The sequence below is a fragment of the Melospiza georgiana genome, chromosome 14 (genome assembly GCF_028018845.1).
Source record: "Melospiza georgiana isolate bMelGeo1 chromosome 14, bMelGeo1.pri, whole genome shotgun sequence".
Taxonomy (NCBI): Eukaryota; Metazoa; Chordata; class Aves; order Passeriformes; family Passerellidae; genus Melospiza; species Melospiza georgiana.
In genome coordinates, this window is record NC_080443.1 from 8,262,598 (window position 1) to 8,406,776 (window position 144,179).

Sequence of the window (144,179 nt, forward strand, 5' to 3'; positions counted from 1 at the left end):
TTCAATCCCAGGCTGGATGTTTTTACCTTCCCAGAACTAGATTGTATTGTAGACGTTTAGGAAGTTTTTATTTTATGTATAGAGAATAGGAATATAAGAAAAATAGTACAGGAATAGAAGTAAAATTTTTCGTAAATAGGAAGAAGTTCAGTAAAAGTAGCAAATGTAATGCTGTGTCAAGGTGCACAGGTTTATTCTAGGCCATAGAGTAGTATTCATTTTTAGACTAGATATTTTACCTTTCCAAATGCAGATTGTATCTAGATGTTTAAGAAGTTTTCCTTTTAAGAATAGAATATAAGAATATTGTAAAGAATATCTTAATGAAATAAGAATATTAGTAAAGTTGTTCAGCAATAGCATGTAGAACTTGGATCTATGAAAGTAGAAAATGTAATGCTATCTAAATGTGATATGATATCCACTAAAGGTTTTGTTCTTTGTAATCTCCATAGTATTTAGTCAATTAAAATGTTTTTACTCAATTAAACTTTGTTTTGTTTCAATGTTTGCAAGCTGTACTTTTTTAAGATGCTAGAATCTGTTAATAAATCAATAAAAAAAATTTCCCTTGTTTCAAAAGTAATATACTTGATGGACTTTCCGGTGTAAAACATTTTTGTAGGAAATAAATGAAGAAATAAAATATATTGCTTGCACTGTCAGCTAGTTTATTGGAGGCCGTCTTTAGCAGTAACACGGAGAGCACATTTTCCCCGAGCCGCACGTTATGCAGTGAGTGCCCATGCTCTCTCAGGCCCCAGGCTGCGCCCTGCCACCTTTGCCTGGTGGCGGCAGAGCTGTGGCCGCGCGGGCCACGCGCTTCCCTGGCTTCCCCCGGGCCGGGGCTCGCTCTGGGCGTGCTTTGGGCGGCCGAGCAGCGGCACTGCCGGCTGAATTTCACAAGGCCTGTGGGCAGGACGGGGCCCGAGGTGTCGGGGCCCTTTGGGTGCCTGCTGGAAGCCGTTCTTCCCCCGCAGCCCAAGGGCCCGGGAACAGCCGCAGCAGCAGCGATGGAGCCCGCGCGGGGCTGCAGAGGGCCGCGGGCGGCAGCACCGACCCCGCACAGACAGCGCCGTGGCTCCGGGCGAGCCTCTCGCCGAGGGGCCGCAGCTCCCAGGCTGTGCCACAGATTCCCGCCTGCTGCTCCACAAGTGCTGCAGCAGCTCCGGCAGCTGCCCGGTTTTGTGTTCGGGCCAAGGTTGAGCCCAGGGGGGGTTTGTCCGCCATTGCCCCTCTGCCTCCCCCCACGCGGGCGCCATTTTGGGAGGGCTTCGGCGCCGCTTTTGTTCCTCAGGGTGCTGGGCAGCCCGGCAGGGTTCAGCAACTTTGTAGCTCCTCATCATCAGTTATTTTTTTGCCTCTTGCGGTGGGGCCTAAACATTGTCTTGGCAACACGCTGACCCACTTAAAAACAAGCTAAGACACTTTCATAATATTGCCGCTAATGACATTTCATCTGTTTGTTTCTGCATTTAATTTTTCACTTCCTGATGCAACTTAGTTTGCTTTGGTGGGGCTAGGCGTCATCATTATTAAACTAGGTTCATATTTCTGAAGGGGAGAGCCCTCACTTGTCCATCTGCCTTACGTGGTGCTGAATTAGTCATTCTGTTAATATTCCATTTCCAGAGCTTCTTGTTAAGATTATTCTTTGAGGCAAATATGGAAAAAACGTTAGAAGTACCTCTAGAGGGATTTTTTCCTGCCATGACAAAATGTTATCTTTGGAGATAAATACAGAAAATGTTCCAACAGAATATATGCATGTGTGTGTATATTCATTGCACCTTGGCTTACATCAGGGCGTGAGAGGCCACAGTAAAGGGAATGTTTCTAGAGATTGGTGGTTTGGAGAATGACAAGGCCACAGTAAAGGGAATGTTTCTAGAGATTTCTGGTTTGGAGAATGACAAGGCCACAGTAAAGGGAATGTTTCTAGAGATTTCTGGTTTGGACAACAACAAGGCCACAGTAGAGGGAATGTTTCTAGAGATTTCTGGTTTGGAGAACGATGATTGTAGCACAGGAGCATGGAATTATTCAGCTCAAAGCTGCGCTTACTCTGCAGTTCAAAGGCTGCTGGGTCTGGATCATGGTCTTTGAGTAGTTTGGAACATAAAATATCCTGGAGATTTTATGCTACATCTTATGAGTTGTTAGGGACGGCAGCAATAGAGGCACTAGAAGGTGCCTGCAGGACTCTCAGGTCCGTGGATGGCAGGTGCTGGGTGCCCTGCCTGCAGCAGAGGCAGGGCCAACGGCCATGGCCAGGCTGTGCCCTTGGGCTCCATGGCCGGGCTGTGCCGTTGGCTTCCATGGCCTGTGACATCACGGAGGCCAAGCCATGGAACCGTCGCCGGGAGCTCCAGGACAGCGGCCGGCAGTGCTGACTCTCAGTGCGGCTCGAGGCAGCGGTGAGTGCGGCAGCGGGGGGAAGGCTCTGCTGGACAAGGCCTGGGCCGGCAGCAGCGGCTGCCATGGGGGGCTTTGGGGCTGGGCTGAGGGTGCAGGGGCCACCTTGGGCAGAGCGGGTGCCAGCTGCAGTGGGGTCACAGGGATGTGGCCCGAGCTTTCCCTTGAGCTCCCTCTGCCATCCATTGCCAGGGCCCTGCATGTCCGGCCCCACTAGCCCAGGAGCCGTGTCCCTGGCAGCCCTGCTGAGCCCCTTCTGTCCCTCTCCCTGCAGACCATGGCTGGGATCTTCACCCAAATCACGGCGCTGCTGAGCGTGTTCCAGTTGCTGGTGCAGACGAATAACCAGGGCGTGCAGGTGACCGTGGAGCTCCTGCAGCAGCACGAGGTGCAGCACAGACAGGAGATGTCCCTGGTGCTGGAGCTCCTGCGGCAGCAAGAGGAGCAGCAAAGCCGGGAGATGGCCCTGGTGCTGGAGAGGCTGCACCGCGAGGAGCAGCGCAGCCAGGAGATGGCCCTGCGGCTGGAGATGCTGCAGCGCAGCCAGGAGGAGCCCGAAAGCGCCCAGGAGAGCCTGTGGCTCTCAGCCTGCCAGCACTGGTGGTTCTGGGTCTCTGCAGAGATGCTGCTCGTGCTCTTTGCCGCCTACTGGCTGCCCAGGCACGGCGACCCTGGCTACGACGATGACGGCTCTGATGGCGGAGAAACTCCACCAGAGCCCGGAAGGAGGAGGAGGAGGAGGAGGAAGAGGATGCAGACTGCGGTGACAGGCTGGATGACGTCAGGCCTCCGGATCCGTGTCCCGTTCTGAAGGAGACGCAGAATTCAGAGGGCACGGGATTGAAGGGACGGTCAATGCATCTGCCAAGCCCTTCCCACAAGACACTTTGGGACAGAACTGCATCCAGGGAATACACTGGATGTATTCATTCCCAGGTTAGATGTTTTTACCTTCCCAGAACCAGATTGTATTTTAGACGTTTAGGAAGTTTTTATTTTATGTATAGAGAATAGGAATATAAGAAAAATAGTACAGGAATAGAAGTAAAATTTTTCGTAAATAGGAAGAAGTTCAGTAAAAGTAGCAAATGTAATGCTGTGTCAAGGTGCACAGGTTTATTCTAGGCCATAGAGTAGTATTCATTTTTAGACTAGATATTTTACCTTTCCAAATGCAGATTGTATCTAGATGTTTAAGAAGTTTTCCTTTTAAGAATAGAATATAAGAATATTGTAAAGAATATCTTAATGAAATAAGAATATTAGTAAAGTTGTTCAGCAATAGCATGTAGAACTTGGATCTATGAAAGTAGAAAATGTAATGCTATCTAAATGTGATATGATATCCACTAAAGGTTTTGTTCTTTGTAATCTCCATAGTATTTACTCAATTAAAATGTTTTTACTCAATTAAACCTTTGTTTTGTTTCAATGTTTGCAAGCTGTACTTTTTTAAGATGCTAGAATCTGTAAATAAATCAATAAAAAAAATTCCCTTGTTTCAAAAGTAATATACTTGATGGACTTTCCGGTGTAAAACATTTTTGTAGGAAAGAAATGAAGAAATAAAATGTATTTCTTGCACTGTCAGCTAGTTTATTGGAGGCCGTCTTTAGCAGTAACACGGAGAGCACATTTTCCCCGAGCCGCACGTTATGCAGTGAGTGCCCATGCTCTCTCAGGCCCCAGGCTGCGCCCTGCCACCTTTGCCTGGTGGCGGCAGAGCTGTGGCCGCGCGGGCCACGCGCTTCCCTGGCTTCCCCCGGGCCGGGGCTCGCTCTGGGCGTGCTTTGGGCGGCAGCAGCGGCGGCCGAGCAGCGGCACTGCCGGCTGAATTTCACAAGGCCTGTGGGCAGGACGGGGCCCGAGGTGTCGGGGCCCTTTGGGTGCCTGCTGAGAGCCCTTCTTCCCCCCGCAGCCCAAGGGCCCGGGAACGGCCGCAGCAGCAGCGATGGAGCCCGCGCGGGGCTGCAGAGGGCCGCGGGCGGCAGCACCGACCCCGCACAGACAGCGCCGTGGCTCCGGGCGAGCCTCTCGCCGAGGGGCCGCAGCTCCCAGGCTGTGCCACAGATTCCCGCCTGCTGCTCCACAAGTGCTGCAGCAGCTCCGGCAGCTGCCCGGTTTTGTGTTCGGGCCAAGGCTGAGCCCAGGGGGGGTTTGTCCGCCATTGCCCCTCTGCCTCCCCCCACGCGGGCGCCATTTTGGGAGGGCTTCGGCGCCGCTTTTGTTCCTCAGGGTGCTGGGCAGCCCGGCAGGGTTCAGCAACTTTGTAGCTCCTCATCATCAGTTATTTTTTTGCCTCTTGCGGTGGGGTCCAAAACATTGTCTTGGCAACACGCTGACCCACTTAAAAACAAGCTAAGACACTTTCATAATATTGCCGCTAATGACATTTCATCTGTTTGTTTCTGCATTTAATTTTTCACTTCCTGATGCAACTTAGTTTGCTTTGGTGGGGCTAGGCGTCATCATTATTAAACTAGGTTCATATTTCTGAAGGGGAGAGCCCTCACTTGTCCATCTGCCTTCCGTGGTGCTGAATTAGTCATTCTGTTAATATTCCATTTCCAGAGCTTCTTAAGATTATTCTTTAAGGCAAATATGGAAAAAACGTTAGAAGTACCTCTAGAGGGATTTTTTCCTGCCATGACAAAAAGTTATCTTTGGAGATAAATACAGAAAATGTTCCAACAGAATATATGCATGTGTGTGTATATTCATTGCACCTTTGCATACATCAGGGGGTGAGAGGCCACAGTAAAGGGAATGTTTCTAGAGATTTCTGGTTTGGACAACAACAAGGCCACAGTAGAGGGAATGTTTCTAGAGATTTCTGGTTTGGAGAACGATGATTGTAGCACGGGAGCATGGAATTATTCAGCTCAAAGCTGAGCTTACTCTGCAGTTCAAAGGCTGCTGGGTCTGGATCATGGTTTTGAATAGTTTGGAACATAAAATATCCTGGAGATTTTATGCTACATCTTATGAGTTGTTAGGGACGGCAGCAATAGAGGCACTAGAAAGTGCCTGCAGGACTCTCAGGTCCGTGGATGGCAGGTGCTGGGTGCCCTGCCTGCAGCAGAGGCAGGGCCAACGGCCATGGCCAGGCTGTGCCCTTGGGCTCCATGGCCGGGCTGTGCCGTTGGCTTCCATGGCCTGTGACATCACGGAGGCCAAGCCATGGAACCGTCGCCGGGAGCTCCAGGACAGCGGCCGGCAGTGCTGACTCTCAGTGCAGCTCGAGGCAGCGGTGAGTGCGGCAGCGGGGGGAAGGCTCTGCTGGACAAGGCCTGGGCCTGCAGCAGCGGCTGCCATGGGGGGCTTTGGGGCTGGGCTGAGGGTGCAGGGGCCACCTTGGGCAGAGTGGGTGCCAGCTGCAGCGGGGCCGCAGGGATGTGGCCCGAGCTTTCCCTTGAGCTCCCTCTGCCATCCATTGCCAGGGCCCTGCATGTCCTGCCCCACTAGCCCAGGAGCCGTGTCCCTGGCAGCCCTGCTGAGCCCCTTCTGTCCCTCTCCCTGCAGACCATGGCTGGGATCTTCACCCAAATCACGGCGCTGCTGAGCGTGTTGCACTTCCTGGTGCAGATGAATGACCCGAGCGTGCAGGTGACCGAGGAGCTCCTGCAGCAGCACGAGGTGCAGCACAGACAGGAGATGTCCCTGGTGCTGGAGCTCCTGCGGCAGCAAGAGGAGCAGCAAAGCCGGGAGATGGCCCTGGTGCTGGAGAGGCTGCACCGCGAGGAGCAGCGCAGCCAGGAGATGGCCCTGCGGCTGGAGATGCTGCAGCGCAGCCAGGAGGAGCCCGAAAGCGCCCAGGAGAGCCTGTGGCTCTCAGCCTGCCAGCACTGGTGGTTCTGGGTCTCTGCAGAGATGCTGCTCGTGCTCTTTGCTGCCTACTGGCTGCCCAGGCACGGCGACCCTGGCTACGACGACGGCTCAGACGGCGGAGAAACTCCACCAGAGCCCGGAAGGAAGAGAAGGAGGAGGAGGAAGAGGAAGAGGAGGAGGAGGAGAAGGAGAATGCACCCTACGGTGACAGGCTGGCTGACGTTAGGCCTCCGGATCCGTGTCTCGTTCTGAAGGAGACGCAGAATTCAGAGGGCACGGGATTGAAGGGACGGTCAATGCATCTGCCAAGCCCTTCCCACAAGACACTTTGGGACAGAAGTGCATCCAGGGAATACACTGGATGTATTCAATCCCAGGCTGGATGTTTTTACCTTCCCAGAACTAGATTGTATTGTAGACGTTTAGGAAGTTTTTATTTTATGTATAGAGAATAGGAATATAAGAAAAATAGTACAGGAATAGAAGTAAAATTTTTCGTAAATAGGAAGAAGTTCAGTAAAAGTAGCAAATGTAATGCTGTGTCAAGGTGCACAGGTTTATTCTAGGCCATAGAGTAGTATTCATTTTTAGACTAGATATTTTACCTTTCCAAATGCAGATTGTATCTAGATGTTTAAGAAGTTTTCCTTTTAAGAATAGAATATAAGAATATTGTAAAGAATATCTTAATGAAATAAGAATATTAGTAAAGTTGTTCAGCAATAGCATGTAGAACTTGGATCTATGAAAGTAGAAAATGTAATGCTATCTAAATGTGATATGATATCCACTAAAGGTTTTGTTCTTTGTAATCTCCATAGTATTTACTCAATTAAAATGTTTTTACTCAATTAAACCTTTGTTTTGTTTCAATGTTTGCAAGCTGTACTTTTTTAAGATGCTAGAATCTGTAAATAAATCAATAAAAAAAATTCCCTTGTTTCAAAAGTAATATACTTGATGGACTTTCCGGTGTAAAACATTTTTGTAGGAAAGAAATGAAGAAATAAAATGTATTTCTTGCACTGTCAGCTAGTTTATTGGAGGCCGTCTTTAGCAGTAACACGGAGAGCACATTTTCCCCGAGCCGCACGTTATGCAGTGAGTGCCCATGCTCTCTCAGGCCCCAGGCTGCGCCCTGCCACCTTTGCCTGGTGGCGGCAGAGCTGTGGCCGCGCGGGCCACGCGCTTCCCTGGCTTCCCCCGGGCCGGGGCTCGCTCTGGGCGTGCTTTGGGCGGCAGCAGCGGCGGCCGAGCAGCGGCACTGCCGGCTGAATTTCGCAAGGCCTGTGGGCAGGACGGGGCCCGAGGTGTCGGGGCCCTTTGGGTGCCTGCTGAGAGCCCTTCTTCCCCCCGCAGCCCAAGGGCCCGGGAACGGCCGCAGCGGCAGCGATGGAGCCCGCGCGGGGCTGCAGAGGGCCGCGGGCGGCAGCACCGACCCCGCACAGACAGCGCCGTGGCTCCGGGCGAGCCTCTCGCCGAGGGGCCGCAGCTCCCAGGCTGTGCCACAGATTCCCGCCTGCTGCTCCACAAGTGCTGCAGCAGCTCCGGCAGCTGCCCGGTTTTGTGTTCGGGCCAAGGCTGAGCCCAGGGGGGGTTTGTCCGCCATTGCCCCTCTGCCTCCCCCCACGCGGGCGCCATTTTGGGAGGGCTTCGGGCCGCTTTTGTTCCTCAGGGTGCTGGGCAGCCCGGCAGGGTTCAGCAACTTTGTAGCTCCTCATCATCAGTTATTTTTTTGCCTCTTGCGGTGGGGCCTAAACATTGTCTTGGCAACACGCTGACCCACTTAAAAACAAGCTAAGACACTTTCATAATATTGCCGCTAATGACATTTCATCTGTTTGTTTCTGCATTTAATTTTTCACTTCCTGATGCAACTTAGTTTGCTTTGGTGGGGCTAGGCGTCATCATTATTAAACTAGGTTCATATTTCTGAAGGGGAGAGCCCTCACTTGTCCATCTGCCTTACGTGGTGCTGAATTAGTCATTCTGTTAATATTCCATTTCCAGAGCTTCTTGTTAAGATTATTCTTTGAGGCAAATATGGAAAAAACGTTAGAAGTACCTCTAGAGGGATTTTTTCCTGCCATGACAAAATGTTATCTTTGGAGATAAATACAGAAAATGTTCCAACAGAATATATGCATGTGTGTGTATATTCATTGCACCTTGGCTTACATCAGGGCGTGAGAGGCCACAGTAAAGGGAATGTTTCTAGAGATTGGTGGTTTGGAGAATGACAAGGCCACAGTAAAGGGAATGTTTCTAGAGATTTCTGGTTTGGAGAATGACAAGGCCACAGTAAAGGGAATGTTTCTAGAGATTTCTGGTTTGGACAACAACAAGGCCACAGTAGAGGGAATGTTTCTAGAGATTTCTGGTTTGGAGAACGATGATTGTAGCACAGGAGCATGGAATTATTCAGCTCAAAGCTGAGCTTACTCTGCAGTTCAAAGGCTGCTGGGTCTGGATCATGGTCTTTGAGTAGTTTGGAACATAAAATATCCTGGAGATTTTATGCTACATCTTATGAGTTGTTAGGGACGGCAGCAATAGAGGCACTAGAAGGTGCCTGCAGGACTCTCAGGTCCGTGGATGGCAGGTGCTGGGTGCCCTGCCTGCAGCAGAGGCAGGGCCAACGGCCATGGCCAGGCTGTGCCCTTGGGCTCCATGGCCGGGCTGTGCCGTTGGCTTCCATGGCCTGTGACATCACGGAGGCCAAGCCATGGAACCGTCGCCGGGAGCTCCAGGACAGCGGCCGGCAGTGCTGACTCTCAGTGCAGCTCGAGGCAGCGGTGAGTGCGGCAGCGGGGGGAAGGCTCTGCTGGACAAGGCCTGGGCCTGCAGCAGCGGCTGCCATGGGGGGCTTTGGGGCTGGGCTGAGGGTGCAGGGGCCACCTTGGGCAGAGTGGGTGCCAGCTGCAGCGGGGCCGCAGGGATGTGGCCCGAGCTTTCCCTTGAGCTCCCTCTGCCATCCATTGCCAGGGCCCTGCATGTCCTGCCCCACTAGCCCAGGAGCCGTGTCCCTGGCAGCCCTGCTGAGCCCCTTCTGTCCCTCTCCCTGCAGACCATGGCTGGGATCTTCACCCAAATCACGGCGCTGCTGAGCGTGTTGCACTTCCTGGTGCAGATGAATGACCCGAGCGTGCAGGTGACCGAGGAGCTCCTGCAGCAGCACGAGGTGCAGCACAGACAGGAGATGTCCCTGGTGCTGGAGCTCCTGCGGCAGCAAGAGGAGCAGCAAAGCCGGGAGATGGCCCTGGTGCTGGAGAGGCTGCACCGCGAGGAGCAGCGCAGCCAGGAGATGGCCCTGCGGCTGGAGATGCTGCAGCGCAGCCAGGAGGAGCCCGAAAGCGCCCAGGAGAGCCTGTGGCTCTCAGCCTGCCAGCACTGGTGGTTCTGGGTCTCTGCAGAGATGCTGCTCGTGCTCTTTGCCGCCTACTGGCTGCCCAGGCACGGCGACCCTGGCTACGACGATGACGGCTCTGATGGCGGAGAAACTCCACCAGAGCCCGGAAGGAAGAGAAGGAGGAGGAGGAAGAGGAAGAGGAGGAGGAGGAGAAGGAGGAGGAGGATGCACCCTACGGTGACAGGCTGGCTGACGTTAGGCCTCCGGATCCGTGTCTCGTTCTGAAGGAGACGCAGAATTCAGAGGGCACGGGATTGAAGGGACGGTCAATGCATCTGCCAAGCCCTTCCCACAAGACACTTTGGGACAGAAGTGCATCCAGGGAATACACTGGATGTATTCAATCCCAGGCTTTATGTTTTTACCTTCCTAGAACTAGATTGTATTTTAGACGTTTAGGAAGTTTTTATTTTATGTATAGAGATTAGGAATATAAGAAAAATAGTACAGGAATAGAAGTAAAATTTTTCGTAAATAGGAAGAAGTTCAGTAAAAGTAGCAAATGTAATGCTGTGTCAAGGTGCACAGGTTTATTCTAGGCCATAGAGTAGTATTCATTGTTAGGCTAGATATTTTACCTTTCCAAATGCAGATTGTATCTAGATGTTTAAGAAGTTTTCTTTTTAAGAATAGAATATAAGAATATTGTAAAGAATATCTTCATGAAATTAGAATATTAGTAAAATTGTTTATCAATAGCATGTAGAACGTGGAGCTAGGAAAGTAGAAAATGTAATGGTATCTAAATGTGCTATGATATCCACCAAAAATGTTGTTTGTAATCTCCATAGTACTTTACTCAATTAAACCCTGTTTAAAATAGTGTTTCAATTTTTGCAAGCTGTTATTTTTTTAGGATACTAAAATCTGTAAATAAATCAATAAAAAATTTTTATCTTCTTTCAAAAGTAATATACTTGATGGACTTTTGTCCAATACCCAAACGGTGTAAGACATTTTTGTAGGAAAGAAATGAAGAAATAAAATGTATTGCTTGCACTGTCAGCTAGTTTATTGGAGGCCGTCTTTAGCAGTAACACGGAGAGCACATTTTCCCCGAGCCGCACGTTATGCAGTGAGTGCCCATGCTCTCTCAGGCCCCAGGCTGCGCCCTGCCACCTTTGCCTGGTGGCGGCAGAGCTGTGGCCGCGCGGGCCACGCGCTTCCCTGGCTTCCCCCGGGCCGGGGCTCGCTCTGGGCGTGCTTTGGGCGGCCGAGCAGCGGCACTGCCGGCTGAATTTCACAAGGCCTGTGGGCAGGACGGGGCCCGAGGTGTCGGAGCCCTTTGGGTGCCTGCTGAGAGCCCTTCTTCCCCCCGCAGCCCAAGGGCCCGGGAACGGCCGCAGCGGCAGCGATGGAGCCCGCGCGGGGCTGCAGAGGGCAGCGGGCGGCAGCACCGACCCCGCACAGACAGCGCCGTGGCTCCGGGCGAGCCTCACGCCGAGGGGCCGCAGCTCCCAGGCTGTGCCACAGATTCCCGCCTGCTGCTCCACAAGTGCTGCAGCAGCTCCGGCAGCTGCCCGGTTTTGTGTTCGGGCCAAGGCTGAGCCCAGGGGGGGTTTGTCCGCCATTGCCCCTCTGCCTCCCCATACGCGGGCGCCATTTTGGGAGGGCTTCGGCGCCGCTTTTGTTCCTCAGGGTGCTGGGCAGCCCGGCAGGGTTCAGCAGCTCTTGAAGCAGATGAGGTTGAAGACAATATTCCCTGTATTTGCAATAAAACAGTCAGGCTTTTCTTCTATTTCTATGAGCAAGCTACTTTAAAAAAATCTAATATAAATTCTCGACATTTTATACAAAAACTACAAACAATAAACAAGTGTTGGTAGGAAACTGAGATATTAATCTGTGTCTGAATTTTAAAAAATTAGCTATATGTCCATTATTCGACATTTTTATTTAGCAGCAATGTCTTGGTTCTCAGTGGCTGCTGCAAGGCAGGCAGTGCTGTCTGAGTTCTCAGTGCTGTGCCCCTGCATTGCTCTGGAATGTGCATGGCACCGCCATTCCTGCTGCTATGGACTGGGTGCATGCGAACAAAGCCATTGCTGCCATTCATAGTTGCATGCCAGAATTGAAGCTGCTTGGCTTTCTTCAGTGCAGTGGACAGAAATGTGCTCCTCCCTTCTCAAACAGCTTCTAAATGAACACAAAAAGCCCAGCTTTGCTCTTTCTTTTCTTCTTAATTTCCATAATTCAGGGGAAAATTCCTTAAGTGGAAAGGAACCTGCTTGACATATTTTCACTCTATCAATATTAGTGCTTTCCAGAGGTGACTAGATAAATCAACAGAGATTGTTTGTCTCTCTGGCAAAAGTGGCCATAAAAGCAAATTACTGTGAGGAGAACAAAGTGGAGTAAAATGTCAAGTTTTATGCAGAGGTGAGGGGAAATCAAGATTGTTTTTTCATCTCCTAATTTGTAGTCCATTTTGAAATGCATCTAGGATTGTGTTTTCTTCTTCCTATCATGAAGAAATAATCCCAAAATAAATGATTGAATTAGAGACAGAAGTCATGTTGGTAACATGTCTTGCTGTCTCGGATGGTACCAGAGAAACTGCTAATTAAATGGAAGGCTCTTCACTGAGGCCAGTTCTGAAGTGTGCTTCATGCTTCATCATGAAGCTGCAGTATCTGTCCAGTTTAAGAAAATTATACACATCACAGTGACTCAGTAAATCTCATATTTATAAATCACAAAACATTCTCAGCTATTTATTATAGACTTTATAATGTTGAAGATTCCTGTCTTTCTTTTATATCTATTTTTATTTACAGCAGTTTTTGGCAAGACTCCCGGGATTTTTGGATCTGGTAAGGATTTTTAGTTTTTATAATATGTACTGAAAATAAGTTTGTACACGTGAAAGTTTTACAAAGAGGCAATAGGTAAAAACAGATGTACCTTTATCTGCCATGTTTTGTATTTTCTCTATCACAATATTCTACAAGAGGGTCAACAGGGGAAAAATGTTGAACTGTGGATGCTCTTGTGCTTAGCTAATGCAATAATTTCTATGAAAAATGTGGAATGTGGTTGGTTTAACTTGATTTATGTACATTAGAGGAATCAGCACAGAGCAGCAATGTTGTTGCCATGTACACATTAAATGTTTGTGCTGTGGAGATTTCAGAATTTCAGACAATGAGGTCAGTGGCTACATGACCTGAATTTCCACAACTATATTAGAGAGGAAATTGGTTCTAGTACATAATTTCCTGGAACATCCTCAGGGAGTACACAGTTATGATTACTTAGTGGCTTTAAAGCAATGCAGTGGCTGGAACAATATTTATAACATTTGGCATCTTAACAATATTTGTGAAGATGAAATGATGGATAGCATTTTGACTAATGACTCCCCTCATTTGTATTGTGGTCAAACTGGCACTGAGGGGTTGGGTGACTGTGTAACACAGCCCTGCCAAAAGGCAGAGTGCAGGTACAACAGCAAAGAATGAGAAGGATTATTTTGCTAATTCAGACATAGGTAATTGCTTCTATCAACTTCAATTTGTAAGGGTTTCACCTCTGAACAATTGAATAACGTTGATAAAATTTGTTTGAATAACTGAAATCAGAGCAGGTCGTGGTTCATGTAGAGAATCATTATCCTGCAGATTTGAAAGGGATCTGGTAGGAAAACATCCTTGAATTGATTGACCTACAGTCTGCAGTTAATATCCTCTCAAACTGTTGGAAACTCAGAAGAGTAACTAAATTCAGACCAGGCAGCCTATTTCCCAAACTTTACTGTGCTTATGTCTATGGAATAATTCTGGGCTCCATCCCACAGTCTGTGTGGACTTTCTGTAAGGTCAAACCCTAAAATTACTTCAGAACATTTGCATGCATTTTTAGGTGTCAGTCAGCAAATTTCATTGGAACAATGGGAAAGAAAATGCTCCCTTGGGTAAGAAAGACATAAAAATGTGATTCTGCAGCTCCTTCAAACTGTTGCTTCACTAAAATATTGACTACAAATATGACTGAGTTTGACTTGGAAGAGTATTTATTTCAATAAGCTGTGGCAGTAACTCCACTATTTTCCATATTTCTCATCTTTGGTGGCAAAATTTTTTCCACTTTATGAGGTTAAAAATCCAGAGGGTTAGGCTTACAAAACCTTACCAAATATATCTGAGCCTCAAATGTAGCGTTTTCACCTCTTTCATTCAGTTGCATTATACTAAGGGAACATATTTTTATCTCTTACTAGCAGTTCTCTAAAAAGGCTGATTTGGCAGTATGCAGATTAAAGAGAAAAAATTAAATATATTCCAGGTAGTATGGTATTGTGTGCAGCAAAACTAAGTGTGAATGAAATTTCTTTTCAATTCCTTCAGCTGTATCCTCACCAGCACAGCTCTACTGATGGCATTGCTTTAATTTCCCATGGATATTTTCTGTCCTTTAGAAGTTCCTCTGATTCCTTATTTTTTTGTGGTATGGATATATCTGGTGTGAAAATCTGGTTAGGCAAGGCAGGTGAGAACTCTCTCTGCCCCATGCTATTCTAGCTCAAATTTCAATTTTTAACAGTAATTTGAATTCCTCTTCCTGTGTACCTCCCCCTGTCCCTTTCTTGGAGTTCACTCATACTTTTGAATAAAAGATTAAGCCTTTAAGTTCAGCTGCTCTGGTGAGGTCTGTTAGCACTTACTCCTAAAACACATTTTACAGTTGCCATAAAGAATCCTCCACAGAGCTCCAGCAATGCCTGAAAGGTCTATCACTCTGTTAGTCAGTAAAGTGCTGCCAGCAGCTCCTGGTGTGTGCTCCATGTGCTGTTCTTACATAACCAACTGGAGCTTTTTAATCAATCAGGATCTGAAAAAATCCAAATTCTTTTGTGCAAAGGAGGAATGATTGAGGGTACAAATAATAACAAAGACTACATTTAAAAACAGATTTTAAAACTTGGTCTTCGACTTACACAGAGGAGAAAAGTTGGACATTAAAATAAATGAACTTTAAAATGCAGTTCAGTTATATTATTACATCATTTCAATAGCCTTACATAAACCTCCTTCCTAATTATGTTATTTTAAAGATATTTGAAGTATTTGTGATGCAGGCCAAGATGGTAGGAAGCATCTGGGTTGGAGGAAATATTATTGAGGAAAATACTCTAAAGAACAGAGAAGTTATGAAGTCCACCTGTGCACAGACCATGCATCCATATAACCCTCACCTCAGAATTCACAAAATGCATGTTTTATTATAACAAGCATTTCAAAACCCTGACAGTAAATTCTTCATATTGCACCAAGCTTGTATAGTTCTTATTGGATATCTCATATTAACTGATGTATAGAAACAGACCCTGAGTCACTTCAAAGCATATTTTCACAGCATCTTTAAGAAATATTGTTTTGTTGGATTTAGAGCCAGATTATGTAATTGTTAAGAGAGGCTCTTAAGTTTTCACACAGCATAGAGAAAGAATTTGAAAAGAAAATGGGAAAACTTTTTCTTTTTGATTTATAGATATAGCAGTTGAGACTGGAGAGAAGTAGTTCCTAAAGAACATCACTGCATCAAACAATCTGTGAGAATGAAATAGAAGCAGTATGAGAAAGGGAAAGTCTGATGACAGACTGAGAATCTTGTTTTATAAAATAGCTGCAGAGGGCTTGAGAGCTTTAAAGAGTGCCAGTGAGGGGGCAGAAGAGAAGTGTGTGCACATCTTAGGAGAAAATTACTGAGCTTTAATCTCAAACATATTAACCTCAAGTCTTCCCTGTGAGGTAGCTTGGTCTTGGTTTTTGGAAATACTGAGCTCTCTTTTCTGTTTGTGTAAACAGAAGAAATAATGCAGAGCTGAGGGGAGAGGAAAATGTATATGAGTTTTACAGGCATAAATTATAGATATCTGGAATTGCAATCCTTTTTAAAGAACTAGGTCTTGAGAAGATCATTTTTGCAAAATCCTTAGTATGGTCTTCCAAGGAGCTCAGGAAGAGCATGGCTGTGCTGTCAGTCTCTGGAGCACATGAAATGAATACCACTAGTTACATGCTTAACTGGGACCTAAAGCAGAGCCCAGCTGTTCTACCAATGAAAATTCTGTGGGCTCCAGCTGTTGTGTCAGCCCAGCTTCAGAGAGAGGAAGCAGGGGACCCTGCAGGACACAGATTTATGAACTGGGGAGCACAGGTGCCCTGCAGCATCTGCTAGAGTGGTCCCTGTCACCCATCTCCTTCTGCCAGGCTTGTGCTGCACCCAGACCAAAGCAGGACCACCTGAGCTGTGTGAAATGGGGCTGCAGCCAAACAACCTTCACACAGGATTTCACAGGCAGGGAACATTGAATGCAAACACTAAGAGGGTATTATATGGCATTTATATAACATCTGCAAGATGATTGCTGCAGTTATAGGCTACCCACATTTTAAGGAGGATGAGACTTTATTTAAAAACTGAGAAAGAGAAGCTCAAAGTTAAGCCATGACTCAATCATGGAGCACTGGTTGTGGTCACTGAGGAATGATATTTATTATAGGAGGCAACTCTTCAGTCTGTTGGGTACAACAGAAGCCAGTCTCTGGAAGCCAGGAGTACAAGTAAAATTTGCAAGGTGCAAATTTTAACCAGGTAATCAACTACTGAACAGCACACCCATAGAGGTGACAGGTGCTCTCTTGCAGTCACTCATAACCAAGGCTGAATGCCTTTGAGACACTGTGGAAGTCAAAAACCATGGACTTGATGCAGAAGTTGCTGGTGAGAGTTAGAGGAGGTCAGACCCCGTGGCAATTGTCCCTTTTAATCTTATATTCCCCAAGTTGGAGGCTTAACTTAATACTTACTGCTACACTGCTTCAGGTGTCAAGAAATGTTCAGCTAGCCTAGAAAAACATTCTGAAAGGTTGTTGCTCAAATGTGATCTATTTGTATTTAAGCAAAATACAATTTGGGGGATCCAGTACTATCTCGACATCATAATCAGGATGTGACCCTGTAGTATTGCTTAGTACACACAGTAAAACACAGCCCTGGGTTTAAGAGTTGCTCAGGAGAAACGGAAAGGAATTTAAAATTAATTATAATAATTGAGATTTTTTGATATAGCTCCGGAATTAATTAAGAAACTATTGTTAATGACAACAGATACCAGTCATCTCTGAAGGAAGTAGAAAACGGTAGTCTGCAGAATAAACATTATACCATTTGTAGATTCTTTTTAATCAAAATACTCAAACTGAGAAAATTACTCAATAAACATGATGAGCAAATATTTAACCTTTAGGTTTAGTTTGTGTTTGTATTCCAAACAAATATAGTTAGAGATGCTTAAACATTTGTAAGTGTTGAATATATGTTTACAGAGTAATTATATTTAACATTGGGAAATTCACAAAACACTTTCCACATGTGTTATGTGCCCTTTTATATTAATGTTTTCTAAATGTCATGTTGAATAGTACATTAAATTCCAGCTTCTTTCTAAGGTACCTGAGGTGGTAGCTTTAGAAGATGTTTTTCTCAGCTGTAATAACTTCTTGCATTTAAATATATTGGTGGTATTTCCATATTACTGTGTATTTTCCAGTGAACCAACAGATGAAGGTTTTAATAAACCCCATGATTATAAGCAAGGTTTTAACTGCAGCTGTCCTTTTGCATTTCAAATTGTCAGTTTGCTGCTGCTGTGATTTCCCCTCTGTACAGGATTACCTTTGTTCAGCAGGAGTCATGCAAGGCAGTGATTAACAAGAGATTGGCTAACCTAGTTCACTGCGTTATGCAATTTTGATATTGCACCTCATTTACCAACGGGGGGGAAATCAAAAAGGAAAGTTTCTAAACCCTACATTTTTGTCTGAACTCTCCATAGGGCCTCAGTGCTTGGAGCCCTTTCACCTGCGCACTTCAAACCCACCGGGGGCGTTCCTGTGCCAGCTGCGCCAGGTGAGCCTGCCTTGGCAGGGGCTGCGACTGGGTGATCTCCGGAGCTCCTTCCAGCCCGATCCAGGATGCTGAGCCCTTCGACCCGGAGCGCGGATGCAGGAGAGCAGATGTGTGTAAAAACCGACAAAAAGGGGGATTTCACCTCGTAGCCGTCCCACTTAAAAACCGATTTGTCACACGCTCCCTCTCCAGTGTCGGAGCCCTTAGCACTCCTCAGAGCGCTCAGCCCACAGCCATTGCCAGTGCCAGCCTGACACCTGCCGGCGGCCCAGCGGCCTCGGCGGGACTGAAGGGGACCTGTTCGGTTCGCTGTTTGCAAGGAGACCGGACCCGAGAGGCCCCGAGAGCGGCAGTAGGAGCGGCGGGAGCGCCTCGGGAGCGGCCGGACCGATTCTGGAGCGATGGGGGCGATTCGAGACCAGGCCCGGGCCGGGGGCAGCACGGCCGCCGCCACCAGAGGGCGCAGCGGGCGGGGCGGGAGCGGCCGGTCCCTGCCGGCGCCCGTAGGGGGCGGGGCCGCGGCGCGTGAGGGGCCGGGCTGCCATGGCGGCGGGGCCGGCGTGAGGGGCACAGGCAGGGTGAGAGTGGCGAGCGGCCATGGCGGCGGGCAGCGCTATCCAGATCCCCAGCCGGCTGCCGCTGCTGCTCACGCACGAGAGCGTCCTGCTGCCCGGCTCCACCATGCGCACCAGCGTGGACTCGCCGCGCAACATGCAGCTGGTGCGCAGCCGGCTGCTGAAGGGCACCTCGCTGCGGAGCACCATCATCGGCGTCATCCCCAACACCAGCGACCCCACGTCCGACTGCGACGACCTGCCCAACCTGCACAGGTGCGCCTCGGCCCGGCTCTCCTGCCGCCCTCGCGGCCTGCGGGACCCCGGAGCCCGGCCCGGCCTCCCCGGCCGGGGCTCGCCGTGGGGTCCTCCCGCGGGGCCGCCCCGCTCCGCCGGCCCCGGGAGACGCCTCTGCCCTCCCCGAAACCCGGTCACACAACCGACCCAGCGGGCGAGGTGCCGGGGACGGGCTGGCCGGAGGGGAACTTTGAAAAGAGGCTGAGGTGGCCGGGCAAAATAAGACGAAAGAACGCAGCTCTAGGGCTGTCGCAGCTGTTAACCATAGGATTTTTCACCTAATAGGTAACACAGCTATTGGCTTAGTTCACATAAAATAAAAACAATTATATTTCTGTCTGGTGAAACTAACATGACGTAACCCTTACTCTTCGAACTTTTTCATATCATGGACTTAGGCAGATGTTGAAAGAAGATAACTTCTGTTGTAAATATGCTTCAGTAGGTCCGATGATCTAAAATATTGATTCAGTTCAAGGCTGGGAAGAGCTGTCATTTACAGACACTCCCTTTTCCCAGTGTATATTGCTTCAGCAGAAATGTCAGTGTGCCTGTCCACAGCCAGATCCATTATGAAAAACTTACATATGTTTCTAAATTGTGTAACTGATATTACAGTACTTTACTTCATTTTTAACTCATTTGGGTTCAGGTTTTAGGGTTTGGTTTTGTAGTCCGTGTTACAAAGGGAATTGGATAATTTGATTTTGTTTCACAATAGGAACTATGACCCATCAAGGTCTTGCAAACTACAGCTTGGTTGCTTCTGATAGGGAGCACTCAAAATGTTCTGTGGAAGGTGGCAAATAATACAAGATGTGATCTGTTTCTAGGATTGGCACTGCTGCCCTGGCAGTTCAGGTGGTTGGTAGCAACTGGCCCAAGCCCCATTACACGTTGCTGGTGACAGGCCTGTGCCGGTTCCAGGTCCTGCAGCTGCTGAAGGAGAAGCCCTATCCCGTTGCTGAGGTGCAGCAGTTGGATCGACTGGAGCAGTTCACTAATGGCCATAAATCTGAGGAGGAGCTTGGAGAGCTGTCAGAGCAATTCTACAAGTATGCAGTACAGGTAATTTGTTTTATTCTTGTGTGTCACATAACCTGTGGGTGTACTTGGGCTCTTTATTTGTTTCCTATCTGCCCTTCTGTTTCTCCAGTTCCTATATTTTTCAGCAACTAGTAGAGTTTCAGTATTTCTGCTACAAAATAAATGCTGCTGTTACAGCTTGAGGTTTCTGTGCCAAGTTCCAGGGTGTCTGCCCAGCTCATTGCAGCTGAATCTTGTGCAACTGCTTGTGTTGGTGCTATGATAAGTTGGTGTTTCATATATAGCAACACTACAGATACATTCTAGTAAAAGATTTGATCAATTTTTACAGAGAGATAAGAAAATATATATGATAGAAGTATAGTGAATTAGAATTTAAAGGATGTATTGAAAAAGAGTGACGGGGAAGTTTTTAATCTGGGTATGTGGGGGAAATAGGAGATCTATATATTGAAAAAAATGCTGCAAACAACAATGATACTTTTGAACTTCTGAAACAAGCAGAAAGCTCAAAGTCTTGGCGCTCTATGCTGAGTTAGTGCCTCACCTGTGAACCTTTGGTGAACTTCTTTCAGTCGCTTTTTGGCAAGCTACCTGGACATGCTTCACACTGAAAGACACAGTTGTGTTTAGGTCAGAGAGGCACTGAGATCGTTCCAGAAGGAGCCCAGCAGCCATCAGTGTTGTTCCTTGTGTGTTGTAGCTGGTGGAGATGCTGGACATGTCTGTGCCTGCAGTGGCAAAGCTCCGGCGCCTCCTGGACAATCTGCCCAGGGAAGCTCTGCCAGATATCCTGACCTCCATCATCCGAACTACCAACCAGGAGAAGCTGCAGGTATTGTCTTCTGCTTCAGCACTTCCACTGCTAGTTAGGTGTGCTGCCTTTTAGAGTCACTCACTTTTAGGTAATTTTGGAATTGCTTACACTTGTGACTGCACAGTGATAACATTATGCCAGCAGGGTTTTGTGTTACAACTGAGCATGAGTGCTTGCAAAATGGTTTGATGGTGTTGTTAAAGTGTTTATATGCATGTGGGAGAGCTCTCTTAAGGTAAATAGATCTAGTTGGGAAATCTTGGAAATGGTTCACTTGTTTAAACTTAATTAAGTAGAGCATGGAGTTCTCATAGTAAAGATGATAAATCTTTCTTCAGGTTGTGTTGAAACTTTTCTTATTTATCCCAGCTGACTGATCAGTATTACTAATAACTTCAGAATTAAAATACTTTTAGTATTAGATTTAAATATTTTAAAAAATATCTTGAAGTCTGGGTTTCTTTAAACACTGAGACAGTGGTTAAATTTCTATCATATATTAAAGTAAATCTGTGCAAAAATTATCTTTATGGCCTTGGTGCTTATTCATCTGATTTCTGTATTTGCTTGCTGTGTTTTGGAAGTTGTTCCTTTTCTTCTCTAACTGCTTGTCCTGCACCTGGAATTGAAAGTGTGTTAGGTTCTTTCAAAGCACCACAAGTAGAAATTAATGCAGTATAATGTGAAGGGAAGGTGTGTACTATAGCTGAATATCCTGCTGGAGGAAGGTGTGTTAGGTATTTGTGTGTGACTTTTTAATTTTTAGAATTTCTAAAGAAAAGAGCAGCTGGTGGAAGCTGTGGAAATACAGAGGAGCAGAATTCTACCCATTTCCACACATTAACTTAATTTCATATGAAAATGAAATTGTGTGCAAAGTATTAGAAAGACAAAATAAACAAAAAATCTGTGAATGAAAACCTTAAGGCACAAGGTGATTTTTTTCCCCTGGGTTACCCAAGGAGATCATGCTGTAACTTTTTTAGCAGGGCCATCTCTTTGCTGAGGCCCAGTAATTGAAAAATAGAACATTGATAGATGCTTGCTACAGAAAATGCAACTGAAATATTGAGGTGTTTTAAAACTAGGCAGGGTAAGAGAATTTTCTCTAGTTTGAAGTACTTTGTAGTTCAGGCATCCATGCCCTTGAGGGCTAGATTTTGTGTGCTGTATTCTCCTTGCTTTCCTTGCTACCTGTTTTCCTCCATCCATCTATTCTGTACCTCTGGCCAAAAGACAGTAGCAGTGCCTCCCTTTCCCCAGAGTGAGGATCCATCACTGTGAACTTGTTGGCTGCTTACAATTCCCTGCTCTCAGATTTTAGATGCTGTTAGGCTGGAAGAGCGCTTCAAGATGACCATACCATTGCTTGTTAGACAGATTGAAGGCCTGAAGCTGCTTCAGAAAACAAGAAAGTCCAAACAGGATGATGATAAAAGGGTATGGAGCTTTAAATGTGGAATACTTAAACATTCTAAATAAGTAAGATGCACTTTTTAAATAGGCTAATGAATGCATAATTTTAATCTGTGTATTTTTAATGTGTAGCCACAGCTGGCAACTTTGGCTCTGAAGATACACAAAATACAAAATATTTGTTTAAAACTGCCTGGGCTTTATTTTAATGTTTTTTAAATTTAATTTTTTTTTTTAATTTGAGTGCTTTGTGACATGAAATGAATGCTCAGATTCCTCAGTTCATGTGCACGGTATGCAGCCAGTGAGTTCTGGCCTGTGCAGTGAAAGGTGTATTGTTTACTGAGGGCATTGCAGATGAGTGGCAGCTTTTGAACTACAGATAAAGAATGGGTGTTGTAAAATGGAGCAAGAGAGATTTACCTATTTTTCTGCTTAATATGATGGGCTGCAGTGCTTGAAATATCACAAATAGCTCCTTTCAGTTTTGTTCTTGTTTTGTGCTGTTTGAGAGTTTAGGCTATACAATAAACTTACTTAGAAAATTTATAAAGAACTGTAACTTTTTAAAGAAGCACCAGTAACACTTTTTGAAGTTAATTTCTGGAGTTCACACTTTCTGGATTTCTGAATTCTTCTGTGTACCTTACCTGTTTTTGCCATGATTTTCATTCAGAGCCAAAGTCCACAGCTTATTTAAAACCCAAGACTGGTGCAATTCTGTGGCTCTGTTTCCATTGCACAGGTTGTAGCCATTCGTCCTAATAGAAGAATCAGTCATGGGAGCATTACAGAAGATGAAGAGGAAGAAGAAGATCATGATGATGTTGTCATGCTAGAAAAAAAGATTAGAACATCCAGTATGTCAGAACAAGCTCTTAAAGTTTGTCTTAAAGAAATAAAAAGGTAGGAGGCTTTTAAATGGTGGTTTCTTTAAAATTTAGAACAAATCTTGCAGACCTTTTCCTGTTTGATATATGTTTATGTTGGTTGTGTTCTTGAAGTGATTTTAAACCTCAGGCAGCAATTGCTGCCTTGCAGTGCAGTATAGGCTTCCTATGCATTTAATTTCTGGTTGGCCTTTTGAATTCTGTACTTACATTTCCAGATTAAAGAAGATGCCTCAGTCAATGCCAGAATATGCTTTGACAAGAAATTACTTGGAACTGATGGTAGAATTGCCATGGAACAAGAGTACAAAAGGTAAACCCTTCTCTTAGTGGTGATTCTTGTGCATAAATGTTTAGGACAAGTAAATATCACGTAAACACTGTGAATTAGTTCAGTCTTGTAAAAACATTGTTGGTAAGTTACTGTAAGCCAGGAAAACCATTAGACTTCAGTGAGAGCTGTACACTGAGTAGCCTGTGTAGTGCAGTTGTATGTCTAGGAATGAGGATTTTAAAAGTGTTAAGAATAGTTTAATTAAAAAATGAAGGTGTTACTAATTACAATTTGTGCCAGTATGTATCAAAGAAATGAGCATCTAATTATTTTTTATATGTCAGACAAAAAGCCCCTTTGGGAATTTCTGTAACATTGGTCTTTCTGAAGAAGATTCTGGTTTATCTTAAGCAAGTGTGGTAAGAAACCAAAGGATAAAAAAGCACAACTGTAGTTAATTTTAATAATTACAGCTTGGGGAGTAGTAAAAAACATTGTCTGCTTCATACCATAATTTTTGGAGTTGTGAGTAGAGGGTGATACTGTTAATACAGATACAGTGTGCAAAAATGGAGAGTGAGGGAAGAGTAGGAAACCAAACATGACCAACAGACATCTGACCAGCACAAGTAGATTAAATGGGCAAAATTACTTTGCACAAGGTGGACTTAGCACATCTGCACGTCCATCTCTACCCTTGTGGTGGTACTTGTAGTGATGAATTGTTGCTGGTTTGAAATAGAGCTCTGGCTGTTTACAAATCTTGTAAATATTTTCTTTAATCATGAAATTGTAAAAAGATCTGCCTACATTTACTTTGCAGTATTATTCAAAGAATCCCCAAATGAGTAAAATGTTTGTTGACAGCCATGTCCTAGCAGAATGTTTTTTGGTGGAAGTTGCTCTTTGATCTTTTAAAATTATGCTGTGTCATGTGAAGTTTGGTGTTTTTACTTTAAGCAAAGTTTGTGAGTGTGACCCATGTGATTGCTACTTTGAACTCTGTAGCAACAGTGAATAAAAACACACATGAATACAGAAATAGAAAATCACGATAATGACATCCAAGGCTAAAATAATTATCAGTACTGTGTCATTTTCAGTACTATAATCTAGCTAAAAAGGAGATTAAAGAAGACTTTAGTACCTTGTTTTAGAGAAGCACTGTGTGTGAGCTGGGGGTTGCCCTGCTGAGGGGATCTGTTCCTCTGTGGGATCAGTTGTCCCCATTTCCAAGGCAGATGTGCTGATTGATCCCCGTGCTGTGTCCGTCCCAGACCGCCTGGAGATCCGCGCCGCTCGCATCGTCCTGGACAACGACCATTACGCCATGGAGAAACTGAAGAAGAGAGTGTTGGAGTACTTGGCTGTGCGACAGCTTAAAAACAACCTCAAGGGACCCATTCTTTGTTTTGTGGGGCCCCCAGGAGTTGGTAAAACCAGTGTTGGAAGATCAATTGCAAAGACTCTGGGTCGAGAATTCCACAGGATTGCTTTAGGAGGAGTCTGTGATCAGTCTGATATTCGAGGCCACAGGTAATTACTTCTTCTTTTCCTAATTGCATTTTTTCTTTGCAGAATGTATTGATTGTTTTCACTGTTCAGCCAATACAGAGAATTTTTGCTTCTATGAAACAATGGTAGGTATTTATTGATTTTCCTTGGTATTCAGTGGTGTTACTTAGGAGAGAATGGATGTTTAGTGCTGTTGTACAGCCTTTATTCTTTCCTCCTGCTGCTGCTTTCTGTTTTCTTAGGGAATGGATTTCATCTCCAGTTATTTTAGCACTTTGAAGTAAAATTCTGTAGGAAGTTTAATGCAAAGTCTTGATTTTTTTTGCTTTTTAAGACAGATGTAAAGATTTAATTATCCAGTGTTACCTGTGGTAGCAATATGTTCCTTCATAACCATGTTTGCTGCTAAAAGTCAAGAGGAAACTTGGAGTGATACATGCAAGTTACTAGAGGATAGCAATGGACTTGTTTTTGCACTGTTTTCCTATATCAAAAGTATATTTATGCAAGAGCTCCTAAGCTGGCAGGTTTCAAAGGAGATTTTTTGGATGACATTCCTTAGGACTGTTTTTGATATTGGGCTCTTTATGTATCTACTGTTTAGTCTCTTAAATTTGTATTAGTCCATTCCTCCATCCTTGCACCTGGAGGCATAATGAATGGGTAGTAGACAAGTAACTGCCAAACATCACTGCAGCATTTTTGTTTCCATTACACATATTTTATGCTTATTGCATTCAGTGTAGAAAATCTGGAATAATGAATTTTAGTCACGTTTTCTTTAAGTCATGTTATTGAATAAAATACAGCAGTAGGTGAATACTGTGAATTAAAAGCTATCAGTTATTTTTTTGATGCTGTCTAACAGTTAATTTTGCCCAGTGGCTATGCAGCTACTCTCAGTAGGATACACCTAAAATAGAATGTCCTAAAAACAACTTAAAATGTAACTCAACAACATGTGCTATTCGAAGTGAAGCCACTAGAGGCTGTGGAATACTCAGCATTATGGAAAGGAACTTTTCCAGAGCAGAGCAGGACTCAATCCTTTGTGACAGGGAAACCACATCTTGAGCTTGAAGTCAAATTTCCTATCTTGTGCTTAGACCTCATAAAGAGTAAAGACAAGGAGAGTCATATGAGAGAGTCTCTAAAAAACTTGTTAATTCTGGTGTTTGTGGTTGTCACACATTTTTGAGGGCATGATTAAGTTATTAATTCATGTTAGAGGCTAACTTATAAATTTCATATTAAAAAATGTATTAAATTAGCCAGTGAGAAATATTTGCTAAGAGATTTTATTTTTCACCAGCAAAGGAAAATGTAATCTAGAATTAGCAAGAATACTGTGTGGTTACTGTTCAACAAGCAAGTGTATAGTTTAAAGATGAACTTCAGAGCAGTTGGTACCAAGAGTCCTTTGTAGCCAACTGCTTTTTCCAGTTTTTTTATAACTAAAATCAAACCCACTTGTTGCATACTGGATTTTAAATTCTCCTTTGGTTAGTTTTCCTCTTTCTCAGAGTAAGATTTAATCAGATTAGAACTACAGCTTTTCTGTAGAGCTCTGTAGTGTCCTTTTGTGTGAATAAATCCTTCAAGTTACTCCCAGTCAGGTGAATCCACGTTGGCAGTCAGAGGGAGGTGGTCTGGAGGTGCAGCAGACACAGACTGCTGTTTTCTGAGTTTCACTGTTGAGCAGGCTGATTTTCTAATATTACACCTTAAAGACTTAGATTTTTTTCTTCTAAAAGCTCCTTATTGGGCTTTGGGGCTTAAGTTAAGGATTCCATTAACATTGCAGGAGAACAGTACTGTATGTGCCTACTGATGTACTGAACATGTAGAAAAATGTACCAAATGTACTGGAACATTCAAAAGGAACTGCTGCAGCTTGACTGGCAAGCAAACAGTGCCTGAAATAGCTTTCACTTGTTCACTTTGGGGAAAGGTGCAGAGTGAGAGATTGAGCAGACCAGGCTGTGGGAGAGCAGCAGGCTGGGCTGTGCTGCACCAGTAACTGTGCTGTCCCACCTGATGTGGCAGTGTGGCACGTGGAGCTGCCCAGGTTTGGCCATTTCACTGGGGATCCTGTGGGATCCAGCTTGGGAATCCTTCAGTGATTGAGTGAAGAGTGGGCAGGCATTGCTCTGCATTCCCAGAATGAAATCATCCTCTTGGTACCAAACCAGAACTCCTTGATCAGACATCTTTCAGCTGTTGTCTGCATTTACCCCTCATCTATATCATGTGTTAAAGTATGTTGGTTTACATTTGTCATTTACTTGTATTAAAAAAAAAAGAAAAAAGAAAAAAAACCCACAAACCACTCTCCTCTGAAGAATGACATAGAACTTTCTTCCAAGAAGCTCATTGCTTTTAAAATCTCCTGGGTATTGATATTTTGTATCACACAGGAAATGTATGATCTTCTCTGTTGTGTGTTTTTTCTATTTCTGAAAAGGAAAGATGTAATTGTGCCATTTATTTATAGTGGTGCTGGTGAGGTAAGTGTGAAGCTCTGTTTCTCACCTTCATGTGAAGCACTCCTTCCTGTTTTACCACTGCTTTGCAGTTTCAGAAGCTTGGACAGTTCACTTCTGCCTTTGCTGAAGCCTTGTTCAGGTGCAGCTGTTTGAGCACAGATGGATTCCTCACCAGGACAGCTGTGCTGGCAGAACTTCCCTCACAGCCCTTCTTGCACCAGAGAGAAACAAACTTCAAACAGCTTCACCCAGGAGAGGAATGGGCTTTGTTAGACAAGTACAAAGCAGAGATAGATTTGTGAAGCCCTTGAGTGGATGCAATCTCTGGCCTTGCACAAAAAAACCCAACAAGGCTGTGACCTTGTGCAAGGACTTTCAGAAACAGTGGTGTTACCTTTGTTACCCTTTTCTAGCCCTGCAGTTAAAAATTATTTAAAACTACTTGTCTTGAGATCACTCTGAAGAAAGTGAGTCTTGTTTCTTTCTTTGAATAAATCTACCACTGCTTTAAGGCTTCTATTTCCTAGGCTTTCCCAGTTTACTTTGGGAGAACCAAGAAGGTTGGATTTCCCACCTGTGTTTTTACATTTTCTAGGATACACAGTGCCTGATGATATACTATACCACTCTAGTATTTTGTTTAAAGGCACTTTTTCACTGTATATAAAAGATACTAAGTTGCAGACCTCTGCCTGGAGCTCTCAAGGGGTTGGGTTTTTTAAGTGTTGCTACACAGTGAGGCAAGTAGGAAACCTGCTCTGTGCTTCCTGTTTTGAGTGGGGAAAGCTGACTGTTATCTGGGTTTAATGCAGGGAAAGAGACTGCATCAAAAAATGAGCAAAGCAATGTAGGATATTGTTTAACCTCCTTTCAACCCCAGCAAAAATAATGAAATCAGCATCACATTCATTGATAGTGTTCCTAAACATTAGCATTTAGTTTCACATCTTAGAAGGCAAAGGTTAACAGCCAGACAGATAAATGACCATATCTGCTTCTAATATATTCTGGCTGGTTTTATATGTAAATACCTGCAGGGCCTGCCTTACCAAGGATTCTTTTGTTGAGATGTGTTCCCCTAATAACTTTGGAGAGCTCAAGCATTTGATTATTAGTATAATAAAGTAGCTATTGGTCCATGTCTAGTAAATGAAGAGGTACTACAGATTTAGACTATTGCATCTGTTTGCCTTCATTTAGTTTACAAACCAGCCTCTTCCATAAAACTCAATGGAACATGGATAGCTCAAATCTTTATGGGATTCAAAGGACCAAGTAAAACTGTGTATCTAAAAACACAAACATGCATTCAAAAAGTGTAATGTTTTAAAGCATGCACTTGAGAATAATTTAGCAAGCAAGAACAAAGAATGTTTGATGTTTACCTAATTATGTTACCTTATTACTACCATAAGCAAAATACTGAAACAGTTGGGCTGCATTGTCTCTGAAGCATATAAAATTATTCTCAAGTGCAGGGAGGATCTTGTGGTAAAAACAATCCGGAGGAGAACCACCACCAAACAAAACCCAAAACCACAAAAAGAAAAGAACCCAAACCCATAACTGAAAAAAACTCAAATCCCCCCAAAACCAAAGGAATTCCCAAACTGCTGCAGCGACGCATTTATTTACACTGGTAAGTGATTCACTTGTGTGACCTGCAGCTGTGACTGAGTCTCCTCATTCAGAATGCACTCTGTGGGATGCTTTCCCTGTCCTGGCAGGGCTGTGGGTGTGCAGATGGAGGAGGAGGAGGAGGCTGGCTGTGTGAGAGCTCCCCATGCAGAGTGCTGATCTGTAATGAACGTTCCACAGCTCAGCCTCCTGAGAGAATCCCCTCCTTTCTGCACACTGAGACTGCACAAAAGCACTGAGGGGAGGAACTCTTGCCTGCTGCCTGCTTCAGTCTTTAGCAGCTGCCTCAGGAAGGGGTAACAGGCAAACTGAATTTCTCCTGCACTGCTGGCTGTTTAGAAGATCTTAAAACCTTTTATTTTTTGTCAGATCTAGAATTAAATTAAAATTAAATTTTATTTACTGCAATTTGTTTCCTCAGTGGTTAAATATTACATGGAACTGACATCATTGCTGTGTGGTTTGGGTTCTGTTTTTGTTGGGTTTTGGGGTTTTTTATATATTTAAAGTCATCTCTAGTATTTTTTGAAATTAGTCCTGCGGTATTTTTGGTTTAATGTTTGTAAATGTCATCCTATTTATTTTGGACAGTAGTGAACCAGATCATATGGCAAAGCAGGCCTGTTCTGCTTGTCTGCTTTGGGAGGGTCATGAGCCAGATCTGTAATTCAGCACTTAGTGTATCTCTTTCTTCTCAGAATTACATGCTCTTAATTATAGTGCTTTGAGTAGTTATGGCACAGGCAGAAATGAGTGTATAAATGCAGCAAACAGGGGTTATATACAGCTGTAAAATGTAGTTGTGCTCTGTGTGTGTTATGGAAAAAAAATGTTACTGATTTGCTAAATAAATTCAAACTCATCATTTTTTGTTCCATTGCAGTGTTCAGCTTTTCATTTCATATTGAAATGACAGTAAATACTGTTCTTTTTGGTGGGTGTTTATTAAACCATGCTGTCAAGGGGACATTGACAGTTCAACATAATTGGAATTTTGCTCTCTTTTGTAACATGCTGTGTGAACTTTGTTGTGATAACAAAATCCCAGCATTGTAATTATGAAAATGTTTTTATTAATAAGGTTCCCAAATCTGCTTCTGCTTGTTCTTACAGTACAATGATGCTGGTCCTGGAACTTAAGATGTCCACAAGCTATAAAGATTGGATACACTTTAATGCAAATTATTATCTTTGCAAACCAGCTCGTTCACCATGGAACTCAAATTTTCATCTGCTATTACAATTGCTTGTATAGCACTGTTGTATATCCCATGTTTTTATCAAGTATTCTGCAAATTCTTGCAAAAAAAGCAAGAATTGTTGAAGTGCTCCTTGTTCTTCTATTTTGCCTGGAGTTTTATTTGTGATATCTTTGATGTTGTTGTCCTGTTCCCTGTGTCACCCCTGTTCCCCTTTCCTTTCCAGGCGCACCTACGTGGGCAGCATGCCTGGCAGGATCATCAATGGGCTGAAGACTGTGGGGGTGAACAATCCTGTTTTCCTCTTGGATGAGGTGGATAAGCTGGCAAAGAGCTTGCAGGGAGATCCTGCAGCAGCCTTGCTTGAGGTAAGAGGTGTTAAACTGCAAGCATTGTTTCATTTGATTTTAAAAGAATTAAACTGGACTCAGAAGATTCACTGGACAAAAGAAGGTCTGAGTGTGCCAGCTCTGTTATTCCAATATCAGCTGCTGAGTTCTGACATGGGTGGGTTTCTGTCAGTTCCTTGGGCACAGTGCAGATGCTGTGGCTAATTAATAGAAATCTTAGTGAGCTGTACTGGAACACAAGGATAGATTTTGGGGTGGTTTCTGTATTTAAATAGTGTTCAAGCCCTGAACATCACTTATTTGGGGACTTCAAGACATTGATTTTAAATAATCTATATTGTTAGCTAAGAAAGACCTGTAGAGGACCTAGACTAGACTTCTTCAAGTTTTCCCTTTCTTTATTGGAACAACTTCAATATATTTTTGAAGCTTTTGATGGTACCAGCTTGTGTTGGAGCTAAGCAGTTTACCCAGTGCATAATATGGACTAGATGCATGTTCTTTTAGGAGCATTTCTTTAATTAGTGTTGCAATTAACTTTCTGAACTTGGATTTTTCATGTAAGTCACAGATTCCCACTCCTTGACTGATTATAGTGTGATGAGTGTTTGGCTGATTATGGTGTGATGAGTGTTAGCTTTCCGTGAGAGTCAGGTTTTCCATGAGTGCATTTTTTCTGAACTTCTGGCACTCAGATATGAATTCTCCTGATTTTTGAAGCACATATTACAGTTATTTTATCACTAAGGTTTTAGAGTTGTCAAAGTTGATTGCCTAAAGACAGAACATTCCAGAGATTCAATTGATGACTTTGGTGAATGAGATACTGTTGGAATATTTTGTAAATCTCATCAAGTGTTGAGATATTATTAATTAGGTTAGTTGGGCTTTCAGGAGGCCAAAACTGGAGTGATCATGAGGAAGATAAATTGAGACCTGTGCCTTCTTCATTCATCCTGTAGCAGACAGCAGTAAGGAGTTGTCAGAACCTTCATCCCAGTTTCCATTTTCTGGAGTGTGACGTGATATCCCATTACAATTCCCTTTTCCACTGATTCGTGCACGTTCAGTGCTTTTATTCTGGCAGTTTGCAGGAGAGAGGAAGGAGCATGTCCTCAGGTGTGGGGAAGAGACAAAGCATTGCCCTTCCCTGGGCAGAAGAAGGCTGTGTCCATCTTCCTGTGCCAGCAGGGATGGCAGAGGAGAGAATGAGGGAGGTGCTGGCACAGAGGGGCTGGGCCAGGCTGAATTGTTGAGGCTGCCAGGGCAGATGCAGCACTGATGCATGTGATAGTTTTAGTATTGTGCATGCTTAGAGATTCCTTGTACTGCTGTAGTTTTACACTCTGCCTTCTCTTTTGTGTTCTCTCTGCCCCAGGGGCTGCCATGTTCCCTCTGTTGCAGCTGCACTGCTTCTGGCATGGCTCTGTACCTGTTTCAGCCTAAAGGAGAGGCATTAGTAAAGAATACCCACGTTATTTGAGCTAGCCTGGCTTGCTGTCACAGAAGTGACTGAGGGCATAATCCCAGCAGCATCTCACTTGTCAGACCTGAGGTGTGGTAGCTTTAGTAGGTGGGGGTGAAAGTGGTTCTGATAGTATTTGCCTACAGAGTCATTCTAATGACTCTCTTGACTGACAGTGCTTAATGCAGTGATTTAAATATGAAAAATGCTACTTAAATTAAGGTGTCATGAGCTCATCTGGATGCTGTATGACATTCTGCAAATGAAGTGTCAATTGACTTCCTACAAACGTCATTATTTTCTTCCTGCTAGATAGTGGAAAATTACTGTTTTGACAAGGCCAAGGAGTTCTTTGAAAATCAGTGTATGAACAGGCTGTGGTTTGAGAGCTCTGTTTTGATCTTTGCATGTTAACACGAACTAGTAGTAATTGAAATGTACTAGAAAATAGCGTGGCTTCACTTCTTTGGCTTTTAAAAATGACAGTCATGGTCCTTTACCTGTGCATTTACCAAGAGTGTAGTACACTTTTTTAGGGTGCATGAAGGGCCTCAAAGTGCAAAGAAAACAAGCAGAGAAGTGTAATAAATACATTGTTCCTTGTGCTATTCCTCTGAGGGATTTTATTTACACTTTGCTGAAAGTGTAATGCTTTCTGTTTCTGAGTTTGCTGATACTGCTCCTGTCATTTGTCTTTTAGATACTTGAACTAAGCTGTCCTAATTCTAGTCAATGAATGGATAAAAATACCTGAAAATCAAATTTTTCTATTTAGCTGGCTGTTGTTTGCTATGCAGACACAATGATTTGCGATTTCTTGGAAAGAGTGTTCCAATCATCTAGATCTGTATATTAATATTGGTAATTTTATTCAACCTTTGCTGGGTTTATAATTTTTTTTTCATTCCCTGCCCTTCACTAGAGAACAATTGTGGTTTTCTCTTGTGTCATTTTTGAAGGCAAACAAATTTAATGAATACCTGTTTAATTGGTTGTGTTGGAATTCTGGTACTTCGTTACTGCTTTGAGATGTTTCTGTTTTCCATCTTTTAAAACCATATTCTCAGGGATATTCAGCTCTGCTCCTGTCATGGATTTTTCCAGCTAAACCTCATAAGGTTCACTTCCCACTGCCTGCCTGGGCTGCAGGGTTTATGTAAGCCCTGCTAATTGCCCATTAGTTGCATCTGGAGAAGTAATTGCTCTATTAACCATGGCTGGGCTGCTCCCCTGTGAGATCTTTGTATCTCACTGCTGCTGGCTAAACATCCCGAAGCAGGTGCTTTACCTCTTCTAATGGACAGATGTCTCATGGCTGGACATAACAGCTTCATTTTCTTCTGCTTCTCGTGGTTTGTGTGGTTGGAAGGTCCATCTGGAGGGAGCAGAGGTGGGGTTATGCTGGAGAGCAAACAGTAGTCAGTGGTCACCTAACTGCTGCATCTGCTGTTCACACTGCTGCCTGTCTGCTAAGTGCCACCATTAAGTGTGAAAGGCACATCCTTTATTCCTTAATGTGTAGGTGTGTTAAATTCTTGCTGTCCACAACAGGCACATTCAGGAAGAAAATTGCCATCCCTGTGAGCTTGGGAGCAAAGCTTGGTGCTTTCTAATTGCTGCATATGTGCCTAGTTCTAATGCTTCTGCAGAGCTGTTGCTTCAGCAAGACAGAATGTCTTCATTTCCAGTTACTGTTCATTAACAAAGGAATATTTTAGTCTAAATTTAGATGACCTCTGTTAAAACCAGAAGAAAACAGAAATGGATCCAAGTGCCTGATACTGACTATTTGTATGCAGGGAAATTAGACCAGGAGCATAGCCAGGCAATTAAATGTTCGTGGAATTTATTCTGGATTTTGTGGTAATAAAAGGCTGTTACAGAGAAGCCTTTGTATGCATGTGAGCTATCTGTCATAAATTAGCCAAGATATTTTGTGCACTGAATGTTCTTTTTGTACTTCATATTTCTGTATTAGTTGAGTATCTTGGAAAACTTTTGAGCTTGAACTTCAGCACAGATACCTCACTGAAGAACAGTTCTATTTGCTTTGGAAAGTCTGTTTGAAATACAGAGGCAGGACATTGCTTTGTATCTTATTCTAAAAAACAGTTACCATGACAAGGAATTATGAGTCCAGAGGATCTTCAGCCCTTGTAAAAAACTCTCAGATAATTCACATTTTTAGATATAATCCGAGTTGGTTTGGATTACCGTTTCCATTATCTTTATTGGATGGTATTTTTTGCATCAATATTTTATATATCTTCATAAATAACATTCTCATCACCAGCTTGGCACTTAGCAGGTTCATAAGGATTTCTAGTTGCAGACTAGAAGGAGAGAGAAACATGCATGTAAATAAATGTGTCAAAATGCCAATTTGGTCTGTTAGAATACATTGTTTTTCAGCAGCTTTGGAATTGCAAACACTTCAGCAGATAGACTAGAATTCTGTGGAGATATTGGTATTAAAAAAAAAGAAGTTAGTTGAATTAGGATTAGCTATTTAAAACAGTTTAGAAAAATTTGCAAGAGTAAACTTTGTGTGGGAAGCTAATATTTGGTATAGACCTGCTTGTTTTGAAGCCAGTTTGTAGCTGCTGTGCTTGCATTCCCTGCCTGTTGTTGTGTCTCCCTGTGGTTCAGGGCTGGGCTGAGGTAAGGCACAGCACTGAATTATGTATCAGTGGACTTGGCTTGTCAGGATTCTTCAAGGCCTCTGCCTTGGTTTGTAAAGAAGGGAGTAAATGACAGCAGCTTCTTGCTGAAGAGAAGCTTTTGAGTAGCTTAGAGCCAGTGCACAATGGCATTCACTGAGTTCAGCCCTAGGCTCAGAATTGGAGCATGTGCTTCAGTATGTTTTAAGATTTCACTATTAAGGGAAATGTGTAACTGCTCTTACATCTGTGCAGCACTTCAAAATAGAATCCAAATTTATTCTGTTTTTTAGGAAAGTCAGCTGTGAATCTGGCATTCTGTAATAGAAGAATTTTTTAAGTTTGTTCTGATCATTAATTTTTTGAAAAGATTTTTCATTTTTCAAAGCCTGAGGAGAATTGAAGAGTAATGAAAATTCAGAATTGTTTATTTTATAACTATCAAACAAGTCCCCAAATTCAGTTGTTTTTTTTTAATTATCACCACTGTTCTTGGCTATAATTCAGGTTGTGTGCATTCATTTGGGTGTAGGCAGAGAAGTTATTTTGACAGTGGAGTGCTGTTTCTCAGGAGATGCATGGGTCCCATTATTTGTGACATGAGATTTATTTGTGTGGGTGTAGCATTGATCATTCATCATGTGGGAAGGAAGAGTGTGGCTGCACTTCAAGGGGGTGTGAGGCAAAGGTGGTTCTCAGGTGATACAGGAGCCAGGAGTACATTGCTGTGTACAATGAACTTCCCATTTGTGGCACTGTTAAAAAATCTACAAGACAGCATCTTAACACCCTTGTGTTCCACATATGGATTGAATATTTATCACCTAATCTTAAATTCAGGCAAGTGTTGCATTAGCACACATAAGTTCTACTAAAACCAATAGGAAGACAACACAGTTATTGAAGCTCTACTTGTAATCAGTAGATTTTTGAGCTTGGTCAGACTGTGTTTTTGGTCTGCAGTGCTTGTTCAGTTTTGTCTCAGTTGTTTTGGAACAAAAAGAAAAACAATTGTGTTGTGAAGGCCAAGGCTCACCAAGGGTCAGAGCTTGCCTGGCATGTTGTGGGCAGTAAGAACTTGTACTGCTCCTTTAGTAATAAACCTGGACAAAGCAGAAAGAGTGGGGCAGGTGATTTTGTGACAGCAGCTGAGGCTGGGACTGTGTTCTCCCCCTTGGTCTCACAAGGGAGGTCTCATGGGCTGGTGTAGGAGTAAGAGGTAAGCTTAGAGTAAGAGCTGCCAGCAGCAGGTGAGGGCTGGAGTCAGGGATTACTTGGGAGAATTCTCCTTGTTCTGTGGGACCACATGGGCTGCTTTTCCAAGGTTGCTGTGAGTCCTTCAAGGGACACTCTGCCATGTGTGAAGGGTCATGGAGATGCAGCTTAGGGGAGGTGCTTGATGGCTGGGGAAATGCTGCAGCACCTCTAGAAAAGGGCAGCCACAACTCAAGGAAGTGGCTTTTTGAGCTGTACCTGTGATGTGACATGTAGTCACAGAGTAATCCAGGCAAGGCCAGGGTTTAGTGATGTCCATAATGTATTTCATTACTGTAAAGTCAGATGGGACAGATCCAAATGGAATATAATAAAAATGTGCATATTTTATTTACTTCTGAATAAACAATTGTGTGACTTTTTTGTGTTCACTCTTGTTAAGGTCTTGGATCCAGAACAAAATCACAGTTTCACTGATCACTACCTAAATGTAGCCTTTGACCTGTCCCAAGTGCTTTTCATAGCCACAGCCAACACCACAGCCACAATCCCACCTGCCCTGCTGGACAGAATGGAGGTTATCCAGGTGCCAGGTAACACTGCAGTGCCTTCACTGCATGGCTGCTGCAGGTCCTTAAACAAGTTTGGGGTGTTCTTGCTGAAATGAAAGGCAGCTCCTTAAGGAAAGCCTGCCAGGAATCTGGAGTGCATGGCTGGGGTCATTAAAAGGGACAAGGCAGGATGCCTCTGTCACAAGAATATATTTACCATTGCATTAGCACTCAAGAAAATGAGTTTAAAGCATTTAGCACTCAGGAAAATTCAGTTCCAGGTCTGTGGTGATACATGGATACATTCTGTAATGATATTTTCCTTCATTGATTAGTTTGTATTCTGATGGTCACTTGGCTGATGCATCTTTTTAAGATGCCAGTGGAGAAAAACGTCTTTGAAAAACTAAAATTCTCTTCTTGTTTGCATGAAGTTATGAATAGCCACAAAGGATCATACCAACAGCCTTGTAAATTATAGCTGGGGGAGGTTTTTTCTTAAATTGAATCATTGTAAAAGATTTGTAAAAGATAAGAGATTTGATTATATTGTAGTATGTAAGCAAAAAGATCATTAATAAATAAATGCCTTTTTTTTTTTTTTTTTGAAGGATACACACAAGAAGAAAAAATTGAAATTGCACATAGACACTTAATTCCTAAACAGCTTGAACTACATGGGCTGACTCCACAGCAAATACAGATTCCCCAAGTAACCACTTTGGGCATAATTACCAGGTAAATCTGTTCATTGCTTTCAGTGTAAATACCTTCTTTTATAAATCAGTTTATAAAGTGGTAATACAAATATATCTTAATATGTATTGTCCTTAATAGCTTCAGCAGTTCAAGAGCTGGTAGCTTATGGAATTGCTCTTTCCCCAGCTCTTGCCTTCTCTAGAGAACTGTAGACAATTCCTTGCTCCTGCTCTCCAGGTGTGGCTCACAGTCACTTGTGCTGACACAATTGCCAAGGCCCTGAATAAACAGGGACACCTGAGGCTGGTGTGGCTGCATTGTGTGAAGCCATGGCCCTGGCAGCAGATAACATGTAGTTTAAAGAACCATGTTATATTTCTATCATTTTCATACAAAAAATGGAAATTAGGCTTCCTTTTTCCCCTTGTGACTTGATGGGTACATTTGTTTAGATTTTGAATTAGGTTTAAAAAAATAAAATACAGGGTTTTTAAATAGCTTCTATTCATTAGAACTGGGGTTTTTGTTAGACATGACAGCAAATGTATTGATCAAAACATCTTTGGAACTTGAAACCAGCTCATTTCCAATGGAAAAAGTGTACTGATTCAATGAATTGAAGTATTTTATGAGTGGTATTTTGGCTGTTTTGTGTAGTGTTACTGCCTGGTGCTTCCTTTTAGTTCATAGACTAAAACAAAATGTTTTTTCATGGCCAGCTCCTCAACTTCCAGTGAGCTGTATATTTTAAGTTTTAAAATAATTCTTCCTTTTAATTTTTGTGCATCAGGAAGAGCTCTTTGGTTAGCATTTCATGAACGTTTGGCACCAGCTGTCAGTCATGTCTTCCCACTCAGTAATTTATCTACAACTTTATCAGCAACCGCAATTATTTTGATAAAAACAAATTCTTTTTTTCCTCTGTACTGGAGTAGCCCAAGGTTTTGGTCCATTTGCCATCCATGTGTGTGGCTGTGTGTTTGGTGAGTGTGTTCCTTGCAGAGCTGTGTCCTGCAGAGCCCAGCCCAGCTGTTCTCTCCCCCAGGTACACGCGCGAGGCGGGAGTGCGGGCCCTGGATCGGAAGCTGGGAGCCATCTGCAGGGCAGTGGCTGTGAAGGTGGCAGAAGGGCAGCACAAAGAGGCAAAGCCAGATCGTGCTGAGCTGGGGGAAGGAGAAGGTGTGTATCTTTGGCATGTTTTGTTAAAAAGGGAACTTCTAATGTAGCAACTTTTTCTCCTGTTTTATTCTTCTTTAAGGACTCTTGTTTTCAAAAGCCTGGCAGATAGTGTGACAATATTCTTATGTACAGTTTTAGTGCTGAATTATGACTTAGGACATAATTTGAGTAGTTTCAGCCTGCTGAGTTAGGTGATTGACGAGTTCAGTGCATCTGTCTTAGGGATGCAGCTATGATTTGTGTATGTCTTCCTAGGTTTTTTAATGCAAATCTTTCACTTCTTCTCTAAGCATGGCTGTAGTTCCTACTAGCTCAGAACTCAATCTGGTTATTTGGTTGTACACTAAAAAAATTGTCTACATGAAGGATTCTGAAATTAGAATTGTTTTATGTGCCAATTAAGACCATGCTTATTCAAAGTCTCTCAAAGCTTTGGTAACTTCTCAGCCACAGTTAGTCTGCTCTTGTTTCCCATGTGTACAGACAGTGTTTTATCATTTCCAGTCATCAAACAGACTGAAAGAAAACTAAACACAAAACTCTCAAACAGCAAAAATACCCAGGTAACTGATTCACCAGTAAAGGCAGGTCTCTTTCTAGTCTGGAAATAGGAGAGGGAAGGATGAAGTGAGTTGAGTGTTCTAGGATCACTGTAATGTCTGTGACAACTGTAATGTAAGAACATTGAGTTTGGCAGTGTTTGCTGAAGCAGGTTCAGCTTGGTTTTCTCTGAGTGTTTGGCTTGAAGGCAGTGAGCTCTCACAGCAGCAGTACTGAATCCATGGGCCATCCTGCAGTTTAAATCATCCCATCTACACTAAAAGGCAGAGCTTTTAAGACATCTACCAATGCTTTCCTTTCAGTATTGTGTGTGTGTTCTGTACCTTCTGTGCTCTGATGGACTTTGAAGTCAAACACTGATTTGTTGATGTTTCTGTGATTGTGAGTGCTGAGCCTTGGGCTGTGCTGGCCCAGCTCAGCAGCACCAGGCAGTGCCAGGTGTCCTGGCTGCTGCACCTTCTGGGTGGTAACTTTGACAAGTCATATTTGCAAAGTAGGTAGCTGTGTCTGAAATGTGCTTCAGAGTCTAATGCAGCTGCTGAATAAAAAGAGATGTTCTGCTCTTCAGCATTCTGGTAAAATAGACAAGAGGTAAGTTTAGAGCACAACTCATGGTACTGTAAGAAGAAACACTTTATTATTAAGGCAAGTAACAAAAAGGAACTGTATTAGACATCTCAATCCAGTGAGAGAGTTATTTACCATGTTAAAATTAGCACTGTGCTTGCAACTGAGGTATTTACACTGTTAAAATTATACACTGTTAAAATTAGTTCTGGACTTGCAACTTACCAAAGCTAAGTGAAAATAGCAGCCCCAGTGCTTCAGAAGGGAGCAAAATGCTGGCATTTTTGATTGACCCAGTTTGGAGTTAAGAAAGAAATGAGCTGTGAAGAGTTGCCTTGTACTTCTGAAGTGAAAACTGTCCATAAGAAAAAGCTGTATTAATAAAAGGCAGTCTGAGGGACAGGTATCTCTGCAGTGAAACTTTGCACAGAATGGTGCAATCTGCAGAGTGGGTTTTATTTTGTACTCACACTGTGCTTACACCCTGGTGTGTTTTTACAGTGTGTCATTTGCTGGGAGTATACGAGAGTAGGAGCCTTTTAAAAAATATTTTTATTTTCATTCCGTAGGTTGGAAACAACTAAGTGTTCAAAACAAAGCTTGTAAATATCTCCAGATACTTGCAAGTTGATGCAAATAATGGGACTTGTAGTCTAAATTGATTTCTTTGGCCTTTTTTCCTCCTGTTGATTAGTGGACATTTGTGCAGTTCTGCATCATGATGATGAATTTTTATTTCATATAATGAATGACTCTGGAAGATTAGTTAATCAAGTTCTCATCCCTTAATAGCTTCATTTAGAATAATTTCTGGAATTTTTTTTCTTTATCTCTCTAAAAATTCCTAGAAGTCATTTTTGCTTCCTGCATTTGTGTGTTGCTGATGTGACTGACACTCTGCAGTTAGTGCATTGGTGTGCCTTGAGCTGTGACTAGAAGAGGGCAGATGCAGGCTTGCTTTGCCTGCTAAAACAGAATTTATTCCTGAGCCAGAGCACGGCCAAATCCTCCCATGGTGATGTGTTTGTTCAGCTGAGTGCCTCTGCCGGGGGTTGTAGTTAGCGTTCAGGACACTAGGTGGTAGAATCCCAGGCTTTGCAGCGTTGCATTGATTCAGTCAGGTGTTACCTGCAGGGAGAGCAGCTGCTGTCAGGGCTGTGTAAAGGTGAGGGTTCTGCCCCTGTGTGGCAGTGGGCTCTGGGAAGGGAGGGCACTGCCCTGCACAGCTGGGGGCTCTCTCAGCCTGGGTTCAGCACTTCCAGAAATGCACCCCTGAAATGCAGGGGCAGCTTGGAGTGCCTCCCTTGCTCCTGTGACTGCTGAGCTCTCTGGAGAGGTTGGGGAGTGCAGGGATGTTGGTTTGTGTCAGTTGTTGAGTGTGCACAGGGAACTGCAGCGTTTTTCAGAGCTCTCTGGGGAGTTGTCCCTGTGCACAGCAGTGCTGGCTGAAATTTCACTGAAACACTGGCTCAGATTTATGGGACACTCCTTGAGTCTTTTGACACTACTAGAAATTCTAGAAGTCACAAAAATATGTGAAACTCTCTTTCCTATTTTAGTGCAACTGCCTTGAGAATACAATGCAGCAACTGTGCACTAAGGCATCAGATCATGATACAGCATTTGAAACCCAGAGTAAAAAACAATTTGTCTAATTCAGACCCAGAGGGAGATTTAGGACAGGTAATATTTCATAACTAAAAGAGATGACATGAGGATTGTATTTATGTTGAATCCAAGGCTTTAAACATACTCAAATATTTCCATAACCCAGCAATACAGAGCAGTTTGTTACACTCCTTGTGGATGAAACACTTGGTTTGAAATTAAATGCAAGTTAGACTGTAGTGGTCAATGTGAACTGCCACATGAAATCTGCTGAGCCTCAGTCCAGGGTGGAGTGACTGCAGGTACTCAGGTCTGAGCTCTGCTGACCTTACAGAGCTTCCAGCTCTGCAGTGAGGGCCTTTTTCTGAAATTTCTGAAAATGGCTTGGAATGACTTCTCTGTAGGAAGTCAAAAAGACAAAAAGTGTCCTGAGAAGTTTGGCTTCAGTACAAATTAGTTTTTAAAGTGTTATTTTTTCCATGTTAACTTATCTAAATATTCCTGCATGAGCACCTCACCTTCAAGTGTTTCAAGTGCACATTGTTATTGTAGGTCACTAATGATGGAATGCAATTATTTTGTGGAAAGAGAACTTTTCTGGTGCTGTGGGGAGAAATGCACATAGCATTAAATTTAAGCATGTAAGTAACTGCAAACAGGATTAGGGTCCCAGGAAATTGTTCCCTGCCTAAAGAAACAGTTCCTAAAAGTTTGGTGCATAAGATTGAAGTTTGACAGTGGAATGTTGCTTTTAGGGAGCAGTTTCATGTTATGGCTGGCTTTGAATGTGAACTGTTGAATGTCAGCAGAGGCAATCCCATCCTTCTCTACCTGAATGCAGTTTTGGGGGGTTTTTACTTTGGAGGGGCTAAAAGAATTCTGAGTCTGTTGTGTGCTGAAGCATCTGCTGCTAAGTCAGATGAGAAAGAAAGAATGTTATTATCCTTTTAATTGCCCACAGACTTGAAACCTTGTCCATCATGGTGATGCTCTTTTTTATATCTCTGTAACAATCCAGCAAATCAGTGTTGTGTTAAAAACTACTTTAAAATGTTAGGCTTCTCTTTTTCTATCTTGGTCAGTAAGTGTGGCTAGAAGTCTTTGGGTTTAAGACTTGTGTTGCCAGTGCTTAATTTAAATCTGTTCTGTGAGGAGATGAGAAATTCCTACATGTTGAGGAGGTTTTAGACTTGTGTATTCTCTCATTTTCATTACATCTGTAGAAGGTAGCAGTCTTATTTTTTTAAATCTTTGTGCCATGAAATGTCTATTAACATTAAATCTTTAATTACATTTAGTAGTTCATTGTCAGTATGTTTTTTTAGGAGTCCATTTTCTTACAAATCTGTTATTTACATGTGAGACTTTGTTTTATTTTGGGAACTTGCAAAGACAATTCCTGAAGAACATTGTGATCTTTGAGTAGCTGCAGATTCTGCTTGGAAAATTTTACAAACAATCTTTTTTTTGGTTGGTTGTTTTTTGAACTTATTTTTGGTTACTTGGGGCGGGTTATGTGTTGTTTATTTTTAGTATTACAATTTTAAATGGTAAAATAACTCAATACCATGCTGCTTTTGTGTAAGCAGACATGTAACAGCAGAGCAGCAGGTGGTTCCTCCAGTGCACTTTGGAGCTCTGCTGAGGGCACTTTTTGACCTTTCAGTTTATTTTGCCAACTTGTCTCAAGCTGTAAGATGATTAAGCTGCTGTCCTAATGAGAAGTTCTGTTTCTGGAAAGCTGAATTTAAGTGTCTTGTTTTAGATAAATATGCCATTTAGCTTGTGCTGTGGTTTATGGCTGTTAGTCTGGGGAAGGTAAGGAACACAATTTGTCATTGTTAGTGGAAATCTTAATTACTTTGTCTGCATAGATTCCTCATAGTCAGCACCTGTGTAAAGATGATAAAGGGAGATGGCTTTTTCCTTCAAAGAAAAAGTTAGAGTTTGTAATTACATTTTAGACATCACTGCTTTTACAGAAAATTAGATAGTGACAGAATTTAGTTTAACATTTCTCTAAAAAGTCTGGAGTTTGTTACTGTTACAGATCATAAAATGGGATCTACTCATTAGATCAGATAAAGAAAAGAGTTTGATTCCTTTAATCAGGTGGCCTCAACTTCCCTGATTTGTTTATGAGGAGTTTGTCTCTTCTGCTGTAATACAGAGCTAGGTGAAATAAATACATTTGTGTTTGTTTGGCAGTAAAATCTTGGTATAAAACAAAAGCAGCTGGTTTTAAACTCAAGTTTTGTTTTGAAATATGGATTGCATCTCAGATTATCAAATAGAGTTGAAATTGCAGTCTGAATTGCAAGAATAGCATGCAGGGTCAAGCTTCCTAGACTTGCCAGTATTTATGTCTTTGAATTTATTATGTACAAAAATAGCAGTTTAACAAAAGCAGAGAGACATGCTGGAACAACAGGAGGCATGTGACTGGGGCAGTGTTTGCAGCAGAGGAATGGGATTCAGCCATGGAGCAGTGAGTTGGACCATGAAGATTAGTGGCTGTTGGGTAGGAACTGTTAGATGGGAGTCCTGAATGAAAGCTGAGGTGCTCTCATGTTAATGGTGATGTGCAGTGTTTCCCTTGATGCTCTGTTAAGGCATTAGTGAGAATTGCACAGTCACAAAATTATCTGTGAAAAGGTCTTTATGTACAGGATTAATAACAGGAAAATTTGGATCTTGTGAAAGGAGACATCCTCATTCATCTGTTCTGAGAATTGCTGCTGCACCACTGACCACCTCTTGATGTTATGGTAAATAGATCAGATCAGTGATTTGTGGTTTTCTCTACTTGTTTGGACTCTTGGATCTTCAGTTACTGTGCATGCATTGATGTGCAGAGGAAGAACCAGAAAGCTCCTTTTCAAACTAAAATTAGAAAGAGTCAAAGAAAGTAAACAACCCATATTTGGATCCAGAATCTGGTGCAGGAGTCCTGAAGCTCAGTGTACACTGCTGTGTAATGCAGACTTCAGCTGTGTGTTGGGCTGGGAACAACAGTCCTCACTCTGTGTGTGCAGGACAGCCCCAGGCAGGGAGCAGTGCCCTGAGAGAGCCACAGAGCCTCAGCAACAGCTGCATTGTCCAAGCATTCTTCATTTCTCTGAGATGTTTCACTGAAACACTGCTCAGGGCTCTTGAGAAATGCTGATAAGCCTCTTGCACCTGGATCAGATGTGTGGGGAAATGATTCCCTGCTTGCATTGTGCCTCTGCTCCCAGTTCCTGGGGACTGTGCAGTGTCAGGCCCTGCCAGGGGCTGCCAGTTCTGGAGCTCAGCCTTGCAAACAGCTCCTCTGCAGGCTGGGTGAGGCTCTGGCATTCACGTGGTTCCCATTGCAGTTCACTGGCACCACATTTCTCTTCACAGAGAAAAGCAAGGCACAGTTCTTCCCAAGAATATTTCTGGATTTCACATTCTCTGAACCTGAGAGAAAGAAAACACAATTCTTATCTCATTTGCTGTGCCTGTGTTTGTCCAAAGTAGAATGCAATATGGAGATTGTTTACCCACAGTGATGGTGTTTTGTTTCCTGGCCTGTCAGGGCCAGGTGTGTGTGTGTGTGAGGACTGTGGGCTGACAGTCACAAGATGCTGTGCAGTGTGTGCAGAGTTGAGTGCTTGGCAGATTCAGTTTAGATGCAATGTAATACAGTATAGAATAATATAGTATAATAAAGTAATTAATTAGCCTTCTGATACCAATAGAGTCCTCATCATTCTTCCCTTCCATGGGGCATTCCCTGTGAACACTATAGTTCATTTCTGTATAAAAAGAGAAGACAGAGATTTGAAGGCAGTTCTGCTAAGGAAGCCACTGTACAGGTAAGAGATCCACTCCTGCTGTGAGTGAAGGAAGGGAGGAGCCCCTTGCTGAACCCATAACTGCTGCTGTAATTGTTGGTCCCTCCTGGGTCACACTTGAGTATATTGCATTCAGAAGTGTCAGGCTGCTGGGGGTTTATAGCCCTTCCTCAAGAGTATATCATGCCTGGAGGTGTTGCTGAAAATGTCTGGTAATTGGACCTTGGAGGAATTTTTTGCTGCTGCTGGTTATTGAGCATGGCACCTTAGCAATATCTCCTTCAACAAAGGAAAGAACAGAGCCCTCAGTGTGTGCAGTATTTCAAGACAAAAGCCACAGGCCATTACACCAAATTGGAGATTTTTCACTGCACAAGGCCTGTAGGTGTTGTGTTCTGAGCTGCTGTTGAACAGACAGGAGATGTCAGTTTTGTGAGTTAAGCAGCCTGAGTAGGTGGAAGGTGTCCCTGTGTGTGGTGGGGACTTGGGCTGATGATCTCTAGGGGTCCCTTCCAACCCAAGCCCTTCTATGACTGAGAAAGCCTTAAAAGTCCTAGGAGACAAAAACCAAGGTGGGAAATGTCCCATCAGAGCCTGTGCTGCAGGGGCTGCCCTGCAGGGGCTCTGTGCTGGGGCACAGCTGGAAGCACTCAGGAGAGGACAGGAGTTCCTGCCCTGTCAGAGCTGCCCCCAGAACTGTTCAGCTGCACATTCTCTGTTACACCACCCTGCACCTGATCCCTCCTGCAGGAATTAACCCTTCCTGGGAGGGTGGGCAGGCCTTGCACAGGCTCCCAGAGAGGCTGAGGCTGCCCCATCCCTGGCAGTGTCCAAGGCCAGCTTGGACAGGGCTCTGAGCAACCTGGCATGGTGGAAGGTGCCCTGCAAGACCCTAAAGCAAGATCAGCTTTAAGGTCCTTTACAACCCAAACTGTTGTGATTCTGTGAAATACTGCTTTTCTGCACAAATGTACTGAAAAATGTAAAGTCTTAAATGAGCCTAATGTGTTTTGCTATTTGAATTAGTTTAAAATGCACTTAAGCTGATGAGTTACATCTCTGTCAGTGCTTTAGATTTAATTTTATCTTTGATGAACACTTAGAACATATTTAGGCTTAATAATTACATTTCATGCTATATTATCTTTAATTTGACAAGGTTTTGTGAGAGATGGTTTGAGCACATTTTCCTGAACTTATTGAGCATTTCATTGTGTGTTTTATTTTTCTCTGTCACCATTTTTAAAAAATTCCTCTGTCTAGGAAAGACTATTACAAATGCTAAATTAGATTTTCTTCCCTTAGATTGCAAAGAACATGTCACAGAAGATGCCAAACCAGAATCCATCAGTGACACAGCTGACCTGGCTCTGCCACCTGAAATGCCAATTTTAATTGATTTCCATGCTCTGAAGGATATCCTGGGCCCCCCCATGTATGACATGGAGGTAACATGCTCATTTTTTTCTGTTTGATGCTGTTTGTGGCTGATAGGATTATTGCTGTTGACTGAGTCTGTACAATGGCAATAACTTCAAAATATGTCAATAACAGCACTGTGTTTCTTTATGTTGCACAAAGTGTGTTTTCACCTAAAGCTTTTCTTTTCTTTTAATTCAGGATACATAAATGACATGATGCCCTGACTTTTCTGTTAGCAAAGGTTCCTGCAGCAGTGCTGAAGAATGTGGTAGTGTTGTTTCAGTTTGAAACAATCTTGCTTTTGTGTGGGGGATGTTTGGTGGTCTTGGGAAAGAAGCCAAAAGTAGAGCCCAGGAATTCTGTCTCTGCAGCAGCTGTGCTAAGGACTGCTCCTCATGCCTCCTTAAAGCCAGGCAGCATTTTTGGGTATTAAAACCACTTCAGTTTGCACCAGAAGTTCTCAGACATTCTTTAGGTTAGTGTGACTCTTAGCTATTAAAATGTTTTATGATCAGTCAGGCACCCAGCTCTGCTCCTCAATAGGCATATTTCACATTTTTTGCTTTCCCCCATCTGTATTTTGCTCCTTTCTCTGGAAATGCCATCAGTTAAAGTAGTTTGTTAGTTTGGGATTCTCATTTCAGTGACAGTGACACTGACAGTTATTCTCTGTTCCTGAGAACTTTCCTCTTACAATTATTTTCTCCTAAATCAGAGGACCAGACTTCCAGTGGGACTTAAAGAACAAAAAGGGGGCAAGGTGATTGGGATAGCAGGAGAAAATGAATGATTGTTAAGGAATGGATCAGCTTTTAGACCTGAACTGATTCTTTTGGATATGAAGATTTCATCATAGCAGAGATTGTTAAGGAAGAGCAGAAATGAGGAGACAGACTGGCAGGAGGCAGTGCCAGTGGGTGTGCCAGATGTGGTGGCAGCATGGGACAGTGGCAGGGAGGATAAATGACCAAGGGACTGGTGGCTCTGGGCTGAGAGCATTCCCAGGGGTTCTTTGGTGATCTGGTATTTTGCTTTCAGAAATTAGAAGAATTTACTCTTTAGGCAAATGACTGAATGGTCAGCAGCTTACATTTGTTCTTTCCAACTCTCAGAAGCCTCTGTACCCTGCAGGAAGATGACACAAATGTAGGAATTCAGTGCTAATATGGGACTTTTCTTAGGTGTCCCACCTGGTGTCACTTTTGCTTCTGGAGTTGATCATTCATTTAAATTTGGTAGTGTGGCTGTGTTGGAAAAGAATTTCTGCTATTTTGTCTTTTCTGTAGGATTAAGTAATTAAAGTGTGGTTCTTAATTTCCAGTGTACAAACACAGGAGTGCTAGCTGGGAGTTATCTTTGGTGGTTTTTTGTTTATTTCTTGTGGGGTCCACAATAGATGCCATAAATTTGCAGATAAGCATTTCATGGATCTGCTGGCCTCTAAACTGAAATAAGATTGGTTGAAGCTTGTGACTTCTGTTTCAAAAGGTTTTTTTAACATTTCCATATTTAGAAGGCAAATTTAGTGCATAAATAGAAGAAGAAGAGAATCCACACAGATCAGTTCCCCAAGCCCAGGATTTCTTTTCATGTACTATTTGCTGTGTTGACTGAGTGAATATTTTTCAGTACACACTTTGGTTTTTTCCATGTAAATTGCTCAATAACAACATAACTCCTATTTTAAGGAATTTTCCCAGCTAATGTGTTACTCCTTAGAATTTTCTCAAGTCCCCCCAAGGTTCTTTGGAGGAGCAGAGTTTCTGCTCTGAGCTTGGCTGCTCTGTAGGGTCAGGCTGGGTCTCCTCTCTGGGTCTGGCCTGAGAGCTTCACCCTGGGCCTGCATTTTGCCATTTCTCAGCAGCTGAAACAAAGACACAATGAGGCAGCCACTGTGTCAGTACCTGCATGAGGCTGAGCAAGTGGAACTGAAAACATGACATGACTTCATTGATCTGTTGTCCTCCAGGGAACTCCTGAGCCAGGGATTCATCTTTCACCTTTCCAGGGCATTGCTTGGCTCTTGTCTGCACAACTCTCCCAGCAGGAAGATGGGACAGAATATTCAGCTCCTGCTTGCTGGATTAATTCATTTATCACAAATAAATAATCTTATGTGTCTCCCTACAGAACAAATGTTAGAATTAATCACATAGTGAGGCTTTGAAAGAATAATCTCATCAGTTTAAAGTGCAGAAGATTTAATGAAATGTTTCAGCACAGCACACTTTTGGGGGAAAGGGTTTCTAAACAGTGGGTTTATAACAAACTATTTGTATTTTTGGCTTGGATTTTAGTTGATGTATGAGGAAATTTTTTAGCTTTTTTTTTTTCTTTCAAGCCTTAATTCTGCTTGAGTAACAAAGGTTGTTGGCACCACAGGAAGGCCCATCAGGATTGGTTTATATCCCCATAACTTGAGTGAAGTTGAAGGGACAGAAGCTGCAGGTCAGGGAGGTGGCCTGTTCTAGGAAATGGAAGTGCAGATGCCATAAAAGAATGGCTCTGTTTCAAGGGCCATGCACAATTTAATCAGGGAAAAACAGCAGGGTGTCTTTCAGAAGCAAAACCTGTCCAAAGTACAGGTTTAGATTGGCATATTTGTCTAAGAACTGTCAGTCTTGTGGTGATATTTCTGGGAAATCCTCCTCCCTCAGAGGGAAGCCACTGTTAATGTGCTTTGCCAGCAGTGATTTGCCAGGGAATGAATCAGAGGAGAAGAAAAAACGTTGGTACAGTCGGGCTGGGAGAACCTGTGGAAAGAAAACAAATGTGCTCAAGGCCAGCAAGTGACTGAACTAGTTCTCATCTCCCATTGGGAATCAGGGACTTCCCAGCTTCTGTCCATTGCACTGACTTGGTGTAGCTCCAAAACTGCAGCTGATAGCCTGAAATACTCCAAAATAAATCACTGTGCTGAATGTTAAGACTTAAATTTTGCAGTATCCAGGCAGCTAAAATGCATCTGACAGTATGTTCATGTACTCAGGGTACAGCTGGGTTGGTCTCATCTACAAACATTTTCAGAACTCAAGACTCCATTGCTCAGTGGCATCTTCATCACCTGACAGACATCAGCAGCCATCAGCTGATTCAAATGGTCATTTTTAATTTAGCTGATTAGAAAGTGTAAGGAAGGGTTTATTCTAATTTAAATTCATCTGACTTAGGGTGAGAAGAAATTATTCAGAGGTGCCAGGAGTGATTTAGTCTTGTGGGTCTCTCATGTGGTCCAGGGTGCTTTCCCCTGAGTGTTGGGGTTCTGTGGCTCTGGCTGTGTGTGGGGGTTTCCAGGGGGCTTTTCTGCAGCCACACCTCCAGGCTGCCGGGGCATTTGCCACGTGTGCCTGTCAGCAGGCTCAGAAAGGCTCAGCTTGCAGCAGGGGTGCTCCAGTCTCTCTCCAGGGCAGCAGGAGGGGTTGTTTGGCTTTGGAGGCACCAGGTAATGCACGGAACAATGGTCCAAAGGTGATCAACACCTACTGCACAGGCAGTTTCTCTTAACAGATCTCAACTGACCTGTGAAAGGAGGAGGAGGGACCTGCCTAGTCTGAGGATAGAGGAGGGAGCCTGTGCTGAGTCTGTTAGAACCATTTGGGCTTAATTTGTTCTTCCATTTGCTGTGTTCTGCCCCTGAGCTCTCAAAGTCTCTAAACTGTTGCCAGTTGATGCAGAGCACAGTCTAAAAGAACTGAAACAAAACCCCCAGATCAATAAACCTTGTTGCTGGCTGCTTTGGGCTGAGAGAGGCTGTGGACAGTTGATTGTGTTCATCTCACCTTGAATGGTTTGCCAGAATAGCAGTGTGCAGTGCAAAGGGGAATGTTCCAGCCTTGTTGGACTGCAGTGTGACCAGGATGAGCTGACTTTGTTAACCTGAGCTACTGAGCAGTGACTGCAATAATCAGAGAAAATCACTGTAACTAATAACACACAGGGAATGGATATAGGAGCTGATGTTAGCAGGGATGAAAAAGCTTGGTGAGGTATTTTGATACCATAGAAGTGAAACACACAGTTCTAATGCTAGGAAAAGAAAGAGCCTTCTTAGCCAAATGATGCTAATGGAAGCAGAGGGCAGGGTGCTGCTGCCAGTGCTCAGGTAAGGAGAGCCCAGGGGAGGAGGAGGAGGGGCTGTGTGGGTTCCTTGCCTGTGGCTGCCACTGGAGCTGCTGATTGATTGCTTGGCTGCTGTAACCCCTAAAGGGCTCTGTCAGGTGTCCCCTCACCTGGCCTGGGAACACAGTCACAGTTCTGCTGTTCCAAAGTGTTTGTAAAAGTCTGCAGGGAACAACATCAGGGGCTTGGCTGGCCACAGCTCAGTCAGTGCCACCACCTTCAAAAGGGCTTGTGGGGAACACAGGGGAGCAAAAGTGGCTTTGTCACAGGAGTAACAGGGCAAACACACTCCAGCAGATGGGTTAAGTCACATAAACATTGTCGGGATTGACTGAATACTTGAAGTCCTTTGAGGAAAAAGATTCTTAGGGTGTTTTTGGGGGCAGGGAAAGTTTCAAGAACGATACACCTAGATGTTTGCCATGGCCTTAAGCTAAGCTGCCACATACAGCTCCTCTTGTGTAATTACTGTTTACACATATCCAGAACTACTGCTGCATTAAATAATAAATTAAAATATAACAGATCAGACACTTGGCTTAACTTCAGTGTTTTGATGGGCACAGTTGTTTCAAAGCCAACTATTGAATTGTTTTTGCAATTTTTTTATGGCCGTTTCCTAAACTGCTTCCTGTGTTTCCCTTCAGGTGTCTGAGCGCCTGAACCAGCCCGGGGTGGCCATAGGGCTGGCCTGGACGCCCCTGGGAGGGGAGATCATGTTTGTGGAGGCCAGCAGGATGGAGGGGGAGGGGCAGCTGACACTCACCGGGCAGCTGGGGGACGTCATGAAGGAGTCGGCTCACCTGGCCATCAGCTGGCTGCGCAGCAACGCCAAGAGATACCAGCTCACCAACGGTGAGGGACCTGCTGTGCCACCTGCCCTGCCACCCTGGGCTGGGCACAGCGACAGACAAAGGCTTCCAGCCAGCAGTGCTGCCCTGGAGATGACATCAGCCCCACAGGGCCTTTGTGTTGTTCTTTCCCAGCTGCTGCCAAGCCAGGGTGGCTGTGGCCTGGCAGAACATGAGCTGTGTCTCCCTGCCCAGCCTGGAGTGCTGTGGGCAGCCTCAGTGCCACGCTGCTTCTCCTTGCTTGTGGCAGACACTGCCTGTGACTCATTTTTACACTCAAGCTTTCCAGCAGGATTGTCATGATGGAGACAGATATGGAAGTCTGTAGCTTTTCTCTGACAGGTTCTGTTAAAAGGTTTTTTAGTCTAAGTTTTAGTATTTTGAGAGTGTTGTGTTTGTATGGCAGCTGTGGAACTGCAGTGCAATAGGACAAGAACATTTTAACTATTTTTTGTCTGAACCTCCCAGGACTTGTAGAAAAGTGCTTTCTAGATTGATCATCTGCTGATCAGGCAAATAATTGACCAGTATCTTCCACTATTTGTGTAAGTTAGATAGATTAAAAACCAAAATGTAATTAAGGTATGAAATGCTGCAGGGATTACCTGTGTGCATGTTTACCTTTATGGTTTACACTCCATGTACTCCATCACAGGTGAAAGGACATAAATAAGAGTTCCACTTGATTATAAATGTGAGTTTCTGTGAAGTGTTCTCTGAACATTGACAGTGATGGTTTGGGACATAAAAATTCTATGTGGAAATTCCTTGGTTTCCACATTAATCCCTATTCTCAATTTCCCAATGCATGCAAATGCCAAGCTTATTGGTTATCATGTTACAGTTTTTTTCTAGGAATCTGGATGTAGGAAAGCTCATTGGAATTTCTTTGTTGTTTTTTCTTGCAATATTGTGTTGTTTTTTTCAGCCTACTGTTAGTAAATAGTGCCAAGGCTTTTAGTTCTTGGTGGGCTTTTAGAATAAAGACCAGGAACAAAATGGGTTTAGATTTTTAACATTCAAACCATTCTTTTTTTCCTTAAGCTTCTGGAAGTTTTGATCTCCTTGACAACACTGACATCCATCTGCACTTCCCAGCTGGAGCTGTCACAAAAGATGGACCATCTGCTGGTGTTACCATAGTAACCTGCCTTGCTTCACTCTTCAGTGGGCGGCTGGTGTGCTCAGATGTAGCCATGACAGGAGAAATTACACTGAGAGGCCTTGTTCTTCCAGTAAGCATCATTGGAGAAAAGAGCTAAGTTCTATTCATGCTCCCTATTTTGGGTATAAAATCTGTTTATAGCCACTCAGAAAAGCATGGATCCAGAGCCTTGCTGGATCATTCCTTTGCAGCAATGTGGTCTCTGCTGGTGCAGTTGCAGGAGGCCAGGCTGCTGCAGGACTGCCCCACTCCTGCTTTGCCTTTCAAGCTAAAGCCAGCCCTGGTCTGGCTTTTTGGGAACATACATTAAATGTCTACTTAGAAAGGAAACCTCAAAGTCTTAAAATGCAAGGTGGCTCTGAGCCTGCAGTGCAGTTTCTAAATGTGCTTCCTCAGACTGTTGGTTCTGGTGTCTTTGAAAAGTTGTGACTTAGAGCTCTCACAGTGACTGCATACAGGTTACTCCTCAATCCATGGAGCTGCTTTTAGGTTTCTCTTGAATGTTGATCCTTGGCTGTAGCTGAGCCAGATGGGGTTTCCATAAAGCTTTGTCAAAGCATGAAGGCAGAGAAGGCATTCAGACAAACAGAGTTCAGTTCAAAGTGTCAGTGGGGCCTGGCATGGGGGCTGAAGCCAATATGGGAGTTACCATCTCTCCAAATGATGGAGAGGAGGAGGATGAAGCTGCAAATCAGGGGCAGGCTTTTGTTTCCTGCAGAGGAGACAGAAGCAGAGGTGCCATGGCAGGCCTGGGAGGCTGTGGGGACAGAGTGACAGGACAGGCCATTGTCCAGGGGTCTGGAGCACCCTGCAGTGACAGGTGGGAGCCAGCTTAGCCCTGCAGCCACCCTGTCCTGACTGTGCCTGCTGCTAAAGCTGTGTGCAGAGATAAGGGACCTGTAAATATTAACCCACATTCTCCTCCTTCCCCAAGGCAGTCTGCAATCTTGCAGTGACTGAGGTGCCAGGGCTGTGCCAGGGGCTGCCCTTGCTGCTGGGTGTGCAGCACGGCCCGGAGCTCTGGGGTCACCTCTGCCTCTGTCACAGCAGCCAGGCTTTGCCCTTTGTACTGCAATACAGGCCCTTCCTCTCTCTAAAGCCTTGTAAAATTACAAGTTTCTGCTCTAAGATGGTCTTTAGGAATAGGAAGGAGTTTGGGGGAAGAAGCCGCAGCTGTAAGAAAAATGTAATTTAACCCCTGTTTGCATCTCATTAGCAACTCAACCAGGAGGCTCGGTGGAGCCTCTCCACTCCTGAACACAGGTTTGCTTTGCTGTGCATATTTTGTTGTACAGCTCAAGTTATTTTTCATGGGACATGGCTGCCTTAGGACTCTTTTCCCTCTAAATCTAACACTGCCTTTATCTGAAAAACCTTCTGTTCTAATGAAGGTGCTGGATTTCAGCACGTGATATTAAAAAAACCAGAGTGAACGCCACTTTTGTTATAGAAATTCCTGAAAAGGAATATTGATTCTCTCGTACCTCACTCCTAAATGTATTTTTCTCTGGTTATTAGCTGTTACAGAAAGAATACTGTAGCATATTAACATACTTCCCTCATTAAGCACATGATGAGCTACAACTCTGACTGCATTTTAATTGCTTTCCTAAATGACTGAGGGAGGCAGAACCTTTCCTCAAAATTTAACTCCTGACGTGCTGCTACAATAATTATTTTATTCAATTAGTTCAGTTTTTATACATCTGTCTCTTCTCCTCCTTAGGTGGGGGGCATCAAAGACAAAGTGCTGGCAGCACACCGCGCTGGCCTGAAGAGAATTATCCTCCCACAGAGGAACGAGAAGGACCTGGAGGAGATCGCGGCGCCCGTGCGGCAGGAGCTGAGCTTCGTGCTGGCCTCCTGCCTGGACCAGGTGCTCAACGCCGCCTTCGACGGCGGCTTCGCGGTCAAGGCCAGCCTGGAGCACCTCAACTCCAAGCTCTAGGCAGCCAGGCTGGGGGCACTGCTCTCTCCAGGTCCACAGTCTTTGATCTCTTTCAGCTACATTTAGGTATCAGGTACAACTATGAGCTAAATGGCTTTGAATGGGGGTGTAGGTGCCATCAAAAGGGAGATGCTGCTGCAGTTATGAACCTGGAATTGCATTTTAGGGGCATTTGCTGCTTTTTATCAGCAAAGAATCTTGAATCTCATTTCCTGATGGATTTGAGCATGAGAAAGAATTCCTTAGCCTGTCTGGCACCTAGGTGTGTACATGGCAGCAGCTGGTCACATCCTTAAAGAGGGAATAATGTGCAGCAGGAGGGGGGTCATAGGTGGGGTTGTTACAAAATGCAAACTGATTTAGTGCAGGTTTACTTATTTACAAAATATCTGTAATAATAATGAATAATGATGTGCTAAGGAGCAGCAGTATCTGGGGAAAATAAGGTTTTTGAAATCTAAAAAAAATATGCTTAACGCATCTGAAGAGAAGCACTGTGGCCTAATAAATGAAGTTAGGAAGTTCTTTTAGCACTTGCTTCTAGTTTGTTCTATTTTTCAAATGCAGGAAGCAATGCCAGAACTGAAGTGTAGGAATTGTTGTGTAGGAAGGGAGAGAACACATCAGTTCCATCTGCACAGCTGTCCCTGCAGCAGCAGCAGGGGGGGTGGAGTGTGCATGAGGCCTTAATGAAAACCCAGGAATGTTGGAGGGGCACAGTGCATGTCCTTCATTCCTACCCACCACAAACCCACTTGGTTCTGGGCTGCCCATGCTTGGAGGTTCACCTATGGAAATTAAATCCATTTGAACAATGCCAAGAAAATTCTGAATCTTTATTCAGTGTGAGTAATTAAGGTTCAAGAAGTCTGGCAGCCTCCCTGTCCTGTGATAGCTTTGTCTCTTATCTCCCCTTGAACCTCAGTGAGGAATGTGCTTCAGTGAGTGATTCTTTATTCCAGGGGCAGCCCCACAAGCAAATCCTGGGTGTTGTTACATCCTTCTCTTGCTCACTGGTTCTGAAACAACCCCCAAAGTGCTTATGAAACACAAGCTGTACCGGTCACAACAGCCTATTCTAGAAGCTGCCTAAAAATCAAAAGTAAAGAGTTTGCTTTGCTTTCATTTTTGTAGATAACAAAGCTGATTTACCTGGAATAGAACAGCACTGATTGAAATCAATTCAGTGGGAATTTCAACACCTATTTTACAAAAGATTTTACAACTTTGACAAAAGACCTAATCTAATAAAATGATAAAAATAAAACCTGCTTCTGTGTCAGTATTTTAAGAGCTGCACTCTTAGTCATTCACAAGTATGTTCTGAGACTACAGCCAACAGCCCCAGCCTCAGAACATGTTCTGCCTCATGAGAAATGTGCAGGGAAGAAGTGCAAAGACATTTTCCCCTGGGTAAGACCCCAGCCTGGTAACTCTGTGCTGCTGCTTTGTTTTTGATCAAACCAGGAGGGAAAAATCCTTTACAAACAGATGGAGAAGCAATCCTGCACTGCTCTGCACTGTGAGAGCAATGACATGCTTGGAATTCCAGCACAGTCTGTTTACACATGGACAAAACAAATCTGCATTTTTTTAGAAGAGAATAAGGACAACAAAAAAAAAGTTTCCAGCATGGTCAACAGGGAGCTGCTCCCCAGAAAGTTAAAGGATGACTTTCAGTCTGACACATCACCCCAATTCCTAAGCCTCATCCCCATGGACTCCACCTGAAGGTGAGGGGAGTAATGGCACCCTGAGGACAATGCCAGGCATTCAGTGCCAGCTCTTCCTGTCCCTGCTGCCAGAGCTGGGGAGGTTCTGTTCTGAGCTGAGATTCCTTTGAGCCAACATAAGCAGGACCCATTAGAGCAGCCACTACAGCCTCACTTTGGTGCCTTTTGTTTTGCTTCCACTGAGCACAGTGCAGCAGTGAGCCAGAGCAGTGCAGACTGAAGGGATGCCAATACCCTGGGGAGTATCTGCTTAGGAACAGTTAGATGGAGCAGAGATTCAGCTTGTGTCCCTCAGAAAAATACCCCAAAACAGCTGAAGCTTATCAAAGTCCTTTCCTCTATCCACACTGTAAACTGCTACAGACAGTAACTATCCCACTGGAACACTTCCTGCTTTAATCACAGCAGCTTGGAAAAGATTCTGGGTAAAACAACAGGACAGGCAGCAATACAAAACCATTCACCTGCTTTAATTTTAAACCACTACTGCAAACAAGAACTAGCAGGAACTGTCACAACAGAATCAAAACATTTACATCCACATTTGTCAAACATTTTAAGGCCTTTTTTTTCCAAAAGGGCAATGAAAAACCATGGAGGTAGTGCTAGCAGACAAATGCAAGATTTACTGTGTTTCATCTTTTAGAGACAAATTTGAATACTCCTCCCAATACAGCAAAGTAAAACAGCACTTTCTAAAATAAACAGCTAATGTTAAGACAATGCCAGGCTTTAATACACCATTTATTTTAGATAAGGTAGTAAACTGTACAGACTTCTAGTATGGTTTCTTTTTTTCATATATAACAGTGTAGTTGACTTACCAGATCCTCACTCTTTAGGCTTTTAATACTGTTGAGGATCTGGGCCCAAGGGTGATTTCATAATTCCATCTGATGATGGATATTAAAGGTTTTACACAATTATTTAACACCAAATGGAGCAATACTAATTTACATTACAGTAAGTCAGCATACAGTAGTTATGCTATAGCTCTTGTCCTCTGTGAAACATGAACAAACCTGTCTGAGCACAGCTTCTGAAGCTCACTGCAGAGGCCATTCCTGAAGGCCCCTTCCAGGGCACAGCCCTGACCTTCAGCCCACCGTGGCTCAGCACAAGGGCTCAGGGGTGACACAGCCCCAGCTGAGGCCTCCCCAGCTCAGCAGTGACCAGCCCTGCACAGCCCTGGCCTCTCAGGGCCCACACACATTCCCCACCACCTTCCCTCAGCACAGCCAGGCAGGCACCAGGGAGGCAAGGGAGATAGATGGGGGCTCCTCTAAAGAGTATTTAGCCAACTTTCTGCTGAAGACACACTGGAGGTAAATATAGACAAGCTTACTTAGGTGAGAATAATGACTGAATTTAGAAAACTGCAAACAGTTGGCTGTATATTCAAAAAGAAAAAAAAATGCTAGATTGCAGGAGTTTTGGAAGCATTTATCTACTGTCACAAGGTACCAGTACATCTTTTAAATTACATCTGTGCACAGTTCAAACAGTCTTAAGTATCAAATTTTCAGAGTGAAACCTTACTACATGAAGCCAACTATTTCTGTAGTATTTTATTAATCCAACCCAATGGATTTTATGTTCCTTACCTGTAGAACTACTTACCTCATCATGCATCAAAAACAGTAAGAACAAGAGTTGTCCTAACAGATCAACTTCTGATAAGAAAGTTAAGACAGTGCACAGTAAATAAACTGTATTTTAATGTGTTACAAAAGTAGCCAACAGCCAGACCAGCTCCCCCACACGGCTGCCACCTCTCACTCTGACAAAGGTTTCCTTCCTGCTGAGGTGGAACAGCTTTCCCTGCTCCTGTCCGGGTCTGCTTTGTAACACAAATCCCATTTACATTCGTGGTTCAGGTTTGCACATACAGGCAGTCTGCACAAAGCCCAGTATCCTTCCAAAGCCTTTAGGGCTGGTCAGTCACACCTGGAAGAGATTTATCTGCATTGTCATGTGGATCATGTCACCAAAATGAGATACAAAAGTCAGTTCCAGACAGTTGCTTTAGTAACAACCAAAAGACATGAAGACAAGAAACTGAGCAAGAGCATCAATGTGTCAAACTTTGAGCTAAAGCAAAAAGCAGAAGTTGGCTGTGTTTTTTTTTCATTTGCCAGGTAATCTTTTAATGACAAATATAAAAAGACTGAAAACATCTCACTCTGACTGCCTTTTTTTTTTTAGACAAATGGTCTGCTTTTATAATTACAATAGTGTGTAATACAGTACTTCCTTTGTACTGCAAACCAACAAATACGAGGATGCAATCAATTTTCTAAGCATCTCTAAATTTGAAATGTGAATTGCTTTTTTTTTTTTCAAATTCGGAAAGTTCTTAATAATTGTTTCATTTTTGTTAGAAGATAACTCAAAGTACAACAACATCTAGACCTGTTTTTAAAGGAGCTGTCTTTCCTGACACATCTTTGAACATAAGCACTCCTTTCGAGTTCAGTACATTCACAAATAGCTCAATTAAGAACAGTATCACCAATGAATTGACTACTGGAAAGAGACAAAATTTACCAAACATACAGAAATATAAGTTTTACCATAGCAATTATGCATATCAAAAGATGACACCTGTAATTAATCTTAAAAAGATACAAAAAAGAGAAAAACCTGAATTACAGAAAAGAAAGTCATATTTATTTAATGAAAAACTAGAAGTTAATAAAAATTAGCAAATACACAAAAAATATACACAAACAGCAGCAATACTATGTAGTGACTTACAAAGGGGGGGTGGGGAGGAGGAGGGGAAGCAGCGGCCAGGACCAGACCGCTCAACATGGCTTGTCAGTCAAAGGGGGAGGAAAAAACACAAACAAAAACACGAAACAGTATCCTTTTCAACAGTACAATCAATCTACAAACAAGTTTTAGAATTATTTTACAACATTTCCTGTAGAATCAATTCTTAATACAAAAGATGCCCATTTTGGGTGTATATATATTTTCAGTGGTTTACTGTTGACTTATTTTAAATATATTAGTTACTACATGCAACTGCTTCCTGTAATTTAACAGCCTTTCCTTTTATTTACCTTCATTTATGTCTACCCTCCATCTACCAAATAATTTGTCTGACAGTCAAAGATGGTTACCCTATTTCTGCTAAATTAAATGCAACGGTTTTAAACACTGGCCTGAAGAGGTTCGATTGCCATTTCAACACATGGATATAGTTACGTTGATGCCTAAATTGCCATTTTCTGCAAAGAGCTGTGCAATGCTGGTGTCAAAGACTAGACAGTCACTATTCATAATGGCTGTTGCAATGCCCTCATGAATGGATCGAGGAGTTGCTTCCCAAGTCAATCGCCGCCTATGCCCGTTTAGCTCGAGTCGATAAGCAAAGTTTTCCGCTTGCTTGCGCGTTCCTATCAGCTGTACAATTGCAAAGAACTGCTGGTGACCATCATACTTTTCCTGTTTCTCCAACACTAGCATGAAATGAAAGCCAAAACAAGACTGCATCATAACCCAGTCAACAGCACCAGGAAGATTAATGTCCGTGGCCAGGAACACTATATCTTCTCCCTGCAGCGTCGTAATTGACTTGTGCTGATGCATCAGGTGCGGCATGACGGCATCCAGAGAGCCTTGCCATTTACACGAAGCACCGGGACAGGGACAGGAGTAAGGCCTAAACTCACACAGCTCCTCGTGGTCTGCTTTCTCTGTGTGTGGCAAAGTTATCTCGCAGCCGGAGGAGGCGTATTTACACGGGAATAGTACGGAATTGGCAACTTTCTCCATGGCCAGGTTCCGGATGGAGCCCAGCGGGCCGCGGCAGGTGGGGCAGCACGTGAGCTTGGGCCGACAGTTGCTACAGACCAGGTGGCCGCTCTGACACTGCAGGATGGGTGGCAGCACATAGTCAAAGCACACGGGACACTCAAAGAGACTGGCCAAGTCATTGTTGGAGGCGGTGGTGCCCGTCAGCGCGGGCACCCTCTGCGATGGCGTGCACTTGGAGGTACCTGTGGGTAGGGCTGTGGCGGTCTGACGGCTCATTTCTGCAACAGAGCACACAACACACAGTTCAGATCTCAGCACACTTCACTGCCATGCACACAGCATTTCCTGACTCACAAAGCTTCAAGAGACAGTAAGACAGCAATGAAAGCAACCCCCTCCCAGGTACTACAAACTGCACTTGGTACGTGTAGATCAGCTGTGCACATACGGCACAGACACTCGCGTGACATCTAAACAACAAGTGAAGAAGTTCTGCTCATTGTTCTGAAGTGGCATTTACCTACTGGAAGCTGCAAGGGAGGGGAGTAAAAACATGCTAAAAATAAAATGCTTGTTATTGTTGGTTTGTTTTTTAATATTGCATTTATGAAATGCTTCACCCAGATCACTTGTACGTATCAACTCTGTGTATGGAACAATTCTAAGCTGTTGTGTATGAGAAATGAGGCATTTTTAATGGAAAAAACCTATCTTCTGGATGTGACCTTCTCAGTAACCATGCTTACAGTGTAATTTATTTTTAAAAAGTTGAAAAACACAGCTCAGACAATTACTACCCTACTTTTTTCCCCAGGATAGGACAGTGACTCTTCATTACTTTGCTACAGAGGCCGACAGCTTGTAAAGCACAGCCACTGCTTCAGCTTCCTTTACTAAACCATTTGGGAGGATACCAGAAAAAAAAACCCCAAAGCAATTACTTTATCTAATTTCCCAAATAAGATTAAAAATTCAAACTTGCTAAATTTGAGAATTCATTGTACCATGTAAATACTCAGACATTTTCAGTCCCTCTTGATGAAGTTCTATGTTCAGTGGAGCTCCTACTGAACTTCTGCCCTCTCCAATGTCCCCAGACAAAGGTGACAGCTGTCTGACCAAACAGCTTGCTCAAGCATTCCACAGATGTGGAACAAGTACCAACCACATTTCTTAACATGTTATGTTTTCCTGCACTCCAAACTCTCCTCCTTCTTGTGGAAAAGAAATTACTAGCACTATCTGAAAAAATAAACACAGTTTTGAAAAAATAAACCATACCTTTGTAGGTAAAGGGCAGTTAAATAAAATGCTATCCAAAATTGGCTTCTGTTACACAGTACAATTCTCAGCCACCCTAAGTGCCTCTCTGTGAGTACAACCAGCTCTGGATCTGTCACGTACGTATAAAGCTCTCAAAATAAACCTCATCTTTAATCTCCTTGCTATTTGACATGGGAATACTAGGCAATAGGCAAGCTTCCCATATTTAGCATCATTTCACCCACAAACTTACTCATACTTGGACCAGACAGCTCAGAGCAGCATACTGTGCATGCTTTTGCAAGACATGCACTGTTCAGGGCACAAAGCAGAGGAACTAAGAGATTCCTCCTTGCAAAATGACTTAGTCCTTGACATTTAAAAAGTAACAAGAGACAGACAAGTCCAAATTCCTCTACAGAAGTACCTCTCCCCAGAGCTGGAGAAGTATGAGTGTCTAAGATATAAAATCAGTGTCTGAGAATTGTGAGTCTCACAAGTCCCACTGACAGCATCTTCCTAACCCACCAAACTCTTCCTCCATCTCAGTCTTGGTGGTCTAGAAATACTTAGGAAAAACACCCATGCAGCAGTTTTCAGTGCTGGGCCATAGCTGATCCTGTAGGATGTTTGTGTCTTTTGGCTGTGTCTTCCCACTATGAGGCATTCCAGCTCAGATGAGAAGTTTAGGATGTCTGTGACAAATCCAGCATGTGTCCTGGGGCAGTGATGCTGCAGCAGCCGGGGGATGGAGCAGCAAGGCCCTGCCAGCTGCCCTGCTCTGTGTCCCAGCAGCTGCAGGTGGGGGCACCCTGCAGTTCTGTGCTCCAGAACAAGCCATGGACACGGGACAACCAGTGCTGATCACACCGATCGCTCGGGAAGAGCTCAGAAATAACAAGCATATTCAGATGCAAAATTCTGGGAGAAGCTTCCCTTCAAATACTGCAAACACACACATTTCAGAAAAGCTGTGTGTGCTTCCTCTTGCCTGACCCTGTACATCCTGATGCAGGGATCCTCCATAACCTGCAGATAACGCTGGTGAAAGCCACTGTGTCAGACCAGTTCCCTGGGCAGCTTGACAAGCTGGGTGAGCTCTGCTGCCTTTAATTACACCTCGCTGAGCCCATGCAACAGTTCAATGAAGCAACCTAAAACTTTGTGAAAGACCTTGTGCACAGATGCACTTCCCACCTGAGCTTTCTCAGGTACAGAGGCACTGGAGAACAGAACTGTGTCAGCAGTGCTCCTGTGTGAGCAGCCTTCACACACACCTTCCACAGCACCCACAGGAGCGGCACTGGAAGCGAGGAGCAATCTCTGAACCAGACCACTGGGATTAGCATGCAGGAAAGACACTGCATAATGCTATAAACTGTAATTTACCAAGCCTAAACCTGCCCAAAGCCTACATTTTCATCACTCTTGTTAACACACAAGATGAATAATACATCTTTTATGGCTATCTCAAAAGTTACAAGTTAATCACAAGGAGAAGTTTTAACAGTGGAATACTTTAACCCACCAAACTATGAAAACAATACAATTACAAACCCAGGAAAAACAACTACAGAACTGGAGATAAAGTTTAAATATATTTTTGGTTACAAACCCCTTAGTACAGGTAAAAACACTTATATGCAATATTTGCTATTTCATTATATTTATTTGCACACGTTAGGAACAAGCTTCTAAGCAACAGGGACAAACTAAGGAACACTAAGGTGTCATTTTCAAGAGTATTAGGTCCTTTAACTCCAGTTATCAAAAGGGACTACACGTATTCAAAAAGATTTACACAACAGTAAGAGTGAAAAGGGAAAAACGCATCTGAAGATCTCCTAGCTCTAAATCAAGGAAAGCTGCTCCTGGTAACATCTAGAAAGCACCGACCTGTTGCTAAAAGCATTCTCAACACTGTTCTGGGAAAGGTGACGTGCACAGGCTACCGAGACCTCCCGCGGGACATAACTCCACATCTCCTACAAGCCCAGCGTTAAATACTGCGCACAAGGCAATGCAAACGGCGCTACCTTTCCCCTTGCAGGCTTTACTCCCCGGCAAGCACGCAGACCAGACGCCCTTCCAGGAGTACGGCCCGCTGGAGGCGGATCTGCCCGTCATGGGGCGCGGAGGAGCTCATGGCGCGTCCGCGCAGCACGGGCGGGCTGGGGCCGCGGGCCGGGCGGTGGCGGCGCCCCAAGCCCCGCGGCAGCCGGGGGGCCCCGCGCGGCGCCCGGATGTCACCGCCCCGGGCGGGGCCCAGCGCCCCCATGCGCGGCCGCGCTCCGGCCCCGCGCCCCAAAATGGTTCCCCGAGCTTCCCCCGGCACTGCCGGCCGGGACGGCCCCGCCCCGCCCCGCCCTTCCCACCACCGCCTCCGGGGAGGACGCGGCTCGGCCCCGCCCGCGGAACCGGGAGCCGGCCCCGCCCTTCCCGCGGAACCGGGAGCCGGCCCCGCCCCGCCGTGGCACCGAGATCCGGCCCGGCCCGGCCGCCCCACACACCCCGCAGGCCCGGCCCGGCCTCACACGTGCGCACGGAGAAAGCCCGCCGCCTCCCCCGAAATAACTGCTAGGAAAAGCTACAGCTTCCATTCAAAACTCTGCCAAGACATGAAAATCACTTCCTACTATTTCAAGGATATTCCTGAGATGAGCATCTTTCACTATGGATCTGTAAAGTCCTGTTCAACAGGAATTTTCTCCACCTGTATAAATATTACTCAATTAAGCAAAAGCATAATCTCAAGGAAAAGATGACCAACAGAACTAAAACAATGTGGTGTATTTGATTATCAGCTTGGACTATTAGAAAAATAGAGCAGGTACAAGGATAAAGCCGTTGGAAGCCAAGTCAACACACTTGTGATACACACACTTTGCTCAGGAAAGCTTAGACATTATGGAACGCTGATGTAATGATGGTAAGGTCACAGAACTAACTAATTTCAGTGGAGGCAACAGAACAAACACACAGAGATAAACTGTTGTGGTCACATAAAAAGCAAGGCCACAAAATCTGAGTAAAGATAATTATCTTTAAAAATGCTTTCCTACTATTTGAAATCCAAGTCCTTTTCCAGAAGACTTTTATCAGCACTACAAATAATGCCAATTGCTACAAAGAAAACCTGCCCACTCATACAAGGCTTCCTTCAGTCTCACCCGCAAACCTGCAATATACAGCATCCCACTGGGTAAGAGTCAAGAGAGTTTACAAGCAGAACAGAAAAGCTGAAGCAAAACTGCACAGAAACAGCTTTTGAGGAACTAAGAGCATGTGGCCAGGTGCCACCCCTCGTGTGGCAGCGCCACCGGCTGCACAGTGCCTGGGGACAAAGCCATTGGGACCCGGACACAGAACCAAAATCCCGGGGCAATGGGAAGCACAACCAAAGCACTGGTTAAAAAGCTCTGCTGAGACATAGGTGCACAGAAAGTAGTTTGAAAAAGCTGAAAAAGATCGTGTGCCTCATGTGCCAGGGAGTTATCAATGATAAACAGGACCAGACTGACACTCTTCCACCTTCTCACCTTATCAAGGTGTTAGCTCCAGACACATTCTAAAAATCACATCTGCGCTTCACTGGAATGCAGGGCACCTCTGACAAATTCAACTTAGCATCATCCACTTCTCTCACATCAAATAGCACATCTTCTCTCATATCCTCACCCATATCACGTAGATTAGCCTTGAGTTTAGCATTTTGGCTAGCTTTTGAAAGCGTAACTGAATATTAGTTTGGGGAAAAAAACACACACCAAAGTTCTGTGTAGTCATCTTAATGGCTGGAAGGGAAAAAGTCTCATATAAGAGTAATAAAAGGACAGAAAAAAATTAATCACAATTGTCTGTATGTGATGCAACAACATAATTTTTTCTATAACATTTCAAAACTAACTCCATGCAGGAACTCCCATTCAAAGTGCACCCTTAATGCATTACAGCCACCAACAAAGTGATAGAAAATCTTTCATCTTTTTCAACAGTACATTCATATTTGAGAATAAGACTTTTTTACACACAATACTGCTAGAGAGCACTGGATATGAGAATAGGATGAAGTTGTGAGAAACACAAGTTACTTTTTTCAGGACATAACACAAGCCAAAGAATGTCAAAACCCAAAAGCTAAATGAAAGGTTGAAAATACTCATTAAACATAAAACATATCAGAGAAAATATTGCCAATATTTTTAAAGAAACTAGTATTTTTAATTTTATTTAATTTCAAAGACATTTTAGGGCCCAGGGCTTTGCCTTTTGCAGTGTATCAGTTTCTCTTTCCCAGCTCTTGGGAGATGTTGGATCCCAAGGGCCTGGGATGGTCGGGATCAAACGCAGGCTGGACAGACGTGCACCCCTGCTCAGACCCAGCCTCTGGACCTGCTGCCCTACTTCAGAATTTTTAGAAGACAGTTCATGACATAAATTATTAATCAACTATATAATACAATTTAGTCTCTATACATGGTTTTGACTAATTTTTTTCAACCCTTGCAGACACTCTTTTTCTTTGGTGCCCTTAACTATGCTATTTGTTATTTCAGACACCTCAGGGCTTCTCTTTTCCTGCATAACAAGTAAAAGCTAGATCAATCCAATGTAACTGACAATTATAAAATGAGACCAAAATAAACAAAATTGAGTCAAGACTTGATGATTTCCTTTGCCAAAATATCATCTGTCCAGTTCATCTCTCTTTCATACACAATTAGACCATTTCCCTCTACCTTGCAGTGACCCAGTCTGCCTGAAACTGCAGGCAGCTTTTTCCTTGCACCTCAAGACATTCCCTACCAACCCCATTTTCCAACCACCAGGAAGGGAAATCCCAACAGATTTATAGAACCATGGAATTGTCTTTGTTCCCCAGTCCCTGACACCCCCCGTTTCTGGTGTGTCCCACACGTGCTCCCTCACGATCCCAATGGAGCCATGGCAGTGCCTGTCCTGCCCCTCTCCGAGCTCAGCACACCCCACTGGCAGATGCAGACACAAACACAGCCATGGAAACACCAACAGCATTGTGACACCCTCCAAACCTGTGACCTATTTCTAACTCAGTGCAAACACCTGACTTAGGTCAGTGCTGTTTGATTTCTGCCTCACTGCTGTTGCTCACCATTTCTCCTGTGGAGATATGCTGCAATATTCAGCATCAGCCCAGGAGAGGTTTTTCCCTAGCTCTTAAACATTTTCTTTCCAACAACTTTATAAGGTAAAATTAGGAAGGAACTATATGCTGTAGAAGACATAGAATGACCACATCAAAATCACAGTAACTAACTACTATGACTGAAGTGTTCAATTTTAAATGCAACAAAGAACTTCAATTCCAACAAGTGAATAACCTTCTCCATTCAAACAGAGCTTCAACATCCACCTTTGCACAGAACACTGGAGCCCACGCTGCTATGGTACCTCAATCTTGTGAGGGAAGGAAAGCTGAGGAACAACACTGCCAAAAAACCTGATGAATCCCCGAATTTCATTCTGAAACTACACACAGCTAAACAAAAATACAGGGAAAAACCACTCTTTAAATACAAATCAAAACCAAACCCCTGCATTAAAAAGATCATGGACCACTTCCATATTGGACTTGACCATATTTTTCCTTTTTAAAAACAGGCAAATAACTTGTCTTGCTGTGACACTGCCAAATCCCACCGAGCAGAGAGGTATGAGCTGGTGATAGAGAAACAGTGCTCCAGGCTGTGTCCTGCACTGCACCTGGTGGAGCTGTCTGACAAGAGCCCTCTCTTCCCTGCTTCCCCAGCTCTGTATCCCCAGTGCAGCCAGTGGCCAGAGCTCTCCTTGCCACAGGACAGCCAGAGCTGCCCCCAGGGACCCCACAGCCCCATAACCATGGGATGGACCCAACCTGGCACCTGTGCCCCCAGAGCCCTCTCAGAAACCCAACAGGGCGTGTCTGCCTGCAGCCTGCTGTCTCAAAATAAGGATGGCAGAAACCAGAGAATCTAAGAAACTAAAGAAAACTTCATATGAAAAATACAGATAACTCTATGCAAACTAAGTAACAGGGAAAAGATTTTTATTTTATTTTTAGTAGTATCTAGTTTCTGTTCACTGTGCACAGAACACACTGAATTGAGCTGTGTCAGAATCATCCTTCCACAGTTCAGCCCAGTACTATCTATAAACACAGGGAGACAGCTACCTTTTTAAAAGTTCTGGACATACAATGCTGCAATAGAAAGTAAGGCAGGCACACAGAAGGATCAGCTACAGAGTGAACTAGTAAGAGCAACAGAAAAGAGGAAAGCCAGGTATTTTTCATGCTCATACTGCCATTCAGAAGTCTCTAAACAGGAAGCACTCAATTGTTCTACAAGGCATCATAGATGGGCTCTGTATACAATTACACTCTGTTAGAATTTTTTTAAAAAGGAAAGAAAAAAAAAATAACCAACCCCCTCTATAAACAGTAACAGCAAATCCTACCATGTGTGACAATTTGGGGGCTGTGTTTCTTCCCTCAGTCTGATTTTGCAAACCCTACACTCCTCAGTGCATGCTGTAATTGCCATGCAATATTGCATCACCACTGCTGTGTCTGGGGCACACACAGGGAGGAGGGTGTGGCATGGGAGCTCTCACCTGAATTCAGTCAGGCTCAGCTAAAAGAAGTACCTGGACTCTGATGTGCCTTCACTTACCAAGGCCTTCTGTGATAACTATTCCAACTCAAATTCAACACCTATTTTATGCTCAATATTTTTCCTGCATAACTCAACAGTAGTAGGGAGCAGACCATCAAAATAACTAGACCTAATCAAAGAGACCTACAAATAAAGGCTGCCCTGCAGGAGACTGACCCGTGACACAGAAAGCCCCTCTGTAGGAAGCCAGGACAGGATGACATACATTGACTGCTTTTATAAAGATGCCTCCATCTTGTTCATTCCTTAGGTTTGTACATACTTCCACTTTAAATAATCACTTCTTCTTGGGATCCTTCACTTGTTCTGTATTGCTGTATGCAGCCCTGGTGACAGTGGAGCCTGTGTAAAGTATGGCAATCTAAACCCAGGAGGGCAAATGTGTAGGGGAGGGCTTGGAGAATGAAGATACTGCCGAGCACAGACCATGGTGCCACAAGGTGTGTCAGCTATGGATCCTACACAGATACATCCAGCACCACAGAACACACTCTAGTGGCACTGGAAGCCTAACTTTTAACACCTCAGAAATTACTAATTTTTCAGAATCTCTGGTACTAAACTACAGAATCCCTAGTCTGAGTGACACTTTTTACAAATCTGTTTTTTTAAAATAATCTTCAAAAGTAAGAACTATTAGAAGAATGTCTGATAAAGATAATGCATTCATTTTATCAGAGACACACACCACAAGGAGAATAAAACACACAAAATAAATACACACAATAAAACACACAAAAAGTTCCTTTACTTTTAAAAGTTAAAAGTAAAGGAGCAAGTCTGTATTTTTAAAACAGACATTTCCAAATTTTGGAACTAAAATTTTCCTACTATGCATATTAATTCAAAATGAAAGCTGTGGCAACGTAAGGTGGGCCACGGGTTTTTGTACTTTGTTGATACACCACAGGTAGAAAACAGAAAGGACTGAGCTTAGACTATGTAAGACTTTAGTAAAAGTAGTACAAAACTACAGTGGGACTTTTGCATTTCTGATGGTTCCACACTTTTCAGTACTTCATTTCTTTAACCTCCCATTTTCTGCCTGCCTTGTGTTTCTGGAACCTATTCTTTGAAGCCCATGTGCCTCCATTAGAACCAATTCTGTTTTATTGCAGTGACTTAGCTTTTCCCCACTCATCAATTCTGAATCAACTTTTCCTGTAATATTATTGCATGAAAATTCAATTGCCGCAATAATTAATATTTTTAAAATCATTATTAAAATGTTAATCAAATTCTCACACTCGGCTACTGACAGCTCTGCAGCCAAGGCTGGTTACACTGCTGCAGAGAGCAACAGCTCTACAGCTTCTCTCTCATCAAACCCTCAGCTCTGAAATGCAGCTTTAACTCCCAGGAAGAGCAGTCCCAGGAAATGTCCAAGGAGCAGAGCTGGGGGCAGCAGCTGATGTCCCCGCCCACCATGGTGCATGGAAACATTGAGCATTCCTTGAAACCTTTAAAAAAAAGTCACCCAAACCCACGATCAGTGGTGCAGAGCACAAGTCTGTGGCAAGGCAGACCTGCGGCTAGTTCCTGTTTTGTCACGAGTTTCTGAGTCACCACAACAAGTACTTCCCTGCCTTTTACAGGTTTTAAACTACCACAAGTAGCTGTGAGTCTGACACATTAATGCAAAAAGACTGAAATTACTTGATAAGGATACCAAGTTAACCCTGTTAGACCCTATTCAAATTTACTTCAGTAATAACTGAATACCATTACACACTAAAAGACACTGTTAAATTATTTAACATCTCAGTTTTTGTAGTCCACCATCATCAGACTTCAATCACAGTTTACTTTCAAACTCCTGCTCACATATGGATAACTGCTCTCTACTCATTCCAGTATTTTGTACATCAAAGACACAAATTATGAAAACATTGGCAACACCCTTCTCACCACCTCTATTGTATCTAATCTGAAGGCCCTCCTGATTTTATGAAAAGTTAAGTAACCTTTCTTTGGAGGGATCCTTGAATTATCAAAAAAAAATCCCTCAGTGTCTTTTGTGAAGCTCCAAGTACCCAGATTGTCAAGCAAGTTATTTAAATTCAGAAGAAAAAAAAGCTCTTGGGCAAGAGAATTATATGTTCTTTTATTGCCATTAAATTCTGATCAGGTACATCTCAAATGTCAAGTAAAATGTACACACTATCTCACTTATTTGTATTGCTTGGGAATTGCTTCATAGCATACAAAATTAAAATTCTGTCATAATCACTCTGAAGTCAGGCCTGAGTCTGCACCAGAAGTTAAAACACAAGATATTATAAATGGTTTGGAAATGACAGGAGTAGACATATTTTTCTGCTACTTCATGTTCTCTTTATCTGCACTTTCTAAATTCAAGACCTATCACTGTCTTTCTCTGCAAAAAACTTTCCTCTCTTCTGTTATGTATTCAAAATCAACACTTGAGTCTGTTGCAGTGCTGAATCTCTAACATCAACTCTTAGCCAAGAATCACTGTCTAAAGCAGAATAGAAAATTCTGTCTAAAACCAGAACAGGCTGGAAGATCAAGCATTCAAAAAAATGAGAAATAAAAAAAATTAAAGTTTCATAGACAACCTTACATCTACTTCTCCATATGCACATTATAGAACAGCTTTCAATGAAATCCTCTTTTTCCCTACACTCAACTCCATAACTACATGAGCACCTTTGCATGCATGGGAGAACTATGACTGTACAAGGAACAACAACTTTTGTTTAAGCAGAACACATTACTTTTAAACAAAACTGTTTAGGTCAGCAGCTGTTTTCAATATGAGCAAAAGTGCTCTTAAAATTACTGTTTTACAGGTGCTGCTTTGGAAGAATGTCCATCTTAGCTTCTATTATAGAATGCATATTTTTTTATCTGTAAAATTTCCTTTCTAAATAATTTGACTTGACCCAGCACAAAGCCACACTAAAATTTCATAGTACACCATCAACATCTGCCAGCCAAATGATTCCCTAGTCACACCTGTGCAACCAGTCTCCAAATTACATCCTTAGGGCACTTGTGCAATCACACAGATATCGACCATGGAGAGATGAACCCTATACAAATTAACTCCCAACTGTGCTGATGCCTTCATGCACAAAAAGGGGGAAGTTCCTGTGAATGAAAGCAGTTTTATGACTTTAAAGACTTCTATATAAATACATGTGCATATATATTTCAAAATAAACAGTCATTCAGAAACCAAAATGTTCGTTGAGCAGAGCATTTTTACAACATTTACAAGAAGACAATTGCACATGCACCTTGTGAGACAGAAAGGAGCAAGACTTAAGGCTCAAATATAGGCAAAAGTGACCAGCTTTAAACTGAGAAGGCTCAAATATAGGCAAAAGTGATCAGCTTTAAACTGAGAAGTTTCTCTTTTACACCTTAAACTGGGGTCATACAGGTATCACACAAAAATGCAAATCAAAGCATGTTTACCACATGATTTTCAAAACAGCATTAGGTAATTTAAGAAGATTAAAATATAAAAACTGTAGCAGACCCCTGTTGGTAAAAAAAAAAAAAAAAAGACAGAAGGTAATGAGGTTTCAAAAAAAAATCAAGAGTCCATTTTTACAGAAAGGAGTTACAGTCACTACCTTTCAAAGTAGCAACATGCCATATTTTAAAGGTTCTTAAATATTTTAATAGCACTTCTAAGAAAACTGCTCAGTTACAACATTTCTTAAGAGCTTTCACACAGCACTAAAAGAAAATGGTTTATCTATAGCATGAAGAATGACCCACCGGATGCAGGCTCCATGACACCAGGCACACACACAGGGGATGCTGGAGTGCAATTCCACCATTTCCACAACAAACAAAAGCAGGCTGCCACCAAACAGAGGGGTTGTGCTGCCTGTTTTTACCCCCTGGTTTTCTTTCTCTTTAAGGTAATGTGATGAACAAGACCAGTCTTGCACAAGCACCTGAGCAGTTCCCCTGGCAGCCCAGGAAGCACCAAAGCATGAGGCAATGGAGCAATGGAGGCCCAGCCATCCTTGCCCAGCTCTGAGCCTGCCCTGGCAGCGCAGCCGCGGTGACAGAGGGTGGCACCTCCTGCAGGGACAAACTCAGGTCCCACGGTGCCAGCTGCCCTGGGAAGGGCACTGGGAACATCACCCTCTCCTCACAGGTTCACTTTGCAGCTGAACTTGGCACTGAAACTGCTCCATTTCACACTGCCATGGGAGCAGCCACACTGCAAGGCACCGCTGGCAGCCCAGCAGAACAGAACTGTCCTGGCTGTGCCACAGCCTGCGGGGGCTACACCTGCCGTGATTTCTCCTCCTCACAACAACTAACCACAGTTTTCAGGACTAACAGACTTTTGAAAAAAAATCATAGGGAAAAAAATCTTTTAAACCCCACTTCAAACTAATACCTGCATCACACTTCAGCATAAAGCAACTTGTACCAAGATTTACAAAACTGATGCCTTGTATTGCAGTTGTCATCCCCTTGTAAAATATATAAGACATGTAACTTTCCCTCATGAAAGATCTGTAACACAGAGCAAACAACAAAGATAAGCCTTTTAACACATGCACATTTCTAAGCTAGACACCAATTCTAGAAATTTTTATGCAATTTATTTTCAAGCTTTCCTTCTTGCAGTTTAACACCAAATTGCTTTAAAATACCCCTACTCCAGTTAAAACCTTCACACAATCCATACATTAGCAAAATTTTAAGAATAATTTTCCTTCAACATACTTCATCTGAACATGTATTTGAAAGTAACTCTTACAAGCAGTGGCATTCTAATGCTCCTCCTTGACAGCATTAAAAAAAAAAATCCTGAAAAGTGACTGTTGTCTTTCTTCAAAGACTAAATTACTTTTTGCTCTGTTCAATACTATGTGCAAGAATTTTAGAAAAGAACTTTAGAATATTTAAGGACTTCATGCCACTGTGCTGCTTTTGCTTTGGGTAGAGTTCACTTTCTTTGCAGTGGCTGGGACAGGGCTGTTTTGGGTTTGTGCTGGAAGCAGAGCTGATAAATAGAGATGGTTTTGCTATTGCTGAGCAGCTCCTGCACACAGTCAAGGCCTTTCCTGCTTCTCACACCAGCCCAGCAGTGGGGAGGCTGAGCACAACACCCTGGCAGGGGACACAGGCAGGACAGGTGACCAGCTGAGCAGAGGGATGTTCCACACCATCTGCATCACAGCCAGCAGATAAAGCTGGGGGGAAGGAGAGGAAGGGGGGATGTCTGCAGTGATGGCATTTGTCCCCCCAGGTAACCACCAGCATGAGGGAGCCCTGCTCTGCTGGGGATGGCTGAACACCTGCCTTGCTCATGGGAAGTGCTGCAGGAACTCCTTGATTTGCTTTGTTTGGGTGTGCAGCTCCTCCTTCACCTATTACACTGTCTTTATCTCAATCCAAGAGGTTTTTGTGCTCTTACTCTTGCAATTCTCTCCTTGCTCCCACAGGTGGGGAAGTGAAGAGAGAGGCAGTGTGGTACTGAGCTGCCAGCTGGGGTTAAACCACCCCAGCCACACAAACCACACTTCAAAGAACTTCTCTTTCACTTTTAAGGAGTGGATGAGTAATTTTTTAAGCAGCCAAGTTATCACTACACTCTCCTTGTTTTTCTTCACGTCCAGCAAGGTCATCTATTGGTACGAGAAGAGATAAAAATGTGTTTCTGGATAAGGCAGACCAAAAAGGGGAAAAGGCCATCAACTGTCTATAGAGCAATTTACTGCTCTTCTTACATCAATTGTCCTGGATATATCCATGCTAATTTTATAATTATTTTTTCCAGGTGCAAGAGGACAAATACAGATTTTATAATTTAAGTAGCATTTTACTTCCTCCCTGAACACACAGACAACCTCACTTCTCATATTCAGCTTCTATAAAGAAGAACAAGTAAAAATCAGAAGTGGACCATTTGGTTAGCTGTAATTATCTAGCACTTTATCTGATTAAAGTATTGTTGAATTAGTAACCAAATCTCTCATTATTCCTATGATAACACAAAGAATCATCATTTTATACAGTCACTCAAACAGGCATGTATGTATAACAGTTGTGCTGGCCATCACAGAAACATGGCATGCAGTTTGATCAGAATTAGAATATCTCTCTCTGTAGTGGTACAGAACTTAAATTCAATTAAATGGGGCATTAATGCTGGCTTCTGTGTTCCCTAACTCCACTGTGAAGTTAACAGCTGAATGTACCCTGGCATGTCAAACACCCCCAGGTCACTGACACAGGAAGATTTTTGCTTAGATGCAATAAAGTGCTAACAGCAAAATCTCAGGTACACCTGAAGTAACACCTCATGATAACAACTCAGCACTTATGCATATCTTCCAATTTCCAGCCCATAATTTGATAATGTACACAGAAAACACACATCAAAATTACATTTTTACCATGCCATTGAACATTTAGGAAAGGAAGAGTATGAACACTTTCAAAAAGAGTAACCTGCTTACAACAAATTTTTCTTACTAATGAAAAATTCTTATTAATGAAAGCATTTTATTAAGGCAACAATTTGTCTCTGTTGTGCATTTTGTCAAAGTAAAAAAAAAAAAACAAAAACACAAAAACCTCCAAAAACCTCTTACAGGTTATTTTTTTAAGTCACAACTAGTTTTCCCTTTTTAAAATGCTGATTTCCACTCAAAAACCAAAGCAACAGAAAAGAAATCTGCATCTACAATGCTCATGACATTTAAGACTGCAAACTCTGGAGCTGAGATCCTGAGCTTCAGGCACCACGTGATGGCTGAGATGAACTCGAGCCTGCTCCGGCGCGGGGCTTTCTGCAGCAGGTAGCACCGACAGCTCTGAGCAGGAATTCAGGTGACCACAGGCAGCAGCTGCAAACACAGCACACCCTGCCTGCTGCACACTGCCTACATGCACCACAACGGCAGGACTGAGTTCTTTATGTGGCAACAATTTCAAATATCACTCATTTACCTTGACTATTCTGCTTCAGTTTAGCTCCTGAAAATAAGACAAGTATTAAAGCAAAAAAGACACTAAAAATCCATTTGGCAAAACTCAGTCCAGCTTTTAGAGCTGACAGCTACAAGACTAAAAGCACGACTACAGATGAAAAATAAAGCAAAGTGATCCTAAATTAAAATTAGGAACATCCTGTTTCTGATAGCAGCTGCATGCACAGCCCTCCAGAATGTTTCATCTGAAGACCACAGTTCATAAAACTGTCCTACTGGGTTTCTCTGAATTTTCTGACCAAAGAGTTGCTTCTCACATGAATATGGGCACATGCTCCCCTTTTCCACATTAGAGGCAGGTGTCTGACATTTGAGCAGGATTTCTTTCTCAATTCACACAAAGCAAAGAGCAGCAACTCCACTCAAACCTAAGTATGAAAAGTACTCTTGTTATTTAAAGTATTCACTTTCCTTAGTTCACACCTACTTAGCTGGAGCTGCTGAATTTCTGAGCTAACTCTTCTACTACAGTCTAACTGGACTATGGCATTAAAACTTTATCAATAGAAATGGCACAGTAACAGTTCAGCCACTTCATCTGGACACGCACTTTCAGGTCAAAACCGCCACCATTTCATCAGGTTGAGAATTCTTAGGTGACAACAGATTTCTAAAATTGTATCACTGATGGATAGGTCTTATTCTTGTGCTTTCCCCTATGTTTTTCACTGCTGTGAAGAGGGCAAAGGTTACTTAAGAACATTAGTCTCCATTGAAAAGAACCTAATTTCTAGCACTCGATTTTTACTTCAGGTATATTCCTCAAAGTAATTTCGTGCAACGAACAGTCCAGAGATCCAAGCTTTACCCTAAAAACCTCTGTATTAGTGTACCTGCACTCCAATAACTCAAATCTTCTTGCAGACCAGCTTGATTAAATCAGGGTTGAGAAGAGTCCCTTCCATTTCCCTCCCCCTCTGGAATGTACCGTGCTAGTCTCAGTTTAGAAGGGAGATAAACAGACAACTGAAACTATGTCCCGAGCGTGGAATATCCCGTGTCCTTCACGACCTAGTCCAATTAGCCATGAGCTTCCTAACAGACAGCCATGTGCCACCTTAAAGAAACCAAATCATTTTAACTATTTAGACTATGAGTAGGCTGCTCATTATAAAGACAAGGCAATATTCACCCAGTCTGGCTGAAAAGGAGGGCGCAAGGAGAATACTGGAGAAATATTGTATTAATGTAAGCATAAAATAAAAGTGCCACCAGCTCACCACAGGAAAATAAACTTGGTTCTCCTCCTGAAGAAATACGTGAGATGCTTTGCCTTTCCCTACAAACGCTGTTTTCTCCCGTCCTTTTAAAAGCGTGGAGAAGGGGAAGGCACGAAGGTCCCCGGCCTTTTCATCTTTTAAGGGGAAGCCGTAGGATGGGCAAAAATCTCCCTCCCTCGTTGCCCTCACGGGATTAGGTAAGAGCGAGCAGCCCTGTCGGTGATGCCGGCGAGGGGCACCCAGCGGCACATTTACCCCGGCCGCCAGCCCCGTTCCTGCGGCGGCCGGGCCCGCCGGGAGCTCGCAGGGGCCAGGCCGCCTCCCCGGGCCGCGCCGAGCCCGCGGCGCTCCCCGAGCACAAAGCGCGGCGGGGCCGAGGCCGAGCCCACAAAGGGGCAGCCCCGGCCCTGGCGGCGCAGGCCCGGCCCGGCCCGCCGCCTCCGCCTGCACACAATGGCCCGGCGGAAGGGCTCGGGGCCGCCGCTCCGGCAGGCCCCGCCGCGCCCCGCTCCCCCGAGCCGCGGCCGCCACTCAGCACCGCCCGCCCGGGCCGCGCTTAGGCCGCGCAGGGGCCTCGTCCCGAGGCAGCCCCGCGGCCGCGCCGGGGCCTCCCGCGGGCGGCGGCGGGGCCCGGGCGGGGGCCGAGGGCCGCGCGGGGCCGGCCGCTCCCGCTGCCCCTCGCTCTCCCCACGCCGCTCACCTGTGGGCGCCGGGCAGGGCGGGACCCGCTGAGGCGGCCTTGGCTCCCCCGATGGCGGCTCCGTGCGGGCCGACTGCGCTGCGCCGCTCCGGCCGAGACGCTCCGTGCGCGGCCCGAGCCCACCGCGCGCTCCCCGCCTCCCTCCCTGCCTCGCTCGCTCGCTCCCTGCGCCGCGGGCACGCGCCGGCTGCGCCCGAGCGATCCTGCCGCCGCCGCCTCCGCGCGCGCGCGCACCACGGGCGCGCTCCCGCCGGCGCCCCCCCCCTCCCGCGCACGCGCGGGCCGCGCTCTGCCCCGCGCCCGGCCGGGAACAAAGGCCGCGCTGCCCTCCGCGCCCCCGGCACCGCCGCCCGCCCCGGCCCGGCACCGCCGCCCCTCACCTGCGCCGCCCCGGGGCCGCTCGAGCCCCCCTCAGCCCCCACGGGCCCCGGGCGCTGCCGCGGCCCCGCGGTCGTGGCGGCCCCGCCGTGCCCGGGCAGCGAGGGTCGGGCACCGCGGGCTCCGCGCCGCCGGGACCACGCGGGGACTGTCACAAGGGCTCGGGATTGTGTGGTAGAAAATGAAAGAGCCCGCAGAGGGGCCTCTCGCAGAGAGGCCGGGAACGTCCGGCACGGGGGCATTCTGGTGCTTTTAATGCACTGCTAAAAACAAACCCCTTCTTCAGTCTCTGTTCAAAGACTGCATAATTCAGGTTAGGTCCCCATCCAGCAGTGCCCTAAATACAAATGTAACTTTCAACACGTAAGCTGGATGAAATAAATGTAGTTACCATTGTGCTTGCATATGCTTTGTTGGATTAGGACCATGCTCATTTACTGAAGCTATTCAGAGGTTTGCCAGAGGAGAGACACTGTTTGTTTTATTTTCAGTAAAATATTTAAAAATATGTATTTGCTGTCTTATTTCCATTTTCTGAATGACTGAAGCATTTTCTTGGCCAGTTTATTTGATTATCCAGATGGTTCTCACTATCATCCTCATTCCTTTTGATGACCAGTAAAGCACTTCTTTTTGTATAACATTCCCGTGTTGAATCTGCCAAGTCTGCTCCTATTCAGAGAATTTTGTGATTAATTTTAAGGCAGATTCTCAGAAATACATCACTGTAGCGATGCAGTGCAGTATGTACCAGATGCACTATTTAAGAATCCTCACAAGTATAGATAATATCAATTATTTATTGTCAAAGGATGGCCAACTACAAGAGTTTAACTTCTTTGCACATAATTTCTCCCTGCACACCTTGTAGCTATGCAGTGGTTATTAAGCCTTTTGCTTTAGGTATTCATGAGGGGTGATACACATGGCAATGACTGCCAACTCATAGTTGGGCTGACTTATTGAATACTTAAAGAGATATGATGAAGTAAAATATTATTTTTGTCCTGAATAGAAAGGATACAATCCTGAAGCAACATATTTTCAATATCAAAGTTTTTTTCCCCACCTTCAATTTTAGTACAGAGTAGGGCTAATCATTTGATGTATTTTTAAACATATGGAGGTCTATTCGCCAGTGGAAGCTTCTAAAAAAGGTACCATCCTATAGAGAGCAAGGTAAAAAGCAGCTATTATAGTAGCAATTGGTATTTTTAGAGATGACAACCACAATGCTTATCAGTTCCGGTAATCTGTGTGGTTTGTACAAAGTATCTCTGTGGTTAACACTCTGATCCTGGAAACACACACTTTTGCTAAAAAAAGACAAGTCCTGTACCAGATCGATGCGTTGCTGGTTGGTCACTATGAAAAAACAGCATCCAAACAAACACTTGCTTTTCCCTGAGTGAAACTCGTTTCTTGAGCAGTGAAAGTAATTAAACTCCGTCTCTAATGGGATTTTCTTCTCTTTTCTTGCCCAATTCATTCCCATGTTCCTGCAGTGCCACCAGCTTGCCCCCCTGCCCTAACCCAGGTGGCAGCAGGGCTCAGGTGCCTGTGGCTGCAGGTGCCTCAGAGGGACAGCCAAGGCAGCTGCTGTGTCCCAGCGCTGCTCCCTCACCCAGCCCTCACTCCCAGCCCTTCCAGCACACCAGAGGCAGCAGCAGCACCACCACTTAGCTCAGCTTTCCCTCCACATTTAGCAAGGAAGCTACAGGAACTTCAGAGTGTTTGGGACTCACTCCTCCCTGGAACTGGGCCGTCGTTGCCCACAGGGTCAGAGTGAGTAGTGAGGGAAGGCTGGAACAGACCCCATGGCGAGGTGGCACAGCCTTCATCACTGTAGGAAATGAGGGCTCAAAGATGCATCATCTGCTCCATGCTGCTGCTGCCAGGTAGGATCAGCCTTGCCTTTGTTGTTCCTACCAGGTGTTTGTTTAAGCAGCTCATAAAAGTCCTCCCACAGCAGAAATGTTTAAACCTCTTCTGATGTTTGCCTGTCCTTACCATTACTTGGTTCTCCCTGTGATATATAATCTAAATCTCCCATTATAATTTCAGCTCATTCTTGAAACACTTCAGTGAACACTGAAGCTTTTTTTTCACTTTCCTGGTTTTGAATACTTTCCTCTCCAGTACATTACATCAATTCCTTTCCATCTGTAGATGACCACTGCAAGGCCTCTGATCATTCTTGGTTTTGCTCTCTGCATACTCTGTAGCTGCTTCCTTCATTATTTTTGACCATAGTTCTGGCAACTGGGCACAGCACTCCATCTGAGGCCCTTCTAAATGCTGAGCAATAAAGGCTGATTCTATGGGGAAGCCATTAAATTAGCAGTTAATATAATAATTTCTGTTAGTACAATAATTTCAAACTGAAGTCAGTAGTTTTAACATCAAATTTTACTAATGTATTGACATTACTTTTGTGTGCATTGTTTACTAGAAATGTACCTGCTGTCAGTGTGGAAGTGTATAATACCACTGTCCTTGAAGTTCTAGGGGTATGCTGTCCCATAGTTGAATGGCCTTACTGTGTCTTCTTATTTGACAATAATGTCTGTAATTCTTCATTTCATTTTATATAATAAAATACACTTTCTCTCCTTTAAACTTTGGATAATGTCCTCATTCTGAAAAGCCCTGTTACTTCACATCCATTGAGTAAAAGGGATAAACTTGTTCACACTGCTAATATGAGTTACTGTAGCATTTTACTAAGTTCACAAATTATTATAGGATATATGAATTTTTATGTGAAAAGTGATTGGTGATTACTTTATGTTTCTTTAAAACCCATTTTTGCTTCACAAATGAAGAAAGTAAGAGCAACATATAGCATCTTTCTCTTGAGATGAAACATGATTATCAGAGGATAAATTGGCTACTCAAATGCTTGTCTGGATTTGATTTCTTAGGCAGAAAGACTGTTTCTGATCAGTCAGAGTAACACAGTTCTGGGAGCTAAATGCCTCCACCCTAAACAAAGCACCCAAACATAAACTCATTTCTAAGCCTGTCTGTAACAACACTGAAGCAAGGAAATAGACACATGCTTAAGTGATTTTCTACTGACAGCTTATCAAACTCTCTAAAAGTAATGAATTCATTTTTACCCAGTGTCCTAAGTATTTTTTTATTACATATCAAAATGAGAATATTGGGCCATTAAGAAAACCGAGTACAGAGTGTCCAAAAAAACACACTTATTTTTGAGGCTTGCCTAATTGAAGTACCCAAAGGCAACAGTACACTAATTAAAAATTAGTGCTTACACATATTACAAAAGGACATCTAAGATCTCTACTGATCTCTTCATTCTGCAGTGGGATGAGTTTGGGAGTGTTAATTTATTTTCTTCACTGCCCTGCCTGCTAAACATCAGTATTCCCAAACACTTTATTTAAGGACCTTCTGGCAGCAAGAAAGTGAAAGAATGGTATGACTACTTAAAGCAGCTAATTAAAAAAGAAACTTATTTTTACAGAGAGACATTGATAGCTCTTTCATATGTGTCCTTGAACTGCACATTTTGCATAGCAATAAAATTCTGAGCTAAGAAGAACTCTACAAAAAAGCAATTTTGTGTACATTGAATACCTAGTTTGTAAGAAGGTAGTGATATCCCACTCTTGACCTGCACAGCCTTGGGCATGCATTAATTTTATTGGTAAATACTCATGTGACAGAAGTCTTGGGGATTTTTTCCTGCAAGGCTGCCTCTAATATCTGCAGTATGCAAGCAATTCCCTCAAATTTGGATTCCCCTAAAATAAGGGAACAAACAAAACTTTGAGAGGACCTAAAGTTTCAGAAGGCAAATCAAATCCCACTCTTAGTATCTTAAATGTTTCATTTGGAAGCTCATGTTATGTTAGACTGTTGGATTTGATGGTCCTCATGTACCAGCTGAGGTCATCGAGCTCCACAGAAATATCTGTGATCAGCTCATTTCTAGGCAATTATTACCTTCCAGTTTTAGGAGGGAAGCAAGTGACTGAGTGCCTGTATAATTAATCTAAATAATGTTTTAAAACAAGCTCTGATTTTCAAGGCAGCAGGAGTACACTCTCAGCCACACAAAGAGCCAGCCCTCCTGAGGATCAGTATGAACCCAAGGAGAGGCTGAGGACCATCAAGTTATTTTGCAAAAATCTATAACTAGTCATTAGAAAAAATAAAATTCCAATCAGCCCTGACCTATTTTACATTCCAAATAATTAAATTTAAAAGCCTTTAAAACCAATTAAAATCTCCTGAATCATGCAGGTCGTACTATGTAAATATGCAGGCTTCATTTAAATTCTTCTGAGTGAAAAATGAGATGTGTAATTATAAAGCATTAAATAGTATTGGAGAAATTGTGGTCACATGATCCAATGTAGAAATTGGTTCATAACTACAGGCCAATTCATTAAGCCAACTATAGGATAAAAATTTATTTTAAAATAATGAAAAACATATAACTTTTCCACTTTTGAAATTTCCATGTCTGTAAGACTGAACAAGGGTTTTTTGAGGATTTTCTTTTGGTAAGCTTCTTAGGAGGTTATGGCTGGATGGAAGAAATTAGTATTGCACCATGACATGAAGAACAACAATACTGGCTAGTCATATGTAATTAGGAACAATAGAAAGTAATAAGTCATCCATTAAACAGGTTGGTTTTTTTTGGTGGATATTTTTTGTTGTTTTGTTTTAAATCTGGGACTATTACCAGATGTAAATTACTTTGACTTAGCCGATCTCTATATGCAAATAGTCAGGTGCCAGCTAAAGCTAAACATTATATTTTAAAAAGTGCTGCACCAGACTCAACATATCTTTAGTTTAATACAGAAGCAAACAACAAACAGTTGTAGCTGGCATAAATAAGTTAATTTGCTGAGGTGTAGTCCCATACCAAGCATATTAAAGGTACTTTTTCTCTAAATTCATAAAGGTTGTTTCATTATACTGTTCCTCATTGCTCAGGCAAAGAGCAAACATTTTGAGCCTTCCTAAAATGAGAGACCTGTATAGGATTTAGGTATGTCTTTGTCATAAGCCTATTTATGAAATATGCAATGAACATGTCAGACAGAAAAAGAAAGTGGCATCACTTTCCTTGCTTGCAAATCCCATTTTTGCTTTTGTGAAATGCCTCTGACAGAGGCCAATGGCTTCTCTTCAAGTCTGCTGATGAGAAAACAGGCACTAATCCCCATTTCTGTACTTACAAGGAGTCTCCCAAGGCACATGATTAACACCTTGCTGAGATCCTGCCACGTCTACCAGCTCCTGCTGGTTCCAGCTCCCTCAGTGCACATAAATGTTTCATTGTTCTCCTGTTCTGCCTTTACTCATTGACTGCACTCAGGCCCGTGACTGAGCACAGGCACAAACATTTGCCAGAAAAGGAGCATTTTCAGAACACCTCCAAAGAAAATGGTCATGCTTCCACTCTTTTTCCCTCTTTTCTTCCTCTGTCCATACAGACAGGGACAAAAAGTCTCCTGGTTTTCATTTTCTGCATGAATCAGTAAGAATGGGAGCACTACCATGGGAAGCCTGGACAAAGAAGAAAGGTTTGCTTTCAGCTTTCATTGATGGGTGACTGGAGAGTTCTGAATTTTCCTCTTGTTAGTAATTTTTCAGCAGAGTTCTCATGGTCACCAAGGTGCAAATGCAGCAAGATTATACAGTGCAGTAAGGGTCAACTTTATTCCCATTCCCATTTCTGTTTAAAATAGGTTTTAAAAACATTATCAATGTCAATGAAGACTTATCACCAGAAATACACCAGCAAATTATAGTTTATAAGTGTTATAAATATAACACTTTACATGAGGTGATTTGGGAACAGTGCAAGGTAAGGATATTTATTGCCAGGTATCCTTTGTCATTCAACATTCCTGTTAATTTTACTGGGAGATAGTCCAAGCAGACACCACAGAGTGTAATGAGGATTATAAAATCAGTGTGGGTGAAGCACTGAGGAAGCTGTCAGCCTCAAAGAAATCTGATTACATGCATTATCCCTGACACTTCTGATTTACCAGAGAAGGGGGAAAATTACAAGAGATAACATTCTGTTTTTCACACCTGAGTACAGAGGAAGCTCGAGGCATTATAATGTTCTTTGCTATAAATGCCTAATTCATACTGCACACATCTTTTTTCCTGCCTACTGTCATATCATTTACCATTGTGGCACCTCTGTTTCCAGCCTCCCCATGGATTGCTGGTGCTGCACATGAAAGATTTAGAGGCACAGGCTTCTTTTTATTCAACAGGGCTATTTTAACAGTGTTGTAAGAAAAAGGGAAAAAATAATTAAAACAGTCTGGTTTGCAACAGAATGATTAAAAAAATGTCATATGACAAGAAAAGGTTCACCATCCTAATTAGAATGGTGACATTAACCATCAATAATGTCTTCCCTACTAAATGTTGGGGTTTTAATTCCTGTTACTGCTTTTTGGTTTGGGTTTTGAGGGTGGGTTTTTTTCTTCTCTCAGTTCTATGGAGAGGACAGCTCCCTGGCCGAAGTGAAAGGCTTTTGTAAAATTATTAGACTTGATTCATTTAAAATTAGGCATTTACACCAAAGTAAGCCCAAAATTGAATGTAAAATCTCTTAGGTAGTTATAAATAAATCCATACTTCTTTTGATTATTTTGCACATTTGCTTAAAATGAAAAGCTCTTGGGAAGATCACACATTTGCAGAGCTGCCTGAGAGAAAATTTATAGCTTGTCAGCTGCAGAAAGATATCATCTTCCAAAGTATTTTTGGGTGACATGGTAACAACATTCAATAAGATATTAAACAGAAATCCTTTGCAAGCTGTGCCTGTGTTCACTGTGATACTGCTAAAAAGTTTCTTTCTCTCTAAATGGAAGAAAGCAAGTACATCATTTGAACATCTGCACAGTGAAACACACATCCTTTTTCATAATTATGGAGCAAACTCTGTGCTGGCTGGCCCAGTGGGGATAAGGAGAAGCATTGCTCAGTGCATTTGTTACCACAGGGATCCTGCAGACAGGATTGCATTCCAGCAGGCCCACCCCAGGGAGGCACTTGGAGACATGATAAAATACTACAGCCCGGGCTGCCTGCTCAGCCTGATGCACAGCACCTGGGAACCTGCAGTAACACCATCTCCTTATTTTGAATAATATGCCACTGGAGCTGTATCATATCAAGCAGAGGTTTGCACAGTCTCAATCTTCCCATTTCTTAATTTATTATTGTAACACATGCTACCTTAAAAATTCTGAATAGAGTGCTAATGCAAAAATCCCTGATTTGTTTAGAAGAGCTTAAGCTCCAGGGCATGGGAATTTCTTGCTGCAGAGCTGTTCTTACTGTTAGCCATCCTACACATTCAGAAAGTTTGGATGTGTGGTAGGGAAATCTACTGCCATAAAATAAATGGCAATAAAATCATTCTCTCTGTATGTATTCTAAACTACACTATTCAGGGACAAATCTCAAACAAAGTGACTCCAATAGCTTCAGCAAACATGTCCCTTCAGTCATCACATTACAGACAATAATTTTCACAATCAATAAATTTCATCCATGGGCTTCCAATAAATGGTCCTTAGAAGAGTATTACAATGGGAAGGTCTGGAATGTGACCTATCCTGGTAACTAACCACAGCAGAATCTTCTCCAGCTGCACATCAAAGCAGCTGTAAAACTGCTTTTAGCAAGGAGTTAGAGTTCATTCAGAAAATCCAACTATTTTACCCCATCAAATTTCTTGTCATTGTTGACTGTAGAGTTCCTACAGAGCTACATTCAAAGTTTTGGGGTTTTGTTGTGAAATTTTTTTTGATGCAGAGATAAATTTCAGCATATTCCTGGAAAACAGGAATGAACTTCTTGATTCCAGCTCATTAATCTGCCACCTCTCCTTTCTGATTTCATTTTGACAATTTAGTATCTTTTACAATGGCTGCTCTCTCTGCAATTGTTTTATTCCACTATCCAGGTTCAAATTTTTGAATTGGGCATTGTGTTTTTCACAGTTTCAAATCTTCCTTTTTCATTTTAGTTGTGCAGTCCATTAAGAAACTACTTTAAGCCATGTCCACTTCAACTCTTTCCTCCTTTTTTAACTGGTGTTTACTATAAGCTCAGTTTTATTGTCACCTCCCTGATTGCTGTCTACCAATTAGACACTGAAAAGCAAAAGGGTGTCTGGAGTTTCCATCAAGGAGAAGGTACCCCCTGGGAATGAAAAACAACCCCTGGCCGCTGCATCTGCTGAATTCTAATGGAAATGAATTTAATCTAGTTAGAGGATAGACACTGGGGTTTATTAGTGCCAGAGGCCTTCTGAACTGTGTACATGCTCACATAAATCCTCACAAAGTATTTTAAATTTCATTTATCTCTGGAGCTTTCTAGTTCTGTAACTTTGTTATAACATGGTGCTTAATGAAACCATAACAAAACCCTTCTTACTATGCAAAACCTTTTCCAACATGATTTTATACAATATAAACTAAAACCAGCACAAATAGGGACAGGGTGGTAGGGAGGTACCTTTTTATGTCAGTACCACTAAATACATGGTCCCAGCAGCCTAAGCTTGTGTGTCAAACCCATAACCATATTTAAAATACTGCCCCAAAAGCCACTTACCCCAAAGAGGATGGTGGCAGGACTGATCCTAGGAAGGAGATAAATGTCTGCACGTTATCAATACAAATTAAGGACAGAGGTTATCAATTGCATCTCTTGTGCTGATGGAGAAAAAAGTAACCAATTCTTGGTCTGAGACCCTTTGCTAAGCCATTCCCAGTTTTTCACGTTTTTGCCTTGAGTTCTGAACTGCCATTGCAGTGACATCAAGATGTAAAGATGTGTTCTGTCTTAACACAGTTAAAACACTAAACAACTAACTAATTTCAGCCAGTAGGCAAAGAAAGGCTGTTTCTGTGCCTTTGAAATGAGTTCCTGAGTGATGGGGTTTTTTTGGTTCACCAGCAGAGACTAGCTTAGACCAAGTGCTGAAATACACATTATTACTCATACAGACAAGTTACAAGGCTTAGCTAAAAAAATATCATTTGCTGTTTTGGAGATCTGACAGATGTTATTTCCTACATCAAAAGGATTATGTTATCTACAACATAAACTATGAGTAATGTATGCATTACACTGTTTTAGCAGTCTGAAAAACCAAGTTTCACCTAGACAAACATAATCTGTGAATGCTCTGATACATCTACTTTTGCACATATTTAATAAAACATTACCAGTCTTCCATATTCTAGGATAGCCCAAATTCAGACAGTTAACAAGAAAAGCAAAATAGGACATGAAATCCTGTGTCTCTGTTTCCATCAGCAGATTCTGTGTTGGCCTGGGGGATGTTGGAACAGCCACTGCACTTCCCAATTGCAATTTTTGCCTTCATGTGTGCATAAAAAAAAGAGACTGGTTTGTTTGATGTGCACTCCTTGCATTTCCTACAAAAGGCCTATGAAAAATCCAAGTCCTCATGACCATAATTTATGGAGTAACCCTTTTGAACAACCAGGACATTAGAATGCTGATGGACACTTACCCTTCTGATGTCAAAGAAGTTCCTTACAAGCAAACCCCCTGACTAAGATGTACATGCTAAGCCCACACCACCTTCAGTTTTTGTGATGAAAGACTCAATTTTATTCTTTCAACTATCCAGACTAAAACTGGACACTTCTTCAAATTACAAGACACAAAAATGTATTAGGTAAAATATGCAATTGGATATTCAGATGTCTTTAGTCATAGATCTCTTTACACAGCCTTAACAGTATCAATTCCAGTTTCACACCAGCCTAAATTATATAGGTTTTTATATTTTTTAATTTATTTTGGTTTTTTGTTTTTTTTTACATGTACCATGCCTATGAATCCTAATCACAAGCCAGGGCTTCAGTGCCAGTTGTTCAATGAATATAAAGTTAGGAGGACACTCCTGTCCCACACATACTTTTGTATAAAATGGGAGAGTAAAAAGAGAATACAGACAAAAGAAAGTGGCAGGACCACAAAAGCAAGCAATATAGGAAGTAGCACAGTATGTGACATCCTGATATTTATCTTTTGTTTGTAGGTATGACTAAAAATTACGAGGGACAAAATGTTTGCTGGTGTTTGAATGAAAACAACAGATTTTTGGATTTGCAAAAACTCATTCAAAGCATGAGGAGAGGCATAAGAAAAACATGAACATTTGAATTAAGTAACTAAAAGGTATTGATCATACTGTGTTGAGGTTATTGGGTAAAAGATTTAACCATTCAGGACCATTGAGAGTTGACAGACATTGGCAGAGGGGCTGTGAATGGATCTGAGAAGGAGCATGGTTTATTGTGCAGAACAGAAGCAGATGATCTCAGAAAGGGATCATGTTCTCCAAGTCACTGTCTAGGGAGAAAATCCCAGTTTTAGCAAGACAGGCATCAGCAGAGGGAAGTATCAGAATGTTTATATATATGAACATTTACTCTGTGCATACATGTTCATTTACTATCAAGCACAGATATAGAATCTTAGAAATACAGCTTTTATTTTTTTCTCTTTCTCTTCCTTTGTGTATTTGTTGAGAAGTCTGCACTAATTACAGTACTAAGAATCAATCCTCAGTGTGGTTTTGGAAACCATTTCACATTTGACAGCTACAAGTTCAAACAGAAGAATCCCTTGGCATCACCACTGGCTTACACACAGATTCACTTACAAACTCTCCATTTTTCATGAGGTGCCCACATCAGCCATATTACATCTCTTACAGAGAAACCCTACTGGATCTTATTCACTGTTTTTTACTAAGATAAAGCTTCTGTTTCCTCTGGGTTCTACCACTTCCTCTCTGTTACTTTCTATCCAGAGGCACAGAAGAGTGTCTGCTGCCCTTGCTGTATTCCTTTGCTGAAAAGGAGTAATTTTCATGCTTGATGTCTGAAAGACCTTCCTTAAGAAAGGCCTGTTTTATCAGGAAGATCTCTGTCTGGTTTGGGAAAAGATTAGGACATTTCTTCTGGTGTATCTCTGGTCTCATGGAGAAACTGTGAGGCCTTGTCCCTTCCCTGAGTGTCTTAGGCCAAGTTCCATCTTCCAAAGAAGCAGAACTTCATGTGCCTCATGCTTCTCTATAAACAGAGTTAAATGCATGAAGAATGTATATAACTTATAAAAGCTTATAAAACTTATAACAGGCCCCAGATCCCCATGCTATCAGAATTATGTGAATGGCAGGAAAGATTTGTACCCTGTTTGTGCTGGGGGAGCACAGCTCTTTACTGTCTACACACCACATAAGCAGAAAGATTTGGGGACTGAGCATGAAGAGCTGAGCTATAGCTAGCTGGATCTCCCAGGCTAATGCATACAATGCATTTAAATTTTATAGTTTTGTCCCTCTCATGGTAGTACATTGGTAGAGAAAAAACTGCATGGATATTCTGCATCCTATTTATAGTTTCATGGAGGGAGTGGAAAATGCCGCCATAATTATTTTGCACATATCTGCCAGCATTCTGAGCTATAATTCATGAAAAATCTCCCATAGGTTTCAATAGTTGCTAGAGGAGGGCTGAAAGTGAGAAGATATTTTACAATTTTCCTCAGTAGTTTTGGGCACTGACCCTGTTTGTCCTCCATCAACACAGGTGCAATTTGCCAGGCCTCAGATCTTCAAGGAACTCCCCTGGTACTTGTTGACAGTCTTCAGGAAAAATTGAATTGTATTGTATTCCTTCAGAAACATGGGCAAGGTGACTGCTTCAAACCTTTTCCATTTGCAGGAGAATTTCTAGCAAAGCCTGTGTTAGTGTCTCCCTAGCTTGAGTGATTTGAGCCTAACAGGCAGACTAATTGCTCAAGCCTTCAAATTTCTCAGCTGGAAAGAGATTGCTACCTGTAATTTAATTGATTCACTGTGCACATACTCTTAATTCTCTACAGGAATGAAGTAAAGGATAAGAAAGGGTATAATATAATTTAAAGCTATGCATTTAAGTGGCTATGAATTAACTTGCTCAGTTACTGCATAATCCATCATATTTTTCTTTTCTTTCCCTCAGCATTTTACTGAAGAGCCTGACTAAATAAAAGGGAAACAAAGAGAACTTGTGAAGAAATAGAAAGGACCATTAACACATATATCTGGATATCACAGCAGGAACTGAAATTCATCATCAACATCCAGCTATTCACTTTACCTGACTAACCTTAATATGACAAGTTCCAGTTTGGAGAATTGTGTATGAGAGTCTACACAATCAGAAGGGACTTTCTAAACTGAAGCAAGACATGGAACAGAACATAGCAGAGAGAGTGCCTGGTCTGAGGTCTCTGTTCAAGGTGACACAAATCTGCATTAGGTTCATCTCTTGAGGAACAGAGAACAGTGAAAGCACTGCACCTCTTGCCTAGGGGATAACTTAAACAGGAAAGTAATACCCTTAAAAACACAACCGAAACACTTGCAAATGATTAAATAATAAGCTTTTGGACTTCATATGACCAGAATGTGGTCTTCTTTCCAGTGACCACAATCTAATTTCATCCACAGTAAGATCTGAAATAATTTCATTATTAGAGACATAAAATACGCTGCACATCTGCAAATTAATCATGGGGAATGGAGGGAATGTTTTTATATAGCTCACACAGGAAGATGAGATTATGGTAAATGTAATAACTTCCCACTCTAGTGAATAGATTCTCCATTTTAACAGATCCAGAGCTTTCTGATTCCATTGTGGAACAATGGAACAGCTCACAATACAAGTGAGGAACTTCTTGGGTAGCAGCTCAGTGATGTTTCAAAGAACATGTCTGTCATACCAACAAATTCATCCCACACACAATGACCATAAGATGAATCTTTAAATGTAAGTCAGAGTTTTCCTGTACAAGAATGAAATCCTCTCTTAAGCCTTCAAGGGAACATGGGGGCAGCATCTATCCTGACAAAGACTATGTGAGCACTATGTTCCTTGCTGTCCTCTTTATTTATCTGTCTGTATTGATTTGTTACAATCAACATCCTTCTCTCTCTCTCAGTGGTTGAGTGATATGTGAACATCTTATGTCCTGTAATTGATATAACTGCTGCATAGTAGAAATTTATGATTGCCCATGCTTGTATTACAATCCAGAGTACAAAAATGCCTACAAGTGAACTTGCTGTGCCCATCTCTCATCAGAATCTCTGGATCACTTCTCATAGTTCTGATTTCCCCCCAAAATACAACTTGTACATATCCTGTATTTTTCCAGCATTCATTTCTAATGGGGCAGGGGGTGTCAAGGGTTCAAACTGTGAGCCAGGATAGATTCAAGTCTGCCATGCAGGAACACCTAATCTCCCAGCATTGGACAAAGCAGAAATATTCAGCTGTGTTATGATACAGATAACCTTTCCCATTGTTTCCCACAGAAAGTACAAGGGCTTGATTAACCCAAATATAACAATATCAAAAACATATTTCTATATTTTACATGTCAGAATGAAGAATATTGAAATAATAACAATCAAAATGTTCGAGATAAAAGGTAATATAATTTTAAAATGTATTTCATGTACTTTGACATGATCTGGGAAACTAACCATAATAAAAGAACTAAGCAGGTTTATTTATACAGTGATATGCTGCCAAAAATTGTTGGATATGAAGGCCAGAAGTCAAGTTCCAATCTTCTGAGTCAAATCCACAATGGAAAACAATGTCACCACTTCACATTTTCTGGAAACACTGCCTGTCATTTTTGCAACCCATTTGTCAGCACTCCATCAAGCTCCTGCCACACCATAATGAACTGCTAGCTACCTCAGATTATTCACTATTATTTATGTAAGATCTTGCACTATTTGGCTAGGTATTTTTGAAGCCACATGAGCAAAGATTACATCATTAGTGAAGATTTAGCCCTGGCAAGGCTAAGTCCATTAAGAAAGAGAGGCTGAGCTGTAACACCGTATAGTAATTAGCTACTTATATTAGCTATACTTCCACACTTAGTGCAGTAAGATTGGCCATTTCAGTGGTATGACAAGAAAACACGATTACCAACAAACATGAACTCTGTGTGCAGTGAAACCAATCAGGTCCAGCCTCTGGACTGGATTGGAATTTAAGCACTTGTGCCATCTGATCACTTATGCCACAAATACAATAAGAAAACATCCTACCCTCACCACTTTGCTAGAAACTGGACAGTGGTGAGAAAGCTGACAATTTGAGCAGCTGGTGGAAGAGGGCAGGATCTCATCAAACCCCTTTAACTGTAAAGGGAAGCAAAATAAATATCAGGTCCTAATGTAAGTTATTATGCCATCAAGATTTTGTATTGTGAATCAAGATTTAAGAAGAGCAATATTTATCAATCTGGATATTAAATGCTTCTAGCAAGTATGAAGACAATATAAGCTAAAAGTTAGTGATAATATCGAAGATTTTAACATTAAATGCTTCATAAATAAATGTATTCAATATGTTCTGCTCATATCACCAACTACAGACAGCTGTATAATGTGATACAGGATAAAAATGAGAATGCCTGCTATCTTTAACACACTGTGCTTCTACAGGCCACTGCAGAGGGAGCTTAAAGCCTAGAGTTTACTTAGATTTATTTTTCAGAGATTTTAGGACTTCCAGGTGTTGCCAGAGCACCTTTAATTTCTCTTGAAAAGTATATGCCAATTGTGCTTAAATGTTCCACCATTCTTCCCCTGCTGGCCTTTCACTCCCCTCAGAGAACCTGAGCTTAGCCTGCTGCAGCCATTGAACTGATCTTGACCCATTCCAGGGCCAGAAAAGCTCAATACACAGCCTGGTTTAATGTCTTTACATGCAGCTTGTGCAAAGGTCAGGATGCAGAGTGTGGGTGGGTCAAAGCCCACTGACACAGAAATGGTGTGCCATGCATGGGGATGGAACTGTGCACATGAAGATGCAATTGCAGTTTATGTATCAGGGAAAGGTCACACACAGCACAAGTCCCTCCCATTGGTTTGGTTGACCCTAAGGAGTGGACTGGTTTATAGGTGGTGGAACCACACCTGCTTTCTTCCTCCACTTTGCTTTCAAGAGCAACACAGTGCTGGAACAGAGAGACCCTGGGCACGGGGATCACTTGTGTGTCAGCTGCCTCCTTTAAAGCTGCTTGCTTTAAGCTAAATTGTCCCAAATCACAGCAAAAGCTCTGTCCATCCCACTTACCATCTTGTCTGAGTACATCCTGCTCTGTACATTTTACCTTCAGAACTTTAAAATTGTTTCTTTCAGCCACATTCCTTCTCCTCAGCATTTGTTGCAGGGAATATCAGTAGTTTGCTTCAAAGAAGAGGCATTTATAGGATGCCTAATAAATGACATATAACATTATTCCCAATACATTCTTTCTCAGGAACTGATAGATCTCCCTTTACTTTTCATTTTGCAGAACTGCAAAGAATATGTCCTCCCCTCTCAGTATTCACATTTATTAATATTTCCTTTTGAACTCACATACTCAGGAGGGAGTTTCCCAAAGGAAGGCTTTCCAAATAGTGTTCCACATCAACTTATGACCCTGAAGCAAACTAGTTGACATGCCAATATCTTCCAAGGGTGACATATCTATTCCCCTGATATATGAGCACCTTGAACTCAATGTCATGTAGTCCAAATTGCAGAGGTAACTAGATCATGATGCAATTCTGCTGATTTACTGGGATTGCATAGAGGGGTATTTGGTTTATGGAACTCAGTGATGTGTTCATCTCTATTTTGAAATTGTACAGAAGAAAGACAAACCCCCCAAGACTTGATTTGTTTCCTTTTTTCCCCACTCCCAGTACTCAGAGATGTTAGTTTTAAAACCAAAAACCTGCAGCATGCCATGTAGATGCTTCCACTTCAAAGGGATATATTTCTTGTACTCTCATTTTTAATACTACTGCCATCTTCTAAATACCTGCCTTATTCAGAAGTGATGACCCTTTCCTCCTCCTTCTGTTTCTACCCCATACTGACTTCCTAAGTTACATAGATAAGGACAGAGAATAATTACAGTACAAGTGTTAGAATCCAGCCTTTTATATATTCAGCACTTCTGGATAACACCAATATTCAGTCATATCTTATCCTGAGGAGCTCAGTAGCACACTGGCAGTCCCACCAAGGTCAGTGAACATGTAGGAAAACAGTATTTGTCCCGCAGCAGAAATGTCCCCACTACGTATAATCAATTATTCTTACAAAAGCAACTCAGTTTTCTTCAAATAAACTTTAGTAGGATTTGCTGATTGTCCAGAAGTCTTACAGATACTGTACAAAACTTTGTCTCCTGCCAAGTGGTAGAAAAAGTGAAGAAAATTCTCATACCAGAGAAGAATTAAAAGGAGTGCTTTATAGCAAGGAAGTAGGAGCCATTAATCTTTCATTTCAGAAAGCAAAAGCTATAATAGTTTAGACTTGAAGAATTTTTTCCCTCTAGCATGAGTTGAAAACATAATGCAGTCAGTGGGGAAGACCATCAGTATCCCAGCTTTGCTTCTCACAGGAGGAAATAACTGATTTTGACTGGTGAGTGGATAAAACTAGGAGCACAGGGATCAGAATGTTGAATTTCATTTCCTTTGTATTCACTTTCATTTTTTGAATTAAGTCTCTGCTCCAGCAACAATTTAAAACATTGTTGAGATTACACTTAGCAAAATAAGTGTGTATGTGCGTATTTATATTTCTGAGCAATTTTTACAGGGTAATATAAAACAGCTGAAAGTAGGAATTTCTGTGTGAGGCACACATTCCTATCATTGGTGGTTAAAAACTCAAATCTCATTGGAGCTTTCCTCTGCTGAATTCAAAACACTGTCACTCATGACCCCACTGTTCCTCAGCATGGACCAAAAGTCACACACAAATAGGGTTTTAACACGCTCTGCTGGCCAGGTCAAACCCTTTGCAAAGGCATTGTGGCATTAGCCTGTTGATTGTTCCTGTATTATTTGCCCAATCTCTGTTAATGCTGCATGAGTACAGAGAAGGGAGAGCACAAGAAAGTGTGACCAGAGCTGGTGCATCTGGAGCTCCCCATTTTCACAGCAACTCTAAAAATGTTTAAGCTTTTATACGAAAGACATGGTGCCTTATTCTTGTGACAAAACCAGCACCAAATGCTTTGCTCAGTCACAGAAAGAAAACAACTTGGGTCCAACCCCCTTTTCAAAGCAGGTGCAATTAGATCTGGTGGAACTGGGTTTTATCCCATCCAGCTCTCCACGGACAAAGATCCCATGACTTCTCTGGTCACCTGTTCCAGTGTTTGAGCATCCTCACAATGAGAACATTTCCTGTGTGACTGAAATTTACTGTGATCCAGTTTACATGCTTTGTCTCTCATCCTACAGCTCTGCACCCCTGGGAGGAGTCACCCTCTGCACTTTCCTATTAAACAGATGAAGAGAACAATAAGGTTTCCCCTTCACTTTCTCTCCTTCAGGCTCAAATAACCAGATTTTCTCAGCCTCTCTTTGTGTACCATGTACTTCAATTCCCTGGTTATCTTAGTGGTCTTTTGCTGAATTAACTCCAGTATGAAAGTGTCTTTCTGGTGCTAGAGAGCCATTCAGAAGTGCTCACATACCAGACAGTTGCATCTCAGTTAAATTATTGTGAAGGTTTGAAACTCTCACAAAAGTAGCCATAAAATATTTTACAAGTGATCATAAACTATCATGGTTTTGCATTTCATCTGCTCCATATTGCACAAGGCTTTTACACACCACAAGATATATGATTTAATATACAGCAATACCAGAAGCTGTCAAACTTCTGTTTTTCTGAAGTTTTTCTGCTGGAATTAGGAACTGGAAACTAGGACACTTCCTGCATAAGCTTTACCTTCACTCACAGCACAAAGAAATATTAACAAGGACATTGGGACTTTGAAAAGTGTCACAGCTTCACTGTCCTAGATTTGAAAAGGAAATAGCAGAGAAGTGTCTGCTACATCGAGACTGGCTCCTGGGAGCCAGGGGGAAAGCAGATGAAAAGCAACTTTTTTTTTTTTAATGACAGCACAGGTTTCTAAATTTAAACCTCCAAACAGAGAGATCTTGCAAAGATCTTAAAGTGATACCTTAACCCACTTTTAGAAACAATGATTCTTTCAAAGTGCTGTTCATTTATAGAAAAATAACAGCATAGGGATTACGTCACCCCAAAAATACATCAGAGGATAGAGGATAAATGAGGATCCTGTGCTTGAAAAAGAAAGTTGGTGCAAAGATCAGCCTTCTCTGGGTTAATATTGACAGAAGACATATGAACCAAACTTTCCCCTGCTCCCAGCAAACCTGGAAAAGCACAGTTCCAAAGGGGCACGTGCCAACAGAGGGGTGAGCCAGTGGCTGGAGCAAGCACTGCTCCATCCCAGGAAAACAGTGCACAGATCCCTGTGTAATCCTGCACCTGCATCTGTCTGAGACCAGCAGAATGCCTGACATTTTCTGCAGCTGATTTCCTGCAGCACTCAGAGTATCTCCATAGCTCCAGCAGCCAGCCAGGTCAAACACAATAAATAAATCAGGAGCCTGCTAAAATGTGCACTCAGCCAGAAATAGAGCTTTCAAACAGTTTTGTGGCTTTCTTTGTTTTGTTGTTTTTTTGTTTTTTTCTTTACCCAGTGGACACCTGGAGGAAAATGGGGACTGAAGACCTCTCCTAAATCCCTTATCAAATTGATGCCTGGATTACTGAGATATATTAGCCTGCATTGTACAAAAGGCACGAAGACTTTGACCTCATTTAAGCTACTGAAAAAAACAGAGACACAAAAATGGCATTGAAAAACATATTTAAAATTAGACACTGAGCTATTCAGACATGGTGTGCTAAATACTGTTTTATTCACTGTCAGGGAGGGAGTGCTGCAATCAGGAAGTTCCATAGGGCCTGAAAATGACAGTGGCTTGTGGAGTGAGAAGGAAGTGAGAACTAATCCACTGAGCTCCTCGGTATGTCTGCAGGCAACAAAATGCTTTGTTTGATTTTTGCAAGGTTCTGCACAGGGTTTAAGCTCACACATGAGAGTCCCAGCCCCTGGCAGAGCACCAAGGCTACAAGTTCACAGTGACAAGGCTCACAGAACTCCTGCAAACTCCTTGCATGAAAAGGTACAGCTTGGTGGGAGCAGCTGACCTTTGCTGAAAGTCAAAGCAGTGTAAACACAAGTGTTGTCTTTCCATAACAAGTACTTGCATGACTCGGGCAATCCCCTGAACTGAGGAATTCAAGTACCTTTACAAAATACAGGGAAGCAAGACTATAGCTGGAAATGACTTGACTTGCAAAGAATCTCTGACTGTTTGTTCTTTTTCCATTTGTACTTAAGGAAACATCAGAAAGGTTTTAATTTCCACCATTTTGTGCAGTGCTTCAAGAACAACCAGCACTCCTGATTTTCTTTGTCACCAGTAATGTTGTAGAGTTTTCTGCTATGGTATTGCCAGGCAGCTGTCACATTCAAATCTCACTATTATAGCAGTTGGCCTTGTTTCCTTTAGCTTAGATTTAGTGCTTGTTTGCATTCTTATTTTCTGCCCATAACTTTTGGGGAATAAAATGTTAGTGGCATGTGTAATACTCCACATTTTTGCTATGGATGCTGATAAATATGATTGGTGGAGCTTCTATACCATATAATTGGAAAATCAGTGAAAAAATGGTTATACTACTTTGGAAACTTAGCCCATTATACCTCTGAATAACCTGAAAAAAGCTTAGAAATAAAAATACTGAAATGAATTCATAGGAGGAAATGGGCAGGGAAGAATCTGTTCCTTTTCAATACAACATTTAGGAAGAGACAAAATAAATACAGCACAATCTCAGTCATTTAGATGCCAAGAAAAAGGACCAACTATGTTTAAAATAAGTGATTTATTATGGTTTATATAGTCCAGGTATGCACCCACATCCCCCCCCAAGGACCTGGATACCAAAGTTCCATGGACCTTCACCTACTGCAAACTGGGAAGGAGGCCAAGAACAACCTTTCACTTGCTTTGATGGCTGTGTTTTCTATCAAGCCATGGAAAATTGCAGAGGGACAGTCAAAAAGTGAGTGTATTTCTATGCTTCAAAACTCTGGACTGATCATTTTTGTAAACAGAATCTCAAGGAAAACCCCTCATAAGGTCCATGGCAAGGGATATTCAGACAGTTGATGCACATGGAATGAATATTGTATCCATGTTCTGCACATCCCAATTGCTATACCATAAAATTTAAGAAGATATTGCAAAAAACCCCAATATGGAGTCCTTTGCATTCATATTTACTGTTTGATTTCTGAGCATTTTTATATTTTCCCTTTCTTGCCAGTTAGCAAATATTCTACAATAATAATTCTACAATAATGTTGGAATTTTGAAGTGAAAGTCAGAGAGCACATCTGAGCCAATGTGTCAGAGGTTGGCCTGATCCACCAGCTGGCTCTGAAGGATCTCCCTGGTCTTAGGACCACACCTACAGCATTTAGTGTTTAGCAAGATTGTGGATCATATACTGATTCAAATTATTTTAAAAATTTATTTCGATCTAACAGAGAACATCTGTGAGAATATCTGCGCGTGATGAATGGGAAGCCAAAGCAGAAGTGAAATATCTTGAATCATCACAATGGTAGTGGACAGTTATGTTTTGACAACTGATTAATGCCAAAAATGCAGTTCCAAAACCCAGGGGAAGTAGGTGAGAGCATGCAGGATTGGTGCCCCAAGCCAAAGCAGCTGCACAGCAGGAACTGCACACCTTACAAGGATGTGACAGTGCTTAATCAAACCTGAGGTAACACCTTCCACAAGTGGGAAATTTACTGAGTTAATCTTTATAACCTGTAAGATATTGGCATGTGGTAATTTTACAAATTGAAATGCAATTATTTGATTTCCTTAATACCAAGTACTGCAAAATTGCATGGAATCCAGGACAGAAAATTTCTGCTGAAAGCCAGAGAAGGTGAATGCAGGCTGGAGTGCATGTGCTCAGTTCAAGCTCTCCCCACCCAGCTCCTTGCTCCCCCAAAGGCTTTCACTGCATCTGGGAACAGCCTCCCAGATTGTTATAAATTGCAAAATAAATGTGACTTGACCATGAAACTTAAATTCAATCAAGAAGGCCCATCACTTTGAAGTTACAGCTATAGCTCAGGAATTAAATTTGTTCACTAACTAATCAACAATATTGATGTCTTTCATGGTGCCTGGTGCTCAGAGCCAAAACCATCAATATTATGGTTATCAAGGGATGTTTTTCTTCATGGATCCATGACAGTGTTGATGTGGTATTTGGTACCTCAAAAGGAGATGCTTGGTACTGCCTTGGCTTGGTCATAAAGGCCCAAATTCATTTACTCTTGAAGAAAATAAATCAGCCATTTGTGAAAGGGTAGCAAAGCAGCTTAACATTATTTCTGTTATGATATCAAATGGTAAAACTCAAAAATCAATTCTGAGTGAAAACTTCCACTAGTCTGAATTAGAAATTATTTTATTGCCATATCTGTGCATATCACTGTGAAAGTGATTCCTGAAAAGGTTTCGTACACCTCTCCTGTAAATCCTATGATTATTACACTGCAGCAGCATTCTGCATGTGAACTTGAATTTAATTTTCAATTTTTTCTTATGACTCTTAGTATTAAAGGGCATTTACTGGGTCTCAATTAGTTGGATTGATGGTAATTTTTATCTCAGAAGAGTAATGCAAACGAAGTATTCAAACCTCCAGACACCTATTGCAGTGCATTGGAGAGAGGCCAGCTTTCACTCACAATGTCCTTTGACTAAATTGAATCCATATGTTTACATGGAATAAAATATTACAAATGTCTCCCAGAGGCAGCCAATCATTATTGAGTGCTTTAATAACCTAAACCAAAAATTCTTTAAGGTGACAACTAACCTTTAGCCAGAAAGATACTTTTGTTTATTTTACTTTTTTTTTTTTTTTTTTTATAATGCAGGGTGTATTATCCTAATTTAATTCCAACTTGTCATCAACAGAATACTTATCTGGGATAATTCTGAAAAAAGCTGTACAACAAACCATTTGTGAAAGGAGTAATAACTTAGTTCTGAACATATGGTTCCAATTTTGTTTCTCTTTGCCCCCCCCATAAATGTAACTTAGTTGTTGTAGTTTTATTTTTGCAACACATAAATCTGATATCTTTGAGAGAGAGATCTGGACATAAAAGAAAAGCTACATTTACATTTTAAAGCTGCTTCAGTTGCCCACCATTTTGTCCCCATAACAATACAGCCCTATTCAACAGGGTACCAGCTCTTGAAGTTTAAATTCATAGAGAGGCTACTATTTAACAGGAAATTCCTGGAAACGCATTTCTTCTTTACATTTCTTGGGAAAATTACCTGACTCTGTCTAAACAGAGTTTGCTTGTGTCTGCAGCTTGTACACATCCAAATCTAAATTCTAGATTTCATAGAAATCAGTGTGAAGTTGACCTGTGAGAACTCAACAGCAGGTCAAGAAACTCTATTAATTTTCAATAAATTCAAGCATACAGCAAGGTAGTGTGAGATTCCCACCTGGGTTTCAGCTTCCTTCTTGATTTACTTTATTAGGAACTTAGAACATGCAGAAAGTAAACTTATTGTCCATTTCAGTACTAGAAAGTATTTTGGTGATCAGAAATGTATGTTAAATACTTATTCTTTTTTATTTCCATTTCTTAAATGGCACTTACCAACCTGTATCTGCCCTGGTCCAAATACAGCCTGGTTCCTGTTTTTGAAGGCTGAGAATGCCCATTCCTCTCCTAGGTAGAAGTCTTATCCTGAAGTGCCACTGGGTGTTTAGTGAGGAAAACTGCTTCATTACTAAGATTCCATGCACAAATTTCTTTCTTCCTCAAAACTTCTCTCTGAAAAAACTCATGTCCCTTCTCTGTCTCAGTTGTTGCAACCATTTTGCATGCAATGAATCTCCTGCCTCTTGATTTACCAGGCATACTTACCAAATAAAAAATGGTTAAATGTGGCTTTATCATAGAATAGAAGCATGTCCCAAGACTTCAAGAGAAGTCTTGAAGAGATTTCTTCAAGACAAGTTTGTAACCAGGACACCTGGTTTTGTACAGTTTTGTGACCAGGAAAGCTGTTTATGTTACATATCTGTTAAAATGCAATATATAGATAGAAAAGCTGAAATTCTACATAAGGCAGAGAGGGTTCTGGAGCATTTTGTCTGTCCATGAATGCAGTGTGGAGTTACTACTAAGTTCAAAGAATGCTCAGCAACATCAGATAGACTGGAGAGTTTTACCATCCATCCTGTTTTAGACCTACCTAAAGCAAGAGATGGAAATGTCTGGGACTTGTTAAAGGCTTTCAGCGCATTTGCTAGGTGAAGAGACAATGGAACATGCAAAAATGCATCAGCTAAGGCTCTTAAGCAAAATCCACAGAGAAATACTTGTGGGACTAACCCACCAGACATGCAAAGACCAAGCCAACACAAACACAGATGGTGAAGCCCTTTTCAGACCCTATCTGGTGTCAAAGGCAGCAGAAGGTATCAAATTAATTTTGCAGCCTGAAAGTACGTGAGGAATCCAAATTCCTCGATCTCCTTTGCAGCAGCACTTGACTCTAAAACAGGCACTGATGAAAGAGGGAGAGTTTCTAGTCTTGCTTTTGGGTTTGCTACCAGGGACTTTCCTCAGAACTCCCCTGGGAAAAAGGCTGACAGACCTGCTGGCCCATAGACACACACATGGCTGCTCCCTTCCCTTCTCCTTGAATTTCATATCAGTTACTGAAACGAGATCCTGAGCATGTCAGTACAAAAATGTCTAGAGCTGGACTAACACATGGAAGAGATGGCACACAGAGGATTCTTTCCTGCCCTCCACTGATGGATGGAGTCACTCGAGATATTCCACCTTTATTGCATTTGGAGAACAAGATTTAGGCCCACATTTTATTTTGAAGGCAGACTTGTGCCACTCCCTGCTGACAGAAAAGCAGCAGCTTGCAGGAGGGTATTCTGACACTACAGAGAGAACTGCAGTAACAGATCTATAAAAACTGGATTACAGTTCACCCCCTCCAGGCCCCTCTCCTCCCCTGAGGACCCTAGCCCATTAGTTTAAGGGGGTTATGCACTCAGGTTCCCAATGTATTTCCATGGAAGCTTCTAGTTATTTTAGATCTGTTGCAAAACTGTAGTAATAGATAATACCACTCCCTTTAAATTGCAGCTATTGCTTGCTTCCAAATTATCAAATCTGGTTTCAAATGCCTTATCACTTAAATAAAGCAACAGGATCTTTCCTATCATTTTTTCCCCAATAGCTTCACATTGTAAAGCAATCAAAGAAAGGATGCTTAAAGCTCGAGGTAGCCATGCCAAACCTTGGTGTTTAGATAATTTTCATTCATATTTAGTTCCAGAGAATAATTTACAGCATCTTTGAAATGTTTCACTTTGGAACTTAGATAATGGACTGAGAATTGCAGAGAAACAAGGTATTGACTATACTTAAAGTCTGCAAGTGGTACAGAATAAAAGTAACAGAATTGTAGCACACACATTCCCACACTTTCACACATGAGAAGTTTTTACAGCTACTCACAACTGAACTGAAAATATGTAATAAATAGTAAAAAAAGGCAAAACTGACAATTTCTGACTTTGCTAGTAATGACACTTCTCTATATGACAGACAAAAGTAGTTAGAATTAAAGTATTCACCTATGATCTGACATCTGTGCTTTTGCTGAGTCATACCATGTAACATTTATATCATCTGTTGAGTCTGGATTTGGCTGTATTTATGCAGGTGCTTTAGTAGGAAAAAGAGCTTAATCTTTTTAGACCAAAATATCTTATCCTGACCATTAATTCTTGGTACCTTTTATACTGAGGGAGACAACAGAAGAGAGCTTATTTTAGCTTTTCAGTCTAGATAAGCACTTGCAGCCTGTAAACAGAACAAGAACAGTAAATGCCCCAGTAATTTTAAATTAATTTTAAAGGAACAGACATTAAACAAAAATCCTGGCCATTTCAGAGGTTCTTGATCTGTGCAAGTAGGAAAAAAGGAATTCCCAGCCATCCCTTCACTCTGTGCTCAGGCCACAACAATTAACCAGCAAGGATGACCAAGGGCCAGCCCCTGAATCTGGGCCTGCTCTGCCTTAGTTTGCTTGGGCAGACTAAAACCCAGTCTATTTTCTTTCCTCCTGTAGCCTATATTTTCTTTTACATATTTTAGGACATTTTCAGTCCACTCAGACACCTCCCTTCTGCCATGGAAATTTACTTCACAAAAAAAGCAACAGTTGGTAGCCTCCTACTTAGATTGCACTTGAAAACATGCTTGTAGCTGTAAGCTTCTACGTTCCTTTTAGCTGGAGCTCTTTTGGGTTATTGTTATGCCTAGTACTTCTTGGAGAGCACATTTTCCAGCTGTCACTAAGGAAAAATATCTGGAGGTTAGACCATCTAGCAGTGTTTTCATTACCACACAGAAACTAGGGGGGGAAAGCAAAGCATTTATGTTAAAAAAAAAAAAAAAAAAAAAAAAAAAAAAAAAAAAAAAGATGGCAGATTTGGGCACACACTTGCAGGCAAATTAAATATGAAAATGCTGATACCACCAGAAAATCAGCTTTACCACTAGGACCCTTAGGCTTAGATAAAAAATAAAGAATATCAGATTGATTTGGCTGTAAAACCCAAAGTTCTGATTTCCAGAATGGTTTGCAATCTTTGCTGGGTCAGATCCTGAAACAACCAACCAGCTGTGATTTTCTTAGGACCTCTGAGCATATTTGCCCTGATTTCATCTACCATGGCACTGTCTGAATATTTTCTGTGTCAGAATTAGTAAAGCCCAAAGCATATTCCATAAAAATCTTTGCCATGTGTCTTTCTTGAGAAATCAAATATTTGAGACACCTTTACTTTAAAAATATATTTTTTTTCCCTTAAAATAGTTATTTGGTGCTGTCCGGGTTTCCTTGGGGCAAAGCTGGTATCCAGATGTAATTCCAACAGTAAGAAGAGTTTTTCCATAAAGATAATTTGCAGAAGTTCCCAAAGATGTTCAGTGTCTGGGTTTAATCAGCCCTGGAAGCATGTTTCTAAGCCAGAACCACTTAAATGAAAAAAACTTTATCCAGGACTTTGTGATCTACATTGTCCCATGGGAGCACAGCTGTTGTCTTAGCATTTCAGAGACTGAAATTCCATCCTCAGTGTAGCTGTGGTTTGATCTATTAACTACTGTGCCTTGTCACCAAATGAATGAAAAAACCTCGGAAGACAAGATGTTATGTAAATTTAATCCATGGAACAGCAAGACCATTTAGCCAAGCATTACCAGAGGAGAAAGCTGTATTTCACTGAGCATGGCTCCCACAATACATGGAGCTCTGGACTTGGCTCAGACACACTCTGAAAGCCCCATCAGTTACATGAGACACGATAAAGAACAATTCAAGCACAGGACTGATGACAGAAGACACATCCAGAGAAGATGTTTAGTGTGCACAGCCCTCTTGACAAGGAAATCCTGCTGGTGGGTAACAACCACACAAGAGGCAAACTTCCTGTTGGTAAAGAGCAGAGCTGCCACCAGGGAGGAATCAATGTCACAGCCAGTTTGAACTTCAAATAACAGAGTGTGTTAAAAAGAGGAGGAAACGAGCTCGGGTGCAATTATCCCTGCCCAGTGAGTGCTGAACAAAGAGCATCGCTGCAGGCTCCTCCCAGTCCCTAACCCAAGCACTGGAGGCACCTGCACAGCTCTCCCAGATGCTCCCTCCCGGCCTGGCAGGCAGCGGCTGCTCAGTGACAGCACTGATAAGGCTCAGCCATGGTGTTCAGATCACTGGGCAGCTAAGGCAGCATGGTGGGAATCCCCTGGAGGATTTCCCTGGGCCAGTTCCATGTCAGATACCATCAGTGTGCAGAAAGGACCAGCTCACCCTCTTGCAGATGTGCTGGGATAAGGACAGGGCCTTCCTGGAGACACAGGCACTGCAACTCCTCCTGGTGCCACAAACAAAGAGGAAGCAGGTAGATACAGAAAAAACATTATTTTCACAATGTGCATCCTTATTTGTGGTCCTTTATATAAAGCCTTATGAACAAAACCAGAGACTCAATCAGTGTGAGAGCTCAAGTAAAACATACACTCTACATCCTCTCTTTTCAGAGAGGAAACAAAAAATCCCCCTAAACCTGGGCCAATAAATAACACCCTGTTTCCCTAAACTAAGCACTTGAAATGGCTATAAAAGGTTTATGAGTATCATTTTTTAGTGAAGAAAGACCTCAGACTTTCCTCAGAACCTCCTCTTCTGCCTGTTACCACTTCTCCCAGTGTTAATTTTGTGTTAGGCTCCCTGAAGGCATGGTCTGTCCCTATCACACAGTTCAGCTCCCAGTGGGCTGCTGTGGATCAGTGCTGGCACACTCCTGAAACACCCCAAAAATCTCATCCCCATAGTGATCACATGAGGATTTCCTACTCATGAACAGACTGTTCATAAATAGAAACTTTATCCAACCATCTGGTAAGAATTTGAGAGTCAAATTCAAATGAATATTGTCTTTTACAGAATTTCAGAGACAGAATTATGCAATTTTAAAGTTTCATTCAAATGAGGTAGTGATTACTCAAATGAGGAAATGGTGTAAATGCACATTGAGGGGAAACTAATACCGAACACCAAGATTGTGTGGTAGAAGCAAAAACTCCAGAACTTTCATCTATCCAAATCAAAATGTTTAGCAATAGCATAATTATCAATGTGTATTTGCTACTACCACATCATTTAATAGGTTGTATTTTGAATTCCAAAACTTGGAGCTAAACTGAAGCTACTTCATCATTAAAACCAAAACTGAATTTGCCCAGGTAGAAGTAAGTTTTAGAATTTAACCCATGAAGGATAACGTGTTTGATTGCATAAGGCGAAAAAATCTGAGTAAATTTAATACATCTTGGAGAAAGATTCTTTCAAAGGCTTCCTAATTGAACTGGCTTCAGCTTACAAGTATTTTTTTAATAGCATGGAAACACTTGAAAGCCAAGAGGAACAAGGTGTCTCTGTACATTTTACTTCATAATTAACAACAATACCTATTGAAAAGACAGGTTTTTTTCTGATTTAGAAGTAGGTCCTTTTTAAATAGTACTCTTACAAAAGCTAAACCAAACCACAACTTGATTTCTTGTTCAACCACTTTCAGAAAGCCTGCAGAGCCAACACGGAGAAGGTTCTAAGTCTGAAGAGAAGGTGGTTTAAATCCTTTTAATGAGGCAGCAGTAATTGCCTTCGGGGCTCCCTGCACATCAGCAATATGCTGCCACGCTCGCTGCTCTGCCGGGAAGCTGTGAAGTGCATCCCTCCCTCTCTCATTATTGCTTCCTCGGGTGGGCACAGCCCCTGTGATCTGCGCTGGAGCCCTGCAGGGCGGGTCCTGCTCCACGCACAGCCCCTGGAGTGCCTGGCTGTGCTGGGGAGGGCTTGGGAGCCTTCCCTGGGCCCTCGGAGCTGTGCAGGACAGTGACTGCTGCTGACACAAAAGCTTAAACCATCACTGCAAATTCAGCAACAGTTCCACACACCCACAGCTAAACTATCACTAACTATTCAGAGAACACAAACATATTCAGAGCCTGTAAGTCCTTGCTAAAATTCCCTGATGTTTTCTCTGCCCTGGCTCCACAAGCACAGAATTAGAAAGACAGGAGGTCAGTTTTGAGCGAGCCAACTCCTGCTGCAGCTTTTTCTCATTCATAACTAGGCCATCTACTTGCTCTGGATGAGAATTCCTGTGCAACTCTAGACACTTGTGTTGAGTCCTAAACAGTAAGAACTGCATCCTAAATCCTGTTTCAAAATGAAGCAGATCAGTTTGACCCCCTGAACTGACAATGCTGTGCACAGTGTCAGCGAGATCTGAACTTCCCTGGAACAGAGAGATCTTTGAAATCACTTTTGGCATTTGTCTCACAAATGAGAATATTTGCATGAACAATTGTTTTGGAGTTGCCTCTGCAATGTATTAACTGGAGAAACTGCTCTTACCATGTCCAACTCTGCAACCCTTCACAGTGACCTTTCCAGCAGAGAAATAATACAGAAAGCAGAAAACCAGACTGACCAAAGTTGCACAGAAGTGTATTCAGAAACTCACAACTTCTGTCACCTCTGACAACCAAGCACTGTGCAAGTTACTGAGCAGACTCAGAACCTGATGTGCTTGTTCAGTCCAGCCCTCTCACGGAGTCTTCTCCTTCCTCAGGCTAGGAATGTGACTTTAAACAAAACTACATAGCTGAGTTGTGCTCCCCCATCACCATTTAAAAATAAACTTATAACTGACTTTTGGCAAACTCATTTTCAAAACTTTTCTGTTGATTGGTATGTGTTAATCTCTCAGATAAGTACTATTCTGAGATTATAACCATTTACATAATTATTCATAATTAGCAGGGCTATCTGTGTACTACTTGTTATCTAGGACTTTCTGTTGATTACATGTATGCTACAAAGCAGATCTCAAAAATAGAAGCTTCCATTTAATCTCTTCTGCATTACACAGAAATATTTGGCACTTGTTCATAATACATTAGCTTCTAAGTAACATAATAATAGAGCTAGCTGTCTGACTCAGGGCTATTTCTGAAGCTGCTAATTTGATTTTTTTCCAATAAACAGAAAACTTTCCCCATTATGTTGCTTTTCTGCTTGCAATGAATTATCCCAGATTGCTACATAACTAGATAACCTGATAAGACAAATTTTGTTTGTTTCATGGAACCTTCATTCAAAGCATCCACTACATACCATGACAAATATAAAGTGATTTTTTAAATAAACATAGTTTATGCTTTTGACTGATTTATGCAGCAGCAATACATCTTAGGTAGCAAAGGAGGAGGTGTTTGTGCTCAGGGGGCTGCACTGACAAATCTACAGACAGGGCACACTGACAGCTGGGCAGCTGAACACTCAGGGACGTGATGTGAGCTCCTTGTAAGGCTGGAGCTGTTCTAGATTAACACTGCCCTCACAGATATATTTACTGAGTCTACAGAAAGGGTTTTACCCCATAGCTAAAGAAAAAAAAAATCCTGTTTTGCAGTTATTAATATTGGTGTCCATAAAAAATGCTGGCATAGAGTATAAATATTGTAATATCAATCACATGGTTCTAGTTTAATTCACAGCTGTAATTCTAGAGCTGCACACTCTCTCTTCCCCTCTGGCTTTGCTCCTGAGCTCAATGGAACAATTTCAAGGAGAGATGAGTGGAAATTTTTTCATTTTGTGCCTAAAAAGCCAGACAAACTGAGCTGAAGGAGAAAAACTGAAAGTTCCCTTGTTCAGTAAGTCTTGTCCATGGAAACTTATTTGATATTTCACAGTTTCAGATATAGGTTTTGGTTTCATGATTAGCTTTTCCAGACTCCTTCAGAACATAAAAATTGAATTGAATATATATTTAATTCATATAACTTGTTTTTACTGTAAGAACTGGACTAGCAATCATATACAATTTAGTGAATGTGTTGGTATACAACAGTGTAGACCTCACATTTCTCTCAGTTAAAAACTCTGAAATTAATACAGATTTTTCCAGTGAGAATGCAACTTTACTCCCATCCCCACCCCTAAACTGCCAAAGATCAAATAACTCCAGAGTGAGTAGCTAATTAAATAACATAGATTGCATAAACAGAATGTTTGATTCCAGTTTCTCACAGATGAAACTCTAGGACTGATAAGTGGAGAGCAGCCAGGTTGCATGCAGGGACTCATATTTTGTCTTTTAGGTAGCCCCAAATTATAAATGTGCAGTTCCTCATAAAAGATTTAACTGTCATGAATAACCTCTAAACATACCTCCTGATTTATATGCAGCTGATATTACAAATGTATTTCAATAATAAAATCCAAAATAATCTCAGAATCTACTTCAATTTGCCCATGCCTCATCTCAGAGGATTTCTTTTGCTACAACTAAAATGACTTTTCAAAATATGTATCTGAACAATTCCTGCTGGAGATTTAGTGTTATTTTTGTCAGCCCCTTAGGGACTTGAAAGAAGTGGGCACTGAAGGATAATTTTCCTGCCATTCACATCCAAACTGACCATGCTTAGTGAATCCAAGAGACATAAATGAAAATATCCTGGTACTGTGATTGATCTAACAATCATCTCCTTGGGTGTCAGAGAATCCACTAAACAAAAACCAGCAGCCCCTCTGATTACCACCTCGCTGAGGACAATCCAGATATTGGGAAAGGAAATTCATTTGTGTGATGAAACAGCAGAATAATGGTGACAATGGTAGTGGCAGCAGAGGAACAATGGAGAGTTGAGAAACAATTTTCCTGCAGTGAATGCTTTCCAGTAAAAACCTTTTCCTGCTAATCTTGCTGGCAGAGTCCAGCTCCTGAGGACAGTGGGTTAAAAACGCATAAATGCATGACAACTCATATTTGTGCAACAGTTATAAAGCCTCCAGTTCTGCTGTCCATACTGCTTCTATGGTGAATAAGGACTTCAGCAACCAGATTTAGAATTCTCAGTGATTTCATCAAAGAACTTAAACTAGTAATATTTAAATAAACACCTTTCTTAGTTTCATCTTTCATATCTGCTTTCATGGAAGGAAAGCAAGTAATGACTGCTACAGACATCTTAATAACAGATTTCATGGGATGTCATGTAAGTCATTCTGATTGCTGTTGTCTGAAATAGCAGTACCACATCTTCATCCCCAAAGTTATTTTCAGCAGGACCAGTCATCTGCAATTACAGCTGACAATGATGTGAGATGTAACTTCAGCTCTTTCCAAGGCACCAGTTCATAGCTGATGAGTACCCTGAGAACCTCCACGTTTGTAACAAGCTGAGAACATTTCTCTTGCTGGGCATGAGGATTCAGTGGGGCAGTTCAGTGTCATGAGGGAAATGATAATAGATTTCCCACTTCCAATTCCCAAAGACTTCATTTACACATTTTTTTTTCCTACATTTCTCCTTTTTGTCCTAGAACCTGCAAGACAAAGTAGTAATATGGATGTTTAGGTCAGTTTATGCATGGGTCCTCATGCTGACACATAAAGTTGCCCAGACAGGCCATGGAGCAGGGAGGACCTAGGTGGTGACACACAACCCCCCATCAGCTGCCCTGGAATCCTCACCAGGCTGCCAGGGAGATCCATACATTCCTGTGAGGACAGAAACATGCACACAGCAATCAGGCATCTGGAGATGGGCAGTGCATGTTATAAAGGAAGGAGAAGAATAATAGATGGAAGTTTCTTGTTAGAGGAAGAAGAATGCGTGCCCCTAGGCTGCAATAAAGAACAAGACATCCCAATTGCCATTGTCCTCAAGTAACCACTTCAGCCATCTCCACAGACATCTTTGTGGCATTAATGTCATGCTATGCAGGCCTCCCTCTCCCAGCAACACAGACAGAACCTCCTAGATGCAGGTTTGGTCACCTTTGATTTCAAATGTAGGTCATGTAAGAAAAATGAAGCTCTCAGAAACCAGCCTATTTGTGTTAAGGCCTCCAAGAAGTGCTTAGTTGGCATAATTCAATTTCTCCAGTGTTGTATCAACAAGAATTCTGCTAATAAAATACAAAGTAGCCTTCATGGTAGGAAAAAAAAAGAGAACTTCTAAAAAAAAATGAATCCTTTATAAGTGCCTACATACAAAGAGATCAAGTAAAAAAAATCTCTTGTAGAATTATTTTTTTTTAAGAGTCAGGGTACCGTTATTTCAGTAATTGTGTAGAAATGTGGAAGAAGTTTTTTGTTGTAGAAATTGTCTTATGAAAAAGGTCCTTTCAGGCTGGGAAGGGAGTGCTGGATTATAAACCCTGTTATGCAAGCCTGCTGCTCCAGAAGCCAAAACCCTGCCCCATCAATTGCATAACCAGCTCCAAGGGAGATCTTTACGGAGGAGCCTCGATGGAAAGTCAGCAAGTTACCAGCCTTCCCCAGGCAATAAACAAGGCATTTACTGTCTCTTGGCATTTACTGGAGCCAATTGTGCACAATTTGATTTTTTTCCCCCTTCTCATTTCACAGCATAAACAAAGAAACAACTTACAAAAAACCTGACACTGGGCAGACTGTCTCCTGTTGACACCATTCTGGGCTGGAATCATATTGCCCCTTTGAAATGCTGAACAAGCCTGTAGGCTGCTGGTACAATTCTGAAAGGAAGTGGGAGAGGCAAAAGCAAAACAAGATGCTCTGCAATGGAATGCACTAAAGAAAACCAAATATTTCAACGAATATTTAAATTCCTCAAATGTGGGACAAAACCTACTGGTCTCACTCTTAGCAACTGAAGCCACTAGAAAAAAAACTTAGGGCTGATCTATACAGACATGAAAAAGTGTTGTGGTCCCCTAGAGACCAAGAGGCACCTCACACATTTGTTTACCATGTTTCTGCTGTACTCTCTCTAGATTGTAGCTCAGTCCCCATACAGGGCATGCCAAACTTTTGCCAGGTTACACAGAATAATAGAGCTGAAAAATGGCACACCTTCCATTTCCCATGTAAACCTGCTTTGTCTTGAGCATTAATGTTTTTCTTCCTCATTTGTCAGTGCTGCACTCCCAGAGCCTTCTGCACATGTGTTGTTCTCAGCCTTACTGGTCTGTGCACTGATTCAACATGCAGGATGCTGCACTGTTGCTTTTCCTAACAGTAAAAGGCAAAAGGAGAAGGAAAGATCCCAAGTCTAAGTCTTGAGAGCCCATTGGGCAAGTCTGCTCAGGGGATTACATTTTCCATAGCCAAAACCATGCAAAGCACACATATGAACGTTGTAGTTTCTGAGCACTTCCCCCTCTTCCTTATTTCTTTTTGTTTGTCCTTTCAGTACCATTCAGCTTGGAAAGGATTGGAGGTTTCACTCAGACCTCAGGCTGAGGCTATTCTTAAGAAATACAGTTTTGTCAATAATTTTCCTTCAAATCATTCAGCAGAGCTGAAACAGCTCAAAAAAGACCTGAGCTACAATTCCTTTATAAAAAGCCTAAAGCAAAATATCACACCCATATCTGAAGAAAGCAGCTGCAGTAATCCAAAAGAAAAATTTGCACAATTATGTGTCACATTTGACATGACACAATCAGCCACCATCCAAAAGACCCTACCCAGAGACTCATTCTAAGTCTCTGTAAGCAACTGTAAAAAGCAAAGCAATGTTGTTGAAGTTTGTAATATAGAACTCAGCAATCAAAGACCCATGCACAAACAGGAAAAACTAAAAAAAAAGTCCTTTATGGTTTTGGTTTCTAGGATTCCTTAGATGTATAACATTAAAACTGATGAAGTTCACAATCAGCACAAATCCCCTTTTCTCCCTTCTGTCAGATTACACAACAAAAGTGATTGAGCAACCCATCATAGACATCTTTAAGATTCCTTCAATTATCCTGGTCATAGCTCAGTGTGGTTTTTACTATAAACAACTAGATAACCAAATGCAAAGATAAAAATGATGAGATTAATGATGAATTAGAAGAAGCAATATTACATGTTATACACAAGGCACAAGCCAACTGTAGGAACTGTCATTTCTGACTATCTATAATGCAAACCAGTTCTGGGTAAGTAACTTTTTCCCCTTCACAATTAGTTTTTCTATTAAATTAATAATCACTAGTCAGAGCACTGTGATCTTACATTGGGCACACAGAGAATTCCCTTTACTTTCCAATTTTATTAAGTTGACTACTGTCATTTCTTCCCAGTTGCTTAAAATCCAGCTGCTTTGTTTTGAGATGCTAAAATTCCCCCTGAAAACCCTTTTGACCATACATGTTTCCACAGTGTTCTAAAAGTCTCTTTAAACACTGACAAAATTAGGTAATGCACAGTGGAGCTTAGCAAAGTAAGGCCTTTTCAGCCATCACCTTGGCCCTCACATTGTTTTGTAATTAGTGCCTGTTTGAACCTGTGCCAAACAACACGCCCTTTGCAAAGCACCCGTTAAAACAGTAAATTACTCAGGTTGTGCAATCCCTTTTAACTCTGTCAAGCCAAATAAATATTGCCTGGACATTATGGAGACACTTCGGGAAGCCAAACTGAAATGTGCTCATAATATATAACCTGAGCTGTTTTCAATTAATAATAAAAACTTCTGGCAGAAGGGTAGTGCTCCAAAAGCACTTGTTTTCCTTTGACATCAATGGGAAGGAGCCAGTTAGGCACTTCTGAAAATTCCATTAGGTATATATCTGAATATTCAGTTACCAGAAATATATTTATAGCCAGAATTTTCAATGAGCTAGAGTGGTCTGGATAAATTGCATATTTACAATCCATTGTGGTAGCTAATGCTGTGGATTGTACTTTTAAGAAAAGACACAGATCTCCTGAAGCAAAGGATACCCAGATGTATTCTCTGCATGACTTTAAAGAAGTCAATGGAGATTGTCCTGCTGTAACATATAAATTACTCATGTTTTTGATAAAAAGGATTGTATTCCCAGGAAACAAAAATACATTAGGGCAGGTGTATACAGATACAGCCAGGCTACATTAGACATAAGGAACCTGTGGGTCTTATTTTTAATCAGCAATATGACTTTCAACCTAATTATCTCCACAAGCTCCACTGCATAGCCTGAGTTGATTTTCCATCCAGACACTTTCAGTGAAACAAAAGAAGTTACAGCTGCATCTACTTACAGACAGGATTTTCTTAATGGTTACAGTCCAGGTCAACTCCCCAAGGTTTAGTTATTTATTATTAAATAGAGATTAATAAATTATTGCAGATACAGGGTTTTTTAAGCTTAACTATGTTTTTAATGAACTCTGGCAGTGATTAAGGAGCAATTTGAATTAGGTAGATTAATCATAGTTATAAACTCCTAGGAGCAGATAGCAGGTAGATTTGTGAGAGAATACTGTGTGCTTGTCGCCAACTACAACTTATTTTGGGGCAAGTACTGCCAGTCTTCACACCCTGACAGTGTCAGATTTCCATTCAGTTAGAAAGATTAGGCCGGGACAAATAAGTTTGTGTAATTCATAGGGGACAATACCAGTGGTTAAGGCAACTGTATTTCACCTGTGTGTGGAAGAGCTTTTCATTTATTATATATACAAATGCATATGACATATCTAGATGTGAGATATATGTATATAACATATTCTGTTTGGAATAGGAGCAATACTATTAAATACTAATAAAAGGACTAAAAGCAGGCTGGCAATAAATTTTAAACATAACTCCTAACACCTGCAGGTTGCCAGGTGATCCATGCTAGACCCTGCTGTTTATACTCATGTAGGCAATCTAAAGAATTGTACAAAATCTTTACTGCCAATAACTTCATAGGATAGCAAGTTCCAATAATGCTGTTAAATATGTGGTTTGGTGGTTATATTGAATATTCCTAACACTGACTGCATTGCAAGATATGTAGGAAGGAAGAAGGAAGGACACAAACATGTATGGTTAAGACAGAAGCCATCCTGAAAAGCAGCAAGTGACAGGAAGACCTGAGGGTCATTGCAACAGCACAGCTCAGCTCTTTGTGCAGCCTTGTAATACAAAGGGTCTGCAATACCCACACGAATAATTGGATTATTTCATCAGGTCTTTACAATGGATTTTTGCATATTTCTACACAAGAATATCAACTGGAAACAACACTCGACATCTGCAAATGTTTGGAAAGACAGCTTCTCTTCAACTATAAAAATATTTTGGAAAGCTTATGGTACAAAAGTGACACAGCAGGAAGAAGGTTAACAAACCTCAGTTTTGTCAAAGAAAATTTTGATAGGTGACAATTTCTAAGCATAGGTATTTACAGATTAGAAAAAGTGCTTTTCAGTTCTTCTGAAAATCAGAAATGGATGCAAGAAAAAGCCAGTATTTCCACTGGTTTTAATAAACATTTTTGTCATGGGATTTTTTTTTATGGGTGGCAGAAGGATCCTCACCTAGCCACTTACTCATCATTAAATGGGTCATCATGGCATCCTCTCTCCTAATTCTTTATCTGCAGCATTTCATTCCCAGGATGTAAAAAGCTGAGCCCTAGGACAACCATCCAGATTAGCAGTGAACTACAATTCCCTGTCGTCCACATGTCAGGCTATACAATCTACTGCTTGGCTATAAACTCTCTTGAAGTGCAATATAATTCTATTTATTAACAACACAGCAGCATGAGGCTAATCATGACCATGGTAGAATGCTCGTGGCTTCTGCAGGAGCAGGCACAGGGATTCCTTGAATAATAAACATTAAGTATTTAAAAATGTACTTCTGATTTACAATTAAGTATATGTAATGAAGAAACCAGAGTTAAAAATAAGTCAGAAATTTGCTTGGGATTGAATATTAACAATTACTCTTCAAAGCTGCAAAATTCAAGCCCATTCATGCTTTCAGTGGGATTATTTATATTTCTTAACATGGTCTACATAGAAAAGCTGGTGTGATCAAGATTATTCTGTTAAATTTAATGTTTTGCATAATGAATGCATGGCATATCATTTCCTATAAATCTCAAATGTGGAGAACTGTAGATAAAATAGGTTAAGATATGTTGACATCACCTGCACAATGAGGATATTTACAAGATATATTCACCTTAAATTCTCTTTGTTTTGGCCAACAGTAGCACATTCAAGCACAATTTTTAAATAAAGCAACTCATTATATTATTAAACTGCCAGACCAGACTTCCAGCAGATGGAGTTAATTAACAAATGTAGTGCACTTCAACAGGCAAAGAACATCTAAAAAAAGTCAGAGTTAAAAGCAAAATGGTAACACACAGAGCATTGATCAATTCCATACCATTTGCTAATTGTGTAAGTGTTAAGAGATCTTGTCTCCCCCAGATTTACCGTGATGACTGAACAAGCGTATAATCTGTGAAATTTGTACCCGCTCTGCTGAGAAACCCCAATGGCTTTCTGCTGGAAACCTTTCCATGGGCTATTTCCTGTTGACTTGTTCTGCTTAGGTATCCAGCTAGTTTTCCTTGGCAGGGTTTTCTGTTGCCAAAAGACTGGAATGTTGAGGCTCTTACACTGACATGCAGGTTTTCTATGTGTGTGATCTCCCCGTTTACACGTCCTGGCTGTTCTGAAAATGCCAGATGAAATTGAAATGCTGCAGAGGGAGATTATTTCCTTCCCACAAAATATATGAGAGATATTTTGTGTCTGCAGCTCTGTGTACCAACTAATGTACACACGGCAAAACAACATGCAAAGATGATCCTACCAAAACTCGCTGTGATTTAATTGTTCCTGCACGGGAACACGTCACACTTCTCAACCCAAGTTTTGCTGCACTAACTTTAACTTCCTTTCCACAAGAGCCTGGACTAGGTAATGTCCTGAGGTCCTTTCTGACTCAAATTGATCTGAGATTATATTGCCTTAGTAAGCAAATTTGGGCCCTACTTTGCACTAGTTGTTAACCAAATGTAACAGCAGGGACGATAAAAAAAATTTAAGATCTTTTATTTAAACATGCTTAGAATTCACAAAAGCATTCACTGCAGAGCATGTAAGGAACATGAGTACTGAAAAAGCCAAAGAAAATTAAAAAGTCCCCGCTAATATTAATATTCATGGAAACAAGAATTTTCATATCCAAATTCTCATATCTACACGTGAGGACTTAATTTCCTTCTACACCTCTTATCAAAAGAGTGTTCTGGAAAATTATCTTGGGGTCTGCCACACAAGCTTGGAGCCTTATTTTTGCTTCAATAACAGTGGATTTTCACAGTTATTGGGTTTATGGGGAGTCTTGAATCCTAATTTGCATATATACAGCTATAAAATCTACCAATAGAGGAGGATCTCTAAGGCCATGCTGCATTTTGTTTACATAGATACATCACTATTCAAGGACTTTGCAAAAGCATTTGAAGAGATGTAAGTTACTGTAGATGGGAACAAAAAATATCCAAGTAATTTGTGTTTATGCTTAGAACTTTACAAGCACTGAAAAACCATGGATCTTTAGATTGCTGCCTCAATTCTACAAATGAAATTCTATTCTATTTTCTTTTTCAAAACCTTATGTTTGCCATTGAGTAGGCAAACAATGGGCCAAACAGAACTAATGTACACAGCAAACATCATCAGCCTCTTCAATAATACATTTAGTGGGAGAAGTTCAGCCATTGAGACAATCTTCTCCAAACTTTAAAAATCCAAACAAGCATGTAATCCTGTTAAGGTCAGCTGAAAAACATCTGTGGAACTGGAAAGATGGTCTATGATATTCAAGTATAATTTTAGAGTATTTAATAGACATTGTTAATGAAATTCATGAGGCTATAAGCTTCCTAAATAGCAATTTCACTGTTACATGGATTATTTCCAAAGACAGTCTCTGTGCCAAGATTTTTTTTTAATTCCTGAGCTATTTTTTGAGGGAAAAGTTCCAGTAAATAGATTACAATGGGAACTGTGCATCCTGGCTCAGATAATGAAATCTGATCCTGCCTCCCCAGGTAATGTGCAGTTTGCCCCAGTGAACACTTCAGTCACCCCATGGACAAACCAGCTGGGAAGGTTCTGGGGCACTACAATGGATGAGTTCTTGCACACCATATGCTCCCTGTGAGACCATATGCCCTCTATGGCAGTCCCAGATTAACCCAGTTTGTGTGAACTCAAACCCCACACATGGCACTTTTGTAGGCAGCAGCAATAACTAAGAGTCTCTTCTCTCTCAAAGAAACCCCTCACTATGATAACAAAAATCACCCCCCAAAAAACCCTACTTTCTCCAAAATACACCTTCCACCAAAACATAAGATGCGCCCACCCAAAAAGCAAGCTCAAACAAAACTTTTTTTTTTTTTTTAAGTATAGCATACTTTCATTGCAAAGAGAAAGTAAGAGATTTGCATTTTTTTTGGTCCGGATGAAGCAAAGTCAAGAGTGGATTTGCTAGAAGGATTTGCTTTATTAAACTAGTTAACACACAAACCCCCACTTTAGGGCATTTACAAATTAAACCCAAACTGTAGATCAGTTATGATACCTCTAGAATTCAGAGAAACATGCCTGCCTGCAAGTCTTTTCATTTTCAGATCCACAAGCAGTTTTGTTCCATGAATGAAATAAGTGGTATGTTCAATATTCCATTTGTGAGTGCATTGGCTCTTGCAACTTAATTAAATGCCTCACTAACTTCACACATCCAAGCATTTCTGCATGGCTGCCTCATATTAAACAATTCACAAGAAACAGAAAATATCACCAAACACTTGTGTAATCAGATATGGCATTGTACTATAAATTATTCTCACGTTATAGAATCTGTGCTAATAAATACAGAGGCAGCTGGTAGAGAGGCCTTTATGGTTAAATGGACCATCATCTCTTTATCACCGGTTAAGCAGAGGGGAATTCCTAAGGAGACAAACACTTGTAAGGAGCTTTCCTCCCCCTGCCAGGCCGGGCAGATTAGCAGCACTGTCAGGCTGCTCCCCTGCTGGCCATTGAGGAGACAGGGGCTCCATGGTTTTTGCATGCATGGAGCCATTTATTGATCCACACAGCTCAGTTTTTGTACCTTTTCAGGTGTAGTTAAAAATGGCGCAGCCATAACATTTATGTAACTAAGTTACATTGCTTAATCCAAGCCTCCCACAGAGCTGTGCAGGCGTGCAGGGTCCTGCATGGTTCCTGCATGGTTCCTGCATGGTTCCTGCATGGCTCCTGCATGGTTCCTGCATGCTAAGCACATCATACCAAGTGAACTTCTTCATTCCTCCTTCAGAGCTCTGCTTTCCTTTGCCAAGGCTTATGGCTGCTGTGGCTAACACATCCACTCCTATCACAGAGGTAAGCTGTGCTCTCATTCCTCCTCTCAAGCTGTATTTCCACATTCCCTCACTTTTATGCAAGCTTTCTGTTGCTTGCTGGTTTTGTGTTTTAAACCCACAACAGTTTATTCTAATGGGAGGGGTTCCCATCCATGGCAGGGGGCTGGAAGTGGATGATCTTTGTGGCCCTTCCAACCCTAACCATTCTATGATATATTTAACAAAAACCCAAACAAAACAAACCCAGAAACCCAAAAAAATCCACCAAAACACCTGCTTGTGCACCAATGCTTCAAGTAAGCAATGCAAACATTTATGCTAATTGTTGTATTGAACAGCAGGTGCACGAGTTATGGTGGAGGATGAACTATGAGCCTGGAAACCACCAGCAAAAAAAAAAACCAAACAAAACTCATGAGGGAGAGGGAGATGGATCTTCTTGACAAGTTCAGGCCAAGAGGATTCTGACTTCACATTAATGTGAGATCAAAGCATCAACAAATTTAATGTGCCAAAGACATTCAGAATGGCTCTGGAATACTTCAGATGAAAATGCACTTTCTGCTTTGGAAAGGTAACATCCTGTGCCAGGTTTTGGACAAAAGCAGACACTTTGATGCACATTGAAGTTCCTATGAAAGCATTTCAAGGTTGGTCTCTGCACCAAGACCCTGAACTCACTCCTTTAATGCCAGCAAGTGACAACTACTGGTCCTGATGCTCAGTACCTCAGGACTCACAATTTTCTTAGGTTATTTAAGCACCAAACACAGGGTGGAACCTCTAAATAACCTCTGCCTGCATCAACAGTTGTAATGAAACCAGTGCAGCCTTCCCACATACTCCAAAATTCCAACTGCTCATTCCCTTGCAGCTCCTTCATGTTTATACCTCTACTTTGAGCTTCTTTCCTGAGACCCTTTCCAGCTTCATGGAAGCAATGATCAGAACTGGAGCTGCCCCCAGCTTAGCAAGCCCACAGTTTCACTGGTGTTTTCTTCCTTCTCAGAGTTTCATGGATCTTGCAGCAAACTGTAGCCACTTTTGGGGCAGTTTACATGGAAATGCTGCACAGCCACGTGGCTGCAGTTGTGCATTTCCTGTGGCATATGACACACTGCTCCAGATGGTGCTAATGGGATGGGATCTAAAATACATTTACCTCCCACTGCAAATCTACATCTGATTTCCTTTCTGGGATATCACATTTTAGTGATATTCTATGAAGACAAAATATGAGGTTATCAAAAATGTAAGTGCTTATGTGCTGAAGTAACACTTCACCTGAAGCACTGTGGTCCTTCAGAAGTATTTATGTACCTATGTATTTCTGAAAATGCCACAGAGTTCCCTTCTGTATCCTTAGGCCCCTAAGTGCCATGAGCTCTGAGTACCTTCTTGAACTAAACCTGCCCTGTTAAGACAAGAAAAACCCCCAAAACATGACTCTTTTTCACTGTGGATTTGCAGAACATGTGCATAGAAAAACCTTAATTCAGATGGCTCTGTCAGGTGTTTCCATAATATCAGTTACATATCATTCCAGTAGCTATTCTAGTCAGCTGGGAGCTAAATTACCTTGTCTGCAGAGCCTTGCTTTGGGAGTCCAGGGGCAGTGGGCCATCACAGATCTCTTCAACATGGTGTTTGCTGAGAGCTTCAGGGAGCAACCTGGTCAAAAAGGAACACAAAGAAGGCTGCAGCCACCACAGTGTGTGCCCTATACACACACATATATATACACACATATACCTTATTTCTACCAAGATACACGTAACAGAAAATGTGCACCTGTTTCCAAGACTGTTCAGTAGCCTAGAGTGTGAAATCACTTAGTAGAACACAGAACACTCAGAAAGGCTCTTAAATCAGATCAAAGTTAGTGTAAAATTTTATGCCTGTTGAACTTGTGCTTTACAGTAGGATATGACTCAATACCCAGCCCTTTCACAGCTGCAGTCTGTGCAGCGAGACAGTAACACTGCCTGTGGTACTTTAGTAAGTTGTTACAGAGTCTTTTCTGAATATAAACACAGTTTTCAAACAGACTGTCAGATTTTTACTCGTGGTATAGAACTTGCTCCCTACACCCACCCCATGTGTTTCAGAGGCACTGAATGTTTCTGATCATAGTCCCCACCCTTCTGCACATTGATACCTGATCAGCCCTCCTGCATTCACTGACCATGCGATAGCCTGAAACAAGACTCTAATGCACAGATTTTGTGCTTGTTTCACCCAGCAAGAAACTGGAAACCAATGTTCATAACTTCAATTTTTCATACTTAGAAAAAGCCCCACTTTCATAGCAGGGTGTAGGACTATTGACTTTGTTGTGTCACAGGAGCACACAGCCTCTGTTTGGTACCAAACAAGGCTCCTCCTTGCCCACTGGCCTGCCTGCTTTGATTGAGCTGAGTTCCTCTTGCCTGTGTTTCTGTATGTTTACAGCTTTAGGAGATATCATGCTAATCAATGTACACCTACCCCTTGTTTTATGGGAGAAAGAGAATATCTGCATGCAGCACTAGTATTTAATCCAAAACCACCACAGCTGAACAGCAGTCTGAAGAAGAAGGTGTCACATACACCTTAGCTGGGGGGAAAAAGAAGCAGACTATTTCTGTCTCTGCCCCTGCAGCACTGACTAAACACTGATCAGATAGTTCAATTTAAGGCAGAGTCCCATTAAATTCTTTTCACAATGCATCATTCACCATTGGTGCATTATGAGACAAATAAAAGACAAGCAAGAGCCCATCAGTGAGGAAAGAAAGAAAGAAAGGGTTATAATAGTTCTACAGAAACATTACAAACTTACTTAAGCTGCTTTATTATTTGTATATAATTAAATATTATATTAAAAGAAATCATAGCCTCCCTTCCCAAATAGCTCCTCAAGCAGCAATTACATTCACCTCCTACCAGAAACATTTGAATAATGTCCCTGAAAGGCTCTGAGACTAAATCCACCAGATGGGATAGATGAGATATCCTGGGCTTTTGCATGAATTATTTCAATCCATCATCATTTGGAAGACTCATAGCTGCTGTAATATTGGAAAGCTTAATTTGATTTCCATTTACAAAGTAGGGCTTTGATGGATGCTGTAAAACAAAGGATAACAATCTAGCTACTATATCTTTATCTTCTCTGCATTTTTGTTGACAGCAGAGAACAGAGGGCTCAGACTCATGACCGACCAGAGTTTAAACCACTGTGCCAGCTGTGACAGCAGAGAAACCAGCACCCAGCACACAGCAAGGGCAGCTGCAGTCAACCTCCTGCAATCACCCCAACAGCATTTTAGGCCACTATAGCATCTACTGCTTATGAATCACACACCCAAATAATTTTTATTCAAAATCAATGCATTGAAGGGTTTTATACAAAAAAAAAAAATAATCATGTGCACACACTGAGTTGCTAGAGACTCTGAAAATTAATTTCATGATCACCCTGATCACCACGATTCTTGTCTTACACTGTTTCATTTCTAGTGCTATCTTATACTCAAAAGTCTGTTTCTAGCTCAAGTCAGGAAGGGAAACAAGTTTGGACACTGGGAGGCTGTGTGTTCATGGTATATGTTTCACAGTAAGTTATATTCAGCCCAGGAAACTTCTCTTCAGATTAGGTGTGAGCAGCTGATAGGCACACAGGCCAAGAGAATAAAAATTTTGTTAAAAGTTAAAATATGGCAAGTTCTGTTTTCCTAATGTAGAGAATCCTTGGATAGCTACAACTATGACAGAAAACATTAATTTATTCCCAATGAATGCCAAATATTACTATTTTAATGCCCCTTCACTTCAGAATGTCAAGAATGCCCTTATCCATATTCTTGGTGTTCTGCCAGTAGATCTGGCAAAAGACTCTGATGTGCCTCTTTCAATTCAAGGCCCTCTGCTGTGAAGATCTCCCACACAAAGTATTTATAAACCACAGTGTCCCTCCTCCTTCTCCTCACAGAAAATAATCCCAGACATTCACACTCTGCCTTTTAGATATTCCCAATCTCCCTGTCTGCAAAACCCCTCGTTGAGCTGGGTGTGTTTGGGTTCGCGTTGCAGGGATGCTGCTCACAAAAAGGAGGAATGGCCCTGCAGTGCCTCCAGCCTGGCCAGGGCTGTGTGCTCCAGGTCACTGCCCCAGCAAAGGGCGGCTCCGGCCTCTGGCTCCTGCTCTGCCCCTCACCCAGGCTCGGCAGCCAGCTCTGCCCTCACGATGCTGTCTCTGATGTTAATGCAATGCTTCTGAATCTCGGAATTAATTTATTTTTCTTTTTATTCCTTTTTTTTTTTTTTAATTTAAGAATATAATTTCTCATGCGCTGATATCTTAAACTCCTGGCAATCAGAATTGTTCAAACAGCAGACTCCTGGCCGCACTTCTGAATTCAAGGAACTCGTATCAAAGGTAAATATATTAAATATATTACCACCAATTTCATGTGCCTGTCAAACATAAACCGTCAGCAAACCAGAGCACGGTCCCTGAGCCGGAGGCAGACGGAGCCTGCCCCGCAGCAGCCGTGAGGACACCGCGAAAGCGCCGGGATGCAAAACCGGACCCAGCGCTGCCCTCAGGCGGGGCCCGGCTCTCCCGGGGCGGGGCGGGGCGGCCGAGGCGCGGGACGGCGGCGCCACCTCCTGTCCCCTCCTGCTCCTGCCCCCTCCTGCCCCTTCCCTCCCGTGCCTTCTCTCCTGTCCCCTCCTGTCCCCTCCGGTGCCTTCTCTCCTGTCCCCTCCCTCCTGTCCCCTCCTGTCCCTTCCCTCCTGTCCCTTCCTGTCCCCGCGGGACGCCCGCACAACCCCCTGCAGTCCAACAGCTGGAGCGCCCGCCTTGGATTCACCTTCTTACTGAGAAGGGCGTGCGTTTCTGTATAAAACACATGCAAGCCAGCCTTTTATTTTTGATGAATAGACTCTTAGTATTTTGCTCAGTAAAGATTTATCTTAAAATTATCAATACTAAGACTCAATACTTTAAATATCGCATGCTCATTCAGCAACCAGGGAGAAAAATGATACTTGACTTTGGATTTGAATCACAGTGAAAAATAAGAATAAAATAAAACTCAATTGATATATTTCAGAATTCTGATGTCTTTAGACTGTTTTTTCTGTTTAATTAAAAATATGTAATATTTTATTTCTCTTATGTACACTTAAAATATCATTCCTGAAACAGTTAAAAATACTCAAGTGGAGACTGAAAAGGGGATCCAGTGCATTCAAACCCAGTTTCTTCTTAAAAAAATGCTTCCTTTGAATTAGTCATTTAAAAATTATACAATGTAATCTGACAGAACTTGGTGGGCCACAAGGCAGACAAGAAAAATTTGGGATTGTCATATGCACCTCAGCAGAGTTTGAACAGTGCAATGGAACCACATTCTAAACATAAATGCACACAATACATAGATAAAAAATGTACAAATCTAAAATCCATCTGTTCTTTAAAAGTTATCACTACACCATCTACTTGAGCACTGCAGTATTTCCACTGTATGCACAGAATTACATACCAACACATCCAAAACTGGTAGATTTATGTACAAAATCGAGCACAAACAGTAGCAGTCAGGAAGGTAGGAATAGTCTAGACACCATGAGTTACACTGTTGTAAGGCACTTGGGTTTCCATTCTGCGATAAAAAAGAGAAACTGAACACATCAGAGAAACACCTGCTTACATAACCAGACTCCTCCAAATACCAGACAGCAGATTAGGTCTCAGAATCTGCAAAGTCATTATTATTCTAAACTGTATTTGTGAAAATAACAGGTCTTATACATGAATTATAGCAGAGCTACTCCTTTCCAATAAAACAGAGCCACCCAGAACATAATCCAGCCCCAGATCCAAAAATAGAATTTCATGCAGCTACACAGAATTCTAGCAGGAAAGGCATTCATATCAAACATAGCCGGCAAGCTTGCAAAACAGAAGGAAACACTGCCAACGTTAGAAAGACACTGTGAGTCACTGTTTGTCATGGAACTTTCACAGGCACTCTCTCTGGTTCAGAAATGCTCTTCCAAAACACAAGCTACCCCAAAAAGGCACTGAGACAGGAAGGAAAACAGCAGCACTAGCACCGACTACTGGGGCTCATCTGAACTTTGCTTGTTGACAACTGCAATGAAATTGTTTACATTACATGCTCTTAAGACGTAAGAGAAAACACTCCTTTTGGCAGTAAACTCTTGTATTTGTCACAGAAATCCTGCACTTGGCCCCACACCAGGAATCAGTCTCGGGACTTTACCCCTTTAAAGGGAGGGAGGGGAAATGCCAGGTCACTCACACGTAAGGGAAAGTCCCTGGTATTTTCCACTCCAAACACTGCTTCTCGCTGAGTTTTTGCAGCAACCAAGGTAGAATAGCACGAGGCATGCTTCAGAAACAGACTTTGGAGAAAGAAACAGAGAAAGGAGAAAGAGAACCAATCTCTTTGCTCTCGTGACAGGACTTGAGGCTTGAAGCTGAGTGGGGGGATTTAGGTTAGATCAGGAAAAAGCTCCTCACCCAGAGGGTGGCTGGGCACTGAACAGCCTCCCCAGGGAAGTGGGTACAGCCCCAAGCCTGACAGAACTCGAGAAGTATTTGGACAATGCTCTCAGGCATGGAGTGGGAATGTTGAAGTGTGGGGGGCCAGGAGTTGAGCTGGATGATCCTTGTGGGTCTCTTCCAACTCCATGAAGCAATTCTCTATGAAATAAAGATTACAATATATTTATATCCCCACACTAGCACCTATAAAGTGGAAACAACATATGCAATCAGGGATATACCTAATGAAAAGAAGGCAAGTTCTTCAAGGAACATGTTCACACATGTACACAGGCCCCCCAGGCAGTGTGAGGGAGCTGGTGATTATTCTCTTACTATTTATTAAAAGTATACCAACTATATTCAGTGAAACACGCTTTAAGAACCTGCCTAAGTTTTTATGGGGTTAGAACTCAGAGATTACATAACACTTCACAGGTAAGAACTAGTTCTTGGCAAACATGTGCTGGTCAGAAGGACTCTGCCCACCTGAATAGCAAATCTCCCACTCACTTATACAGAAAAAAGAATCATTTAGACTTGTCTATTTGGATGCAGAAACATTAAGGGCCTCTCTTCATCACCACCTGTATTTTTGAGAAGCTGTAACTACTGCTCATAAAACTTTGTTCTTGCTGCAATTCTCTTTCAGGTTGCTTGTGTTCAGGGAACAGCAAGACTGCCTTCTGTTTCTGACTTCACAAAACGTGAAAGGGCCATGCAAAAAAGTCTTTCAAACAGTCTTTCAAAACCCCCAGTTCCTGAAGTATATTTCAGTTCTTTTGCACATAAACAAAGACTGACTTCATACCCCATGGAACTGGAGAGAAAGCCACTAATGCTTTAGGGTAAGGCTCAGTACATCACAAGTTGAATGTAGGCTCTGGAGCCCAAGTTGTCTTTACAGTCTAATTTGATTTTACTCATGTGAACACTTGGCACCAGAGACTGGTTAAAAGGAAGGAGTAACAGACTTAAGTGTGTACAGAGATACAGACAATCTTAACTTTGCTCTGCTCTAGAAAGTGGTCCTATTGGTCAGCTTTTATAAATTATCTTCCTTTTTGCCCCTTACTTTTTGGGATAAATCCCAGAACATATCTAAAGAGGTGGAGCTGACTACAGCTGTAGGTCTGCACAAAAAAGCCATTTCTATACAGACAGTGTCTCATTCTGTTAACATCACACCATTCACACTTAGAACAGACAAGGAATCAGTGCAATTGTTAGATATTAAAACTACCCTGAAAGAATACTGATAGTCAAGATAATTTCCAATTTAAAAACAAGTGTAGATTTCAGATCTTTTAAAGAATTCAAAACACCTTCTCCCGATGAGAGCTGTGAACTCACACTTTCTCTTCTAACTGCCCCACACAGCGCTCCCAGCCTGAAGGAGCAAATGGATTTCCTTGGATTGTCACGCCCTTCGCGGGGCTCCTCACGGACCCACAGCCGCCCCCTGCTGGCAGCTGCTCCCACGCGCGGGTCTCCAAACGACGAGAATTCTGCCTTCCAGGAAAAGGGTTCTGCAAAAAGTACTAACACTGCTCAAAAGGGAGTACTGCAACTGCTTTAACAAGCAACTCCAGTGAAGCAGAAGACTTTTTTTTCCATAGAAAATATTACTAAAAATCTGTAGTAGCAGCAGTTTTTAATTTACCAAAACCTGGCATCTATTAGCAACAGAACATACACAAAAATATCTTTGTTTATACAAATAAAATTAGGTTTTTAATATTCACAAAGTAACATAAAAGAGCAACATTTTTCTTCACATTGATAATCGTTAGTCAGAGCAGTTGTGATATAAAGCTGTGGAAGCATTCAGTCAAGCACCATGGCAGACAGTGCATTAAGATCTCTCATGAATGGATGATTACATAGTATTTGATCAATCTTCTGCCTTTGATCATAGTCAGGAAAAATTTTGATCAGGGCTTCTCTTAGCTGGGCTGTTTCTGAGGGAGATCTCTGTGGTGGAATTGCTGGACAAGGCTCTGTGTTTTCTTCCCAAGGAAGCAATGGGGATGAACGATCATCATACACTCTGCCTCCAGGCTGTTGACTGCTACTGCTCACTCTGGGGAGGAAAGAGGGTGTCTCAGAATAATATTGTCCACTGCTCTGTAAAGCCTTGTGTGTTGACCAGGAATCTCTGTGGAACAAAATAAAAATTTTAATTAAGCTAAAGGACATTCTATCTGCAGTTCTCTCTGTACATGAGAGAGAAAAATGTGTATAATTTAAATATCCTTGCTGCTCAGCCAGTTACTGACTGGAATCAAATGACAAGCATTCTTTCAAAGTGAAACAAAACAGGGTATAACAGTTCTCAATATGAATCCAGCACAATTAACATTAATATCACCTAGGAATAGCCTCAGTATGCTGTGAGTCCTTTACTTGTCAGATTACAGCAAATTTTATGAAGGTATAGATAAAAAGATAAATTGAATACATGTACACTGACATGGAGCATGTGAAAATGCTGACAGACCAGTTCCAAGAGTGCTTCACAAGACAATTCCTCATGTACTTTTGCTCTGGACTGAGCTGTGCTCATATTTAGATCAAGGCCTTGTTTCCCTTGTATAGTATCCATAACAGGGCAATGAAGTTGTTTTAGCAGTCTCAGGACTTGAATACTCTTAATTATTGCAATTTCATTTCAAACTTTAAAAAGTTATGCTAATCTATGCACTGCTAGCACTACAAAATATAAAGGTCAGTCTACTTCAGACGCCAGCAGATACCAGAGAAATGTGAAGTGGAACTCATGTTACAGTCTAGTTTCCTACCACCAAGGGAAACAGCACCTAAGTTACAGAGCTCTATTTTAAAAGCATTTGGGTTATGACACCTCTAGTTACTCAGTGTGGAAAGGTTTTCTAATTGCTGAAGATTCTGCCAGTTTCTGATGCAGTTCCTGGTGCCATTTATGCTTTCTGCATCATTTAAATCGTGTAGAAAAGTCACAAGGAAGGAATAAAATTAACTCTTTTTTACTGGCAGCTTTTCTCTGCTCTTCCTGGTCCCCCCGACCAGCCCAACCCCAAAACAAACATCCAAACCTAGTTCCAGTTCCAAATTTATAGATATGAAACCAAGCTTTTCTGTGATCTTTTCAAAAGACTCCCCATTTCTACAATCATCACACTCACCTACCTCAGAACACTCTGTTTTCATTTTATTTCTCTCAGACACAGGCAGGTAAAACACAGTGTTCTTCTCAAAGGTTTTGTACAAGAGCTTGAATACTCACCATTTCCTTCTGGAGTCCTAGCACTGCACTTGCTTTTTTAATGTGAATACACTTATTTTCAAATGAGCTTGTAATCTATGGTATAACAATGTTCTACTTTCCTCAAATGTTTACAATAGATGAGATTCTTGCTTATTCTTTGTATTAATCCTTAAGAATAGCTTGCCTGTTCTACTGACAATTTTTAAGTTACCTCACTTGTTTTTAAAAGACCTCTCACTACGCCTCAGAATTCTTAGCATTTCTAATTCCCAAACTGGTGAAAGAACAGAATGCTATTTTCTTTTGCTAAAGAGCAAACTAATCCTCAAATCTTGGCAGTTCATGCAAAGCAAATTCATAGTTTGAATACGTGCACATTTAAAAAGTACATTAATCTTAAACGAACAATTAATGTTCATTAACATTTATAATTATTACTCAAATACAAAGATTTAATAACGATGCCTCAAAAATTGTTTTGACAACAGCAAGGTACCCTCAGCCTTGAGGTGAAGTGTGTCCCCATGACAGAAAACCTGAGTGTTTGTAGCACCTACTGTCCCACTATGAAGAAGTGACCAACCAAGGTGTCGTAGATAATATCAGATAATTAACACCACACACCCACATCTCTGGCACCTCTGGGTGCTGCTAACACACCCGTGCATGAAAGCCACCAGAGACAAATCTCAGAAGAAGCTTTTGTCATACTTATCTCAGTTCTCAGAGAGCTCTCAGAGGCAAATGTCACCAGCAGTTTCTGAATGAACTGAAGTAACAGGAAAAATGTGTTGTTTTTTTTTTTTGTTAAACTGCTACATGCTACAGTGTTCCTGCTTAACTTTACTCTGCTCTACAGGTGTGTGAGTGAAGCAGGAGAACAGTTTATTTCAAATGTGAAATAACTGCGTCAAACAAAAGTGAAAACAGTGTTTATACCTAGAACAGCCTTCACTTCGAAGGAAGTCATCTAATCTGGGTCCATTTCTTCCCAAAGGATCATCAGGAACCATAAATATGTCACCAGCAAAAGTGTACTGGAGCAACCTGCAAGAGAGTTCTTTTAAATAACAAGGTATTTCACCCTTGTTGTCCTTCACCTTTGTAGCACAGGATGAATTTCCTTAGAGTAGACACCACATCAGGAGTCCCTAAAGACTAATTAGTAAACCCAGCTAAGACACAACCAGCATTCCCTGTCAAAATAATTCCATGGGAGCTGTGAATTCTCCCTATTACACTGCAGAACACAGCTTTTCCCCTTTTCTTTTTTTACAGCAACTGTTTTATGACTGAAGATTTGCAACAAGACTATGGTGGAATTTTCCAGGTGATCAGAATTTTTTTGGTTGTTTTAACTCCTTTTCCTTGCAAGAATCTTCAGTCATGTAGCTGAAATGCCTGTGTTGGCAGAAAGCCACACAACTAGCAAATACAGCATTAAATGCTTACAGTTAAGACACAAAACCTTTTCTCTGGAGTCACTTTGGGACAGGTAGAAATCTGTATTAAAAAAAAACAAACCAAATCGAGTTCAAGTGAAATTTGTCTGTAAGGAGATGATTTGGTACAGTGGAATTTCCCCAGAAGTAAAACTAATAGCAGATGTTCACATAAGCTCTTTAAAAACCGCAGACTCAAGATGCCACCTCAAGTATTCTTGCTAAAGTTCTGTGGAAGAACAGAACCTGACTTGGGTAGAATTCACTCAAGAAATGATGTAAATGCATACATGATTAGCCAGCATCAACTCCATGGTCTCACAGCCATACTGTGAGAATCCAGGACAAGTTTTTAGTTCCTTATTTCTTTAGAGCTATACTGACCCCAGCCACTGTAACATATGTACCTTCAGAAAATGTCAGGGATTAGTGGGGAATTTTACTAACAGATCACACCTCAGCAGTAAAATAACCTGATTTAACTGAAACTGGGAAAAAAAATCCCAAACACCCAAACCCAATAAACAAGAAGAAACAAGCAGAAACAAAGTCCACAAGATGAAGAAGGGATATTTGACAACTAAGTGAACTCATCTAAACCCAAAGAACAACACTTGCAGGGAAATGGCTACATGGATATGCTACAAGTGTTAATTTTGTTTAGCTGTGACAGTCTGTCCCACTTGAGTAAAGAGTGATTGATTCTGAATAATTAAAGTGACACTACATCCTCATCAGCTATCATGGCTCCCTGAAAAAAATGAGCTTTCAGACAAGAGAGGCTGTGGAAGTGGACTGCTCAAACAAGATCCAACACTGACCTTCAGAAGTGACACACATGCTGCTACACCAAGCTACTGCTTATGAGAGCAATTAGCACTCATACATGACAGAATATATGAATAACAAGGATATTGGACTACTCAACACATGACTGTAAGGCCATGAATCACCACAGTGAGTCACAGAGTACTTTATTTGGATCTAGCAGAACTGCATGACAGATTAATTACAGATAGCAAAATCTCACATGTAGGTAGAATGCCTACAACTGCAAGGACAGACATCCTTTTAAGACTTGACAGAAATTCAATAATTACCTTTTTTGAATAATTTCTCTCCAGGCAAATGATTCTGTCACAAATTCTCTGAAGTTATCATTAGTCACAATAACACCTCCAGTTTTAGCAGCAAGGTGTAACAAAAATCTGTAAAATTAATTTCAAAGATCACTAAGATAGCTTGCTTTGCTGAAAACATTCCAAAGGCTTAAAAAAACTAAACATTTCATCATCCCAAAGTAATCTACTTGCATGAAAACAAGCACCTTCATTACCAGGAAATTACTTTTTTACCCACCTTAAACTTACAACAATGTTTTGGGTAGCATGCACTTATTTAGTGCAGCAGAGTTTTCATGGGATGTTTTCTTCCCCATCAAAAACCCAAACAAACCATCCCACACAAACAAAAGCCCCCAAACCCCATGATCTAAATATTTGCACAGGTAAATGGCATGCTTTATGCAGTACAGTATTTATTACACAATCCAACACAAACTCATTGCCATAAACTTTTTTGCTTAGCATTAATGACTGTGTTCTGCAAGTCAGTGTTCTGCACATTAGTTGTTTGCTCTGTCAACCTCTTAAAAACCCTTCTGTTAAACTATGACAAAACAACTACTGATTTATTAAGGAAAAAATGTTTGCTTTCTTTTATAATGTCTCTGAAAATACATTTTTTGCATTTGAATCAATTTTAGCCACAAGATAATGGATGGTGTCTTTTTAAAGGAAAGTGCATGCTTTTAACAAAAGTGCAAATATGTTATTATACCATTTATTTCCACAGTAATCTCAACTGCACTGCCACAGCATTTCTTATGAAAGGCTGGGTATATATAAAACATTAATGAAGTACTAGGAAACTGCCACAGACTGCTAAAGCTTACTGTGTCTTGTTCACTGACAGATGATCCCCACATTTTAAAGTTGATCTTTGGTGGTCAAATTAACTTGGAGGTTCACTGGCTTATGCATTGTTACAAATACACTGCTCCAAACACACAGCAAGGTCTGTGTACCCACGTGGCATCAAGAAGAAAATGGAGCTAAATGCTCTCTGATCAGCAGCTGATTTATGCCCCAAGAATAAAAGGCAGATCAGGGATAGAATGATGACCAGGAAAGCATAAAAACATTACTGGAGGATTAATTTCTTCAGATAGCCTTTTTTTTTAATTGCCATGAAAATTTGTAGTTCTCCATGACTTTCTGAAAACATAATAGTGTTTCCTACAACAGTGAAATAATGCAACAGATGTAAAATTCAGTCTTAAGTTGGATGCTTAGCTCTGTCTAGAAAGGTTGCAGAACAAGCTAACAGAACTGCTCATGAAATATTGAGCTTTTACAACCATTATTCAGATGTTCAAAAAGATTTTAAAACTACACATATTCTGTACCTGTCATCATGAGCAGCAATTCTTGCTCCTAAAACCATCCTTGCAGGGGTTAAAGACAATATTCCAACATCCTCGAGCTGTGTTAAGAAATTCTGCTCTGTTAAAACATGATTTGACAATTAGTTTGAGATAAAATTACCAGAGAGAAGATGGGCTATTTTTGTACCAATTAAGCTAGAGAAATGTCATTGATAGGTGATGAATTGCTCATATAAAAAAGGAGAAAAGGGAGGTCAAAACTAGAAATTAAAGAGCAAACAAAAACCAACCCAAAAAGGCCTCCACTGATGGCACACCTGCTAGCCTAAAGAGCATTTCAGGATCTCTCACACTGGGTATGCAAACCCAATTATTCACGCTGAGCAGCCAGATTGCTCCTGCTCAACATTTGATGAATCATTTCTTCTCCATTTATTCTTCACAGAAGTCCCAAAGAAAAAGTTACAGTCTGCTTTAATTAAGGAAACATTAGGAAATGTCCCTCACCTGTAATGGAAGGGTCACGTCTTGTTCTCCACTGTGGAACAAACACAGTAATATTTCTGTGGCCACGTTTCCAAAAGTAGTCAACAGCTATTGCAATTCCTCGACAGGAGAAGAATTTCCTCAGACCATGACTGAGAGTGAAACAAAAAGAAGGGAGATTAAATTCACTAGGGTTTTACTACCAGGAAAACAAAGAAAATGGAACAAAACCTTGCAAAGTGAAGCTGAAAGTCTCACATAGAGCCTCAGGAAAAGAAAAGGCAGATGGTGTTAAAGATAAGGAATGTTCTAAATGGAAAGAGCTCTTCAGCAGAAGATAACAAATACATCACTTTGCAACTTCATGGCTCAGTCTCCTTTCAGTTTCCTGGGCACAACAACAATGGAGTAATCAGAAGCGGGTTTAGCTTTAAAAAAAGAGGCCCATAGTGATGGTTTCTGAACTCTATTGAGTATAGATTAAATTATATAGATTAACGATAATAATCCAATATTGTAGTAGTTCCAAATACAGTCCTACTACAAAATAGAACACCTTTGGTTCGACTGATTACCAAGGATTACATCTGAACAACTCATTGATAACCACTAGGGCCTCCTCTCTCTTCATTTCAACAGTCTGAACAATTGCTCTGAAGCAAAATAATGAAATTTCTTTGGAGAAACATTTTCAAAACATTGTATCTTGGCATTAATCTTTTTCTCAATTAAAAAAGATAAGACATTCATTATCTGTTTTTACAAGTCTCTTAAGTGACTTTCCAGAAAAACCAGCAACTGCCTAAAATGAGAGGACACAAAGATTTCAATTGATGACCTTGTGAGGCCCTTCCCAACTGGAATTATCCCAGTGACCCTATTTGCCTGTTGAACACATGACACAATTAACTGTCTAACCAGGCTCCAGCATTTCCAGAGAGGCTACACTTAGACAAAACAAAGATATGATTCCCTAGAAAAGACACACCGATTGAGCACTGATGGCATGAACAGCCAAAGCATGTCTTGCAAAATAGTGTATAATCTATGTTTTGAATTAGATGCCAAATCACTACAAAGTACTTTTAACAATAAGTGAGCAAGTGGTATTCCTTTTTTAAACCAGTCTCCCAAATAATAGGGAAGAGCTTATTATTAACCCTAATAGTGAGCCCTGCTAGTTTTCAACAGAATCCTATCTTTAAACCCTAGTTTAACCTATCAAGAAATCTTCCTACTATAATGATCTTTAAAAGATTTCCATGGAAATATTTTACAGTGAAACTCAGCCTGTAGTAGCATTCACTTATCCTTTTCCAGTTTTGTAAATTCTGTAAAAAAATATGCTTATCTAAAGGTAAACCTATTAAGGTTCTCTGAATTTTAAGAGGAATTCTTTATGTGGACAGGCAGAAAAATGAATAAGCCATATCTTAAATACAAAAGGCAAAAAGAAAAATCTAACTCCTCTGATTTCCAGAGGAAAAAAAAAAAACTATGCCACACTTGCCCTTAATACAATTAAGCATTCTTGGTGTCAAGAACAGTCAAAAACAAAAAGGAATTTTCATAGAAGAGTTACTCTTTGTATACCTTATGGGACATAAGCTTTAAATGCTCATCATACCAATAATTTAAGTTAGGCATCCTATTCATTAAATTGGAAAACTCTGTTAAATATTTTCAATGAATTAATGGTTCTCAACTGGACTTCAAGAAATGCAGAGGTCTCAATATCCATGTCAAAATTTATGCTTTCTCTGCTTGTTCATCCTCCTGTTTTAGAGCTCCAAGCTGGCTGAACTACAGTGTACTGGTTTTTAAATGTTTTGAAGCTTAGAAAACCAGCTGCCAATTTGTCCTGAATGTTCACAAAATTCTGCTCTGCTACAACTTAAAGCATGCAAATAGAAGCAACTCCATCAAATACCATGTAGAATTAATGTAAGCTATAACATGAAAAAATATGTCACTGCTAAGCTAAATTAAATTAGAAGTGTTTTAACTGAGTTAGATAAACACCTGGAGGGACAGCAAATCACCACAGCAAGATGGTCTTTTCAAGATACCCATCTCAAAGACTGCATCTGTTCTCCAAATGCCATTGCAAACACTGCCTTTGCCTGTCTCAGTTCTTTAAAATCCCGTGAAGACCCTACAAAGGTATTTCCTAAATTAAACAAAAGATGATCACAAGCAGCACAAAGCAGCAAAGAGCAGGTTGCCTTCTGGGTCATGTAACACTTTCCCTCTGGTTTGTGACTAAAGTAAATACTGTCACAAATGAGTGGTTTGGCTACTTAAAGAAACACTGTCAAAGGTATCGCCAAAGGCAAGGTTTGATGTGAATTTGTGAAAATATGGCTTCACACAGTTTGGAGGCAACATTCACTCTTGTGAACTTGTGAAGAGTAAGTTCATTATTTACTGCACAGGTTAAGGCATACAAAGATCAAATTAGAATCAGTTTGCACTGATTTACACAGAAGCCAGGAATGCAGAAGGGGGTGAGGGTGCAAAGCAAATGGATGCCAAGATAAGGGTGCAAAAGGGTTTAGCAGCACTTAATCATGGAGTACTTTGACATTGACAAAGCAATTCCATAGGGCTGGCTGTAGTGGTAACAATGACTTAATGGTAGATTTGAGGCAGTACCATTCATACCATGATCAGTACACACACAGAGGTACACAATGTGAACATCTAATTCCCGGTGCCTAAAGGAACTCATCAACAAATTCCACTCAGCGTGAGATGCTCCCAGAAGTCCCTTTGCATTTCCCAACCGACAAGGGTCACACCTCAGGAAATGTGGAGAGGTGTGTGGGAGCTCTGACACCAGGAACAGTCCACTGAGTATGACAAAGGTGAGGATTTGGCAGCTCTGAGCAGTGTCCCCCACTCCAGGGAGGTGCTGGCACAGCTGCTGAGCCCCAGGAGAGCTCACAGGGCCTCACTCAGGACTGCTGGCTACAGGGCCACAGGAGGACTGACTTTGGCCAGCAGGAAGGGTCCCCCTGGCCACAACCCAACCCAGTAACTCCTGGGCTTTCTTTCCCAAAGTGTAGGAGCAATGGTGCCCCTCCACCTGGGCTATGATTCAGGTAAACAGTTTACCAAGGCTTCAAAGGATAATTGTTTACCCTTTGCTTCCCACCTTGTTTGGGTACCTGATGTTTCTGATTGGATGCACCACCACAAGTACATATTATTTATGAACTATTCTAGGAAGATATAATTCCATTCAATTATTCTTTCATTCTGAGTTTCTTCCACATTTTAATAAAACTCAATGATCCAGCAACTGGATATTGCAGTCTGCCTTCATAAGGCCTGTTTTCAGCATACAAAACCAGGCAATTAAAAAAAATTACTTGTTAGTAGCTAGGGTAAACTCTGGACATTCTCTCATCCCACAGGCACCCTGAGACAATGTGATAACAGATCAATGTGCTGCACGTGTCAAACGAAAATATTCTACAGCTTTTGCAGCTTTCCAGACTTATGAGGCAAGCACTGATTCAGGAACCCATACAGCATTACTCTATGCATGTGGGTAATGCATTAATACCCACAGCCCCATCAAAAAAGGGGGCCAAAAGAACCCTGAACCAGCACAGGCATGGAAGCAGTTCTCAAGGTATTGAGCAGTAAAACTGAGAACAATTCAAAGCAATTTTGCAAACAACTCTTCACTTTATGAAATGCAAGAAACAAATGAGGCATTATTTAGCCAGAGGGAAGCTGCAGAATTACCTCCAGGATCAAACCAACAGTCCCCCAAGCACTGGTTATTTAGTAGGACATTTGAATATCTCAATGGTTCTGCTGTTTTGAGGCAGCTCTGTCCTTTACGTCTCATAACCAGTTTTCATTTGGTTGGGTAGGAGACACCAGATGTTATATAGCCTTTTTGGGGACTCTATGTCAGTAGCACCCAGCTACTATGCCCTACTCCAATGTGGGGTGTGTGCAGCCAATCCACCAGGGTGCATGAAGGAAATATTGGAGCCTCAGCAATGCACATTCAGAGTTGGTAAATATACATATACACATTTGCAAAGCATAACAGGATCCAAGCAATGCTGTTGGATGAGAAATATGTCACTATTAGATAAGAACCTCCACTTTAAGACTACAAGATGTTAAGAGCACAAAAATTTCCCCCAAACCACTTAAGTTGACAATAATTTAGCCTCGTTGTTAGGCACTGGCAAAGCAAATTAAACTTCATGATAACACTGATTGCAACAGAGCAAAGCTTGCCCTGAGATTACTTCTGACTGAAGTGTTACATTGAGCTGAACACTGGTGATTCAAATCAGGTTACACTGAAATGGCACAACTGTGTACGTGCACACAAAAACCTAGCTAGCAAAACCTTAACACATGCCACTGCAACCTCTTAGCCCCCATTTCATCTGAAAGTTCAGTGAACTGTTAATAAAAGGATAGCTGAAAAGAAAAATACTTACGAAATTGCAACATTGCTTCCATCAATAATGATATGTTTTAGATATGGTTTTCCAGGCTCATTTATCAACTCCAGTTTGTATGGCTTCTTCAGAGAGTCCAAAAATCTTTGAACTCCAGTAACTGAATGATCTGGATGCGGTCCCATTGTGTGTCTGTCTGGATTTGAAGGGTGTTTTTGTGAAGACAGTACCCGGTCTGGGACAGGATTGTCACAATGCGAGGTTTGGGAAAGGCGCTGGTGGAGAGGCCTGGCTTGGGAAGAGCTGCAGTGTCCCAGCTGCTCCTCAGAACCAGCCTGGCTGGTCTGTACAGTTGAGGGCCCTGCAGTTTTTTGCTGAAATGCAGTTTTACTCTTACTTGAGATATGCTGCACATCTGAGCTCCCCCTGGCTACAAAGCCAACATCTTTTAGAGCTCCGGCGTGCACAGTGCTGGAAGTCACCCCACTGTCAGTTTCTACACTGCTTAACCTTGGGTTGTGATTCTTACCAGGGCCATAAACATCTCTCTGTTTATAGCACAGAACTGAATTTTTGCTGGGAGGAGGAGAAGATTTGCATACCAATCTATGCATTTTATCTTCTGCACCAACTTGTGTGTCTGAAGCACCTCTCACTTGGTGATATTCATTTTTTGTCTCCTTTGAAGTATGGCTGGATTTAAGTGGACTTTTATTCCCAGAAATGCCTTTGTCTTCTAGCTTTTGTGAATTATTTACATTATTTCCTAAAGGAACACTGACAGTTCTAGGCTTTTGAGACGACTGTTCATGTTCTTTTTTAAACTTCAAATTTTCCTTTTCAATTTCTTCTAGCAATAGTAACGGTTCCGTAGATTGTCCTAGGATACCGATAACCTTTTCTACAATATTTTGGGAATATCCCATTGTTCTGAAAAAGTTCACAAGAATCTTATATTCCATTTCCTCAGTGAGAGCATCACCTTCTTTAAGGCAGTAAGTAGGACCATCTGATTCAATGCAGCTATCCAAAACCAGATCAATAACTGCATCAGGGTCCGAAGGATTCTTGTGTAAAGCAGATTTCACTTGTGGATCCTTTTCCAAAGAGAAATGCTTTTTAGGGAGCCTTTCCTCCTCATCAGAGGACCTTCTTTTACATGACTGCCTCTCTTTAAAGGCCACTGCCTCTAACAGAGGGTCCTTTATGGGAACAAATCTTGTTTCAGAAGCATCAGAAAGCACAGTGTCCATTTGTTTTGTCAGCTCAGTTACAGGTGTGCCAGCATTGCTTCTTGCTTCCTCCCCACCTGCCCTTCCGTCTCTGTTTGCAGCAGAGGTGACTCTGGAGGTGCTGCTCTGTCCAAGTTGCTGTGGGCTGTCAGAGCCTGTGAGGTCTATTATATCAGTCTTCCCTTTAGAAACAGCAATTTGGGTGAGAGCTAGGAGCTCTCTTTTTAGTGCACTAGGCAAAATCAGTAAATCCATTGTATACTTATCTGCATGTGCTTCCACAAATTGTCTGAACTGCTTTTTAACCTCTGATTCACTGTCATTTAATAAACTTTCATTATTCTCAAAAAGCTTCACAAACTGCTGCACATGACTTTGTGCCATAACAACAGCTTCTGCACCCCCTTTAATACTGAGCAATCCCATTTCCAGCACTGTTACATCAGCACAGGTATCCTGAATAAGGCTGTTGAGAAACAGGCTCTGTGCACCAACGAAGATGCAGTGCATGTCCTTTGGGTAGTACTCCTTTTCTTCTAGCTCAGGTTCACACACTCCCTTGATGTACTCCTAAGGGGAGAAAGAGAGCAGAGTGAATAGTTGTGAAATCCCAACATATCCCATTGGTATTTACTAGGTTAGTAATGGACAGAAACATTAGAAAACAAAGCAAACTTAGCATAAGTCATGTGAGAAAGTAAACACTACCAGTAAACAGGACAATAGAAATAAAACACCAATATCTAAAATGATTTTTAAATAGATCTCACAGAAGGCTCTTTTATATTTTCTTGTTTATACCTGATAGTAACAGGTAACAAAATTTGTAGATCAAAGAGTTTAAGAGACTGTCAGAAGAGATTTATTTTCCTATCCCTATTCTTTGGTCAAAGAGAACTCTTTGTGAATAAATGCCTTTCACTAGGGTTCTACCTAGTCCATAAACCTGAACTTCTAAAAAGTTTCAAAGTACATTTCCTAAGGCTTACAATGCCTAGCATCCATCCTATATTTTTGTTACTGACTGAGAAAACTCCAGGCTCCAGATACTTCTGTGTCGTGAAGTTCAAGATTTTCAAACACAAAAGAAAAAAAAAAAAACAAAACAAACAAAAAAAATCATCCCAATGCTATTTCTGCCATCTGTAAACTACTACAGGTAAAGGTAAATTCACTATACTACCTTATAGTAGTTTTAAATGTGTCAAGAGTTCAAAACTCGGTCAATACAGTACACTATTTCTTCTTTCAGATTTCAGATAGTATTATTTTTCCCAAACTGCCTCCTTCTGTTGAAGGAACACGTTGAGGAACACGTGTATGACACAGGTAAGGAGTCAAGTTTTTGTCTGAAATCAGTCACAAAACACACGCTCCGGATGGATCCGCCCAATGCCCATACATCGAGATTTTGGGCTGGAAAGGCACCTTCAGCCTAGCTACTGCTCACATCAAACTTCTCATCACAACAGCTGTACTTGTCAGGCTCATTATGAGTAATATCAATTTCAGCATCACTGCTGAGAAACTCCCCCCAAAGTTTAGTTGTGCAAGACATTTAACACGCGAGAAGATACTCCACAGCAACTGCTGCCCCCTCTGAGACACAACCCGCATACACAGTTCTCTTAACTCATCACAGCTGGGCTGAAAAGAGAATTATCTGCTCCAGCCTGGTGAAACTGTTCAGATCTGACAACTTTTATACGAAGGAAATAATAAATGCGTTAAGCTTTAGCGAGAGCTTTGCCAACGAGCCGCTAAATGCCACAGAATAAGCGAAGTCCGTAAGGCAAAACATGGCAACGCCCAAACAACTCCGAGGAATTTCTTGTCTCCGGGAGGAAGAAGGAAAGCGAAACATTTTAATCTCGCTTTAAAACAAACCTCGGCCCATCCCCAGCGGTGCTCCCCCTCAGCTGCGGGCCGGGCTATTTCATAACGCACTGCCCGTGAACTTCGCTCTTCCCAGCTGAGTTGTTTCGCTTTATTCCCTGCGCTTATGTCAACACGGCGGGAGACTCCCTGGCACCGGGCACACACCCACCTGCCAAGGCAGCGCCGTTTCTGTTTCCTCCTGGGGCACTCGGTTTTTCCCCACCCCTTCTTCCTCCAAGCCGCGGTCCCGGCAGTGCCGGTCCGGCGGGCCCCTCCGCACGCCAGCCCCGCTGCCCCCGGCCCCAGCGCCCCGCCGGGCCCCGTACCTTGGCGCTGCTCACGGCCTTCGCGCAGCCCGCCAGCTGCACCCAGATCCTGGCGCTGGCGTTGGGCGGCTGCAGCGCGGGCCGCCAGTCCCCCTGCGCCCCCAGCACGGCCAGCCGCACCTCGAACAAGCCCTCGATGCGGTCCCGGCTGCGCTCCAGGAGGCGGCTCTTCTCGGCGGGGACGGTGAACTCATCCACCCTGGGCTCCGGCGCGGAGCCGTGCGGTGTCCGGCGGGCCGCCATCAGCGCGGGGCGCACAATCCCATCGCACCGGGAACAGCGACACCGGGAAACGCCGCACCGACCGCCCGCGTCATCGGCCCGCGACGGCGCCGGGCAGCGTCCGCCCGCAGCCGCGACGCCATGGTTAGCACCGGCGGCCTGGCCCCGCCCCGCCGCCGTGTGGGCCGCACCGCCCCCTGAGGGCCGCGGGGCGGGGCCACGGCGGGACAGGATGCCCGCTCGGGCCGTCCCGGGGCACGCGGCACAGCACCGCGCCCAGGCCGTGCTGGGGCAGCTCCACACTGCACAGCCTGTCTGGGCAACTGTTGCAGTGCGCAGCCACTGCACAGGACAGAAATTCTTGCTCATATTCAGGCGGAACTTCCTGTGCATCAGTTTCACCACGGAGCAGAGCCTGGTCCGTCCTCCTGGCATCCCCTCTTTAGATATTTATACACATTAATCAGGTCCCCTCTCAGTCACCTCTTCCCGAGGCTGAACAGGCCCAGCTCCCTCAGCCCTTCCCCGTAAGAGAGATGCTCCAGTCCCTTGAGCAGCTTTGTCACCCTCTGCAGGACCGCTCCAGGAGGTGCTTTGCCTTCGGCCTCCATTCTCCATCGGCTCCCGCCTCGGCTGCTGAGGGGCCCGGAACTGCACAGAGCCCTCACGGCACGGCCTCGCGGTCCCCGCCTCACGGCCTCCCTGTCCCCGCCTCCCGGACACTCTCTCCCCGCCTCCCGGGCCCCCCGTCCCCGCCTCCCGGTCGTTCCCCGCCCCACGGCTCCTCTCGTCCCCGTCTGTGTGTCCCGGGAGAATGCGAGCGCTCCCTGCAGCCCTCATCGCCCTTGTCGCCCGGCACAGCCCCACGGAGGGGCCGCTCCCCGCCCCGCGGCCACAGCCAGAGGCTCCCGCCCTCCCGGCGGGGAAACTTTGGTGTAACACACTCTTGGCACAGGCAGCTCTGGTATTGTCTACTTGGATTTAATTTAAAAATAAATGCAAACTTTATCCCTTCTGATGGCAGGGGACAGAAGTGTAGCTTCCATCCCCAAATCTTTAACTCTGATAGCTGGGAAAATGTAGAGGGCGCATTTTTACTTAGCGCCCCCCCACCCCATCCCCAAGCCGTAAAAGAGACTTGAAGGATAAGATTAGGTCTTAAAAAGTATTTCTGGGACTGCTGTTGACTTTTAAGTGCCTGGAGCTGACAATTCAGACCAGCTGTTGTACAAAGGAGTAAATGTCTCCTTTCATACCGTCCCAGACACAGGTTAGTGTCTTCCAAGTTCCCCTTGGAACTATTTGATTCCTGCATGTTTTGGCCATCTCTTTAGTATCACAGTGAAGTTAGACTTTAGCAGCTGTTCATTGAAGAAATGTTTTATTCTTGTGCAATTAAATGTACATTTATTGTTTTAATCTACTTGTATGTTTAACCAGGAAAGGCTTAATACAGAAATAGGAAATATCATTTTTATAAAGCCACTTGTGTCCCCATTAGAACTTCTTAAGCAAATGACAGTTTGCAGTTCTTAGTCCATAGGAAAATCTCACTAAAAGCTTATGTCCAAATATTGCTATATATACTTTCCGATCTGAATTTGAAGTCATTCTTTGAGCCAAATAAAATATTTGTCTGTGACAGTAGTAAAATGAAAAAAAAAATAAAATCTGTGTACACAGGCTGCATTTGCACACTAACACTCATTTTGCACAGGATGGTTTTGACAGGGAGTATCATATTTAAGAAAGATGCTTCCCTGAAATACTTTCCTGAAGACAATATTTTTTTTTCCTGTTTTTGTTGTTTAGACATTTGCTATTTGCTTTCCCGTAGAATTATGCTACAAAGTTCAAACATAAGAATGCAATCTACCATTTAGGGAGGCAATTTCTGAGGTGATTGGTGCCATCCACTGTTAAAACGCAGACACTGCAGCCAACGTCTCTTTTAGCTATTATTACTTAAAAACGATATTTTAAGCAAGGAACTTCATAATAAAAATGAAATTGCCAGCATTTTGAGACACAAAATATCATTCAAAAGCAGAAAGAAAATTTATTTTCATCAACACAGCCTTTTGGAATCTCTCATATAAAAGAAGGCTCACTGACTTATGAATGATGTGGATAATGCTTGGTGCTGTGGGTTTTTTCGTGCCTGTTGTGTCATGCTGTATGTTATAAAACACAGTTTCACTGCTGAATTTATTGTATGAGTATAATTCTAGATATATTCCTGATAAATCTCTATTCAAATGCATTACAGTGCTCTGAGGCTGCTCTCAGGGATGTCACTGTATGAGCGTTTGTGGTTGTATGACCCACATTGCTGAGATTAGGTAGCACCCGACATTGTGACATTCAAGACAAATAAAGCCCTTTTGAGGTGGAAAAAAAGATGCTATGGAAAAGTTGTATATAATGGTTGTATACCTGGGACAATTATTAAAACAAGTTGGAACTTTCTCCCTGCATTATTGTGATACAGACTAGAAAAAATACAATATTTTTACCTATTTTTTTTGTTTCAGAACTGCAGCCTCAACTTAATCTTCCTCATACTTAGGAGAAATTTCAAGCCTCTTGCCATAAGCACAAATGCAGGTGTACAAACCCTATATGTGAGCTAGGATGAGAACACTGGAAATTCTCTGACATCTTACATTAGGCTGCTTACCAAGTGGATTTGTTGAGAAAGAATGATTTTGTTTTCCTCCTGTGGGAGGAATTTATTTTGCAGTAAATTATCCAAAGGGGCAGACTCTGTTTAATTGCAGGGGAAGTTTCACTTTCCTGGATCTTTGCTTGTATCTTGTAAGTTTATTTTAGAGATGGAAAAGTGCAATATTTTGCTGGTAGCAGCTGAAGGAATTTGACACACCCAATGCCTGGTCTTGCTTTTTGGCTTGCCACACCTGCAGGATATATTAGAGATTTTCCTGAAAGTGAGCTGATGCCAAGTTTATTATTTGCATTACTGTTGGGGAAATACTGTAATGGTGATGTGTAAGTAGGTGTGGGGTTTTTTTGATGTTTCACAATAGCTTGCTTCAGCTGCCTGGTGCAACTGCTTGCTCTTTATTAGAATTTCTGCAATTGAAAATTGGTTGTGTGAGTGATTTTATGAAACTGGACCTTCCTGAGTAGTTTGGTTTTGGGCTGCATGCTTGAAACAGGAGCTGGACTGGTTGAAACAATGAGGAGAACAAATTTCCAAACTGTTTTTCAGACCTGTGCTGGGTAAATGAGCTGTGGAGTCTATGAATGCACTTTACAGATGGTGCTCTGATCCTCAGTATTATGGTCTTCAGTGGGCTTATTTGCATGCATAAATTTAAATATTTGTTTGATTACAGGATGTGGGCTTAAAATACTAGGGTATAGGAAGTGTTCTGCATTAATATGAATAGCAAAAGCTTTAATTTGCAGTCTTAGCACAAATAGTAGCATATTCCAAGAGAGATACCTCAAATAAATTCTATGTGTTTCAGAAAGAAATATACAGAAATTATGTGACTAGAGCCCTCAAGTTTTGTGTATAATATAGCCTTAAAACTTAAGGCAACCCCAAATTCTCATTAGGAAATTGTGTATTTTTAAACTAAATTTCTTTTGGGTTTTTTTGTTGTTTACAGAACTACAGAGAAAAAAGCCAAAAATGGTTTGAAATGGAATTATTTAAGATGCTTCATAGAGACAAACTTTTACATCTTGTTCAAGTCCCCAGTTATAGTTATGGTGTGACAGACATTAATGTGTGCTTGAAACCCTGGTGACTGAGAAGGTGATGAAGGTTTCCCTTTTGGAGAATTTATTGCAATGCTGCCATCTTAATGAACCTTTAGATCATCAAGTTTCATCTCAAGAGGCCAACTTTTTGAAAATGAACCAAGGTATAGGTTCTGTAATTAATAGTTTCTATAACTGAAACATATTTGATCCCTCAATTTTAGAATTAATTACTTCTCTTAATTCCAATTTCCTTTCAAAATAACCTGTTTCCTTTCAAAATAACCCGTTTCCTTTCAAAACAACCTGTTGTAAATAATTAAAGTACTGCAATTACACATGCATCATTTATTGAGAGTGGGTAGTATTTTTTTTCAAGTACTGGACTCTGCATTTGGATTTTTTGAGGCTTTTTGAGTGTGTTGGCTCAAGTTTCTTAATTAGTTACAAAAAGCTGCAGGTGTATTGGCAAAGACTGTTATTTAGCCTGGGAAATGTTCCAGGAGACAGTTTTGTGGGGCTTTTTTCTAATGTAAATATTTAGCTATATTATTACCTGTAATTTTAAAGGTTCCACACTGTGTGGCTGCTGTGTCACACAGTAAACATTGCAGCTTCACTTGGATGACTGACAGAAC

General features: G+C 42.1%; 3 protein-coding genes across 4 annotated transcripts; 1 reads left to right on the forward strand and 2 right to left on the reverse strand.

Annotated features, from left to right (window-relative positions):
* The first annotated feature begins 18,106 nt into the window (after positions 1 to 18,106).
* Positions 18,107 to 55,147, forward strand: LONP2 (lon peptidase 2, peroxisomal). The gene is made up of 15 exons (XM_058033993.1): positions 18,107 to 18,396; positions 19,251 to 19,485; positions 20,168 to 20,299; positions 21,599 to 21,721; positions 22,443 to 22,603; positions 22,806 to 22,900; positions 24,139 to 24,397; positions 29,926 to 30,067; positions 35,832 to 35,982; positions 36,552 to 36,678; positions 37,685 to 37,818; positions 45,678 to 45,820; positions 50,561 to 50,768; positions 51,809 to 51,999; positions 53,656 to 55,147. The coding sequence occupies exons 1-15, from the start codon at positions 18,164 to 18,166 to the stop codon at positions 53,875 to 53,877; spliced, it is 2,556 nt and encodes an 851-aa protein (XP_057889976.1). The 5' UTR covers positions 18,107 to 18,163; the 3' UTR covers positions 53,878 to 55,147.
* A 912-nt stretch (positions 55,148 to 56,059) lies between these two features.
* SIAH1 (siah E3 ubiquitin protein ligase 1) lies at positions 56,060 to 76,357 on the reverse strand. 2 transcript variants are annotated; one of them, XM_058033997.1, is made up of 2 exons: positions 76,246 to 76,357; positions 56,060 to 59,653 (listed from the first exon to the last, which is right to left on the reverse strand). In XM_058033997.1, exon 2 carries the CDS (start codon positions 59,649 to 59,651, stop codon positions 58,803 to 58,805), a length of 849 nt encoding a protein of 282 aa, XP_057889980.1. In that variant the 5' UTR covers positions 59,652 to 59,653; positions 76,246 to 76,357; the 3' UTR covers positions 56,060 to 58,802. The 2 variants fall into 2 exon arrangements, with proteins under 2 accessions (XP_057889980.1, XP_057889979.1); XM_058033996.1 differs by lacking the exon at positions 76,246 to 76,357 and adding an exon at positions 62,675 to 62,796.
* A 46,113-nt stretch (positions 76,358 to 122,470) lies between these two features.
* Positions 122,471 to 139,880, reverse strand: N4BP1 (NEDD4 binding protein 1). The gene is made up of 7 exons (XM_058034260.1): positions 139,588 to 139,880; positions 136,191 to 137,953; positions 131,737 to 131,867; positions 131,251 to 131,347; positions 129,884 to 129,991; positions 128,281 to 128,388; positions 122,471 to 126,252 (listed from the first exon to the last, which is right to left on the reverse strand). The coding sequence occupies exons 1-7, from the start codon at positions 139,828 to 139,830 to the stop codon at positions 125,922 to 125,924; spliced, it is 2,781 nt and encodes a 926-aa protein (XP_057890243.1). The 5' UTR covers positions 139,831 to 139,880; the 3' UTR covers positions 122,471 to 125,921.
* Positions 139,881 to 144,179: the final 4,299 nt, after the last annotated feature.

Coding starts and splice junctions, on each gene's coding strand:
- LONP2 (XM_058033993.1), top strand. CDS start 18,164: ATGGCGGCGGGCAGCGCTATCCAGATCCCCAGCCGGCTGCCGCTGCTG. Junction 24,398..29,925: donor TCTGATATTCGAGGCCACAG/GTAATTACTTCT, acceptor TTTCCTTTCCAG/GCGCACCTACGTGGGCAGCA. Junction 30,068..35,831: donor CTGCAGCAGCCTTGCTTGAG/GTAAGAGGTGTT, acceptor ACTCTTGTTAAG/GTCTTGGATCCAGAACAAAA.
- SIAH1 (XM_058033996.1), bottom strand. CDS start 62,765: ATGACGGGCAGATCCGCCTCCAGCGGGCCGTACTCCTGGAAGGGCGTC. Junction 59,654..62,674: donor TAAAGCCTGCAAGGGGAAAG/GTAGCGCCGTTT, acceptor GCTCTGTTGCAG/AAATGAGCCGTCAGACCGCC.
- N4BP1 (XM_058034260.1), bottom strand. CDS start 139,830: ATGGCGGCCCGCCGGACACCGCACGGCTCCGCGCCGGAGCCCAGGGTG. Junction 137,954..139,587: donor AGGCCGTGAGCAGCGCCAAG/GTACGGGGCCCG, acceptor TTCTCCCCTTAG/GAGTACATCAAGGGAGTGTG. Junction 126,253..128,280: donor CGAAGTGAAGGCTGTTCTAG/GTATAAACACTG, acceptor TTTGTTCCACAG/AGATTCCTGGTCAACACACA.